Source organism: Gavia stellata, chromosome 3 (assembly GCF_030936135.1).
Source record: "Gavia stellata isolate bGavSte3 chromosome 3, bGavSte3.hap2, whole genome shotgun sequence".
NCBI classification, from domain to species: domain Eukaryota; kingdom Metazoa; phylum Chordata; class Aves; order Gaviiformes; family Gaviidae; genus Gavia; species Gavia stellata.
Genome location: NC_082596.1, coordinates 99012610 through 99134505, shown reverse-complemented (window position 1 = coordinate 99134505; position 121896 = coordinate 99012610). Strand labels below are relative to the sequence as shown.

The 121896-nt window shown below is 43.3% G+C and overlaps 2 protein-coding genes across 2 annotated transcripts; one reads left to right on the top strand and one right to left on the bottom strand.

Annotated features, from left to right (window-relative positions):
• Positions 1-8284: 8284 nt before the first annotated feature.
• SMIM13 (small integral membrane protein 13) lies at positions 8285-20496 on the top strand. The gene is made up of 2 exons (XM_059815284.1): positions 8285-8386; positions 16866-20496. Exons 1-2 carry the CDS (start codon positions 8311-8313, stop codon positions 17057-17059), a joined length of 270 nt encoding a protein of 89 aa, XP_059671267.1. The 5' UTR covers positions 8285-8310; the 3' UTR covers positions 17060-20496.
• Positions 20497-35586: 15090 nt separating this feature from the next.
• Positions 35587-74354, bottom strand: NEDD9 (neural precursor cell expressed, developmentally down-regulated 9). The gene is made up of 7 exons (XM_059836219.1): positions 74322-74354; positions 57130-57570; positions 40953-41054; positions 39666-39767; positions 37999-39222; positions 37580-37669; positions 35587-36189 (listed from the first exon to the last, which is right to left on the bottom strand). Exons 1-7 carry the CDS (start codon positions 74331-74333, stop codon positions 35680-35682), a joined length of 2481 nt encoding a protein of 826 aa, XP_059692202.1. The 5' UTR covers positions 74334-74354; the 3' UTR covers positions 35587-35679.
• Positions 74355-121896: the final 47542 nt, after the last annotated feature.

Sequence of the window (121896 nt, the reverse complement as noted above, 5' to 3'; positions counted from 1 at the left end):
GTCTGTTAGGGAGGAATTGATAACCAAGTGTTTATTCAGGTTGGCTAGGGAGCAGGCAGAAATCACACAGAGCGGGAGCTACCGGCCCCGTCACAACTCTGTCACTGATATAAACCAGAAAAAGGTCAGGGAAGAAGAGAGGCTTTGTGCTTGGGGGAACAAGCAGAAAATTTCATGCCTTCAAAACTGATTTTTGTTCTAAATGCTAACAAAGCCTAATATCTCCTATAAAACATTTATTTAAACTATCAAACCTTATTGAAATTGTCCTGCTTCTTTTCCCCTGTTTTTAATAAAGCAGTCTTTGGCATGGGAAATCAAAATAACCTTTCTTACAATATTAAAATTCTTCATTTTTACTTTACTTTCTAACTGAAAACTTGTCAAAAATGGCACGTTCGTACATGCACTCCCATTGCTGCCCTCTCAATTCCGGCTGTTCAGTTTTGTTGACCAAAGCTCAGAGAACAGTCTTTCCCCATTTCAGTAGCACAAGCAGTGGAAATAAGCTAAGGGGACCATGTGTGGTGCGGGACAGGTAACATCTTCACAAACGAAAGTGTACTTGATATATAGACAGGCTATATTTGTCCAAAATGTAATGCTGATGTTCTAAACCTCAAGACTTCCTTCCTGGTAGGCTCTTTGTCCAGGTACTATTTCACCCCTTGCTTTCTCTTGGACCTAGACGCAGAGATCCTCCAAGGGCTGTGAGAATGGCTATCTTCCCACAGCTGCCTGCCTGCCCAGAAATGATACTGCCAGAAGCTTCACGTGGAAGCATGTCCTCGTGTAACTTCTAGCCCACTTTTATAGATGCAGACTTGTTTGCTTGAGCTTCCAAATTCCGGTGTGTTAGTCCTCACTGAACTGCCGTAGTTCCTGAGGTTGACCTGCCAGCCTTTCCTCTAATTCATCTCTTTGATCAGTTATTCATTTAATTCTTTCTGTGTTAGACAGACCATCTTGACATACTGAAGAGAAATACTTTTTGATATCCATTCTGTCCCCAGAGAAGTTGTTCCCTAAGTAGAAAATTGTCCTCTTTGTCCAAGAGATTACTCTTTAGGTGCTGTAGAGCAAGGAGCAGTTTGGAAGCTGACTGACAGAGAAACATGGTAGTGACTCAGTGCATTGGAATGCTTCAGCCTCACAATTTTTATCCCAATTTCTTTTTAGTCCAAACAGGCTGAAGTTAGTGTGTCAAACCAAATCCAGGCCTAAGAACATGGTAATACAAAACATTTTATTTTTTTTATTCTTGCTTTTCTTTGTCTAAAACAGAAAGGAAACAAATGTTCAAGTTTGGTAAAGATGTAACACTTCTAATTTCTTGAGTTCCTTGTACCTGACACATCATATTAATACTAATTAATGTAGTTTCTTTCCATAGTAGCAATTTTATTTTTTATCAAAACAATAATGTTTCCAATGAAGTCACACATAGGAAGCAAATAGGATTCTGGTGGCATCTAAAAGAAGCTGTAATAGTATTACGGATATTTTTAACACCTATCTAATGACCTGAATTTGGAGATTTAAGGGCTGTGGCAGGATTTGGATTCATCTGTTTTGTATGGAGGGTGATGCCATGCATTTAGTTGGATGCCGGGCACTGAGCACAGCAGACCTCTGCCAGGCACGTTAGGTTTGAGTGGCTGTCGAACAGCATGTTGCGCTGAGAGGAAAGGCAGAAAAATAAGTCAACGTGTGGACAAATGGAATTGCTTAGTTCCAGCTGAAATTCCCTGGAAACAAAGAGAGTAAGTGGAGGCAATTAAAACAGGACTTCATTCTGGGGCAATGCTGTTACACAACTACTGCTGTTCACAGTGAAATACCACAGGGAGTTAGCTTGAGTCCTGCTGGTGTAGGGGTTGGTGGAGGTTGGACCTCATCACAAGCTACCTAACTTACAGAATCACAGGCTGGTTGAGGTTGGCAGGGACCTCTGGAGGTCATCTGGTCCAACCCACCTGCTCAAGCAGGGCCACCTAGAGCCGGCTGCCCAGGGCTGTGTCCAGTCAGGCTGTGAATATCTCTGCATTTTAGGAAAAGCACCTCTGAGTTGCAACGACTTTGGAGCTGCCAGGTCCCACTGGGTTTGCAGCTCAGGAGGAAACAGGGTGGACAAGGTACCACTGATCAGCCAACTATTGGCACCTCTCAGCTCCTGCTAAGTTTCAATCAGGAGGATAAAGTTTTAGTTTGAGAAAGAAAAGTGAAATCAGCCATGTTTCCCATTGACAATCACTGCTATTCATCATGATCTCCTTGGAATTTAAGTTCAGGACCTGCATTTTTCCCAAAATTGTCCTCTCAGTAGTATCTGTCCAACAGACTGGCAATGTCTCTTCCTTCCCTGAGCAATTAGCTCAGTTGAAAGAGGTTATCTTTCTTCTACTATCCCTTCTTTTTCTAATTTTATTGGCACAGGACAATGGTTATGTACCTAAAGATCTTGGTTCTGCTAGTGACGTCACGGGGAATTATGAAGTTAATGTGACAGAATTTTTGTTAACTCTCAGCGAGTGCTTAAGAACTGTCAGTAATAAAACTGCATTAATCAAATGTGAGTGATCGCGCTAAAGCAAAAAGATTTTGTCATTTGTCAAAAGATATTTGAAAGTTTGTCCTCTTGTTTTCCTCTGGTATGGTTAGTTCTTTCTATAATGTCATTTTTTCTATGCTTTTCGTTTTTAAAACTATAGCTGGTGTAATATGTCTGTACAGCTAAAGCTAAAACGTGTATGAAATTGCCAGCTGCGAGCACGTAAAATAAAAGCTAAGCCACAATAAACTTATGCTGGAGGAAGTACTGAGTTCAGCAATTGTGCAGCTTTGCAGTTTTTGTAATAAATATTATGTTTTAGCACCCTCTTTTGGAACAAAGTATTACTGCCGGTATTTATTCTTAAAGGATTTGCTAAAGCTGGAATGCAAGTGCAACATGTCCAGGAAAAGTCCTTGGCTGCAGTCACAGATACAGTGTAGTTGTGTAGCTTGGTATTTTCTAAATTGATACAAATAAATTTTCCTTATCCCTCCTATGCTTATCATCTTTATATAAATAGTCTGTATTGTCCACTTCAGTCAGCCAAGAACTGGGAAAAGATTGATGGCTCTGAACCAAAAACTGAAGCCGAGTTGTTGCAAAAGACCATAGTTAGATGTGCTGTTCCTCGTTGCCTGCACGTCTCCTGGGAGGAGCCTGGTGGCGTTAACTTGCTGTGAATTGTGGATGGACCTGAATGCTCTCTCTCATACCCGCTAATATTTAGCATTAGGGTGGCCTACGGAGGTCCCAGTCTGGGATCATGGTCTTGCTGTGTTGAGACCTATACCAAAGAGCTCACAGTGTGATGCATGACAACGCAGAGGGAAAGGGGTGGAAGGAAGCTGTTCCCTGTACTCCTGACCCAGGAAATAGAAATGCGTTAATGCCAAAAGAAGGGTAGCGAGGGGAAGGTCACCAAGTATATTCTGAATAGAAGAAAAGGCTACACTTTGCACCTTCCACATGAACTATTGCTACCTGGCTAGCTTCTGGGGTACAAATGATAGGCAGTCAAGCTCCTATACATTGTTTTGGCTCTGGTAGTTGGAATGGTTGCCAGTTAACTTCAAAGATAATGCATGTACCAAGAGAAGGATTAAAAAATTAGGACACCGTAGACCAAAAACTGCCTGGATTACTTTAACTTGCTCTTCTTGTGCGTATTCATTTTAATGAGCCTTATTTACAATGAGAGCCTTCAGCAAGACTTCTGCTTCATCAATGCACGGTGCGGGTGATAATAAACAAACAGGCAGCCATGAATGATGCAAGGGTCTGGAAAAGGAGAAAAGATAATCTTGTCAAAGTGGCTGAAATTACTTTTCAGGACTAGAATACACTGTTTATATAACATAATTTTCATGTGGTTATGGGGAGATAATTTAAATATTTTTTCTACAGCTAGTCAATGATTTTATTCTTCCTTCTGCTGTCTGCCTCAGGGTAACTGAATGTAGATTTGTCAAAGTGCTGAGCACTTACAGCTGCACCTGACATCAGCGAAAGCTGTGCTACAAATATATTAAATGCAAGAGAAACATGAGATTTTCCCCATATACCAGCTGAAAAGGAGGCCAAAAGGGGCACAGCCAAAAGCAGTTGAAACTTCTAATGTGTATTTCAGCCTCAGTCCTCTCCCTGGTGAATGAGGGATAATAACAACCCTCAGCTTGTCTTGCTACACAAACACAAATACTAGTTCACTGACTGCTGTGAAACAACTGGTTAGTCTAGATGCATTGGCTCTCGCACCCTGAAAACAAGGCTTGTGCCCTCAGCGTCTGCATCCCTCTTGTCACTAGTTTCTAGCTCTCCTATTCGCAGCATTGCATGGCCTTGCTGCTCTACGGAAGCGTGTCAAATGCTCCTGCCTCAAGCCGACCTGTGGTCTGGTGTACTGTTTGGCAGAGGCCCTCTCAATGCCTGCTCACCAGTCTTGTGCTGCAGTCCCCTTGTTGCTTGATGACCTGACCATCCTCCTTCCTCCCCCCCCAAAACACATCTCAATGCATACGTGGTCGTACACACTGAAAGAGATGATATGAGAAGTTTGATCAGTGTTGAGCATCATAGGAAAAAGTATTAAATGTAGAATATTGATAGTATGCAGTGAGCAAGTGTTGCAAGATAATGGATAAAAGACCATAATGACATAATCAGTGAGTTTTTCCATCGTCTTCAGGGAATGGATGAGCTATATTCAATTCTGTAACTCCATATTGCACATATACACATAAAGAACTGGGTAGAACAAGCTTAGCTTTGTATAAACAACCTTACTTCTGAACTTCAGTGCTTAGAAAACCTCAGCTGTCCAACACTAATCTTTTTTTCTTTTGTGATTTCAGGGGCTTTAGAAAAATAACAATACCCACATTGTAGCTCACTAATCCCAAATGCATCATCATTACTATTGGTACAGATTTCTGGCACATTAGCACATGAAATGATATCTAGTGGGATGGATGTGTATGTGTTCATATGATTTAATTTTGGTCTGAAGAAAAGTCTTAGATAAAATATACAGAATATTATGTTTGGGTTTTTTCATTCAGATGGAAATCTGTATATATGTTTCATTTGACACAATGTGTTTCAAGTGGCCCAAATAAAAGGCTTTATTTCACATATTAGGAAAATTAGGATAACAAAGATTGCATTCACCAAATGGTTGGAGGAGGAAGTGTTTCGCCTTTTATCTCATGGCTTGGTTAGAGTGTAACACCCACAGTTACCCCTTGCCTATGTTTGTGGGGTTTGAACTTCTACTTCCTATTTACGTGCTTCGGCCATTATGCTAGAAAGCCTTTTTTACTTGCTTGTTGTCTGTCCTGAGGACAATTTCAGTTCATCCATACTGGTCTTCAGCAGTCTCAGGCCACCAAGACCAGAGGGAGTCTGGAGCAAAGAAGACTTACCCTCAGTGGAGGAGGACCAGGTTAGGGAGCACTTAAACAAACTGGAAATATGTTAGGTCCATGGGGCCTGACAGGTTGCGTCCATGGATGCTGAGGGAGCTGGCTGATGTCTCTGCGAGACCACTTTCAATCATCTTTCAAACAGAGTGGTGACTGGGAGAGGTTCCTGAAGACTGGGTGAGACCAAGCATCACTCCTATCTTCAAGAAGGGCAAGAAGGGAGATCTGGAGAACTACAGGCCAGCGAGCCTCACCTCAGTCCCTGGAAAGGTCCACCTCAGTCTCTGGAAAGGTCATGGAGAAAATCCTCCTGGAAATCATCTCCAAACACATGAAGGTCAAGAAGGTGATTGTGAGTAATCTACATAGATTTATGAATGGGAAATCATGCCTAACTGACCTGATGATCTTCTATGATAAGGTGACTATCTCAGCGGATGTTCTAGAGAAAGGGACACTCAAATAAATAAAATTAAGGTTTTCCAAACTGAACATATGTTGATTAAAAGGCCCTCTACCTGTGCAGTGTAATATGAGAAATCTAACTGCTACCTGTTTTCATCTTTATTTCCTAGTATATTGCCTTGGATGGTATCATGTATATTTAATCATGTATATATGATCCATGTATATATATATACATGTGTATAAATATCCATGTATATCCATGATCTATATACATGGATCATACATATTTATCACTCCAAAATTACTTCATTCCAAGATAATTCTTTCTTCAGTTACAAATGATGGGTGGTTCTGTGATGCTTGGGGATGTGATGTGAATAAATCAACTACTATTAGTAAAACAGTTTGGAACCACAGGATGAAGTAGTTTAATAGCCCTAAAATGTGACACCTATTTTACAGGAAAGAGAAAGTGGTGGTCCCATACCCAGAGAACTCACTCTAACTGTAGGTGATAAGTAAAAAATCAGAGAAACAGTTCAGTGTAGCTAGGAGGGAGCCTAAATACTTTTCAAAAATTTAATATAGTAGTAACTGTTATGGGTTTGCTGTTTGTTTGCAATGCAGAAGAAACCTTGCTTAAGTATGTGTCACAACTGCTTAGGCTAGACTTACAGTGACATTTAAAGATCAGGAGACATATCAAATTACAAGTAATTGAGAAATAACAGAAAACACGTTTCAAGTTAAATGATACTTGCAGAAGACATGCTGAGTGGGTTAGGCAGAGTATTAAACAGGGCTGGGAACATTGGGAGAGAAGGATAGGGATGGAAAGAGAGAACTCTGGTTCGATTTGGTGAAGTGACAGCAAAATTTAAGGCTGTAAATGGGGGACTGCATGTGCAGGTAATTTTGGCTTACAGGTCTCTTGAAAGGAGGGGGCATGTGGCATGCTCACTGAGCAGTAAAAACAAGAATTTTAAAAATTTCCCCTTTTAAGTGAAGCTAAATAATCCGTAAAAGAAACACAAAGGAGAATTCTATTAGCTTTCTCTGACATCTCACTGCAATGGTGACATCTTCATGGGAAATTAGGCTTCTGTAGTAGTGGATTTAAACACACATTTTCAGTAATTTAAGAAACATTAACCAGCGTCTCCTGCACTACAAAGGAAAGTAATAACCTTATTCCAGTGCTAAAGGCAAAGTCCGTATCAGAATCAAGATCATCTCACACTTATCTCACGATTCCTGGAAGTCAGTATTTCCTCAGATTTCTCTTAAGAGGGAGAGACCAGCTTTGATGTATCACTACAATGTCAACAGAGAGCAAGAGCCAAGGTCATGTGGAATTTGAACCACACCGGGGTGGCACAGATGTAAAAACGCTGCCTTGGCTAAGGCCTGGTAGCCCTGCTGTCCCCTTATCGATCAAACAGGAGGAAGCAAGGGCAGCAGTGACAAAAAGGAAGTAGAGATCAGGTTGCCCCATCCTTACGACTGATGTAAATCACTGCACAGAAAGCAGTCTGTCCCACAGACTTTCTGTTCTGCTCAGGGCTTCAGCCACGGCCGCACCTGTATTTTACCGCACGGGCTGCTCCTCTCTTCTCCCCTCTGCCTCATGCTGCCGTTACAGGCCGCGGCCCTTGGCCGGGCACCCGCCCAGCCCGCCCAGCCTTCAACTCTGCCTTCAGCGCTGCCTGTCCCGCTGAGGGAGCGGCGTCACTGCGGAGGTCAGCCGTCCCCCGGGCGGCCGGGCCCGCTCCGCGGTAGCCGCAGCCGGCCTCCCCTCAGCCTGGCCCGGGACGGGGGCGGCACACACCCGCGCGAGGAACTACGGCCGCCGGGCGCCGTTCCGCGCAGCAAGGGGGGCGCCGCGGGGCACGCCGGGACTTGTTGTCCCCCTTGGGGGGGCGCCCCCCCAGCTCCGGCGGCAGGCGAACTACTGCTCCCAGCATGCACCGCGCGCCGCCGTGCGTCACCACGACGCGCTCGAAGGCCCGCCCCGTCTCCCTGCCGCCACTCTTCACGCCGGGTTGCGAGGAGACCGGGCCGGTGCCGCTGCTGGCTCAGCCCGGGTCCTCTCAGCTCCCCTCGCCATCCCGGCTGGGCCGCGGAGCTGCCCCCTCCCTTCCCCGGGGGTAGCGGGCAGCGATGCGAGGCGCGGCCTCCTCCCCGTAGCCGCCGGCGGGCCTTTGCCCTCACTTCAGCCCTGCGGCGCCTGAGGGGGCCCGCTGCGGGGTGACCCGGCGAGGGGCGGCCGGGCCCCGACCGCCCCTGGCGCCCTTCCCGCAGGGCTGAGCGGGCGCTGCCGGCCGCCGGTGGGGCTCGGCCCAGCCCGGCCGAGCGGCTGCCGCGACAGGGAGGCGTCTTCGAGGAAGGGCCCCCGCTGCCGCCGGCGGGAGGGGGGCGGCCGGCGCCATGTGGCAGAGCATCGGTCTGACCTTGCTGGTGATCGTGGCCACCTTGGCCTGCGTGCTGCTCTTCATGCTGTGCGGTGAGTCCCGCCCGCTCCCCTCGGTGGCGGGGACAAGGAGGTGCGGGAGGGTTGGCCTGGCTTCGGTGTGCAGTGCCCATGTCCACCACCCTCGCCACCCCACCCCCCCCACTTTCTCAATCTCTGGTGGTTCCTCTTTGCTCAGATTGACTGAAGGTAATGAAAGGGCACGACGCCCTGGGGTGTGGGGGAGCGTGTGTGCTTCACAGCGCCCCCTTCTCTTTTGTTTCCAAATAATTTTGAGCCTTGAAATGCTTCCAGAGTTTAATTCGGTGACTAATCTGAAGCTGACAGCCTTTTCAATGAACGGGCTACTGAGCAGTTACTCTGTGCAGCTTGTACACGGGTTTGTGAAATGCCAGTGAACAGAAGAATGTTATTTCTTATATTACACTCATATTCGTACTGGTACCCCTCAGCTTTTGACATCTGTTTGCTAGAATAGATTGTGAAAGAGGGTTTTTTTCTTATGTGGATCCAAGACTTGGATTTCTTTTAAATGCAAAGAGAAGGGTGGGAGGCACGACTTGCAGGTGTGTTGGAGTTCCTGGAAGGAATCAGCAGCGTATTGCATGTGGCTGATGTTATCGATATGGTGACCTTGGAATTCAAACAAAAAATGCCACCGCCAAACTCAAACTATGCCATAACCTGTGGTGAAAGGCTTGTGAGATAAAAAGCAAATGCCAGGTGGATTTAGAAGTGATTTTTGAAAACCGAGGGAGTAAAGTGAAGAGTCAGCTGACATTTAATACTTAAAAAAATTGTTAATTGTGGTCAAAACGGCAGACCATTGTGAAAAGATTTTGCAATATCAAGGGACTGGATAGTAAAATGGGAGGTGAAATCCAGTATTAACATGTATGGAGTAATGCACATAACAAGTGTGAAATATATGCATGCATAATTTATGTGGGGAAATATATTGGCTTCAGACTGAGCTGTTAGTCTCCCAAAGAAAGGATTAGCTGAAGTAATTGCAGGCATTTCTCAAAATGTCTGTTTATTCTTTGTAGCAAGCAAGTAGGCAAATCAAACATTAGAAGTTTTTAAAACAAAATAGAAAATGTCATTATGTTGCTACAGATATCTACCATGTGCCTGTGTCTCAAACAGTGTATTTTCTTATTAAAGTGTATTACCTTATTTTAAAAAAAAAAGTAAAAATCCTAGTTTATTTTTAAAAAGATAAGATGGTGAGAGCTATGTAATGATTTCTGCATGAAGAAATTCTAAATAGTTTAGATCTGTCTAGCCTGGAAAATAGATAACTGGAGGAAGGGTGATGGTTATAAAACTGAGTAGAATGAAAAAGGTGAACTGGGAATGGTTGTGAAATTTCATCATAACAGAGGATTTGGAGTACACAAAGTTAAACGATAAAGCGACAGGCTTAAACCAAAAAGTTTTCTTTTACACAGTGGGGAAATAAATTGCAAGCTCATTAACAAAGAATATTTTGGATGCTGAAACTTTTATCATTTAAAGTTCATGGAAGAAAAGTGAACATGTTTAAGCCATAGTACTAACACTCAGGTAAGGAAATGTCTGAAATACAGATAACTGGGACTGCAGGGGTATAGGAGGGTGCACCTTGTTTACTTTCCCTGGTCTTGTGTTCTTTTCCTCTGCATCCTGTACTGTCCATTGTTACAGACTAAATGGTGACTTAAGTGGATGTTTATTCTGAGTGGTTTTTTAATTCAAATCTTTATATGCTCATTAGGTGTTGTCTGGCTGCTTTTCATGTTTTAGAAAGTGAAACATGATACTCACTAGGGTTTTGCTGTTTTCAGAGCATGCATATGAGATCTTTAATTACTCTTTTGCTGAAAGATTAAAATGATTTTAGAACAGAATAGGCTATTTCAGTTGGAAGGGACCTGCAACAATCATCTAGTCCAACTGCCTGACTAGCTCAGGGCTGACCAAAAGTTAAAACGTATTGTTAAGGGCGTTGTCCAAATGCCTTTTAAACGCTGACAGGCTTGGGGCATCGACCGCCTCTCTAGGGAGCCTGTTCCAGGGTTTCACCACCCTCTCTGTGAAGAAATGCTTCCTAATGTCCAGTCTAAACCTCCCCTGGTGCAGCTTTGAACCGTTCCCACACGTTCTATCACTGGATCCCAGGGAGAAGAGCCCAGCACCTCCCTCCACACTTCCCCTCCTCAGGAAGCTCTAAAGAGCAGTGAGGTCGCCCCTCAGCCTCCTTCTCTCCAGGCTAAAGAAGCCCAGTGTCCTCAGCTGCTCCTTAGAGGACATTCGTTCCAGCCCTGTCATCAGCTTTGTTGCCCTCCTCTGGATGAATTCAAGGACCTTCACCTCCTTGTTAAATGGTGGGGCCCAGAACTGCGCACAGTACTCGAGGTGAGGCCACATCAACACTGAAGACAGCAGGATAATTCTGGTTTTGCAACATGCTGTTCAAAATCGGAAACCAGGATCATTTTCTCCAGGCCCTTCTGCTTTTGTCTGTGTGACAAATGGAAGTGAAACTCTAAGGGTCTGTTTAATTTTGCCTGCTAAGTAAAACATCTCTCCAGTGCTTTCGTGCTTATAAAGAGCAAAAGTAATTAATAAATTACTTTATTTTTAAGTGGTTTCTAAATTAAATATAAAAAAATTCATTTTAGCATTTTTCTAAAGTGAAAAGATGAAATTCAAAGCACAAACTATCAGAAGTTATTTGGACCCATTCTTCAGCCATGTGAAAAGCAAATGTTTATGCCTGAATTTGTTTATAAAAGTACTTCGAATAAATGACCTGATTTCTTTTTCTTTTAAACACTTCTGGATGCTTGCAACTGCTACTTCCATTGTTATTCTGAATTTGTTAGGAAGCACGGAAGGCTTGCAGCTAGCAATATCTCTATTTGTAAACTGATCACATCTGACACAGAAACCATTGAGGGACTGTAAACATAGCAATTTTTCAGTTACTGTTTTAAAAGTGGGGCTAAGGTAACTTGCGTCCGCTTTTTTATTCCCACCTTTTCTGATTTCCTTTCTCTGGTTTCTGCCTGGTAGTCTCATTGCTGCTTTTGTGTATTCCATGTTCCTCTGCAGATGGAAGGAATTCATGCATAGTCAAGGATATAGGATAAGATAAAATACCAGCCAAGGTGAACTCTTGTACTGCTTACCTCTGTTTATTTATTTTATTTTCCTAATGTAGTAATGCATGGAGCCATGTGAAATTGCAGAAGTGCCTTCAGTGGAACGGATGGAAGCGTTCATCTCATTTGGCAAGAGTGGCAAGTGAGGCTAATGAGATGTAGTTTAAGAGACATGACCTTAAACCAAAAGTCATTTAACTCAAATGCTGAAACAAGTGTGTGGTTTTCTTCACAAGTCTGAATTCAGCTGCAGATGAGAAAACATTTGAGCCCTAAATTCTGCCTGAATGACTCTTCTTTAATGCTCTGTTTAAACAGTTTTGTAACTATCTTAAATGAGTGACTCTTGTAAAATACTTTAAAAGATGAGGAAAGCCATGCTTGGTTAGACCAGCAATAAAGAGAAAAGACTCTTTAATTTGAAGTTGAGTTTTGAAACTGTTATAAATAGGAGATCGGAAGAGAGCGGGTTTCCTTGCGATCAAACAGCAAGCAGCATGTTGTAGAGCATTGCATTAAACAGGACCAGTTTTAAGGAGCTGTGCAGAACCAAGCACTGTGTCACCTGATGTCTTCTGTTATTCCAATATCAGAGTAGTGTATGCTTCCGTCAGTCTGACCTTCTCCATACCATACCGCCCTAGTGGATAGCTTTGCTATCTACATCTTAAAAATGGCACAGCATTGAAGTGACTTGTCCGTGGTCACAGAAGAAATCTGATGCAGAGCTCAGAGTAGAACCCTGTTCTGCCAAATCTCAGGTTAGCATGTAGAGCTGCGTGCTCCTTTTTTCAGTTATAGCTGCTTAAGATTTTCTGTGATGGACACTTCAGCATTTGAATACAGGCAACATTCACCATGGTGATACCCCAGTTCTATAAATTAGTCTTTGTGTGCAGGAATAGTAGCATCCTATTTTCAAATCACTAGGGACACAGTGGTAAAAAAAAAACCAACAAAAATAGTGTTGCAAGACTGCACAGAAAGTCCATAGTAGGGTCAGAAATAGAAGCCAGATCTTCAGACTCTGTCTTGCGCCGTTACCGCATCACCTTCCTTCCTTTCTTGGTTTCATTTGTTCTTCACATAAGAAAAATCAGGTTGCTTTACCCCAGCATTCCATATTAGCCCTGGGCTTTTTGTTTTACTTGCTCCTCCAGATTCAAATGGAAGAGGAAAACGTGTTCCAGTAAAGAAAACCCTCCGTTAGCTTTTGCGTACAAGCCAGTATAAGGTGAATGAAATACACAGACCTGAGACTTGTACCCCTCACCTTTTGAGGGGGAGTAATGTTGTAGTCATATCACTTTGTTTCTTTCCTCTTTACACAGAACTAAGAGATGGTGTGGAAGTAACAGAAAAGGTAGCTTTAATGAAGCATAGTCAAATCATAATATCTGTTTAACATCCTGATATTGCATAGATGTTACATATGTCTATGTATGAGTCAGAGAAAGAGGCTTTTACTCATGGTCCCATCTTCACAAACACTTCCATCATGATTTATAAGAGGTGTTGACATATGATGGCACAATGCCAAATGTGGCTTAAATGTCTTTGGATGGCAGCTGGCTGTGGCATTTTAAGTGAGACGGTGGCTCCCAGCTTTTAGTGAGTACTAAACTCTGCAAGGCTGGAAGCTGTTCTTCTGCCTAAATGCAAAATATACTGCCTGTCTGTGGTAGACAGGATTTCCTGACTCCCTCTGGATTCAGGTATTTGCTATGCCAAGAGCTGGAGCCCCCGCTTTGTGTTGCAATGATGTACTGTGGGATCTGGCTTACTTTGAGAGGCAACTTCTTTCACCAGTTAATGTAGAAATATTGTATGTTACAGTCTGCATGTCATCACTGCTTGTTTGCTGAAGGATGTATTGTGGGTACGCTGTTTGACTCCCACAGGTTCAATCAAGCTAAGGATGATTGGAAAATGGCTAAAGAAAATAAAGCAAGCACGGGAAGACTGATTCAAATCAAATATTTTGTGTGTGGTGAAGTTAAACCAGTAGGACCTCTTTGGAGAGCAGCTTACCTGAACAAAGTGGAAGCATTTGAGATGCAAACTAGTGGTGTCAGGTACCTGTCCAGGAAGAGCTCTACAGCAAAAGAGCTGCAAAGCTTGAACTGAGCTGCAGAAAGACAAGAATGCAGGGAAATGCCCATTTTCCATTTTTGTGTATTTTAAATCAGTTTACAGTTATTTTCTTTTAAAAAATACACTATTATGTCACTTACACTTCTTCAGTATGTCATGATGTTGGGTGTTTACCATTTTGCAATGTTCTTAAGAGGCTGAGAAGTTAATACGAAAATGCATTGTCTTCTGATTCTTAAGTAACTCAGTACTGTGAATCTGCCTCCAGACTTTGTGTGTGTGGTTTTGTTTAGTGGTGTATTTAGTTGATATTGTTGATGGAGAGAGTTTCTCTTACCCAGAATAACTTGTTCTTTAGTAGTCTGGTTATTTCCAAGGAAGTTCTTATTTAAGTGTTTAGTAACAATGAGACGACAGGGAGTCTCAGCTGAAGAGGCAATCTTAACTTGATTCAGACAAGTGTGTTTGTTTTGAGGATTTTTTTTTTTAACTTTCCATCCAAGTTGGCACTGTAACTAGAGCAAGTGAATGAAAGAAACCTTTCTACTTTGATTACCTTTATACCTAAATGTCTCTGGTACAGACTGGGAGATCTTGTCAGGTTTTGAAACTCCAGTTGCCAAGCCTGGTTACCCTCCCACAATAATCACTGGCTAAGCCTGTGGTAATTTTCTTTTCAATGCACTGCATTGTGGTTCTTTTCACCTGTCTATTACCATTGGTCTGGTTGTTTGTCAACTATAACCAGTCTTGTTGGCTGACTATTTACACTGTCTTGTTTGTCGTCTTGAGCTAGAGAGCTCTGAAGTCTGTTTATGGCATTCAGTACTTTGGATACTCAGACCATTGTGCTCTAACTCAAACCAAACATGGAAAAAAAATTAATGCTGCTTTTCTTAAGAGTGTCTGAGAGTGAACTGTGAATAGTATTTCTTCCTTCCCGCTGCCCCCCAAATAGTAATTCTGTGTGTTAAGCGGCCTTGCAGGAAGCATGCTTTATCTAGCCCAAGTTGAAGTACCTCCTTAATGGGGTATTTATTTATACCAAATATATTCAAGTCATGCTTCTGTAAAGTGCTGTAACTTCTTTGGGAAGGCACTGAATACTTTTGGCTTTCCCCTGTCCACCCACCCAGTAATGGGTCTGTTTCACAGGAATTCACTTTGCAGGTGTTTTAGGTAAGATAGGATTTTAAACAAACAAAAACACAACCAAACAATTTAGGCTGAGAGTTCTCCCCCCCCTCCCCCATATACTTAAGTGGATTTAGTAGAATGTACCATGCTTTTCATGCACTTCTAAGTTTAGTGTCCCAAATTTTGGCTCTGTCAGCAAATTGGGGAGTTGAAGACATTTTTAAATGGCTTGTAATATTTTGCTTGGGTCTCACTTTCTTGCGAGTTTCCTATATTCACTTGGAATATTTTATGCATTTTTTTCCCATGTGGACTAGATATGAGCATGGCTTTTGGAAATTTGATTGCTTTTAATGATGATTAGACCCATGAGAAGAATGGAGTGATTTATGGTCTTCAGAATGCACAAAGTATTGAAGCATTCCTCAATGGAAACCACTTTCAAAGAGTTGCTACTTTGATTTTTATGTCTACATCTGAAGGGAAAAAAGATGCCAAAAACCAAAAGGTTTTTTCTAGGTACAGGGGGATTTAAGGCATTTGTGGAACATCAGGTTCAATTTAATCACAAGTCATTTAAAGGTTTAGGTATAATGGAAAAAGGAAATACTTGGTGTAGGCTTTAGGAATTAATTTAGATCATAAAAGGTTGTCATATAAAAGCTTTCCTCCAACTCTCCTCAGCAGGAGAGAAGTTATGGAAATTAAAAGCTTGCAGGATGTGAAAAGTATTCCAGGAGGGAGGGGAAGAGTGGGATCTTGTTTCATCCTAAGCAATGGCCTGCTCGTATTGGCATACTGATTACAGAAGAGGAAGAATAATAGTGGTGCTGTGGTTACATGAGTGCCACTTGTTAGTGTTTCTTCACTGTCCCTAATATACCCCTGTTGTCCACACTGAGAATCTGTCTGTTTCTGTAGACAGATGTGTAATTGAGAGGATGGGTTTCCCTAGCTCTGTAAAGTAGGGCTCTTAATATTTGCTTAGGTCAGCGGTGTAGGCTTGAATAGCTAGCGAGACCTTCTGAGCAGAGAATGGGAGTATTAATTTATAGCTCTATGCAAGACAGATGGTTTCTGGTGTTGCAAATGATGTTTATATAGCATATGTTTTCAAATAGCTCTTTAAATTTTATGCTGCTTAACTGTGTATTTCACAGACAAGTTACTTTCCTATTTTATGGATGATGAAACTTGACTGCTTAGCTAGAGGGAAGGGGATATCACTAGCTCTCAGCTGGGTGAAACTCCAGGTTCTCTTGACCTAAATGCTTAGATAAGGGAGACCTTTTAAAGGGAAGATTCTGGGTTAGATTTAGATACATTTGTCTGCTTTTTTAAGTTCCTTGGCTACCTGTTACAGAAACACTTGAGGAGCTGGATCTTAAATATTTTTCAAGAGATATTCTAGAAATGTGACCATCTCAACTCTTGCATAGTTTTGGGACCCGGAGCATTTTACCAGTGGAACAGATTGCAAATTTAGCAGAGAATGTTAATTTTACTTTAATGGGATTTGGGCATGGTGATGGAACACCTTGCGTTTGGGGGATGTGGTCTGTCAGTGAACATAATAAGGAAGCTGTGCATTTCAGAATAGGATTCATCATAAAACATGGTATTAATTTCAAGATCTTCAGAAGTGTGCTTAATACAGATTATGTAATACAGCTTTTAAAATGTAATTTTCAGAATGATGTGTTTGCTGAGCAAGGGTAGAAACCCTAGTGCTACCTTTTTACAGTGCCTATGTAATGAATCCTGATTCCTTGTTTTAGGTATAGCCGCAGAAATTCTTTTTCTCCTGACGGTTAAGACCCTTATCTGTGCAATGGTGATCACCTCCCTGCTGTACTGTACTACCTGGCAGTACAGTTTGGAATGTGTAGGTCCTTGCATGGAGCTTAAATGTTTGCTTTCGGATGAGGACAAACTTTATCAAGCCAAATACGTATTTATAGGACTGTAGAAAGGAGTGGGTGCATTGCAAAGGGGTGTTGGGGTTGAGAGTTGGCCTTTAGAGGATGGGAGATGATCAAGTGTTTTCTCACTTTTCTGGTATACTTTGCCTGACAGCTGACTATCAATTTGTATGAAGTCACTAAGCAGTACCTTTTTTCTTTTTCCTGCAGGCTGGTATGTGGTCTGGCAATTGTTTTTGTCTAAATTCAAATTCCTGAGAGAATTGATAGGTGATACGGGGTCCCAACAGGGAGACAACGAGCCTTCAGAGACTGAAGCTGAACAGGAGACTCCACCGTCACCTCAGAGAGGTAGACAGAAATCTGCTCGACAGCGAAGGGCACCTACAGAAGACACAACTTAAAGTACTTCGTTGAACTTCTGACTAACTATAAATGGTTAAGCACCTCTGCACTGTGTTGTTCAGTGGTTTGATCTTACTGAAAAACTGACTTAAGAGGTAATATTAATACCTGTGGACCTTTATTTCTGAACTACCAATGTATACTACTTTGGTAGAGGTTCAGGGAGGGCTTCAGCAGCAAGTCATAGAATACTGGAAGAAAGGAGGGGTGGAGAGAAATCTCCCTCAGAAAAATGCTGACCTGCTGTAGCTCCTATCTCTGCACACAGATTAAAAACAGGTCCTGGACCATAGGCTTAGCCTTTGTATTAGTCTGAACTAGTAAACATTTCAGACTTGAAATGGTTTCTAAATTATTTTTTCTTTACAGCACTGTAACTACATATAGTGAAATTGAGTTTTATTTCCTTAGCTATATATGAATATATATTTTTTCTTCAACCTTGAGAATGCATGTGAACTTGAAAAACGGTTGAAAGAATATCCTGCTTTAGAAAGTATTCTAAAGTGAGATTTTAGTGATGCTCTTATATGTAGAAAGTATAAATGAAATATGAAAAACCGGTATTAGATGCATATGATTTGGAGGTTTTTATTATCTCCTTTAAAAAAAAAAGAATCGGGTGGTAAGACCTGTTTTCTTGGTTTTGATGTAAAAGGGTTACAGGTTAAACAGTCCTGCTAGGTTTCTGTATGTTTCTCCTGAACCTTTTACTCTTAAGTCCAACTTGTGTTGGAGAGGGGAAGGTGCCTAGGTTATGTACTCAATGTTTAGTATTCTGAAGTGTCATCCTTGGGTTTTGGATACTAAGCACTTCTCTAGTTCACTTTGTACCCCTTTACGTCAGGTATATGGTACCTGACATAACTTCTTTCCTGGAACCAGTTAAGGCATTCTGACCAATTTGGTAGACATCACTGTAACACTTTGATAGTGTTATAGAAATGAATTTGGTACCTCATGTTTGGTGGAGGACTTACTAATTTTTACTGGTAATAAGCAGTTGCTTCTGTTTTTTTGAGAATGAGTTATACAGCTATTTTGACATTGCACTTCAGAATGAAGAGCTCCACTTCTGTTTATCTAGCAACTTTGAAGACTGATGCATGAGATCTTTGGAAAGAGGAGGAACATGCGTGTACCACCTCTGATGTGTGTATGAGAGAACTACCAACAGGTCTTGTCAAGAGCAGCTTCAGTTTTCTCTCAAAGCTTGGATATGTGGTGGCATTTGGATCACTGTTCCCTGTATAAAAACTGTTAAACAGGACTACAAAATTGGTCTTTTACTTTCAGTTGTTAAGAAGTTTAAACTTATGCCTTCCAAACTTGTAGCTTCGTTCAATTATATGGCTAAAAGCAGCAACATTTAGCTTTTTCATCAAGCAGGCCTACATCTGGGAAAAGAGCACTCTTTTAGTGCCTTTGTTTTAATTTGTCATCTGTGAATACTGTTCAAAAGCTAATGAGGGCATTCACTTCATAAAATTATTTGGATGTTTCAGTATTAAAATATATAAGATCAGCCCTCACCTTCCTTTAGAGTCTAAAATTCTTTGTTCTGTTTACCAGCATGTATGTATAAGCATGCTTTGTATTACAGGGTTACATTTTCAAGCATGATTAGGCAGTGCTATGCACATATCCTTTAAACACATGTAGAAATATTGATAGTCTCCTTCCTCTAGCTTGTCTGCTGGCAAGGGAATGCCTGATGGTTTTTTTTTAATTAGTAAAATTCCCATTTACTCAAACCGAGCAAAAGCAATCAGATTCTATTCCCTGTTGCTTTCAGTTGTTTGCCTTGCACAACTTAATGTCACAACATTCTTGTCTGTATGTCTTTTCACATGATGAGGCTTTCAGTTTAGCAGTGCTTACCAAGTACTGGTACATTTTTCTTAAGAAATATCTTTAGCATCTTTGTCTTGAGCTTTGCTAATATAGGCTTACAAATATTTTTTTTGTACTGATGTAGGATATTGACACTCCACTGCACTTCACTTTTACCTAGACTTTAGTGCACAGAAGATGGCAAAAGGCTGATGCGCTTGTAGTATCCCTGGCTGAGATAAGTAACAGTTAACTCGATCTCTGCTTCTAGTAGCTGTGAAGAAATGTGAAGTACAGCAATATACATAGCTAGTCAGGGTGGCTCTAAAGGTACAGGAATCAAGACTCTGGAGCAAATTAATGAAGGAAAAAATACATGTGGGTTTGAATGGCGATACTGATCAAATACGCAATAAGATGGCTGTGGAACCTCTGGGTAGCTCATCTGCCAAACAATTTCTCTTCCCTTCCTTGCTGTATGTAGATGTACATTTCACTCCCCAAAGTTATTTTCAGTGTCTTTTTTTTTTAAACAGCTGATGCTATTTTTTGATGTTGCTGTGACATAGCTGCCAATAATGCTGTCTGCCTAGTGCATAGCTTTAATGATCTTATTAGTAGCAGGCCAAAGGTTTATATTATGTGGTTTGGAAGAATTTTGTAATGCTGGTGTCTTCTGTTAATGCATAATGTTTCCTGAAGGAGTCAGTAGTAAAATCTTTGTACAGGGTGCTTCATGCAAACCTGTAAAATCGAAGCTGTGTGTGTGAAAGCGTACTTGTGATAAGACCTGGGTTGTGATTGCTGGCAGTCCAATATACTCATGTCTCTGAATTTTTTTTACCAATGTACTTCTGAAATGTTACTGGTGGATAAGCACTTGACTTTGAATTGACCCATTCAAGTCTGAAACCTTATGAAGGCAACAGGTTACACAGTTGGTCTCATTTTGTTTAGTAGGATCTATTTTTAAAACTGTTTATTGCCTTATTGTTGCAGCCATTCTCTTGAATGTATTTTGGGTTCTTACTTTAAATATAGTCATATCACCTTTGTTGCAGGGGCTGTGTAACTTTGAATAAGCAGTAATTACCTGTGTTGTATGTGACAGTTAATTGAAAACAGTTACTGCAATGAAGGCTGGAAGAAACACAGTGTAGACCGGTGGAAAAAAAATACAAAAGCTATTGCTAAAATTCAAGGATTGTTAACAATTTTGTTTGTGCTGAACTTAATTCAGACCTGTTAGGGAGCCACTAAGGTTATTATCGTGGTGATTCAATGTTTGCCCATGAGGCTAATTCTATGCAGTTCACCCACTAAGCACTGCTGCTGTAGCTATTTGCAGTAAATGCCATATACTGTGCTGCAATTTGTGAGCAACTTGCTGCTTAATACCAGGTTTTACACTGAACTAGACCTGTGTATGTACTTCTGTTTTGTTTGGAAATGATCAGCATAAAGAATGTGTTCAACATGGTCATTTGCTTCTTCAGTGTTACAATACTGTACCTAAAGCTTCTGTGGTTGTCCGTTTTCATCATTAACTGTTATTTTAACTGACTGCACAGATGAAAAATAAAGTAACCAGACTTGATATGAATATTTGACCCGAGTGGTTTTCTGGCTTTTTTTGAATGGGATATTGCCTGTAGAAGAAGATTTCTTGTTTGAGTGTGCAACACTACAAAAGACTTGTCAAAAGTTACACTCTAGCTGGCATAATACTGGCAGATGACTTAATCTTACAGAACAGGTTAGTGTATATCTTGTAGAGCAGTAGTTTATTAAAGGTGGGTTTTCTGCCTTATCCTTGAAAGCTGTCATTTCATTTTAGCAAGTTAAAAAACCCCAAAACAAACACCCAAAAATCAAACCACCTCCTCCCTCCTTTGTTCTTTATGCTTGGAAGATTGGTTGTAGACTTCATAGTTTGTCTAAAAGTAAGTATGTTGGTAAAGTACAAAGTTGTTCTAGTTTGGAAATGAAGATGTACAGGAGAAGGAAATAAAAACGTGCTTCATCCCTGATTCCTTCTGTTAAGTAAAATGCCTAAACTGAATCCTGGGTTCTTTTATTGAAAAATGAGATTAAAAGAAATTTTGAAAAAAATCTCTTTAATATTAGAGAGAATGAACGGTTTTGCTATTTTCCTACTCTTCTCACATGTAAAGATGGGCTACTAATGGAGTACAGTGAAATGCCATGGCATTGTGCAACTTGAGCACTTGAGTCTTTTGACTTCAAAAAGTTGGAGTTGTATGTGGGGGGGGGCTGTTTGGGGGGTTAATTAATGTAAGTGAGAGTGATGGGTGATGTGCTACCTACTGGTGTCAGATGCTTGTAGAACATACGCTTGCTCTTCTGCTTTGGTACTGATCCCAAGGAAATGCTTCATGGTCTGTTCCAGTGGAATGAAGAAAGGTGCATAACTCTGCTGTACAAGCAGTTCCACCACAGGCTGTTCTGAGTGATAGTTCTCCTTCCCCACGGGCACTTGTGTGCTGTCCCTGGGGTTCTCCTGTGGCCTTGATCCTAGACACAATGAAAATACGCAATCTTTCTAAAACGGAAGCGGTGTCTCACCATATTGACATGAGGATTTTTTTACATGGGATTAGACTGGAAGTTGGCAGTGTGAATATGCTGGGGTTTATATTAAATGTTTAAGATGTGTGTATTAGCTGTAGTCTTCATGCACATCAGAGGCTCTTGTGTTTTGAGCATCTGTTATCCCTGTGGGCGTTAGTAATCAATAAAATGTTATCTCTGAAAGCTGGATAGAATGGAGGCATTTTCACACTGCTTTGTAGACTGCCTGTGAGCAGGGTTTGCATCTGGTCTAGGGCTTGTGTCAACACATAGTTAATGTTGGACTCGGCTTCAGGCAAAGGGAAGGGCGAGATGCACCCATGGGTGGACAGAGCAGCATCATGGAGCAAAGAGCAGAACTGACCAGTGCTAATAGCTGAGAGTTCTTGGGGTGTAGTCACCTTTGGAGGACGTACCACAGTGGAAATCTGGGGGAGAAGTCTCTTAAAGGCAGGAGACCTCTTTCATCAGTAGAACTCAAACCAAGACTAACATCCTGGTTTTTTTTACAAATGGGGACACTGAGATGAAATACATCTTGGACTTTATTTTCCTGCATTTCTGTTCACAGGGCTTTTCACCTTCCGCAACAGGAAATGTATAATACAAACGTTCCTTTATCTTCAGTAGCAAAGGGACCCTAATAGCTAGGGGAGGATGGGATGGGGCCATAACGTGCTCGCTTTGGGGTCATGGAAGTGTTGCACACGTACTGTTTGTGGTGTACCTCCCTCTCCTAGCATGCTTCGTGTGTACTGCCACAGGGACGCAGCCTGAGTGCTGGCGGTGTACTGAACTCAGAAGGGTGAGAAGATGTGCATCCTGCATCAGGAAGCTGTGGCCTGAGATGTACCAATTTGTGAATTCCTCGCGCCTCATTCTGTGCATGCTGTACAACTCACACAGCTGACTTCCGCCCCACCAAAACTTCCAGCCTTCTATGCAGATGACTGCAGAGTTCCCAAACGAGAAGATACGCATACCCTGTGTCCTCCTCAGAACCGCTGCAGCAGAGGATAGTTTGCTGTATGTCGTATCAATTTCCTCTCCTTTCTGCTAGAGCGTTGGAACATCTCGTGTGGGGAGTTGAAAGCCTTTTATCAGCAAATGCGCTTGTTCACAAATAACGCTAGCTCTCGCTTGAAGCAAGTTTCGCTGCTTCTGTGTGCTAGATTAAACCACTGCAGGTACATTACCACTCAATTTTGATTTCAGTCAGTCTTGAGCTTCCTAGCGCAGTGCCCTGCTCCTTCTTATTTAAGGACCTAATCAGGAGCCTTCTGTCTTTATGAGAACTTCTTGCTTATTTTGAGTTATTACAGTTCCTGTGTCTCGTCATCCCTTCAATGCCGGCTGATCAGCTGTTTGCCTTTTCTGTGTTTAAAAATGTCAGGCAACACCTTTGCCATAGCAGAACGTGTTGCAATACGTCTCTTATGCGCTAGTTGTTTCCAAAGCGAGTGCTTTCAGCTTTTAAGAATGTAAAGAGCTTTTACCCTCAAGTCCTGTAAGACCCTGCATTGAGGATGTTGTAGAAGAAACAGGAGATGCTGCCTGGGCATCTGAGCGGTTGTGGGACAGCTGAGCTTGGGTGTGCAGCATCGGTTGCACTCTCTAACGATGATAACCCCCCCCAAAGCCTCCTTGGTTTTGTGGCTGGACGGCCCTGCATCTGCTGCGACTTCTGATCCTGGCACAACTGGACCTTTGTCTCTCCAGGAACAGACCTGGTCTGATTGACTTCTGGTGCCAGTGGGGTGGGGGCACGTTTGCAAACAACTGGCATGGGTACTTCCATGTGGGAAAATGCTCACCCTTCCTCCAGACCGGAGGGGGCACACCAAGGCAGAATGCAGGGAGCTGGGAATTTCACTCTGTGGCTCTGATTTGCAGGTCTTCTACTGACCTTCCATGTTAGCCTCTATAATTTCCAAAATCACGAGGTTTGTTTAACAATTGCAAGGTTTAAGTCTTACCGAATGATGCTTATTGCAGCCTTAATTTTTACAGTTTCCAAAGGATTTGGATACTGAGGGCAGACTTGATTTTGCTTTTCTGATTTCCAGGATGTCCTCACATTTCTCCTGAATCCTGGAGTAACAGCATGGATAGAGGAAAGCGCTAATCCCTGGACTGGCTGCTTAAACAGGTGAATTGTTTGCAGTGCAGCTCTAGTCTGAAACCCCGGAGGATTTTAGTATCCAAGATGGGAAGAAAGAGAGCACTGGGCTTGGCTTTTCACCACTAGATGGCATGGACCTTCAAGCTTTGTGGGTAGAGGTCCACCTCACAGGAGAAACGTTGAGCATCCGTTGAGGCCAACGCTGTTGAGCACCTTTGCTGTTTGCTGTCGCTGCTTTTGGTAATTCTCTTGGGGTTTAGCATGGTTGGGAAGTACAAGGGCAGCTCCTTGCAGGGGCTGAGCCTGCTTCTTGTTTGGCTGTATGCTTCACACCAAAAAAGCTGTGGGACACGTGGAATCCCGTGTCTGGGGGGGCTTGCGCGTTGCTCTGCGGCACAGGAGGAACACTGGATTTTGCTTTGTAAAGGAAAGTGACCTCAAAAGTTATCTACCCCAAGAAGGGAGGTCTCAGAAATGCCGAGAGGGATCTGCTTTTCTTACCTCTCGCCGTGTTTAAGAAAAAACCCAAAAAACCAAAACACACCACAGCAGCATTTCTTCATGTCTCAGGGTTACAAACATACTGCAATGTTGTAAACAGCAGCTTCAAGAAGCGAGCTGGGTTTGTGGGGTTTTTTTTTTCCCCAGTCTAATCGCAAGGGCAAGCTGCCTGCCATCCAGATCTCTTACAAACCAATTCACAACTGCGCGTCCGCACCTTCTTCATGGTTTCGCTGCAGAGATGTGAGGTGAAATGCCAGCCCCACCAGAGCTGGTCTGAGTCAGGCTGGTTATCAAGCAGGTAAAACAAAGGCTCATGATCAGCTCACTTTAAAATCTTCTCCCCAAGTCCAATATTAATATTAGACCAATAGTAGTGTAATATTAATACTAAAAATATAATGTTACTAATCTAAGATTAATATTAGACTTGGGGACAGAGAGCCTGTGTCACATTTTCTTTGCAGTAAAGACAGAAATCCTTGAGAAAAGCAATGAGATAGAGATACAGTTGGAGCCTTGTTGAGTTATCCTGCTGATGAATCTCTGTATTCAGGCTAAGGGAGAAGGAGGGAGTGCTTTCTTGCACAAGGCTTTGGAGAAACCTGTTTTCCCTTTACTGAGACCCTCATTTTTTACCTAGGAGTACCAGCGAGTCCCCATTAGCAGATCTAACATACACTTAGAGAGCTGCTGGCCTTTTTTTTTTTTTAATTTTAATTCTTTTTTTCAGTCCATGTGGTTTGCCAGGAGAACAAGGCTTATCCCATCTGTGTGCCTGAAGAGTCCTTCGTCTGCTGTTTGGGTCTGGAGGGCTCCTGCTCTTGTGTTAATGACCCCTAGCACTCAAAACTGAGAGTAAACATGTTAGGATTATAAAGTGGGCTGTCTGTAATCCCCTGGCAGGGCTGGGGCTGACACTGGCTCTTACACTGCAGCTCTGCCTGGTGGCAGGCAGCTCCAGGAGTGCTGCGGGGGGCATGGGACCACCGCTGGAAAGGACTCGCTTGCCCATGCGCTGGACCACTGCAGCTGTGGCTGCCTGCCTGCCCTGCGAGGGCTTGGGCAGGAGAATGAAGCCTCAGCCCTACAGCCAGCAAGAGGAAGGGCTGAAGCTAGCCTCCAGCATGTGTGTTAAGTCCTAAACCAGGCAGGGCTTCTGTTTTTTTCTTGTCCAGATGCCACCGCGAGGTTGACTAGCCAGGATCCATCCATCACATCAGGGAATACAACAATCACACCGGTTTTTCTCCCCTCTCCAATACCCTTCCTCTCACTTTACCTTAGGTGAGATGTGCTTGTCATCAGCACTTTAACCACGACTGGAGGATGCTTCAAAAGTAATTATGAGAGAGAGTGGGCTGAGCCTGTCCTAGGGAAAGAAAGTGTGCTGAGAGGAGGGGAGTGTGGCGCTGGCGGGGTTCGGTGTGTACCTCCTGCTCTGGGAAGAGGACACACAGATTGAGGACACTCTTTCAAGGTGCAGGCATGTGACAGGAGCAGTGTTTTTTCTAGGAAAGCCAAGTACTTCAGTGGTAGCTGCAGCAACAGGTTTCTTGATATGTCCCAGATGGAGATAAGTGAATGCACTTCGTGCAGTAGGCAATGAGAGCCTGCAACCTGCTGCCCCAGGGTCCTGTTCGTGAACCTGCAGATACAGGCTAATGGGGACTTCCATGGGCAAATCCCGAGTTCATAGGATAATGAGACAGGGATGTATTTCCTAACATCCCTGGTCCAATGATTGCGAGCACTAGGGAGATTCAGGTTTGTGAGTTTAGCCTGAACATACCCATCTGCCCCTGTTAGAAACAGAATATGGGGCTATGAGCACCGTGGCCTGATCCAACAGTGCATTTCTTACCTTCTAAATCATTGGCAGGCTGATAGCTAGGGATGCTTGGAGAACAAAACCGATGGCATATTGCACACACACATCCCCCCAAATAAAAAAATCTCCAAAGTCCAGAATGGAAAAAAAAAAAACCCTTCATTTTACAAATAGCTGTCATGTTTACTGCTATGAATGACCAGCAAGGGACCGACATTCAGTGAAGCACATGGGACGAGATCACAGCCTTTCCTGCCCGCAGCCGGGGTGCTCTGCACACTGAGCGGGGCCAGCGGAGATCAGAGCTGGGCTCTGCTTTTGGGCTTTGTGCTGCAGTCAGCAGGCGTGAGACTGTCCCACCCTCCGTGTCGTTGTTTTCACCTGCGTAAGAAAGCTGTGAAAAGCTAATTCGTGTTCATACTCGTGCAAAAGGTAAGGTTTAGGAAACGTTTTTTATTAATTGGGATCCTCTACCTAAAGTGCAAGGGCTAGAGACAAATCAGGCCTGGAGGGCTCGCTGCTGTGTGCGTGGAATGAGCTTTAAAAATAGATGTATCTCAGCTGGTGATGGGGCCACAGCTGTGGCTTTTCTGTACATAAGGCTTGTGCCTTCACGTCTGTGGAAAAGCCATGTTGTTCGGCTGGGAGAGGGGAGCCTGCGGGTGTGCTCTCCTGGGTACCTGTCATGCAGTTTCCTGCTGGGAAGCCATGGATGCATTCAGGTACCAAACAGTGTTATTTTGCTTTTTCTCCTTGATTGTTTTTGTAAAAGATGGGAAACTCAGCAGTGTTCACAGGATACAGAGCTTTTATTCTCTGTTGCCTTGCCTGGAAACACAGGTTGGCATTTTCTGCTGAAGTTATTCCTTGTAAAGTGGGTTGGATGGGTTGCTCCAAAGATTGTGGTTTGCTGTGGAAGAGATGCCACAGGCTCCTGTGCTACTGCTGTATTATGGGACTCTGGCCAGAGGAAGTTACCTGTAGCAGAGACCCTCTGGTATGTAGCTGATGAGATGGAACGGCTCCATATGAAACATGTGAATCGTGGGATTTCCCCCTGTGGTAGCACAGCCTGAGGCGGATTCATCTGCTGGAAAACTAGTCAGCTGCAGGAGTCTGGGTTGCATGGTGCTGGTCTGGTACCCCGCGCTGGCCTCCTCCTTTTGTGTCCTCCAATAGTAGTATCGTTGGTTTGTGGTGCAGGAGCACTTTGTGAGTATCTTGACGCTTCTCTGTCTGGTTAACTGCCGAGGAGCACAGTGCCCAAAGACCCGGCTGTTTATTCCTGTGCTGCCAGCTGCCCCTGCGGTTCATTGCACAGGCAGCTCCTTGCTGATACAAGGCTTTGCTTGTGTCATAGATAAAGCATTGAGATCAAGGTCTCTGAGAGTTTGTTCCTAAATACTGTGAAGAGAAAACCAAAAATGTGCAAACGCTGTAGAAGTGAAAACTCATTCAGCTGGATATATGTACTTACTGTGTAAGGCACATGTTGTTTGCAGTTGTGTCATCCTTGTCCACATATGAGGGGAAAAAAAACAGACAAAAATGGGACAAAGCGTGTGTACTGGTAGGGGAGAAGCAGACGGAGTAAATGAAAAAGGCCTTTCACAAAATGTTTCTAACTAGTAAAAGAAAGTAAACTCGCTTTGTCAGAAAATCATTTTGAAACCCACACTTCAAAATTAAATGCTGTTCAATCGCATGAAGCTCCTTTAGCCTTCCTTGGCGATTCCGCCCTTCCTGTGCCAAAGGACATCCGCTCCAGATGTACAGCTACTTAGCTCCACATCTGGCACACGCTCTCCCTGGAAATGCATGTCCAAACCTGTGCATTACGCTTTTCCAGCAAAGCAGGGATGTATGCAGGATTGCTTATTGAAGGGGAGCTGAACATCACCTAAACAACCGTCTCTGTGACCCTATGAACATCTGCCTGATTTTCCTGTCCGGTCCCCTGTGTTTCTCTGCCCCCCCGTATGAGAGAAAGCAAAGTAGCGGAGGAGTGCCTGTAGGCTGGGAGCTCCTAAGCAAGCGCTCCGTAACTACCCGGACTCTGTGCCGCTACGAGCCCAGAGCTGGCAAGAAAACTGCTGGGAGAGTGGAGGCACAGAGGCGTGAGCTACCTGCGTGTCCGGCTTTTCCCCTATCTAGCACAGAGCACGTTTTTGTCGATGGGACTTCAGGGTCAGGTCTGATCCCAAAGCCTGGAGGCTGCCTGAATACAGGGGGAGGTGGCAGGACCGGAGGGATTCAGCTCGGATGTGGGTTGCGACGTTTGCAGGCTCAGGCTCCAGGTCTGCTCTGACTTGCTGAACCCTCGGGACCGACGCTTTGATGGTACGGATACCAGCGTTGGGCTTGATGGGCCAGGAGGGATCCACAAGTTTCTAAGGTGTTTTAGTGTTCAGTTTGTGACGTGAACCGTGTATGCAGCTGCACCGGGTTTCAGGAGGCAGATGGAGGGTCTGTGGGTAGGATTCATCATGCTCAAAGTTTTGGAGCCCGTGATTGTGGTCATTTGCAGCTACTTGTCTTAGTTGCCCTTAAAGACATAAGGAGACCTAATCATTGGAGCTTGGGGAGGGTTTATCTCATCCTAAAGTAGATTTAATCACATGGCTTGGTCTTTACTGAGCCTATTTCTCTCTATTCAGTTTAAGGGGGACCCACATGCAAATGTCTTCAGGTAGGCGAGATGAATTGCATCCAGGGTGTCTCACACTGGGAGCAGAGATGGGCTAATCCAAACTGGGGCACTTCTGAGCATCACCATCCCCACAGAGGAGAAAGGACGGAGCAAGAAAAAGGCTTTCTCATTTGTGTATCTCTGTGTATCTTCTTGGATGGAGCTGGAGGTTCTGTATGCTGTCGGTGTCTATGGGACATGTGGATTTCCACTTTAACTTCTCAGTGTGCAGAGGCAGCAGCTCCACCTGCTGCGGGATAGATACGGTGGATCCCACATCCACCTACTTCTGTGTGCGTACACAGGTGAATGAGGGGTCCTGTGCAGCGCAGCCATGCTCTAGGAACATCCTTTTGGTCATCACAGCAATTCCTATGGCAGGGATAGAGGTTGCCAGCGGGGCTGTGCTCATTCCTTAAGTAAATCTGCGAGTGGACAACTGAAAGCTGTGTCTTGAGCAGCGAGGCCTGAAAATAACTGCAGGTCAAGCACTGCAGAATGCACGTGCTCACTCTCATTTATCAAAAATTAATTTCTCTTTGAAATGCGGCATGAAGAAAAGCCAAATAAGTTAACTTCTCCCCTTCTGGAATGCAAGTTAATTACAGGTACCTGTTTCCAGCTCAAATCACCTCCTGAGATAAAAGGCTTTTGGGTGGGCTGCTCCTACCATCCTTCATAAAATCAAAGCACAAGGTGAAAAAACAGTAAAAATCCATTTTTCTTTTTCCTCTTCATGGTCACTCACCCTTGTGGCTTTTTCTCTTTGAGCTCAACTGGGAATAAAGGCAGACTTGAATCACTGCACAGGGAAATGCACTGGAGCCTTCTACCTGCCCAAAATGCTCTAGGATATACCTTGATTCCTTTCTGCAAGACAATCTAAAGCCAGAACAGGCTTTTTCTTCCCCTTGTCCTTCACTGTAACCTTCATTTAACCATGCTTAAGTCTGCCTGCATATAAATAGCAGATGCTTCTGGGACATTTTTACTGCACCTTCCTGGTTGGCAATGGTTTGGGTAGCTCTGGCTGCTGTGTTGAGCAAGACAAAGCTAGCGAAGTAGGAAGCTACGAAGGGCCTCTTGAATTTGGTTTCCTGCAGCTTTGCATCAAGGAAAGGGCTCTGATCATTTTTCCTGTAATTAAGGGAAATTACAGGGAAGAAGAAAAAAAATCCCCCTGACCTCAGGGGACAACCCACCCCACAGCAACAAGATTTTTACATCCCTCCCTTGGCTGACAGAAGCTGACGCCCCGTGGGCGCGAGCGTGCATGCAACCAGGGAATCATGATTTTTGTTTGTACTTAGGGTATGTGTAACCTTCTGGGAGGCTGCCGCGCGTGGAGGCGGCTGCTGCTTGTGCCACAAAGCTGAGGCAGGGTGTGGCAGATGAGATGAGCTTTATATACCTCCTGTAGACCCAATATGTTGTGCTCCTCCGTTCTGGTTTTGCTGTAGTCAGCCTGATGTATTGAGCTGCTGCTTGTACAGAAAAAGATGCTCTCTCTCGGTGTTCAGTAAAGAAAAACAAACCTCTGTCAGGGAGGCAATACGCGTGCTGAGTCCACTGCAGCAGTGCTCCTTGGGCACGGGTTTCCCAGGTGCTGGGCTTTGTCCTTGGCAGGGACTGGGAGGACTCGTGGAGATGGAGAGGTCAATGGCAACAAGGCAGACTCCTACAAGGAACATTGACTTGTTAGACTTGGCTTGTGGGGGTGCAGGGACAGAAGCTGAACCCAGAGAGGTGCAGAGAGAAGAAAGCAAACTGCAGGTCCATTCTGGGTTGAGCTTAGCCCAATGCTGTCTACCGAAAAGCCAGAATTGAAGCACAAACTCCTGTGAGGAGGTTACTATTGCAAATTAAGCCCCAGGAGAGGCGGGAAAGTCATGTTCCGCTCAGCGTTGTCTCTCCCTTGGAGCATTTCAGCTTCTCCAGCTCAGAAATCCACGGCAACTGCGAGCCAGGACCACATCGCTGTAGAGACATGGGCTTATCAGGAGGCACAAGGAGCTTTTGTCTCCCTGCTTCTTGCCACAGAGCTGCCAACTCCTGATCTTCTGCTGCCCTGCAAGGCTGAAGAGGAGGGCTCTGCCACAGCCAGCAGCGTGCGTGTCCAGCCATGCCCTCGCGTTTTGACCTGAAACTGCCCTTGTTGGCCCTTTGCTCTGGGAGGCCGTCCCTAAGTGGTCCTGGACCTGGAAAGTGGTGGGATGAAGAGCACGCTGCTCTGAACCCAGCAGCTCCCCAGAGGCACAAAGCAATGCCCTGGGAAAGGATCTGCTCCGACATTTGGCTGCTGACCAACGATTTCATGCCCTCTGTAACTCACCAGTACCAAAGACTAAATATTTGGTTTTTGAACGGAGAATGATGTATTCGTGTTTCCCAAGTGATTCCAATGGCCGGCAGCACGGCCGGCATGATCAGGCCTTGCTAATGTGAGCTGCGTTCAAAATTTAGCTCTAATTTAATCAAAGTAAAATTGCCTCTGGGTGGTTTGTTGGAGGGAAACTGGGGTGGTACAAGTTACTGAGAGTCTATGCTAGCCCCCACGCGAGCTCCCAGGAGGTTAAGCCTCCCGTCACCCCGGCTCCCCCTGAAGCCAGCAGGTTTATGCTAAGGCTGGATTAGATGTTCCTCCTGCTGCCGTTCACTTTATCCGGGTACTCTCAAGCCTGGATTCGACGTCCTCTTGGAGTCAGAAGAACTTCTGGGTGGACTTTGTAGCACTAGATATGACTATAGACTAGCTGTGATGCTGCAAAGCCACACAGCTATATCCAGGGCTCCTCAGACTGAGAAAGCTGCTGTCTTAGGTGGAATTTGTGTGCAAATAGCAGAAGGAAATTATTTAAGAAAACACCAAACCACATTATCTGGACAGTCCATCTCTGAGACAGAAAATCCTCTTCCGGCGGAAAAAGGGCTGACTTAAATTAAGAACGATATGTATATGATGCTTTTGAAACATGTTTTGGAATTGGGAGGAACTGTTGCCAGTCTCGGAGGACGACAGACCCCGTCTTTGCCCTGGAAACGTTCCGGTCTAAATGTGGACTAATGCCGTGAACATTGTGATAGGAGAAAAGGGCAAGAGTGGGTTAAGAATTCTTTGGAGTAAATCCTACAAGTTTCTAAAGCCTTTCAACTGAGAGTGAGCCATGTTAAGATGGAGTAGGCTGCCTGGAAGTGCGGTTCAACAGGGAAAAGCTGGATTCAGAGCAGAACAGCTACAGATGCTTGGCTCGTGGCAGAGGGAAGGTGTTACCAGCAATACTCTGAAGAGCGCTGGCAGTAGATGTGGGAGGGACATTTCTGAAACGTAGCCCAGATGTACACATTGGAGAGTGCCAGAAGCTCTAGGGTCTAGAAGTTACGGGGGACGTGAAGATGCTGGGTGTAATCTAGCCACAGGTGACGATGCTGAAACTTGGTTTCCTTCACCCGCGTTGCCTGTGCTAGAACGGCAGCCCGTGGCTTTGCCAAGGTTACAGCGGTGAGCGGCTTATGAAAACGCAGAAGCTGCGCAGCCCTGGCTTGCGAGAAAGGGTAGAGGTAGTGGCAGGGGGCTGTGCGCTACGGGGCACAATGAAATACGTCCTGCGGGCTCTACTGAAACATACATATAACTGTCTGACGGAACTGACAATTTCTGTAAAACCGGCCCGTTTCCAGGGTGGCTTTTGTCTCTCCTCTTTCTTTTTTTGTTGCTGGAAGAGAAAGGAAGCATTTTTCTGATTAATATGAATTAGTATTTACTTAGTGTCTGGAGTAAGGAGCCAAGTGTGTTCTGCGTTTACCACTAGTGTAAGGCAGATGACTTTGCCCCCCCTGCCCCGGGCATCAGACAGTCATTTCACACTGGCCATCAACTTCATTGCCAAACAGCAGCAGTTTGTTGGCATGTGGGTGGGGACACTGTGGCTCAGGGAGGAGAGCAAAGAGGCTCTGGTTTCTATTCTGAGCGGGTTTGGTTGTCCAGTCCCTCCCTCGTTGTTAGTTGAGCTTTTTAAATTCAGCAGAGGAACAAAATGGAGCGCTCTCGGGAAGCCACCCTGCATCACTGGCTGTCCCCTTGCGAGGACCCACCAAGCCAGACCAGGCGCTTTGCCCTCATTTGGCTTTCATTTGCACTTACGCTCTCTGGCAGGAACGTCTTCCGTTGGCAGCTGAGAACTGGCATAAGCACAGAGCCACTTCCAGGCTTTTTCCTCTCCTCCTGCACACCCAGGGGGTTTGACAGGAGGGATGGCAGTGCCGCAGCAACAGTGAAATGGGAAAGTAACTTTTGGGAAAGGCTTCGTGATCCTTAAAGCCATGCGGTTGTTTCAGATGGAACCCACGCCCACGTATTAGAAGAGGGGTGCTCTTACCGTCGGGCTGGGGGGGAAGGACGGCTACGCTGAGCAATGGTGGTCTTCCAGTTCCTGCATGGATCAAGGCTTCACTGGTAAATGCGGGAGGGGGGGAACAGGCCCAAATGGGTGGACAGTCACATCTGTGTCCTGCCACCCCACCTCATCGTCGGATGGTGTTGAGAGGAACTGCCCCGTTCACCCCAAGGACCGGTGCCTGTGCTATGATGAGGTGGTTTGGGATGCAGCTTGTGCAGCAGGAATAGACACCAGGAATGGGGCGGGAGCGTGGCCCCGTGCACAGGAGACCCTTTGGACTTGATGCCTTGTGTAGCTGAGTTGGATGAATGCTTCACCTGCTTCTTCTGGACAGGCAGAGAAACTGTCTGTCCCTTCCCCTGTACGCTCAAGTTCTCACTTCACACTATAAGCACTGATCAGTGAAAAGATGGAAAAGTGAACTCCCCATTTTAGAATGGCTTTGGTAGTATTAGCAAGCAGCAATATTTCCTTTTAAGATGCTTAGAGGACTCTGAAAACAAGAAAAAATAAGACCAAGTGTTGCCTTTTTTTATATAAAAAAAGCTAGTCATTTAATAATTTTAAAATGACTCTCTACAAGATAACAAACTGTAATACAGGCTTGCAGTAAAGGTTCTCCTTTTGAAAGCACAAACTATCAACGTAACCACTAAGCTTCAAAACACTTTTTCACTTTCTAAGAATATACAGTGAAAAAATGGACAAGGAAATCCAAAAGAATCCCAAACAACACTAGTACAAAACAGGTTCATGTGGATTGCTTTTTGGCAACTGGCTATGTGTTACAATTGGATAACCACCCTGTCCGGCTGTTATGCCTGAGCCGAGCCCTGGAGCTGATTCTGGGCCAGCTGAGGTTGTGCTGGCTCCCGCTGGCCTTCCCGGGAACGTTCCGCAGACTCTGGAAGCAACATTATGGTAGCTTCGCTCTGAGACAATACATTAAGGCTGCAAGATTGCATACACTGCTGAAATGGTTTTGTTATCTAAGACAACAAATCCCATTTCAATAAGGCACGTGTTTGGATACAAACTGGGAAAGCAAAAAGTGAGGCAGAAGCGCCTGTTTTCTGGGTGCTATTGATCTCACGAGTGTGCATTTACCAGTGATCCGCTCGCTGATGCAACCACTCAGAACACATCAATGTGGGACTACCTTGAATTATGCAAGGACAGTAGTGTTTCTGCTTTAAAAGCACCAGAATCGCTTGGAATTTACCTGAGCTATTGCCGAATTTGAAGTGTGGCTTCTAGCCTGAGGACCACAGGCAAGTGGCGTGCTGTGCCTCATTTTTAGAGGGTTCACAAAAGGCAATGAAGACAAGTAAGGTTAGACATGTTTTGGAACAGCCAGCATATGTGGAATTTCTAACGGAGTCTACCACTCTGCTAACAATTTTTAAGGGTCTAAATTGAAAATTACTGGGTGGGATTGTGTGTGCCTACTGAGGGGATGGCCCCATTAAAACGGGAGGTCACTTTTGGCAACAGTGTAGTGCGGAAGGACCAGCACATATGCAACAGAATTTGGAAAAAAGCCCAATAGTTGAATGGAATTCAGAATTGCGATAGATGCAATTAATTCCCAAGAGGATGTCCTAGAAAAATAAGTGCTATTTCTTCATTAAATTGTGTATATGCTATAGAGATGTTTAAATATCTGTTATTTCAAATTAAGCCATTTTCTTTCCATAAGAATGACAATTTGTATGTTAATCTCTGGAAGGGACTGGTATTTTGAGACATTGTTCATACGCAGCCTCAAAGATAAGCCCAGTGGATCCTGGGATGCTCTCAGGATAACTCTGAGTCCATGAACAATAAGGCTTTTGAGCCTGACTGTTAAATTTAATTGCCAGTGCAAAGTCATACAAGGTAAATGTATAGGAATTTACATTGCTGGGAATCCATCCATGTTTTGAAATCCCACGTTGCACAGTTATTGGAAAGAGCAAAATTTGAATGCCCCAAGATATTAAATATATATGATTCTGCCTTCCTCCTAAGAAGGTTCTGTTTCATATATGGCCTAAAAACGCCTTTCTCCCAAATGCTGTATGCCTTGCTTGATGTGTTGCTTGTTGCAGTTGTGCATATATGCTACTCGGAATGAGCGAATGCTGTACATAACAAAGTAACATCAAGAGGAGAGTTAAATTTCATGGAATTAACCTATAGAAAGTAATTTCTAAGGAGGGAATGGAGTTCTATGAGAACCATTACACTTGCTTCATGGATTGCTACAAGTAGGTTTCACAACCAAGTCCATGTGCCAAAATCAAGATGGAATGAAACAAGAAGAGTGCAGCGTCCAGTTAACAAATACACTGAGGAAACAGGCAATATATACAAAAGATACGCACTGCTTACCCGACGCATAATTTTTAAGGTGCTTAATTCATGTTTGAGGGAATGTAGCAACATATACATACATGCAGTGTATACATATCTAAACGTGTATTAGAAACATAACACAGAACCAGATATATTCCCAGATCCCTGATTTCATTAGATTCTCTAACGCGTACGAATGTATTTAAAATACTTCATAAAAAATATCTAAAAAAAATAAATGATAACATTTACATAAAAATAGCTCCAGTTTTTTTGCTTTTCTGTTTTGCTGCTCATGAATTGGATTCCGCTGGGTTTCATAAGGACGCCATTTGGACCAGCGAGAGTTTGAACAACTGTGCATGACGAGACAGCTCTGTTACTTGGTCCACCATCTTCTGTAGGGCTGCTGTGTTGGGGTAATGCAAGGCAGCCATCTTGGTAGCCAGAACAACGCTCTTCAGCAGTTCACACAACTGGTTGCTGGCATTCATCACTTTGTTGCGTACATCCTGAGTCGTCACTTGCCTTGTGAGCATGTCCCCAATGAACACAAGTTTGTGAGCACTCAAAATGACAAATTTGCTGTGAGCCACAAAGATTCGGGGGGGCTGAGAAGCGTTGACGCAGCTGAAAAAGGCATCGATGGCATTTAGGAGGCAGTTGAAGTGAGTCTCACATTGGTCAGAATAGAATAAAAGCAGCTGGCTGTCACGGGAGGTGGCGGTGCTGTTTGCAGTTTGGAGAGCTTGAGGTGGCTTCCATTTTGAGATGTCGTTCTCTACTGGCGTTGTGATCTCTTGCTCCAGACGTTGAAACTGATTAATCTGAAAGGCAAATAAAAAGGTTCTCTTCAAAGAATATTCTTGTAAGACGTTGTTACGTATTACAATTTCACCTTATGCCTCAGGACGCCCCTGGGTATCCTAGATGGGCCTTATGCTAAATGCAAACTAGCATATGTGTTTTTGAAGATCTTTTATTTTGGCGAGTGAGGGGTCATCAAGTGCTTTGGTTACCATAAATCCAAATACACAGAGTTCAGAAGAGAAAAACGTCTAAAATACTTTATTTGCATTTTAAGAAAAAAAAACCCAACCTCCTGAACTTACAGGCTGTTGCTCATTTGGAATATTCTGAAATCACAAGTGAGAGAGATGGATCCAAGTGGCAATGACTCCTACACAATCTTTAAAAAAGCTGCCATCTCTGTGGGATTTTGAGATGACAGACCTTTAACTCTCACCTCCACATTGCTTGCACAATTTTCTGCCATGCAATTTGGCAACAACATATTGAAGAGTTAATATGAGGGCAAAGTGACAGCCCTCAATCTTACGTGACCTGCTTTTTTAGCATTTAAAGTGATGTTAAGCACAGTATTTAAGTTAATGGTATTGATATTCACTGAAAAGATGTGTAGGTGGCATGTGTATTCAGTGTGGTCCAGTGATTAAGGCACTGGATTGCAAGTCAGGAAAGCCAAGTTCTCGAGCTGGCTTTGTGACTGATTCTCTGTGAGACACTGCAGAAGTTTTTTTCTCCTCTGTGGTAAACTTCTGGAGACAGAGACTGCTTTTCATTATACGTATGCACTGGGCCCATTGCAATGGTGCATTGTATTTAAAAAAAAAAAAAAGAAAATTAGTCTCTTAAATTGAGATGGTTGGAAATTGTTTTCCAGGGAAAGGCTTATTTCTGCCACAAGAGATGTCATTCCAAACACTGAGAGCTTGCGGCTGTGCTTCCACTCAGTTACTAAGTGGCAACGAGGATATGAACAGGGCAGAGATGCTGATCTTCAGAATAGCTACTCTGCAGTAAATACTTAAGCTGTATCTGGCATAAGCAATTGCTGACACAGATGAACGGGGCCAGGAAGGTGCTAAAATCTTGATGCTCACCATTTGCCATTTGGACCAGGACAGTGCTTTGTGTTGATAAATCCATTAATGGTGGAGCCTGACTGGCACAAATCCGACTTGGAAAGAAATTAACTTGGACCCACTGTTTAGCTAAGACCTAATACCTGCTGTCTTCACCATCTAGCACCTGGGACTTTCCAACTGCGTGTGCTGGCACTCATGCGCGCCTCACAGGCACGACGCTAGCAGTGGCACGCTGCTAAGGGAAGGGCCCCTCCTGCTTTATTTCACCAGTACTTATGTGTGAGGAACACTGCATTTCAATGTGATCGCTGCACCTGAGTGAACATACCTGATGGTGCTCTAGCTCCATTTTGCTCTGCTTGATGATATTTTCTTTTTCCAGCAGCTCCTTCTGTTGCCTTTCAAACTCTTCTTTCCCCTGTTTTGCATAATATAAGACAACACTGTGTTAAATCAAAACCACTCCTGAGCTAAGTGACAATATAACAGGCTTCTTTGTATTGGCTCTTTCACTGGTAGTGCACCACTAAGGGTATGGAGAAGAAAAGTGTGGCAGAGCAAAAGACTATTGCTATTATGTATGCAACAGTCCTATCTGAGAGCAAGTAAGCGCCCTGGTGAAATTACTTTTGAATGTGTATTAGTGTGACAATCTGATTGCTACCTTCCTGCAAACAGCTTTTGCAAACAGAAGCGTCAACAACTCCTACTTGGCCTTGTGCAGACAAAGGTGTTGGGTTTACCTACCTGCAGGTGAACATAATCGTAGTCATCCATCCAGCTCTTTTCCGAGCTCTCACTGGTGGTATTGTGAGGGTGCTGACCTTTACTCAGGAGTGGAGGAAGGGAACTGCAGTGGTTCTGTGCTTTTTCCCCATGATGCTGCATATGAGGATTGTCATATACATAGTCAGGAGTGTTCATGATATTCTCTGGTATGTTTTTGAAACGTGAGCTGCTCAATGCCTGTTTGAAGAGCACCTCTGCATTGACGCTGATGGTAGTGGTCAGTTGCTTGGCATCATCTGGGACTGTCCTTGCCACCATAATAAAACGATCCAGGTCATCACACTTGTTCTGCAGCCTGTTGACAGCTAGAACATTCAAAGACCAGTTGTAGCTGTTCAAGTCGTGACTCGTTTGGGTAAGGATCTGGTGAGAGTCCTCCAGCCTTTGCACCTCCCTCCTCATTTTGTTAACGAGGCTGAACTCGGATAGGCAGGAAGCATTGGCTGCTGATCCTTTCGCAAACTGGAGGTACTCCAACAGCGACTGCTCTACCTTATCCACAGCAGTGTGAATTTCATTGATGTGTTTCTCCATGTATCCATAAGACCGCCAGTCTGCTGTAATGAAGGCCATGAGGTTATTGACAGCTGTCTCCACCATCTGCTGGAAACGATAAAGCCTCTCTATAGCAGTGTCTGGATCAAGGATTAGTCTTTTGTCCTGTGCAGTTGACGTTGAGAAAGAAGAGTCTTTTGACGTTGTTGAAGATGTGGACATGTTACTCCTTGTGCTTCCTGTGCTGGAGAAAGACAACCTATTTATCCCATCAGTCACATCCTGTAAGCCTTTAGTGTCTTGGAGGACTGGTGGTGGCACATCATATACACCTTCTCTTCCTTCTGGGGTGAGACCTTCACTGAGTCCTGTCTGTTGTCCTGGGAATGCAATTCCCCTTGGGGTATCATAAACATCTTTTTGAGGTGCAATTTGCTGTCCAAGAAAATGGTTTTGATGGTTCATAGGGATGTCATAAACATTCTGTTTCTTTGGCACTCCATCCGGCAATACAAGGCTTTCAGGAGAAAATTTATTAAGTTCTTTCCCAGTTGCTTTGGTGATGGGAGGAGGAATATCATATACTCCTTCTGGTCTTACACTGTGGCCCACTGGAGATGAAAAATCCTGGAAATTTTCCCTCAGGCCTGTATCCTTTCGGCATGCAGGTGGAGGTGTAGCATAGACCTGAATCACAGAAAGCAAACCATGAAACCTTTGGCTAGAATAGCAAAGTATTTTACATCTTCCCTATGTCCTATAAAATGCTGGGATGGAAGATCTGCCATTTACTTTCACGGAGTCAGCTACTTATCCTGAATTTGACTGAGCATCAGTTTAAATATCTCACTTTTTAATGTCTTGATGCAAATTCTCATAAGCAGCAAAATCTAAAAAGGCAGCATGCTGCCACAAAGATAATGTAGGTCTAATTATCAATTCACACTCCGTAACATTAATAATTTTGATGCAGTGCTTCACTTTACCAGTTTTAACAATTTAAAAACCTAAAGAAATCTTTAAAGTACTGAATCTCATTTTCCTTCAGGATGATACATGAACTCTTGTTTAAACATGTCTTTGGTCAGACGTGAAAATACAGGATCTTGTGGAAACTGCGTAATACTTACCCCTTTGGCAGGTGGTATGTCATAGACTCCTAAAGCTTTTGCTTCTCCCACGGGAACTGGAACTGCAGGCCCCTTAACCGATGTGGGGGGAATGTCATATATCTAAAGAAAGAATAAATTGGTTACAGAAACAAGTCATCTCAGGAAAGCTCTGATCTCAGATGAGTTTTCTTGGTTTCCGTGTTTCCTCTCAAATAGCTTGAAGATGGTCAGAGCTTTTCAACTTTGTTTCATGTGGGAAAGCTGCTTGGATTTGCCTGGTATTTTGGACAGTTAGAAGAAAATGCACTTTGCTAGGTCCCCTCTGGGCAATTGTGTGGATGGCAGGCTGGAGAGATGAAGTCACGGCTGACTTCCATCCCGAGAGTTAATTCAAGGCCAGTCTACTACAGATACCTGTTGGGGTGAACAGGGCAGCTCTATATTCATGTGACCAGAACTGATCACACCCTTACTGATAGAGATTAGACGGATTGAGGAACAAACTTGTAGAAGTATACACTAAACTCTCTGAAACTAAGGCTGCCCCTCTCAGCATCGCCTGTCTGCTTTATTGGGTGCAGTGTGAGCTGTCTTATTAGCAGAAAGTATAGCTGTCAGATGTTTCAAGTGTCCCACTTGGTGGCATGTCCTAGATTACAGTGGGGTCTGCGTGTGGTCTAAGGCCACTTTCTGAATGTCTCGTAACCCAGACTTCCCAACAGCTCCAGCCATTTGGTGTCAGTCTGTGCTATGTACCATTGGGCTTCAGTGTTGTTCCCTAGAGGAGCTGCTCTGTCAAAGAGTCATAGAGAGATGCAGGGTTGTTGAGTTACAGGTCCTGCAAGCATACATTCTAGATGTCTGTGGTCTTGGGGTTTGAATGCCAAGGGTGTTCCCCAGAACAAAGATATATTTCAAGTTCAGTGACGTGGTGCAGTAGATATGTGGTGAAAACAATTCCCTTCATAGTAAGTGTTTATCTAGGCAATAATTTTGCCCTTACTGAGTGAATTACTGTCAACTATGCAACAACAAAGTAAGGGAAAAAAATTGTTCCCAGGTAGCAAGTTTATTCTGTTTAGATACACTCTTTGATCAAAACACAGACAACAAATGGGACTTTTGTGTTTGGTATGCTGCCAAATCTTAGTCAACATCAAATAACAAGTTTGAAATGCTTCTGCGCTCTGTGAATAAGCCACTGCATCTAATTAAAATGTATTTTCTCTCTGAAATGAACTTCTGGTAGAAATTCATCACCTTTTGTGCCCTGTCAGTGCTGTTGGCAGTTTTATTAGTACCTACCCCTTGGAGAGGGCGAACAGGGGGAATATCGTAGGCATCCTTCTGGTATTTGGAAGGGAATTCATAAACATAACCTTGTCCTGACCTGACTGGAGTTACTACCTGTGGGATAAAAGAAAAAGAGGAAACATAAGTCTTTGAGGATCTTGGCATGTTCCCTCTGTAACTGCACAGGGTATAAACAATCCAGTACGATTAACATTGACGCTTTACGTGGCAATGTTAGCAACACAAATCTACATATACTTCGGACAGTTGAACATTGCAAAATTCTTATTAGTAGCTACAAATGCACCACCTTTCCCTCCCAGACCAGTCCTGGCACAGCTGCTTCCTAGTGCTACGGTATCTTCTATTTGTCAAGCACAGATTCTCCAGCAGGTCTAAGAGAACTTGGTCCCTTTTTCCCCACTAACTGCCCACTAGCACAGACCACACGATGTGATGGTTACACCACCCACTCACTAAGACCAGAGCTATGTACATTCTGCTCCTTTCACTGAGGTGTTCAGTGGCCCCACTTACTGGCAGAGGCTTAAAATACTACATTGAGACTCTGTGAGTCTTCCCCCTTTGCTTGTGGAGGCATTTCCCACCTACTCCAGCAGCATGTCTTGTGTTACTGTGCTCCATAGCACGACATCCTGGATGACTGAGTGTAAGCTGTGGCTTTGGAAATTCTTTACATAGAAACGCTATGCTTAAACCTTCCAAAGCGGGACATTCAATTATGCTGTCTCCATTTGGTTTGTCTATATTAGTGGCTAAGAGATAGGAAATGTTAAGCCATTCTTGAAGTATATAATGCAAGAACAGCCTCTGAAAAAAAAAAAAGCTTAGAATTTATATTTTTTGACATTTTTCTAAACCATTAACTACCATAATGACTTCAAATAAAATTTGGTGAAAAATAAATGCCTTACGTCTTGGACAGCATCTTCATGGCAGAATTTCAGTATAGTGTGGTATAAAAGAAATGTTACCTAATCCTCAGAAAGAGCTGGGATTATAGTGGAAATGCTGACATCTTAACCTCTGCTGATGCTACTTAGCTCTTACAAAAAAAATATAAATACTGTAACCCAAAGGCATAAAATGACAAATTACATGTGCCCATACAAGATGTGGCTTTGTGCTCAGCTGGGAAGTATTCTACACCAGAGCTACCTAACTGTCTTTCCAAACATATGCAAGACGTACAACAGAGTTTCTGCCCAAATGCTCAGTAAAGATCCTGTAACAGTTTTTGCTGTGAGGGATCCTAGCATCCTGGCCAGATTTCACAGTGAGTTTTGCTTGACTGAGGTCTGCACGGAAAGCCCCTGATGCTAACCTGCCACCTCCTCTTTGCTATGTTAGCAACACAGGCTTTTCTTCTTTTTACTTGCTGCCCTGTACCACGAGACAGTCACTGGATTTTCCCCCTGAGGTGACTGCCATACCAGTTTACCGTACAGGTCTGATTCAATGTGAATATCCCAAGGCAGTGTGCCTGGTAGTGCCAGCTACTGCACTGACTGTGTGCGCCTTCGGTGAGGGAGGAACACCCACGCCTGGCAGGTGGGGGAAGACAGTGGTTTTTGCAGCTGCTTTTCCTTGAATTAGCACCAGAGGACAGGGAAGACAGGAACTGGAAGCGATATGGTCTCCAGAGCGCTGGGTCAGTTCGCTGCCCATGACAGAACTCCTGCTGAATTGGGTGTGGGGTTAATAGGGCTTACATATGTAAGAATTTTTTTAAAAAGAATCTAAAAATGTATTGAATCTATGACAGACCGTTTGTTCCTCTCCCACAGAGTCACCTACTGCATTGTAAAAGGTATCTACTGACAAAACTTGTAAGAAAGCTCTCTCTTAAGTTACCAGAAGTTCCCATAAGGGATCAGTCCAGACGTTATCCCTTCCAGGCCATTCTCATGTAATACTGGGATTATGTTGTTTGTCTGAGAAACTCCTAACTTGTATCAACGTCACTTCCTCATGCTTTTTCTGTCAGTGAGAGCTAGTGATAGGACTAGCATAGTTTGCTGTATATTTTTTGCATCCTTTTTTTTTTTTCAGTTGGGTGCTGCCAGTCAAATGCTTTCTACCCAAGTCAGGGACAGAAGGGTTTGGTTTTAAGCAATATTTATGCAGACGTTCCTTTCAGGGGCTCCAAAATCACCACCATGGCGTTGCTTCAATAATGAGTCACTGGGTGTTTAAAAATGATCCTCTGGGAGAACCGACAATGCACAGTAAAAACAAAGGGCTGTTTCCTGGGTAGCCCATCTCCACGAATGCTTTTGCTACTGTGAAGACTGTGGTATTAGGCTGCTTGCTAATATGCCGGGAAACTGCTTGACCATCCCAGAGGAAAAAAACAACCAAGCAGACTGTTCATGGCAGGCAACCAGAGGCCCCACACCAGCCCTGGAAGCGGGGAGGACTGGTGCATTGCTGCAGTTCGGCTCTGCTTTACCTGCTGATTGTAAGGTAAAGCCTCCCAAGGCTGGGAGTCAGGCTGTGTTTAGAGAAGCGCCTTTACACAGGCTCAGCAATAACTCTCCTACCCATCTCATGCCTAAAGTCACTCAGGATACATTGACACCAGTGCTCTCTCCTTGCTCAGAGAATGAATTTCCATGAACAAACTCAAAGAAAAGTCACAGGCCTCTAATATAAAAAAGAGAGCTGATCCGAGCAGCCCAGGTAATAAGGCACGCACAAGTAAGACCATTTGGTCTTGTTGTTACAGGTAAACATGATATTTTGCTTTTGAAAAATAGAAGCCCCAGTAGCAAAGCAGATGACAACCTTACACCATGGAGCCTGGAACATAATGTGGAAGAGAAGCTGCACTCGTGCCTAGTATTTACAGAGACATCCCCCCTCACTCTGCATACAGGAGTATCATGCAGCTGTGGTTATTCTTGTAGGTCATCCTTAGACACCGTTCCCATATTTCAGAAAAGGCTGACATACCAGATGCTCTATGAAAGGCTTACGCTACTACAAGGCTGCTGTTTTTATTTACTGTGCTGTGATAGAATCCTCAATAACTACACTAAAGCTAGACTGGCCAGATGAAGGAAGCCAGTTACTCTCGGCAGTGCAGGACTTTTTTTACCATGTATTTTGACACTTTTATACTTTCCCAGACTTGACTAACCTCGACGTAGTGGTCAAGCAGGGTGACTCCTTTACTTGGGTGAAACAAACGCCTGCTCTGGATGCTTATGGCTGTTGTCAAAGGAAGTGAGAGGTTAAAACACCAAGTGCCTGATCCTGGGTATTCCTGAGTACAGCCTGCCTACACAGGTGACTGTGGACAGAAGACCTGATCTATCTGCAGGGCTGTGCTTAGCAGTGCGCTCTACTTAAGGTGGCATTTATTTTCCAAATAAAAATGCATCAGAGGCTTTTATGCCTGCTCCTTCTTAGGCTTCTGACATAGCTATATAAAAGACAGAAAATACATGACTGTAAGAAACCCAGCAACACCCAGCAACAACCAAGGTTTGTTGATAACGTGAAAGACAACTTTTTTCTCCTGGTGACTCAGGTATATTTTCCTGTGTGGAGGATTGTTATCCAGTAACAACATGTTCTGAGCGATTTCATCATAAAATCCTCCACAAATGCTGATCTGGTCTGTACTGAGTACAAGAACGTTTCCTGTTGTACCTCCTCTCCTCTTCCCTTCCAACACTTTTCATTACGTTAAACGTCCCTCTGGACTGCTTGTTCCTATTCAATTCAGGACAGAAGCTGCTCATCACCAAAACATATCTTGAGTGAACGTTTTGTAACAGTAATTAAAAGAATACCCATGCTACCTGATGAAGTGAAAATGTGGAGCATTTGTTCCGACCTTCATGTCCCCAGAACACTAGCACCTCACACAGGAAGGCAGGACATGGGGTCACACTGCTGCTTCTGTATGGGGAAGAGGGAGGTAGCTCGGTAGGTGAAGTACGAAAGCTACCAAACCCAATATTCTTAGAACTTTTGATTTCAGGTATTCACCCGTAAGTGTATTTAATGAACTTGCTGCTTCTCAATGAGATGCTCAGCCTTTTGAATGCATTGTTGAACCCTTTTTTTTATGGTTTTGACTATCTGATGGCAGTTTAGTCTTGAAGATGGACTTCAGAAGGAGGGGGTGGCTGCAAAAGAAAAGTTCCCCTTCTCCCACTTCTGGAACAGGGATAGTAGCCCTCTCTGGTACTTAGGAATTTATTTCCTAACAAATGTCACTGAACTTCAGACCTCATGAGGATTCTTTTTCCTTTTACTTCTTCTCTTTTAAGAATGCCTGCGGTCATCTGAGTTTAAATAATCCTGCATTTCAAACCAGCAATTTTCTTTGTTTACGCGTTAAAGGAAACAGATGGTGTTCCCACAAACTATCTAGCCCAACATTCTCAAAACATCATTAACCACTTAATCCATGCAGAGCAACTAACGGGGACCAGGTTTGGCTCTGGTGAAATATGTAATAAGCCTACTTCAAACTTTCAGTACTGTAAAACAAAGACAATTGAGCAGAAAGTTTGTTCTGTTCTTGCTGAAGACCATGCTCTTCCAAAAGCAATTACTTGGGTCTTTTTCATGCCAATGGCATGTTCCTAAACAAGAAAAAGAGCTGAATGTGCATGTACTTTGCAAAATACCCAATCCTGTGGTTCATTAAATCCCTCTTCCTTAAATATAAGGGAAAAAAACCCATTCTATTTCTTCTAGGATTAAAATGGATGTTAGGCTGCAATGGAGAACATTCCTAACTAAGGCAGCAAGAAGACAGTTCTCGTGCTTACAGCAGATGCACAACACTGTAGTTTACATTGTTTAATGAGGACAAAGGGTGAATAAACCTACTGAAGCGAACAAAATTACTCTGGATTTATAGCAGTACTGTGAAGGGCAGAACTTGGCCTGTTCCCATGAAGAGCAATGCCTGATACACAGAATGATGGGAAACAAGCCTCGCCGAGTTTTACAGGTGAGAGAACTGAAGAGAGGTACGTTGCACCTCCGCAACACCTTGCCCCACCCAAACCACAGGCAGACAGGGGAGCTGAAAAGGGCAGTTTGCTATTTCCCAGTATGGCCTCTTAACCCCAAGAACCTACTGATGCCTGCTGACTGCTTTTAAAATAGATCAGTGCTTTTCAGAGGTAGAAAAGAGGAGGCATGTGAGGTAAATTTTAGATATTTATTTTAAATCTGGAGGAAGAATTGCATTAAAATATACTTCCTCCCATGATGCTCTCCTCTTCACCTCAAGGTAACTCTCAGCAGTTGATGAGCTACTGCCATCAACTGCTGCTGATCTCAGCTGTCAGTCCTATATCTATTAAAATCAGCTGTAGCTTACCTGGGGAAGAGTCCTGCCCTGGAGAAGGCTATGTGGTGCTGCATAAAAGGGAGCTGTTATAAAGCTTGGACATGGGAAAAATGAATCAAAATGTAAGTAAAGGAAAAAAGAGTATGTTTGTTTTCTGTTGTAAAGTATTTCTGTAAATTTAATAGAAAACTCTAGTTGTTGAAATTCTATTCTTAAATCTCTTAGGTGGATATGTACCAGCTACCTAGGCTCTCTTAGGCTTGTAAGGAGAGTGAAATAGCCGAAGAGAATGTGGGGAAATCGTAGGAGAGAGAGAGAAAATGAGGGGGAAAAACCTAATCCCTATTCTCTTGTACTCCTAGTCCTTTGGAAGGCAGTAGTCAGAGCCATTGAACGATGCTGGATCAGGCAGTGAGCCACCTCTTGGTCCTTCTTTCTGTTTTGCTGCACGTACTTAGGAAGCTAGGTGTGCCTCCTTAAATGTTTTTTCTTAGGAAAGGTTCTGTGGCTAAGTTGAACTGCAGGAAGGTTGTGTTAAAGAAAAGAGTCTCTAAGGTAATCTGGGTATTTGAAAAACCTGGCTAGCTGGCTAAAACTCTGTCCTTTTTACAGAAAGCACATAGTGTTTCCTCTCCTGTATTTTGCAAGCTGCATCAAGGTTTCCACTGACTGATAATTAATTTCCTGACAGTAATACCTGTTGTATCACTCATTATTGTCTGCTGTGTAAAAAAAAAAAAAAAAAAAAAAAAAAAACACCAACAACCCACCAACCAAAAAAAAACCACCCAAAAAACAACCCTTCATAAAAGTTTTTATGAAGCAGTAGCCTCGACTTACTTATTTGCTATATATGATAATGTACAATGTGTTTCCCAGCTGTCAGTGAGTGAAGGTTGGGGTTTCATTCTCATATGTGCTAAGGATACTTGCTCTTAAAAATGTTTGGTTTTGTAAGTTGCTATAGGTCTTAGGATTATCAAATCATAACACTTTATTTTAACTGAAATAATGTATGAACATCAGGCCACTGTAAAATACTCTAGTTAAAGTATTTTCTGCTAAGACTGAACTGCTAGAGAGCTTTTGAGCAAGGCTCACAGGCTAAAAGAGAGGGGTGGAAGCCTCTAGAGGTTATTTCTTCTAATGCAGCAGGCTTGTAGCTGCAGCTGTAAGTTGTTTCTAGTGAATCACAGAATCACAGAATCAGTACGGTTGGAAAAGACCTGTAAGATCATCGAGTCCAACCTGGGGGCGGGGGGGGGGGGGGGGGGGGGGGAGAAAAAAAAAAAAAAAAAAAAAAAAAACCACAACACACAACATCAAAAAACCCACAAAAAAAAAAAAAAAAAAAAAAAACCCACAACACAACCACAAAACCCACGCCACACAACAACAATAACAAGCCACAACCCACCCAACACCACACAGCACCATGTCCATCAAGCTACATCCCACAATGCCACATCCACACGCTCCTTGAATACCTCCAGGGAGGGTGACTCTACCACCTCCCTGGGCAGCCTATTCCAGTGTTTCACCACTCTCTCAGTGAAGAACTTTTTCCTAATGTCTAGCCTGAACCTCCCCTGTCGCAACTTGAGGCCATTTCCTCTAGTCCTGTCACTATTCACTTGGGAGAAGAGACCAACACCCACCTCTCTGCAACCCCCTTTCAGGTAGTTGTAGAGAGCGATGAGGTCTCCCCTCAGCCTCCTCTTCTCCAGGCTAAACAACCCCAGCTCGCTCAGCCGCTCCTCATAAGACTTGTGTTCCAGACCCCTCACCAGCTTCGTCGCCCTTCTCTGGACACGCTCCAGCACCTCAATGTCCTTCTTGTAGTGAGGGGCCCAATGAGCTATGAGCCCAAGAGTTTCGGCAAGGCAAGAGGAAATCAACAGAAATGACTGTATTTTCTTTCCTGGGCTGAGTGAGTTATCAACTGTATTGTGTGGTGGAAAGAAACATGGCATCACCACACATAGTGACACTGCTACTTGTCTTTGGGTGTTCCCCAGAGAATTTTCTGAGAAGTAAGGTTCAAGATGTGTGAAGATAAGGATATGTGACAAATACCACCCTGATACAGAACTGTTATAGTTCTTGATGTTGTTTCCATCTTCAAAATACCTGCTTATTTTCTCTTATGCTTTATGTCCATTTGCTGTCCAAGACCTGTACCTGTGAAGATCTGCTTTTTTGCTGTAAGTGTATGGGCTCTCAGGGCTAAAGCATGTTCAGACGTCACTGATTCATGGTATGTTAAATTAACTTTGCAGGCTGAGGGATTTAAATAGATACTTTTAAATGTGGCTATGAAGTGACTCATCAGTAGATGCCCAGTGTTAAAAAATGCTCCCATGGTATTGTAATGCAAGTAACAACAAGTAATGAAAATGGGTGTTACACTTTTCTCCTTTTGAGGTCGTATTATTTCAACCAGATTTATGAAAGTTTTGGATTGTGAGTCTTGAAGATGTAGAGCAGAAGTTGTGAAACCGATTTAAAATAAAAAATGTGAAATCACGAGCTGGCCTTGATTCAAGCCCTCAGCTGCTGGTGACGGGTATAGCCAAGTGCTTTGCAACTAGCCTAATCCTGACTTTTCAACTTCTGGTGTGACCCTTTCCACTAACCAGCACACAAAAGCAGGTTCATTACACTGTTTCTCAGTGTTGTATTTTTCTTAAACCTAAAGTGCAGGTTTATTGTCTTTCTGAATGACTTTTTTTTTAAAAAAAAATCTGTGGAGTTACATAAATGACCTAAGCTCCAATTAGCATGAAATGACAGGGCTGTATTAAGTGTAGTGGAATGGTGCTGACTTGCATCAGCTGTAGCTGATGCTGAAATTTTGCTTGCTGCTGGTGTTCATGATCACAACTAAATGCAGATACAAAGGTCTATCTCTCTACAGACCTTACTGATCGAGCAGTACAAGGCACAAAAAAGCTCAACAGTTTTGTCACTGACAAAATTTTACTGCTTTTTTCTTTTAATGATGCTTTTGTGACCTGATCCTGCTTTTCCTCACATCAACTCTAGGGCTTTCTGCCAGTTGTGGTACGAGCAACATTTCTGCTTGCTTCAGTGGAACAGGCTTGGTGCTGTCTGGCCTTGAATTGTAAGGCTGATGGGGAAGGGGTATTTCGTAGCTGCTGGTGGAGTCATTCTTGCTTGTGATTAAAGAGAGTCAAACCAACACTTCTCATGTTTTGACAGGAAGAGAACAAGAGAGATGAACAAAACATACCTGTTATTATTAAATTATCATTTTTTTTAAGAGACGTGTGAAAGAGGATACTTGTCCAATACTCTTGCTAGGAGTTTTACCAGTGCCATCCCCGTGACAATTACTCATTTTTAGACAGACAGTGACATCACCATTTCTGCATGTGTTGGCCAACAGGGCTGATGAGCTGACATGTTACAGTACTGGTGATAGAACAGGCATGCACTCTGAAATAAATGTGGATGCATCTTACAGAGAAACAAAATCCCCAAATTATTGTGTGATAAGTTCTTCCAGTGGAGAAATATGTTTATCTGATAAAGCATTCTCTGGAAACCTGTGATTTAAATTTGAGCTGGAGTTTTGATTAATGAGAAGTGTGTGGCAAAACTCAGCACCTCAGCGTTTTGGTATCTTGCCCATGATAAAGACTTAAAGCAGCATCTTGCTTTGGCCATCCCAGGCTGTCTAGTTTTCCTATTTTAAAAAGGTTGTCACATAAAGAACCATTTGGCAAACATGCACTTGTTTTCTATGCTGGTAATACTATGACTGTCTTTTCTCAAAGACAGAAGCCTAAATTTAGGGCAGGTTTGGAGGAGGAGAGGAAAGAAAGAAAGAAAGAAAAAAGGATGAGAAGATGAGGTGCTGGGACAGGTAGGGCAGAGAGCAGTCTTAGTGTTGTGAATGACATGAAACCCTAAAGACTCAGAAACAATAAACCAGTGTGGTTCAGTCCAAACAACTCGTTTTAATTCTTTGGAGGAGCTTCATCTTATTTCTGTTATTTCTTCCCTCCTATATTGAATTTCTAGAGGGAAAGTTGGAGGGGGATAAACAATTCCCAAATGAAACCTTTTTTAAGTAGGGTATTTCTATGACTTCTTGTTTCTCTTCAAATATTTTCTTTCTCCCTTTAAGACATTTCTCAGAACAGATCCTTCACTGTCACCAGTTTCCATTTTGGTAAATTGGCATTTCCCAGTGGGCAAAAAAATGGTTGAGATGAATCATTGCCAAAGAGTTTCAGTTCTGTAAGAGTGCTCTTGGAGGTACACTTGGGCAGAAACAGTGGAAGTGTCCCTAAATCATTTAGGTCTGGAACTATGTTTCTGTGAGAGAAGCAGGCAAAGAAAACCTTCTATCAGAAAGAAGTTCAATTTAATTTGATTTGTAGAGGTTCTTTGGCTCACAAGCTATATTCTGGCTCCATCTCTGTACGGGTTTCTCAAGGCAGCTGTATAGACAAGTGGTTCTATTAACCTGGTGTTTAGATTAGCATAGCTTGCTTTGGCAAGTTTATGGAAGGTATAGACGCCTTTGACATAGATACAAATGCTATCCTTAATTGTATGTTGCATCTATATAATAATTATGCACAGTCCTGACTGAGGTCTGGTATATAAAAGTTGTGATGATAAGACCCAATGGGAATATGTTAGTGTCTTTTCGGGATTAAGGATGGACTCTGTTATGGAAGGTTTCTGTCTCCTAAGAGCTTAACTACACTAACTTCACTTTGATTCCATTCTAAAGATCTGTTTTGGGAGAAAGCTTAATTTAGACTTTTTTTTAAAAAAAAAGACGCAATGTTACCACTGCTATTTAAAAAAGAAAAATGGAAATGTTTCACGCCAGACATGTGGAATGATGATATTCTAATGCCGATTAGACTTCCTCCAAAACAAAACATCTACAAAAATCATCGAATGCCTCCAAAGCATTTAGATTTCAATAGAACTGTTTTCTGACCGTCAGCAACCCATCTTCACCTATCCACTTCCTATCTCCAGAAATCACACTTCCTCCCTATGATGAGATTCACTTTTTGAATAATCAGTTTTCCGCTAATGTTTTTGTAAATGCTCCGCTGCTGTGCTTGGGGTTTTTCCCCCTGTAAGTACAGGGAAATTTAGATTACCCAAAGAGTGGTTGGTTAGTGTGTTTTCAGATGTAACCAAAGTCCAGTTAGGTTTCCAACCACCAAGAAAGAGCCCAGAAGCTTGCATTTTTCTTTCTATTATTTTTTTTTTTTTTTTTTAGCTAAGGTTTGATCCTGCACTTGTGCCTGTGCGGGTGGATTTGTGTCTCTGGGGACCTCAGTTGTTGGATGAGATTGCAGAACTGGCTTTTTTTTCTGATACTACAGGGAAAAAATGCATGCCTCTGGTCTACAAATAGAACTGATTAAAAAGAGCCCTGTGCTTTGGGAGAAACAGGGAGTAATGTTGAGCTCATATGTTTGCTCAGCCTAATAAAATGCAGTCTTTTCCTTAAAATACTTCTCTACAAATCACATCAGTGACTAACGACTGCTTACTCTGACTTGTGGATGATAGTTTCTTCACTCAGTGGTTTTCATGGAGACCACTGAGGATAGATTAACTGCACAGGCTTTTTATTGATAAAATGGCTTTTCTCCTATTAATGTCACATGGAAAGTTACAAGTGAAACTCCCGAGTCTAAGGAAAAGGCTGTGTGCTGTTTTTACCACTGAGTTTGCATTTAATTTGAGATAATTCCATCCTTTAAAGCGCACTTTGTGAAACAGAGCACCGAGTGTTGAGGTATGTGTTACCATTCCTGCTGCACTCGGCAAATTTGCTCTGTGTTCAGCACTTTTAACACAAGCAGTATTTTGTTACGAGGGCTACAAATCCCCAAAGTAAATTTGTAATGTGAAAGCAAAAGAAAAGAGGGGACTGTAAGATGACTGTTTGGGCCATTTAAGTAAACCATATCACAGCAAGCTGTGGTATTTCAGACTTGAGGGTAAATGGGGACATTATTCTACCTTGGAATGTAAATACACTTTGCCAACAAACTACAAAATGCTAGATATGCTCATTTTCTTTTTGATGACAAAATATATCTGCCACACAACTCTTTACTATGCTTAATGGATGTCTCTTCTTCATAAATGTGAAAATAGGCAAGAAAAAAGATAATAATATAAAGGTGGGCTTATTTCTGGAACAGAAGTTATATGCAGCCATTTGTTTCCTCCCAGCTAAGACAGTACTTGTTTAATTGGAAGGAAAAACGTCATAACATGGCTAACTGGCTGCTGCTACTGAAGTCTGTGCCAGAACTGTCAGGGTGGTGCTGCTTGTGGGGTGGTGTTTCCACTTTCTCATGGATTCAACCAACATGACTCTAACATAAATAAAGACCAGGGAACAAGGTCCATCCCCTTAGCTATGGTTTACCCAAACCTCCTGCTGAAGGCAGTGAACTCTTGAAAAAGGTGGAGATTGCAGGATGGTGAGGTGTGAAGCCCTTGATCTGCCAAGGGCATGTTTATACTTTGAAATAGGCCAGGGATGTTTGCGTGTAAGTTCCTTCCCTATTCTAAAAGGTGGATCAATCTAAGTGCTTCCTGAACGGCAAAGTTCTAGTTCAAACAGACCAACAAACAAAGAAGCTGATGTGTTCCAAGCTAGCATTAATGTCTATTTGCCTGAGTTGGTCCATGCCTTGTGGGAGCTGTAGTTCAGGGCTGGTAACCCTTGCAGTGCAGCCTCTTCCCATGTCAAACAGCTGTGGTGCATCAGCCTCATATTCTGTTTTGTGCTGATTTCACTTGATCAAAAGTTCTCCTGAAAGCTACTGGTTCCTACAGAAAGCTTTCAGAATTTGTCAAAACCGTTTTCCAACAAGGAAATGTTTGCCTTAAATTTTTTGGCCAATGTTATTTTCAGGCTGGCAGGGACAGCACAACAGATCAGTTAGGGGAAACACTGAACCAGAAAAAGTGTTTAAATTATGGTGGTGGCTTCTCTTATACAGAGCTTTCCCTAGTTTAAAGCTCATGTGTGAACTAATGATTAATCACAGATGCAAAAAAGACTTCGTGCTTTGACAGCACCTTTCCTAAAGGATGTTCTCAAAGCAGTCTGTACAGAATTAGTTCCCTCATAATTTCCCCACATACTTTGCAGATGATGTTGCTGAGGTGCAAAAACACCACTCAAGACTGTGCAGAAGTCTGTGGCAAGGATAAAATCCAGGTTTCCTGAATGTCAGATTTGTCTGAAGGTTCCTTCTCTTTGCTGGCTGCAGCAAAAGAGAGTAAGTTTGAAGTCAAAGTGCAGAAAGAAGGAATAAATTCCAAGATACAGCTTTTGTATCTTCATGCTCCTCAGACACTCTTCACACTTAAGGGTGTAACCGTTTTGTGACTGAACTTACAGCACAGCTATAAAAGCTTGGGGCTAACCAAGGCTAATTTTAAACCACCCTTCATTATCTCTGTCATTTGTAGGGCAAGTTTTAGAAGGTGGTATTTTTATTTGATAGAAGGAGCTGATACAGCTCTGTTGTCAACAACTAGCTTGGCCAGAAACAATTCATCATTATAATTACCTGCCTCAGGACTCCTTTTTGACTTGCTTTGCCTTTCTGGCTAACGAGATGCGTTACCTCAGCACAGCTTTATAACAGGCCTGCTGTTGATTTACTGTTGCTTGAGGCTAGACAATTCCTGCCTGACAGCAGTTCCTAAGCTTTGCCTGTAAAACTTGTATGGCAGCCAAACCACACATTTGCACAAGGAAAACAGGCAAACATGCACAGAAATGGATAGGATAAAACTGCTGCTGGTCCTGCTTAGAATGGTGCCTAGAGGACACGGTCTTCTCTAGCTACTGCTATGGGGAGGGAGAAGGCTTTACATATAGGACAACCTCATATCAAAACCCTTCAATGTCCTTAAAACTGCCAAAATGCACAGCTTGCTAACCAGCTGTTTTTGCTGATGGAAGAAGGCAGAGCGGCTCACTGAAGCCATTGGGGCAGGTGTCACAAGTCTGGGAAAAGAGATTCATCATTCTGGAAGTCAATGCAAAGATTCCCAAAATCAAATCTTCAAGATTTGCAGCTTTCCTTAATACTAAGGATTTGTTCTACTGATGCCTGGAGGAGGAGGATTTGGAGGACAGACTGTTTTCTTAGACAAAGGAGACGAGTACGAAAGTGCTTCCCCTTAATTAGGCTTTTCTTTCACAAAGGCATTAGCAGATAGCTGCAGCTGTAGCAGTAAAAAGCAGTTTTGCAAGGTTAGGATGATAAAGAATGGAGTAAGTTTTACCTCCGACTCCTCCCTTACTAATAATCCTACAGTTGTCTCGACTACCATGGTTTCAATCCCAATGGGCTCTTTTTAGTGTAGAACTGAGCAATTCCAAGGGACGAGAGACATGTCTGCCTCTGATTAAAGCAGGACCCTGCCATGAGGTTTGCCATCTAGCAAGCCTGCCACTAATAAACAGTGAATACTGCAACTTGGGGCTTTTGGACTAAATAGATTTAAAGTCAGAATAAAAGCGATCCTATCCTAAGTAACAAGAATTGGCTAGTGCTAAGCAGGTTGATAGCTACTTTGCCGAGGGTAAAATGCTTTATAAATGTGCATGTTTAGTTTATTCTACGGCTGGCAGTGTAGCCATTTGTTTTTATGCAGCATAGCTGACCTTTCATAGGTTGCAAGGAATTAAATGAAACAAGTTATAGGTCAGCCAAATAGATAGTCTTAATTTTCTAAAGAAGGTGACTTGAATTCAAAAAACACATATTCAAAACTTGCTGAAAAATTTCTAGGCAGAAACTTGGAGAAAACAGGTGCTTTAGTACCTCTGATTTTTGCATCTCAACAAGAAGCTTGCACTTAAATTAAAACAGATTTCAGTTTCTCAGTGTATCTAGGGTTTTAACCCAGTCCCTGTAGCAACCAGGTTTATGCAGAATGTCCTATTAGTTTCAGTGGAGCTGGAGAGGGTGGGAGGAGGGAGAAGAGACTTTGCGTGTAGTTGGAGAATTTTTTCCTTTCAGGCTTACACTGTGCAGAGTACACACACTTGCATTATGCTAAGTAAACTATGCTAATGGTCATTTAGGCAGGTCAGGTCCTAAAATTAAAGTATATAGCACTTATTCCAAGCTAGTATCTTGGGCTACCCAACAGACTTCAGTGCAGCTCCTGTGGCCTGAGCCGGCTAGTTGAGGCATCTCTGAACAGCACTGTAATGTTTCATGCAGACATACACTAAAACGCGATCTCTTCCGTGCTCTCCCATCAATAGGCTGTTTACCAGGTGTTCACTAACTACCTTGGACGGTATCTAAATGCTACTGCGGATACATAAACTGTACTGCTCCTGAAAAAGATTTCACTATATCTAGTCTATAGAAAAAGAAAGAAAGAAAAGATGTAAGATTTCCCAAGAAAACCCACATAATTGCTTCAACAAAGATCCTATCTCTACCTGTGCAGTAAGTGCAATTTTCTCATTTTATCTTCCTGCATGCCCTACAAAGCTTAATTGTAGAAAAACTGAGCAAACCAACCTCTTTATAACTTGACTTGGAATGATTTCACAGGTCTTTTTTTCTTGCTCAGAAGGAAAAAAATCCATTTATTCTTACCAAGGAAAGCAAAATTATAACAAGGAAATAAAAGCGTTAGAAGATGTCTTCCAAAGGCCTGATATGAAAAAGGCTGAGCTGGGGGTGAGGCGGGGGAAAAACCTGAAACAGACTGTCTTGCCAACCTAAATTAGGAGATGAAAGTTTAAACCAGCCAGAAACTTCCCGACAGAGACATCATCTGCTCACGTAACTTGGATATAAATACTATGCTTTAAGCTCTAAAGGTAAGGAGGATGCTAATAGCTGGAGCTGTTGAGCTGGGAATGGAGGGACTGTAGGAACTTGTTTTGACTTAGCAATAAGGGGTCTGGAAGTCTAGTAGAATCTCCTTCCTCCCTCAGGTACCTTCCTTAACCCTTTTCAGCCACCAAGACACTGTGTGTCACCAGGGTACATGGCAGGTACCCTGTGAAGGTAAAATGAGGGAGGGAGTGACAGGAGATGGGGAGAGCCTGAGAGGGACAGCAGGAATAAGGGGGGACCCACATAACACAACGCCTCTCACTGAAGCCTTGGGAGCTCTCAGCTGCTGCAGTAATGGCTGCATCATGGAGCTGTTGAAGCTCCCACTTTCAATCACAAAATTTATCTGTAGATAAACATCAAGTGCACCCTTATAAGCTTTAGGTTCGGTATTAACACATCCCTCATCATCATCCTCTTGCTCCCTCACTCTTCCAAGCATGGCCCTTGTCTCATCAATCATTGCTTTCCTCTTTGTAGTTTAGACCCACTGGGACTACTCCAGCAAGGCAATACATCATTTTTAATTACTTGGGCAGATGATGTAACTGTTCATTAATTTGTGGGAGAGTTAATCTTACTGCAGCAGCTCTCTTTTAAGCATGTAATGCAAGAATGCCATAGACCAGATGTGCCTCAGCCTCCCTGGGGAGCCTGTGAAGACACAAGATCACATACTTCCCCTCACCTTTAGCAGCTGCGGTAGCACAGCTCCAAAATGCTCTACTGTGTATCTCAGTTGCGAATTAAGCAAGCTGTTAAGAACTGTGCCTTTCTTTTCCACCCATAGCAGTAAAGTTACTGCTATAACTTTATATAGTTTATGTATATATTTATCCTTCCTATATCTTAAGTCCACAGGCTATCACTAGACATTAAATACTTCACTGGTGGTCAGCACAAGTGGCCTACTTTGGAGCTATGACATGAAAGAAAATGCACACACCTTGTTAGTCAGAGCTGGACCGTCAACGCATCTCTGCGTGGAGGGTGGCACCTGGTAAATATCTTGTCCCACTAGGCCGTGACCAGTGGGTATTTGGTAAATTCCCTGATTCAGATGGGAAGGTGGCACCTGGTAGACAGGGTCCCGTGCTGAGGCATGTGAGCTTGGCACTTGGTAGATCTTTTGCTGGTTGAAGGATTGATGCATCAATCCTGAATTGGAGATATCTTGGCCAGAAGGACTGTCCTGTACCACTGGACCTATCAGGAGTTTCACACGGTTGCCTGGAACGATGCCTTGCCGGCCATGTAAGGAGCAAAGCCACCATCCTTCAAGACCTTCAGTGTTCTGTTCTATCACTGTCAAAATGTCGCCTTTGCGGAAGGCCAACTCTTCTGCGCATTCGGGAACATTATCATACAGGGCTCTTGCCATAAGATTCTGTGGAGAAAGAAGGGCAAGAAAAGCAAATGAACAAACAAGCTAGAATTTTTCTAACACTTCAAGCACATTCTAGGTGGAGAGAAGTAAGAACTGAATTTGAGAGAGAAGTGTGCAGGAGATCAAAATAACATGGAAAATAATGCAGCACAGGTTTCCTCTGTCCCAGGTTGGAGAAATGAGAGGCTTATGTATTAGCAACACTGCCAGTGAGAACTTTTCCAGTAATGCTGGGGTCAGATATAAGCTCTTTCTATGGTCTACTCACCTGAACAGACAGGAAGTCAGGGGAGCTCTGCTCTTGGCATTAAGATGCTCTTCCTGTGCATGGGGGCTTGTACCTTCATCTCTTGACATTGATTTCCCTATAAACGTGCTCTGTGTACTGCTACAGCTAGCTAGCTGATATTTAAAATAAAACTTGAACGGGACATAATCCAGAGCAGTTGTTTCCAAATATTTTTACATTTGCAGGGTCCCAAAAGACCTTCCACCAGAGGTGCACATTCCATTAGTGTAAGGATAGCAGGCTGGCTTTTCAAGGAGCCTGCAGGTGGCAACTAAGAAGTCAGGGATGTGTAGACCACCTGGTGAGGAAAAAATGGCCTAAAATACAAATTGACAAAATGTCACAGTTCTTGAACTATGATGCTAATGTTGGTATGTAGTTCTGTGCCTTCTCATTCTTTCTGTAAAATTCCTTGGTGGCACAGTGCAGCATAGCACTAGTTTAATAGGTAAAAAGCTTCCTCCCCCCACTGCCTCAAAATCACCACTACCAACAAAAAAAAAAACAACCTCAAAGGACAAGGTTTGTCAGAGTCACGCTCTCTGTAGAAAGACTTACTGAAAAAATAATGTGCTGTGACCCCAGCTGGAGTCATGCCTTTGCCATGGGGAAAGCTGTACCAATCTATCTGTCCTTATGTCAAAGAGCATAAGAATTTAGGTACCAAACATTACCTTAGAGTGCGTCTATGTGTAACTTGGGAGGAGTCTAAGGGCAGCCAAGCAGTGTCTTTGACCTGTGTCATATTTATATGCATTTTGCTTGATCATGTCAAATGGAGCAGTAACATTAATACGGGGAACTTCACATAGGTCTACTCCCAGGCACTTGCCTAGTGCTTCAAGCAGGCTTTGTGACTTGCCCTGACTTCTGTTTTGTTGTGGCTATGCTACCAGCAGTACCTCTGCTAAGAAGTTTTAAGCCAACTCTGAGTCAGTGTAAGATTGTGGTCTGTGAGGTACGGATGTGTTACCAGTAAGTGCCATCTCCTCTCAGGGAATGAACCAGCTCCCTTCCCTCTTTCTTTGCAGGCCTGTATGGCACATCCAGTTCTGAATAATCGGCCAAGCTTAGGTATTCAATGGAAAGTAGGCAGGCTGTCTGTACTGACATTCTTGGACCCCTCACAAAGGCTGTGAACGTTTAATTTCTTGGCTCTGGTGATAATTTCCAAATGCATTGGCAACAACTGCTCCATGCCTGCCTGCTTTCTGGTGAAGGCAGTCAGCAGAGATGATTATAAACTAATTGTAAGCACTTGAAAAAATATAGGGAGCCCTGGATCTGGAGCATTCTAGCTGAAGTATCTGGGTGCAGTACACAAATTGAAGTGGTGCTAATCCACTGTAAGAGAGGATATGCAGCTGCTGTCTTGAAGATTTATCTTCCCTCTGTTAAAGGCATAGTGTCAAGTACAGTCTAGTGTTTTTAGCTGTCATATTTACCCTCTTTCCTGGACATACCAAAACTTTCTATTATCCCCCACTTGTTATATCTTTCCCCATGACACACACTGATGTTTTCCCATCATCTCTGTGCTTCATCAAGACAGCAGACTTCCATTTGACCTTGCTCAGCTCAACTTTTCTTAAGTGTAGTACATGGCCCAGAGGTTGTATAAAGTACTGACTGGTGGATGGAGAAAGGGTAAGCTCAGATGTCACATAAAAGGCAGATGAATATGCTTTTCCCAAGATGTATAGTGTTGGAATGGGGTGCATGAGATCAGTTTTCTCTTCCCTGAATGGGGGATCAGCTTTCAAATGTATGAGAAGCACTGGCTTTGCCTTTCATCAGCATCATTAGTGAGGTCAGTATAAATTAAGCTTTGGCTTGGAAAAGCAGGACTGCCATTTTGAACTCCCATGTAAACAGCAGCATGGGGTCCCAGCATTCTCTCTGATGTACATCTACTCAGCTCATCAGTCAGCAACACTAAGAAATGCTTCTGGAGATAAAGCAGGGAGCAATTTTGTCTATACCTTGGCAGAACTGTAAAACCATTCTATAGCATGGTCAAAGCCAGTGGTGTCTTCCTGAACACTACATGCTCTTGCTGTGTTGACCTGGCTGCTCAGCTGAGTCCAAGGAGCTTAGAAAAAAAAAAGCTCCTGCCTAGTCTGTGAATATTCAAGTTAATCTCTTATCTTTCTACATTACTTCCTAGTGTGTCTTTCACAGGAGAAGTCTACTAATGTGACTAGCTCAGCCTGTGCAACTATTTAAAGGAGGCTTTCACAGAGGATATTGTTTAAAGAAGGAGGAAGATTGCAAGGGGGGCACAAAACAAGCAGGCTAAATCAATGATACATGCTTATTCTTCCATGCTTTGGTGATTAATGTTATTTGAAAAGCCTGATTAGCTTCTACAGCAAAGCAATTCTCAGAACAAAGCAGGAGTGGTGGTAGAATTAGAGCAGATAAAAGTTCCCATGTGAATTTTTTTCCAGTTGCTCATTATCTCTGTCCCAGTGACCTTCTCGCCACCTGGCCTGCAGCATGTTAATACTTTCTGGATGTGCTTCAAGAACTTCTTTGCTGCAAACAGCTTCAGATTCTCGTTGTCAGTGTTAACTCAGGCACAAGTATGTGAATTATACTAATTAGTTGCCACTTGTTTCACACCAATTTCCCCAAGGCCTTTTAAATAGCCCAGAGCCATGCCACCAGCATCAGTCACTGATGGAGCAGTGAAGCAGGCAAAAATATTCCTCCAAATAAGCACTGGGACCAGAAAGACTAAGCCTGTTGCTTGTTGCCAGCAACAGAGGCACTGTTCCTGCTAAGCAAACCTTCCGTGTTTTGAGCATTTCCCTGACTTCATTCCTCCTTCATAGGATTTCTTAATATGAGCTTCAGGAACAGTGTCACAGTTTGCTTTCATTAGTCAGCAGAGTCAGTCTTGAGGAAAAAATGAACTTGTCACCACAGATGGTCATCAGGAAAGCTTTTGATCATCACAGAGGAACCTTTAACGTGCTGTGGTGATCAAAATGGTAGTCTCTACTTTTCCACACACAGAAAGAAGTCCTGGTCAAAGATACCCCTCAAGATTTGTGGACTTTATCTGGATTGATTGGACAAATTTGAGTAACTTTTGGATACTGTGGGCATTGTAGCTCACATCTTGCAACAATCCCTCTCATTGGTCTTATCAGCTGGGGAGGGTTAGCTGGAATTAATTGGACTTGCTCTTGGAGGCATGGATCTGTCACTCATCTGCCTGCAAAATAGGCACCAAATAAGAACTAACATCTGATAATGAGAAGGCAAAGGCACAGCAGTGACCTTTTTGTATTACTAAGTGCCAAAAAACCCTTGTTCATTTCCTAAACAAATTGGCAATAGAGAAAGGGCTGGTGAGAAACTTGTCTTGGAGCTTGTTTTGGCAACTGGCAAATTGCACAGAAGTCCCTTTATATTTCTAATACAAAGAGGGGAAAAAAAGGAGGGCAACAGATTCAGACCTACAAATTCAAGTTCTGTAATGGCAGGGGAGAAATGATCTGATCCTAGACAGGGAAAACATTTTGGTTTGCCATAGAAATCAGCTGTGCTTCATAAAATGACCATACTGGCAACTACCACCTTCTTTTAATAAGATTTAGGATGGAAGTCTCTGTTGCTCTCATTTGGTCCAGTTAAATTAACTACATGATAGGTGCAGTGGTGCTTTCCTCAAAATTTGAAAGTACTGGTGGTCTATGTACAGCTCCATTTTCCTGAGCCTGCTATGTTACAGCAGCCATGTTTCAGTTAATGAGTGCTTCTCTACAACTAATGGTTGACTGTTAAGATTCAGTTCAGCTTTTGTATCCTCAAGTCTTGCTAGCAATACTGGGATGTTTGAAAGTCGAAGCCAGGGTCAGGGCCCCACTGTGTTAACACTCCATACAGGCAAAATAAAAAAAAAAAACCACCCCAAACCATTTGTTCTCAAGCAGCTTAAATTCCTCTTAACCTTGGACTCTTGAGTGCAGCAGAAAGCATCTTCTGTAAAATCACTGAAAAAAGGAAGTTTTTCAGTCTTCTGTTAAATAAAGTGCTATCCCAGTCATCAGCAGGTCAAAGTGAAAGGGAGCCTGACCCTAATGACTGCTACCTGGGGATTTTAGCTGGAACGTGCTGCAGGAAAAGGCTCAGCAGACTTTGTTGATGCCTTGTGACAGAAACTCTGTCTAAAAGAACTAAAACTGAAATGGATACTCCCTAGATTAAATGCAGATTACAGTGCCTCTGGTCCCAACTTTCTACAATGTTTGAGACAAAAGCACAGCTTTCAAGCTCTCTCTAGGTAAAGTAAACCTGGGATTTGAAACTTCTATCTGAATCTTCCTTTAATGCCAGTTGTATGTCCATTAGATAAACCCTGGATAGGTGCAATTCATATTCTCTGCACACCTTAGATTTTTCTCTTTTGCATTCAGGATGCGTGTCCTAGTAAAACCTGACTGAGAGCAAAAGATGCTGCCCTGAAAGCTGTCAGCCGTTCTACTTGCAGAACCTGAAGAAAAAAAATAAGACTCTGTAAACTATTTTTCCTCTCAGATGCTGAAGGGATTACAGGCCAGATTCAGATTCATAAAAGAGGTCTATTACAGAACAGTCAAAGGTGTCTCATCTCTCCTTAACTGACTGCAACTGATAGTTAACATGCCTGCAGCTGAATAAAGATGCATGAAAATACTTTGGAAAAACATAATTTGTTTTGGTTGGCCTGATAGAATTCTGTAATTTGTGACTTGGGAGGATGAAAAGGCTGTTTGATGAGGCTGAGTGGCAGAAGAGGTAAGAATTAGAGAGTCGTGGAAACATCTACTCTTTCTGTTAGAGTGAACACATCCAGTGACGTGGGTAACAAGAGCGTGTGAGATGCCCACAGCCATGGAAGCAAACACAGGAATAATAAATGACATGCTATGAGATTAAATACAATGGACTCTTTAAGGGCTGAGTGTCGCGGTGCCAAGCTCCTAGTGCAGGGCTGCTGACTCAACTCCTCAGCCAGCTCTGCAATGAATGAACACTCGAGGAAAATGTTCAACCAACCGTAAGCTCGAAGAATTTCAGTCGCTTCCCTCAGAGGTGCAATATGAGGATGTTCTAGAGCACACAGGCTTGTGGATACTGATCCCTCCTCTGTGCTTGGCTGGTGGGGTGTGTTCTTTCATTCTGATTTGTCTTACTTTTAAATATTGCTTCCTATGTGTGGAGTTTATGTGAAAATAGAACCAGGGAAATCACCTCTGCCCTTAAACTGAAAAAGGGTGTGACCCCTTTTTTTCTATTATTGGACAACTGTGTCTTAAAATGCAAAACGGCTTCTCTTCTATGTTTAGCTAGCTTAGGAGAAGGAAGGAAGAGAGGAACAAAGGAAGGAAAGGTGGGGGGAGACAACCCAAAGGAGTGTCTATGCAAACAAGTAGCTTTACTTTAGTTGGATTTCTTTTAATTGTATATTGCATAATATTTTTAATAGCAATTCCACTCTCTCCTTTTGGTTTTCATTACCTCTTGTTTCTACTTTAGGTTTCTTTAAAATGAATCAATACCATTCCAAAGTAGGCTTAAGCATTTACATACCCTTGTGGTTGTAATAGGCCTAACTGTAACGATTTGCCTATGGTACTGAAGAATGGATCTGAAAATCCAGTAAAGAGTTGAGTTTTCTTTTGAGAGAAAGAGTTTGACTACAAGCAGTACTGGTAGAAGAGAGGAAAATACGTGCTCTGTTGTGCTTTCTGACAGAAGGGCTTCAGTGCAAGAGTCATTTGACAGTTTCACTTTGGTGCTTTTTAGCTCCCATCTCCTTTTCTGTTTCTCACTGTCCCTGCCCCTGAAATAAAGAATTGATTGTGCTGTGTTTGCAAGGAAAGAAACTATTGAGGCACAGCAGGTAACAGGTCTATCTATAATAAGCAATTTTTTGTGAAGGCTACTTAATACAAGTTGACAGAGGTCTCTGAATGAGCCATTCAGCCTTGAAAAATGTCTGTTGCTTGTCTCCTCAAACCTGGAAAAAGGCAGTGTGAACAGCAAAGGCACTATCTAGTACACACAAAGCTGCACTGGTATGTTCTTAGACATATCCCCGTGGGCACTGACATGGGGAATGGACTGCGAAATGGCACCTTGCTGCTTGGCTGTAAGAGCCCCCTTATGTGTGCAGACCTGTAACAGCTAATCGCCAGCAACTAGCTGTGTGCAGGTACTTACTTTTTATCTTAAGTCAATAGCTACATAGAGGAGGCAGGAAGTGCTACCACAACATGCATGAAAGAGCTTGCTGCACTACCAGGGAGGGTGTTGCAGTTACCACAACTTCAGCAAGAGGACTCTGAAAGGCCCTTAGCATCTAGTTCAGGCTATGGGTCTGCCTGCTGGCTCTGGGAACTGAGAGCTTCCTTGGCTCACAGCTAATGACAAAAGAGGGAGCCTGGTTGCAAATGCTCAGCATAGTAATGTTTCAGTTGACTCTTACAGGCAAAGCCCACAATTCCACTTTTTAGGGACTCTCTTGCTTTCTTCCACCAAAAAACAAGTTTTGTTTTAGTGCAGACACTTTTCTGGTCAAGTTTTGCTAGCCCAAATAATTACAAGTCCTGCTGGATGTTAATTAAGGCAGTTTTCCACACACAGATTTGGAAGGCTGATTCTACAGCTAATGAGAGAGTGAGCTATGAGGTTAATAGCCTGAGCAGAGCTGTAAGGAGGACATACCTTCATCCACCCTAAGTATCCTTGCAGTCTCGTCCCATGCATATCTGGAACAGAGGCTGTCAGTCATGCTAAAGTACGCCAAGTTGCCTAGAGGTTGTGATGTAGAAAACCTTGGGTCTGCCGGGGAGAACGGCAAGTGTCTCATTTCGGTGTTCCACTGAGCTGTCCCAGCCCCTCTGTCTGGCCTGAGAGGCCTGAATTTCAGCATTTGTTCTGGGTGGGTTGTTTTGGGGTTTTTTTGGGTTTGGTTTTTTTTGTAGCATGACCAGTTACACAGAAAGTTAAGGATGAAAAATGGGAATGTCCCCTCCTTACAGGATCACACTTGGATAAGCCAAAATAGGCATTATGGCTGTCATGTTCTGCATATATTCACTGTCAGTTTTTGCAGGCACAATACTCTACCCAGCAGGGATGACAGGCAGGCAGCAAGCAGACCAAGTAGGGCCCAGGCACTTCACACACTTGCTCAAGATGCTGATGTGGTCCATCAGTTCACCCAGGACTGGGTTTCAAATGTAATGTGAACACGCGAGAGACTGCAGGCTCTCTGGTCTGAGAACATTTTTTTGTTTCAGCATAGCTGTTCCATTTTAAGCAAATAGGAAATATCTGTGTATCCTTTTTTTTTTTTGTAGGTAGTTGGCAAAGTACTTTGCAAAACTGAGGCACAGTGGTGAACCTGCAACTTGGGAAGGAATCCAAAAGCAGGAATTAGGAGGGTAGAAAAGGTGGGGGGGAGAAGTATAAAAGGAAAAATGCAAAAATGAAGGTTAGAGCAAGAGATCCTAACTGAAGCTTTGGCCTATGTGAATAAAATACTTCATTGTTCCGCACTGAGTGCACCAGCTTATTGCTGTGCCCGATATTTCAAACTGGACAAGTGAGTTGAAAAGAAAGTTTTCTAGTTCTATATCTATTAAAAGCAATAAAATGGTAACTCTACATTGGCTAGAAGGACAATAAGCCAGGCTTTGTTTGTTTGTTTGGATGATATTCTTTGGTCTCTTGATTGAGTTTTGGCTTGGCTGGATTTATTTTATTTTAGTTAGAGGGGATGTGAGGTGTGAGGGTGCTGCTCTGCTTTCCTGGGCATTACAAAGGTAGTCATAAAATATGATTTGAGGTCAGATGTTAAATAAGTAGTTGATTTACCCCTTCTGTTTCTGATGCAGTGAAGGGTGGATGTATTGTGTCACAAACACCATTTGAATTGCACAAAACCTCTGAGGCACTCAGCGAGCACTAGGGGAGTTTAACAAAAGTGGCAACTCCCTTTTACTACATAGCAACCTTCTGTTTGGAGTCTGTGCAGTGAGACGTAACAGGTCATAGCCATGCTAAAAAAGGGCATATCTGAGGTAATACTCTTTTGCTTAGCCCTGGGAATACCCCTGAGGTTAATGCACGTTGCTCCTGTGTTGTCAGACCACCCACCCTGTTCTGGAGCGATCATAGAAGGCAGATACTGTTAGTGACAGTAACATTTACAGTGAAGCAGAGCAGGGATCCACTGATGACATATCCTGATCTTATTCCCCTGCCCTTTGAGTTTCTGGGGTATTACAGGAGTACTGAAATACCATTTTCTTTGCTCTTTCTGGGAATGCAAACCACATCCCCTGACTTACCTTCAAGACCTATTAATATTTTGGGAAATTCCACCACACCTAACTCACAAAGTTTTTTGTATGTTTTACCCTCGTAACTAGTTTCCTTTCCCCCCCCACCCAAGGAAGGGTGTGATCTAGTTCCATGACTTTAAAAGGCCTTTTCAAATCAGTCTGAGGGCTGTGTGCCTTCTGTGACATCAACAGGGGGGGAAAAAAAAAAGGAAAAAATAAAGCATGCAAACAATAGCCTTAGAGTAAATATGATCTCACTGTGATTAAGCCACAGTACATCAAAATCAAAAAGCAGATGGAAAACCTAACCTCTTTCCCTCAGGCAAGCAATTAAAAACTTAATGAAAGAAGATCGGATGTTGAATGCTTAAGAATTGAAGGAGCAGAGCAGAAAGGAAAAAAAGATGGAAAGAAAGAATCCCGAAACGTGTGTTTTGAGTTCTCAGTTTTCCATTTTCTGGCATTTGCGAGCAGTCTTCTCCCAGACAAAGTTTCCTTAAAAAAACCCCTCCTCCTCCCAAATTTAACCCTTCTCTGTGCACTCCGGTGAAAAAAAATCACAACTCAATTGTCAAGAAACCATAGCTGTGTAGAAATAGGACCTCAATATTGTCACCAACTTATTCCTGTCTGATGTCTTCAGCTTTGGAAAGTATGAATTTTTTTTTTTTTAACCTAGAAATTAGCTGAGCTGGGACATGCTATTCTTCCCCCAAGTTCCCCCCGCCCCCCCCCGCCCCCATCACTTCAGTGTGACCAGGGATACTACACAGCAGCCACAACTTGGGATGCCCTGAGAGTCCAGCTTACTGAAGAAAAACAAGCTTGGGAACTCATGTTTCCAGGCTCCTGCCAGCCCTCAGCAGGCTGGTGGGGGGACAGGCTGCAAGCTGCCTGTGAAGCAGACACTTCCAGGGGAGCAGGGCCTGACTGGCAGATGAGACTTGCCAGGTTTGATCAGGGTCTTCTCCATACCCCAGGGCAGTGGCCAAAAGTCAACAAGCCTCCCAGAACAGCTTGATTTTGGCAAGCTGATGCTTTTCTAGGGAAGCATACCCCTGGAGAAGGGAGAGGGAGAGTGTGTGGGTGCGTTTTAACCAGTTATAGTTACTATGCTTAGTCTCGGATTGAAGTATAACTTTAACTGTATTCTTGATCGCGTGAGAGATTGGTTTGTGCCATTTCTGGGCTGCAAACAAGATAAGCAGTACAAGCAGGGAGAGAGGAAAAAAAGATAGATATCTGCTTGTAAACTAGACCCTTCTGTAACAGTAAAAATTGGTTTATTACCCTAGGCATTTTAACTGGATGTAAAGTCCATAGGACAAGGGTATTCATGACCCTACCTACTGCAAGCTGTATGTTAAACAGAATGCACACTTCCAGTTGTTTTGTACTCTTAACCCTTTGCATCAAAAAATTCCTTTGAAAGGGAATCACTGAATTTTCATGGTCTGTATTTTCCTCTCCCTGCCCTCCACTAAGCAGAACATTAACTGGAGGAATTGAGACTTACTCCCTAGGATCCTTCAGCATTTTCTAAAATTTGTTGTCACCAAATGATTCACAGTATTGCTCCTGCTAAAAATGTCAACCTTGCTGTGAATGAGGCCTGCCTAAGAAAGGGCTTCTGATGTGCTGACTGCATTCCTGTAGAGTAAATCCATTCTTATTACTCTTCCTTTTCCGGGCAGGCTAATCCACTCTGACTGTGAATGAAGTGTTTTTAAAACAAACACAAAAATAGAAAGACGAGAATGGGCCTCATCCCTATAGAGAAAAATAGACACAATTTTTGTAATGCTATGAACTTCTGTTTCTAGGACTGCAAACTATAGCTTTAGCAGTCCTACTTCTTGTCGAACACAAGCTACATCCAAATCTACTGTGGAAAAATGACCTCCTCAAAATTAGAGACAGTTTCCACTACTGTAATGTCTAGACCAAAAGGCAAAAGAGAAAGGTCTGCCAAGAGCAGCCTGTGATGGACAGGTGGCAATATTCAAGGGCTGTACTCTTAGCTGCTATAAAGTGACCGAGCTTCACTGAGTTGTAGTGAAGAGAAGTTCCAAGAGTTGCAGCCATTTACAGGCAGCAAGGAGTACCTCTAATTGCAGCTTTACTCAGCGGTAGCCTGACTTAACAAATATTGCTGAATACATGCCATAAATATTCTTTTGTAGTACAGTCCCAGAGGACTGTCTGATCAGTCCTACTGAAGACCTAGCATAAAGCATCTTTCAGCAGTCAGAGTACTGTTGTAACAGGTCAATGTCCATTGCTTTCATGGACGCTCACTGAGCATGTATTACATAAAGAAGCATCTTGAAAAGTGACTTGCACATTTATGATTCCAAACATCACTAAATGTGGACTTCAGTTTCTCAAGAAGTTCAGCTACTTGTGTCCATCAAGTGCAAATAGGAACAGTAGAAAATACGGGTTCTCCACCATTGCTGCAGCTAAGGCAGGCACCCGTGCATGCTCCTAAGTGCTTATGTTGCTTTAAAAATTAAATTGAACTCTAGATCTTAGAGACAGGTGGTTTCCTAACTGCTGTTGGTATGAATGGGATTTAAGTACTTAAGTGTCTGCAATAAGCTAGTCTAAAGAAAATAATCAAAAGTACCTTTACCTAGGCCCCTAAGTGACCTGAGCCCATCTATTGTACGCAATTCATTCCCATGGCCCTAACATCCTTGATAACAGCAATATGACAAGGAGCCCTATGCTCCAGTCATGTTTGTCTACTCTTTGTATGCACAGACGCACGAGGCTGTTTGCTATTTCCAGATACTGAGGGGATGTCCTCTTCTCCTGCACTTCTGTGCAAGAGCAGGACCTCATGCTTGGCTGAGGACTACCATGACCGCAAGCTCTTTGTGAGAAGACACGCAGGTTTCTTGTCTCCTACCATTTCTAAAGTTGGGCAAAGTAGCCAGATGGTACACCCATTCCAGTAGTGGTGCATGGAGGTGTGTGCGACTCAGGACAATTGCCTCATTTGAATTTTTACTCAGGTTTACTAGACACACCTGGCCTTGCTGCAATGACTCTGGTATTTGTAATGGAGCACAGGCAGTTCAGGAATATAAACTTCTCCTGAGCCACCACACGTAGGAGTTCAATGTTCAGTGATAAGATATCAGTGCAAGTACAATCTTTTGTAACCCTGCTTGTTGCTGTGCTTGATCATAAGATTCCAAAGGTGAGTTTGTACGTGGTCTTATAAATTGTGGTCCAACACTTAACAAGTTCACAATAATACTTCGTGAGAATTCTCCAAAGGTTTGACTTTATTCTGCAAAATGGTGGTTATCAGCTTAGAAGGGTGCAGAACTCTCCTGAAATGCACTTTTAATTTTTCCTTTGCAGAAGATGTTTCCATGAAGTCTTACTATTAGGCAGTTCTCGTACTCTCTGATCTGGCAAGACCCCTCTGATCGGGTCTTTTGATAGTATGGCAGTGTTTGGAATGACTAATGTTGGGTCAAGGTACCTCAAGACAAACTAATAGTTTAATGTGAGTGCAACCTCTAGCAGGATCTTAAAAGCACAAGCAAAACCCCCAGATTAGTATCCAATGCCTCTTGTACTATCTAGGGCCAAACTGAATTGGAACTATCAAAAATATAAGGAAGACTGTTCATGTGGCAGTTCTGCTTCCCCACCATATACTAGAACTTCTGGACAGAGACAGATTAGACTACCCAGTTTCTTGATGAAATAGACTTACAGCTACATTAGTCATGAGCAGCTGTTAGCATAAAACCACAAATTTTAGAAATTATGAAAAAAAACCCTGCATGCTGTTAGCTGTAACGCTTTGTGATAGCTGCTCTTCTTCCTTTGAAACAAGTTCTGTAACATGCCTAAGCCTCAGCACCTCCATCTGTAAAACAGAATTAATAGCACCTTGATATCTTACCAAGTCTTTGGTAGGGCAAACAAATTATATCATGGGAGTTTCTCAAATACCCTGAGCTATTGAGGTAGTTACCTCTATTAAGTATACAAATACATACTTGACCCAAAATTGGAGGCTTGTAAGCAGTACATTAGTCTATGGGGGGGATGGGATGGGGGACACAGAGCGGCCACAGTGGGGAAGAGCGAGAATCTGAAAATGACAGTGGCCCTCCAAGTTTTGGGAAGGAGCCAGTCCTACTGCTACATCTCACTAGTGCTGCTGCTGATTTAGTCCTGACCCTGCTAGACTTCTGCCACCTCCCTCCATACATCCACAGAGGAGAGAAAAATCATGAAACTTCCATTGCAAATTCACGACGGTAACAGAGACAGCAAAAACCTGGACAGTTTTTCCCTTTGTTGGTTTGTTCCTCTAGTATTGCCTTTTACAAGGTTTTACAGTTCCTATTTATTTCTAAGTTTGATTGTCACCCTGTGATTGCTGAGATACCAAAAAAAAAAAAGAGGAAAACAAAGAGGAGTGTGAGGAATAAACAAAACAGAGAGGATTTGGTTAGTAAAATACAGGCAGTTCTTTTCCCTTGACATGGCCCGACACTTAGTCTTTCATTGCCAGGGTTACAAGCAGCTTTTCACAAGCATTTCTAGTTGGGAATATAGTATTTCTTCCTAGTGACACTATTTTGTTTGTCTTGGCATGCAAGCATTGTAATCAAGTCTATATATTACAGGACTGTGCCTCAGCACAAATGGCAGGCATTTCAAACCCTATTTACTTAGGTTTCTTCCTTGCCCAACAAATTGTCTAAAAATAGATAATCAAGACCTCATACTCTACGTCTACGTTGTCATTCCTTTTGGCTTAAATGAGGTAAGGAATGTAGTTTTCTCTTCCTCTCCCCTTTCACTAACTGTTTGGATCTTTTAGTAAACAGATAAGTCCCCCTTTCTCCTTCCCCCTCTTTTTTGTCTTGCTTGTGAACAGCCAACAAGCCACAAAAGCCTTGTTATGATAATGCCTTCTCCCTTTTGCTTCTGTCACACTTCTATTGCCTGAGATAAGGGCAGTGGAGTTGCTGGCCAGATATATCCGCTCCCATCCACGTTCTTCTCTGATCATGGTAACCCACTGCTATTTCTGTTCCTACATTGTACATTTTAGCTGTAACTTTCATCCTTGGAATTACAGTCTGGGTTTGGTTTCAGAAGGGGTTGATCCTACCTTCTGGATTACAGAATACTGGAAAGGCATCCTGTGAGGACTTGATGGGATGCAGTTTTGTGGTACACAGAGATTTAGCACAAAAGGACCCTATTGTCATCCCATGAAGAACTGGGGTATTGCCATAATACAACTGCACCCAACAGGAATTAGTTTCTGAAAGTAGCTTTTGGACAAGCAGGACTAAGAAATGCTCACAGCCAACACAGAAGTATTTGTTATGCTTAACATTTCCTATGGCTCAGTTAGAGTAACTTTTGTGTTCTCCAATATTTAATTAGTACATGAAGGGTAGAACAGGACCTAACTTGGGGTCAAATTTGTCTTTGCTTTGAACAGTCACATCTTCACTGAATTGCACACAGTGCGCAAAAGACAGAAGCATAAAGACATATATAAGGTAAAATTCTGAACTTGCTGAAATCCACAGGGGTTTTCCCCACTGGCTTTCAGAGGACTCAGACTTGTATATTATGTTGGAAGAATATTTAAAGAGTGAGATGGACAATAAAAGAAACTTAGGTGAAAGAAGAGAGGTAACAAGTTTTCAAAACCTTCACAAGCAAAAAAAGGGCAGACTGAGTAGCAGAAAGGATTTCTAGACCAGCAATGACCTTGGGTTTAGTCACACTGAAAGTGAAGCCAGGAATGATGGAGAGATGTACTCAGGGTCTCACACATGAGTCAGTTCCTCTTCTGTCCAACTATTTATACTCTAATTAAACTATAATAAGGATCTCAATCACTTCATTAAATGAGGCCTTATATTATGGACTATCACAATAAAAGTAAAGAATGGCAGGCCCCAATATAACACCAGGAGCAGTTAAATAGACCCAACTCTGCACCTGGAAGCTAAGCCACCTCTGAATGTCCCCAGGCAGGCCATAAGCATGCTCTGTTCCTTATTTTTTGTAAATGATAAAAACTACAGGACTTTTGTTTTCCTATAGAAAAATGAAAGAAAATACAAAAAAGAAAATAACAGAGACTGAACGAGCAGGTATTTTCTTTGTATGTTACTGCAGGGATAAGAAAAACATCTAAGGATGTTTGTCCTAGTTAAACAGTGTAAGTAACTACTTCACATTTCCCAGGGAAAGTAAACACCCTAGTCTGACAAGATGCTTTTTGAGGCTAAAAGCCTCAGTGATTTTTTTTTTAATGACTTGTTCTTTCTTTGTCTAGCTTTCTCTGTCTAGAATTACGTAATCACAAACCCAAACCAAAATGCTCATTCCAACCAGACAGGGCAAAGGAAACATTGGAGAGCAGGGAAGCTCTCCCCCTTTTGAGCCACCTTATCGGTCCCTATTCCTGCAGTGCCACCAGGCTACATAGGAAGCATGATCTCCTTGCAGCAGAGGAAGGATAGATGGTGACATGAGAAGTCAGGAAGCTGTGTAACTATGCAGGACCATTATTTTGCCACTGGGATACAAGTGTCACTTAGCCATGGGCAGTTGGAAAGCAGTTCATGAGCTCTGGACTAACAGTGTCACTGTTCTTCTACCCCCAAGTGCCCCCAAGTTTTGTGGTGAGAGTCACAGCTTTTCTAAGCAGGTATAAAGTCTACCTGAACTGATTTGAGAGGGAGTAGAAAAGGACAGGAGATTAATTTGATCTCAGACTTCAAATCACTCAGTTGTTTGAGATTAGAATTAAAGAAAAAAAAGCCATCAGATCCAGATCAAAATTTTCAGTCACGGAGTATCTTTGTCTATCTATATCTTATACAATTTCTTTTTCCTGGTTAACCACCATGAGACGGAGAAACTGGCAGCAGCTTTGAAAACTTAACCAAACTTTGGGAAAGTTCAGAGTTAGCAGAGATCCTAAAAGCTTGGGCTGAGCTCAGGGATATATGGAAAAGCATGAGAATCTGTGTACATTTACCTAGGTATCACTTGTACTATTGTTCTGCCCACATTTAAGCCTTATACAATGTTATAGCATCAGGGCTCTTTTACACTACGCTGCCTACATTCAGTAAGAAGATGGGACTTCACTTCCAAAGCAAGTCAGTCTCTAAGTCAGTATATAACGTGTGACAATTGGAAATCACCTTTTTATTGATGCTGAAGTTATTTTTGGCAGAGGAAGGAAAGTTTTTCCTTCCCTCCCCCCTTTTTTTCCAATCACACAAGATTACGGTATGTCTGTACAGTAATCTAATGCCCTGTGGGCAATTCAGTACCTCGCCCAGACGTTTTTAAGTAGAGTAATATTAGGATGAAAGCCTCCACATTCATGCCTTCTGAAAAAAACTTCTGGTAAAAGGTTAAGCTAAACCCACTTATTTTATTTAACAGGGAAAAGGGGATAGGCTACCCCTTTTTTTTAAATATACGGTTGTATTTTATTTTATTTTTTCCCTTGCTTCTGACCCATGAAACACACCGCCCTGAAAAACTGCGCTGTGACAACGAGACGTTCGCAAAGGGCTGGAAAACGCGTGCGTTACACCTCGGGGAGAAGCAGCGATACCTGTCCCGAACCGCTGCTGGGCATCACGTACAAACCCGCCTTTCCCGAGCCACCGGGCCCGCACCGCTAGCCAGCGCCGGCGTAAGCGGGAGAGCCGCCGGGCAGCCGCGGGGTGGGGGGGAAGCCCCTTCTACCCCCACGGCGAGCACCCCGGCTTGCTCCCCTTCGCTGCCTCCTCGCTTCCCCCGGCACCTCCCCTGGGGGCTCTGTGCCTCGGCGCCGGAGCAGGTGAGGGGAAGCTCGGCCGCCCCCACTCTGGGCCAACGGCTGTACCCGCTCGCCCCGGGGGGTGCTGAGGGGAGTCGCGAGCCGGCCGCCGCCTGCCTCCTGTCAGGGCTGCGGCCCCGCGGCCAGGGCCGCCCGGGAAGCCCCCGACAAGCCCGTCAGACTTTAACCGCCCGCCCCGGCCCCGGCCCCGGCCCCGGCCCCGGCCCCGGCCCCAGCCCCAGCCCCAGGACGGCGCCCGCCGCCGGCTCACCTTGTACTTCATGGCTGCGGAGCGCTGAGGGGGCCGGAGCAGCTACACCACCTCCCGCCGCATCGCCGCCGCCTGTCCGCTCGCCGCCGCCTGCCCGCGCCCCGCCGCCAGGCTACCCCGCTCATTTGCATAGTGCCCCCCCATTGGCCACGCTCGGGGACAAGGTGGACCCTCCCCGGCCCCGCCCCCTGCCTCGCCCGCCCCTTGTCCTCGCTGGCGCCGCGCGTGGGGGCCGTTAGCGCGGCGGCGCTGAGGGGAGCGGGTGAGGGCTCTCGGGGCCGGTTGCCCCCCGCCTTTCGCCAGGCGGGACAGCGAGCCCCCCACACGGCGGGGGCGGGCAGCCCTGCTTCCTGTGACCCAGCGGCTCCGCCCGTGCCGTTTCAAAGCCGCTCACCTCGAGTTCTCCGCATGAAACGGACACTTAGAACAAAAGGCCTTCTGTCTGCCGCTCCCGCCCCGGCTGCTGCCTCCTGTGCTGGGGGAGTTCTGGGCCTGTCAAGGTTCAAAGCGCCCAGGCTATCAGTAAAGGCAGCCCTGGGAAGAGCGGCTCTGCAGTGACAAGTGGTGAGGCACCGAAAACAAGCCCCAAAGCCTGGCCTGCTCTGGGGCCTGCAGGGCTGAGCTTGCCCCGCCAGCCGGACTGCGCAGAGGGCCCTGCGTGCTGCTGAAGCCCTCCCGTCCACCCCTTCCCTAGTCCCCTTGTGCAGCTTTTGGAGCGGTTGAACGCTTTATGCTACTCCGTTCCATCTTTCTGATCGATTTTTGTTCTCGCTTGTTCCCAGAAGATGGTCTTCTAGCGACTCTCTCTCGAATCAAAACGCCAAGTGTTCACTGCGCCTGCGAAAGCCTGCTGTTTAAACACTGTTTAGATACCAGAGGCTAAGATGGTTTTAATGCGATGGTTTTAGCAATGTCCATCAGAAAGAGTGACCGTGGCGAATATGGATGATTTGGAAGAGAGTAATAATTAACTCTGGTATCTTGGGGGCAGGAAAGAGCAGGGAAAATAAATGTGCGGTGATCCTCCGTGCATTTTAAGTCAGACCCCTTAATCAGGCGTGTTTAATATGGTGGACATAATAGGAATCTTTGTGTATGGCACATACTCCAGCTTGTTTAGATGAACAGGAAATAAATTCTCTCCTTTTTGCCCGAGCTGGATCTTACCCAATGTTTCTAGGTCACAGATGGACTCAAGACTATTTCTACTGCCTTAAGGAAAAACAGCAAAGAATAAGCTTGTACTACTAGGTTACAAACACGACTTCATTCTATGGTACAGTGATATCCTTATATTCTCATGTCACTAATCCTCTAGAGAGGAATCCTATTGCTAAAATGGCTTCATGGCTTCTAAAGAATGTCATACTTTTATCAGCAATCTTCTCCGTTCTCTCATTCCAGCATAAAATACGTGGTTGTACTATACAAATTTACTAAATGAATGCAAAAATATTTTTTTGCTATACCGTCTTCTTGACTGTACATGCCCTAACAGTTCATCGGTATGAGTCCCTGTCAGTATGAAAGATGTCTCGGCTATCAGTGAGAAAAGTGAGATTCTGCTTTCTGCAGTGCCACTGTGACTGGGCTCCCTATGCAGTGCTATAGCTTCACTGGCTATAACCCCTCGTAGGGGGTTTTCCCTGGGTATTTCTTTCCGTTTTTGCTGTTGGTTCTTCTGATTTTCCAAGAAGATACTTGAAATCGATAATATTTTATATGCGTTGAGTTTGGGGCGGTGTTGTTTTAAGTGTAGCATCAAAATAAATTTGGGTAGTTTCAAGAGAATAAAGCTTATTTTTGTGCTGTGTCCTTAGACACTTTATTTAATAAAAGAATTCTTCCAGTGATTATGCATAACCAGTTTACTATTAGGAGAGTGCAAATCTCTTTGGAGTGTTTCTTAACTGTAGAGTTTGACCTTTGATTTTCTTTTTGCCTGCTTTTGCCCTTCATACTCCAAGGATAAATATTTCTCCTGGGAGGAGAAAGTTTCTCCTAAGTACAGAGGATGTAATGGCTAAGGTGTTAGCATGGTATTGGGCTAGCATCCAAATCCCATTCCCTGAATAAGCTCTGTATAATCTCTTTATGTGGCACCATTGTCATGAAGATAAATGCATTAAAGATTGTAAAACCACATTAATAAGAACTGGATAAGTATCAGAGACAAAAATGAGAGAAGTAGAATCATATTTCTGACTTCACCTACATTTAAATGCAGAGGGCATCTGGTTTCCAGTCATCCCACCAATAGTGATACTTTTTGCGTAATGGGTGTTTTTCCTTTTTCAGAATGCTTTACAATCACATTATGAAACCTAAGCACATTTGAGAAGCTGTGCCTTCTGCTTTTGTTTTAGCTTGCATTGCTTTTAATGTATGTAAAACGTCCCTGACTGATCTTAATATGAAGTAACAGATGTGTTAATGTAAAATTCTGGTTGGGTTTTCCCTTGTATATATTATTTTGCCCTTATCGCTCTCCATAACTCATATTAAAAACTTTTAATTAGATGCTACTGGAATGACACTTTGGGCACAATAACACAAAGTCTATTGGTGTTGGTAGCTATACTTTACACTTCTGAAGAAGCAGATACAAGAATTAGTATTTTACAGGGAGAAAAAGAGATTGCCATCACACACCACCTCCTCAGTGAAGTCCTACTGCTCATTTTATTCATGCATCCTCACCCCCCCTCTGTCACCTAGTCTGTTTACCATCTTAGGTTTTCTTTGCACTTTGAGGGGGTTTTTAATTTCCCCAGGGGTGAAACACTCCCACTTAGTGCAACACTTCCAGCAGAGCTAGCAGCGTGCCGGAGCTCCCCAATCTATCACGAATATCAGGAATTAGATATACCTCGAAAGAGAGATTTGTAAATATGATCCTCTAACCTTGATGCATTACTATAAGAAGTCAGGATTTTGGCAAGCACACATTTGTGGGTAGTGCAAGCACTTTACTTTTCTTGATGAACTTGTCGACTGCTGTGCCCTTACTATGTGTATTGTATTTCAGGCGTAGTCTAGGGAAGTTTTGAGTTGGTTGCCTTGGATAATCAGCTCCATTATACAATGGAACATGCTGATGAGGAAGCCAAGACCTGGTGTTACTGATGTCTGTGTTGTAGAGGCAACTTGAGCTATATTGCCAGGATTTATAACTACAGGGTCCTATTGAAGTTCTCAGGAGGGTAATTCATGTAATGTGTCTTTTTGCTTCACGGCACAGCAATGGCTTGATTCACTGCCTCATGTTTTATGCTGCTGCAATTCTAGTGGAGTAGCAAATGGGTTCTGTGACTTCGTCTTGTGCCTGCATCAATGGCTTTTGTTTGTTTCTCTTGCCGAGGGCAATTAATATTATTCTCTGCTCATTTGGGCAACCTACTGCTTGTCTCCTACTCTCATAACCCATCCTGGTGAGCTTATCGCTTTCTTTATTTCTCACCGTGCCACTGGTCTGTGTCTTCCTGGTGCCCTCCTGATTGCCAGTTGGGGTTCTGGGGTATCTGGGGGACGGCAGCAGGTTAAATGGCGGGGCAGCCAAAGGGACTGCTTGTCAGCCAGGCTCTGTGGCTTACCCTCCACAACCCTCAGCACACAATGTGAAATGGAGCTGTCAGCCAGGCTCGGAAGGGAATACGTGTTGGAGCCAATCAGCCAGCTATCACCCTGTGACAATTGATACGAGAAGAACACGAGACAGATATCCAGCCTTGAAAGGTTACTCAAACAAAAATCCCTTGTTCCTGTTTCCCCGTGACACAACCCGAGAAAAGAGAGACACAGCAGAGTGTCTCCCTCACGGTTGAGAGGGTCTTTTCAGAAGTGATCTGTGAGCTCTGTGTTTGGGAAACACTGAGCTACCTTTTTTTTTTCCCCCTGCACAAAGCCCTAACTATCCTTTGGATAATGTTGTGCAGCATCTGCATCACTTCTTGCTGTGATACTTGGCCAGGGGATTGGGATTATAATTTAGTTATAGTGCCACTGCACTTGATGAGCAAAGGAGCCGTGGTAATTAGCCTTGGTCCTGCCGCCTCTATAACGCTACACAGACTGGGTCAGCGGGTATGCAGTGGATGGAATTTCTTCAGTATAGAATGGTTTTATGCACACTCAGAGTAGTGGAATTTGCTTGCTTGGACAAATCTGTTAAAAAAGATGAAACACTGCTGTTTCCTGAAAAGAACGTTGACAAAAATTCACCAGTGACGTGGGCAGGCTCCTGTGTCTGTCTGCACAGAACGGCCCCCTTTCCCACCTCACTAGGAGATAATGAGAAAAAGATTTCATTCTCACCCAAAGAAAGGAATATTTTGCATTTCAGCAAACCAAAACAAAGTCTGCTCTGTTTTTCTTTGACCAGTGATGGAAATATTTTCAAGCAAGTGGTCTATTCCATTTAACAGTAACAGAAGTCTGTCCTGGCAGACAGACGGGTAGGTAGCTATCGCTGTAGTGGTCAGGTTTAAATGCAAGGGTCAAATTGTGAGAATAAAAATTGTTAATAGAAGTATCTTTTTAAATTTGACTCTCCTTTGCTATTCTACCTAAGATGCCTTTTTACCACAGAGTTAATTCACTTGCTTTGCTCTAGAATTCTGCATTTCCTTTAATACACACGAACTAATCTTACAGGCATCCCACTTTCTTTCATGATAAAGCACAAAAGCTGTTCACATTCTTAGGAAGGGCATTTTATGCAGTGTTTCTTCAGGAATCGCTCATTTAACTTTGTAAGTCAACCATCAAGGCCCTGTTTAGTGACCCTCCTTCAGATAAAGGGAATAAATGCAGCTCCCTCTGTCCTCCCTGTTTTGCTTCAAATGCCAGTCAGAAAGAAACATACTGGTGTCCTCCCACCCAAAAGGTTTTGTAAGTGAATCCAGCCTTTGTTAGCTTAAGAAATCATGGAAGGCAGTTGGAGTTCAGATATTCTGGCTCTGGCTATCACTAAGCCACCGGTCTGACACAGTGAATAAAAGCTGAAAAGTCTGTTCAGTTTTTTAAAAAAAAAGCGTTGGGGGGAGGAAAATAAATACCACTACAATTTTCACTTATTATGAGAAGCAGGTGGTCACCTTCTCAGGTGAAAATGAACATGAGAAAGGGAAACAGTGGAATCACTATTAAAACAGCATGAGGGACCCATCTCACCCTGGAAAAAGGAAAGGAGAGAATGTAAAATCAAAATGAAGTAAATTTCTCTCTGGTCCAACGCTGAGTACTAACTGCAGATGAGGATGGAAAAGAATAGCTTTTCCAGGTCTGTGCAGCACAGCAGCTCCCCAGCTACCCGGCTGGTGTAGAGCACGTGGGTCAGGGGGATTTCATGTTTCCAGCAGCATTGCAAGGAATTTGTGGAAGATGGCAGCAATTGTAGCTGAGTTGCCACGCGCACTTTGTAAAGCCGATGCAAGCAAGAGCTCTGTGAACCTTGAAACGTGCACCGGTGCAGGTAACATCGGTGCGTTGGGTAGGAGAGATGGCAGAAGCTGGTGGCCTCAAGATGGGTGCAGGGCTGTGGCAGACTGGGTCCCCAGTACTTGCCTGCCCACGAACCGGTGGTGTTGGGAGGGCAAGAAGAATGTAAGGTATGCGAGGAAGACTGGAGAGGGAAAAGAATGTCAGGATGGAGCACGCGCTGGCCTATTCCTTCCAGAGATACTGTCAAAGGCTTATTCATTTCCCAAACAAATAAACCAGTCTAACAGTCGTGCTTGCAGAATACACTCCTTTATTTTCCCCTCTGGCACTGAATATTTTTAATACACGGGTTAAAAAATACAGGCTTGCTTCCAGATGTGTGGCGTGCATGCCGTTCAATGTACTGATGCCAAAAGAGGGTTTTTTTGTTTTTCTTAAGAAAAGCTCAGAAACTGCACAACTATAGAGATTGCAAAAGGCTTCTGTTCTCTCTGGTTCACAACTGTGCAGATGAAATACGATAAATGTAATACAGGGAGGTTGCTCAAGAGGAAATGTACGTTTAGACATCACAGCTCGTTTAAGATGAAAGGAATCCAGAATTGGAACCGGAATTGCCTCAGATGAGAAACTTAGGCACAAAGCTTAGGCATGTTAAGCTTTTCATGGAGTCATAAGAATTCGTAGTGCTGACGTCCAAAAGCTCAGATCTTTACCTGAACTTTCTACTTGAACTTTCCCCAGTTTGGGTGAAACTCTGGAGCTGAGATTTTATCCACGTGGATCATGTTACATTATTCCACCAGGTATTACAATTGTTAAAATACGAGTGAATTGAGTAAGGTTTTCTTTTCTTTTTGTTTTTGGGTTGGGTTGTGGGTTTTTTTTTTTGGTGGCGGCCAACCTGCCCACCACAGCACTATGATCCCTCTTTGGAAACACCCTAGGCTCTTTTGAATACATGTGTCCGGCATACTAGGCTTGTGGGAATGAAGTCCTGACTCAAACAGCACATAACCCACTCAGCAAAGGAGCTCCTTCATGAAAGCAGGAGTGTGAGCGTGGACAATTAAGTAGGAAACAGTGGTCTGGAGTAAAAAAGTTCACTTTCCTGTGGCATCCTGTTTGATGTCTAGAAAGATAAGGTTTTGTAGACTAGCATTGGTAAGTTTTTTCTCAGCAGGTGGGATCTGTCTTGCCTCCATACGGGCACACACAGAGTAATATGCAGCAATTCCCATCCCCAGAAGCTTTATCTTGAGTGCGGTAGCGCACGGCTCTGCTCTGTCCAGTCTCTGGTGCCCTGCTGCTGCCTATTCTGCCTGCCTGCCTCTCCTTCCCCTCCTCCTGCCTTCCCAGTCCTGCAGCCGACAGGGTGGAGAGCCTCACTTCCAAACACACATGCCAGCACTTTCCTCTGAATCTGTGTGAAAGGAGGTTGTGCAGAAACATGAAGCTACAAAATGGCATATAAAGAGAGGCGTGCGTTGAAGTCCTTGCACATCTATCAGATAGATTTAAAATACTGCATCAAAATCCTCAAAATCCCATGAATCCTCTCTGCAGAGCATTTCTGCATCTTAGCCCCATCTCAGGGAGCCAGGACCAAAGAAACCTTTGTGTAAATACTCTCCCCTTCCCCCTGATTTGCAAAATGCACACTACTTGAACTTGGCAAAAACTCAAAACTGACCCTAAATTACAATCTCTCCTGACTGTAAATTTTCCGTCAGTTTTACACATCATCCAAGGAATCGTCCTGTGACTGGACTAGCCAACTGTCTCCATTTTGCTTGCAAAGCCTGTTATTTTTGTTCCCCCTGGTTTTAGGAACATTTTGTTGCGTATCTCCCACCCTTCTTTTAGCAAAGGTAATCTGCTGTTGTTATATTTTATATCCCCATGTTTTCCCTCTCCCCATCTCTCACCAGCAACTCTTCCATAACACAAAAGCATTTCTTCCTGGTAGGGCCAGCAGCTCGGTTGTTGTCCGCTAGCCAGCAACCAGTTCTTTCCAGTGGGAGAAGGGGAAGCTAAAATGAAAATTCAATAAAATGTAAATTAGGGATTTAAAAAAAAATTCAATCCAAAGGGGAAACTCCTGTTTTGTCTTTACCACCAAGCTTCCCATGAAGTCTCAGCCTGGAGGTGTTTTGAAGCTTGAGGAATTTCAGGGAAATTTCCTTCTTTTGGAGGTGTTTGGAGGGAGGATGTATGATAGGAGAGCGATCGTCTTTTCTCTCCTTCACCTCAACCAGATCTGTGGAGGTCAGTTGATATCCATAACAACAGAGAATGGAACGTGAAATGTCTCACACTGTCTCACTTATTTTTCTCATCTTTGGGTGTTGGTGTTGAAGCTCTCATCTCATACTCAGTGTAAATTTGCTTCTCCACAAAACTGCCAAAAATGGTTATCTTTGCTGCCATCTAAATCTGTTTATGGTCTACTCTCCCAAAATCATTCTTTAAAGGAAAATGACTGATTTCCAAAGCCCTCCTACTATTCTGTTATTTTTAACAAGCAATTCAGTCCAATGTCATTTAAAGAAAAGATCATTGCATTACTGCGTGTTGCAGGACTCTCAGGAAACAATACTAGAAGAGAAGGAACGTGGGAACTCTGTTCCCTCTCTTTTCCATTGCTATCGTTTGCGAACTCTGAATGCTTCCAGCAACGGGGTAGCCAAAGACGGGGTGAAAAGGACAGAGCACGTTCCCATTGGCAAAGCTTCCCTTGACTTCAGTGGGACCAGGATTTGGCCCACGCTGCGTAGCATCCCGAGCCTTGGCTTTTACTTAATTGGCTCTTTGTAGTAGACTGTCTCTGCTGAGGGAGGCGGTGCTGCAGATAACTCGGCTCTCACGAGTATTCACCACAGTTATTCTTCTGCTTGCTTCAGGCTGAATACTTACACTTGCACAGCTGATAGAAGCACCAGTCTTGGGATCACATGAAAGGAAGGCTGCACACAAGTTTGCTGGTCTCTCCTTCAACACCTACATTCTCTTTTCTGTCTGCCCTTTCCCTCACATCCCAGTTGACTCATGATGTTTGCTGCTGAAGTCTGATGAGGGCTTGAGTCATAAGGGTTGACACAAGGATTTGACTTCTCACCTCCTCAAGAGTTCAGCCCTGTCTGGGAGCTGTAAAGGTCTGTCTCCACGTATGCTCATGGCTTTTGAGGAGGGGCTTAGCTCATTCATTGTGCCATAAAGTCCTGAAGAATGTATGTCTGAAAGCCATTGCTAAAAATCCTGGGGAGCGTCAGGGTACTGGAGAGGCTCTCCTTTAAAGTTTTGAGATAGAGTGTGTTGGCTCTGCCTCTCTAGACAATAAGTAGGCACTGTGAGACAGTAAGTGCCACAGGGAGCCCAGCTGCCATGGGACAGGTCCACAGTAGCTATTGCAGAAGTCGTTGTTCCAATGCAAGATCATGGTATGGATGAGTGTTTGCGCAAAAAAGAAGACCACAAAGGCTGTACGTATGCAATCTCCTCTCCCCAGAACATAAGCAGTGGTCCGACATGACTGTCTGGTGGTGTAAATACTGGCTCGGAAACATGAAAGTCAAAGAAGCGCTGGGGAAGCAGGTTTTGGGTATATATGTGTAGGTAGGATCAAAAGGTTTGGACTAAGGCTGGTGGAATAGACTCCTTTGGTCTTACAATTTCATTTTCCTCATTTCTCAGAGATGGGTGTTCTGGTGCAGAGATCAAAAATGCCTAAGAAATGCAAGGTCCCAGATGCTGACTCCTGACCTAAGCACAGGGGTGAAAGAAAAGTCTGTCGGACCAAGTTGCATTTGTAGGAGCTGTAATCACTGTGGGGAGGAATAGAGGGAGACATGTCTTTGAATTTGTGGGAAAAGGGAAAGAGGGCAAGAAAAGGAAGATGGATAGAGAAATAGACTATTATTAATCAAAATAATGAGAGAGAAATAGTCAGGGGCATTAGGGATACAAAGTGCCCCACACCTTATGTGGATCAGTACAGATTATAGCCTTTTCTGTCTTTTGAGAAATCTGTTCCCCTCCCTACATTGATATTTAAAACATTCTGCACTTGATAAATAACAAAAAATATGGTTCTTAAAGACTGAACCACATTCTGGTAGCAGCCAAGATAACTTTATGAAGACCAACAAAATTGTGTTAAATTAAAAAATATATATATCACGCTAGAAAGTTATGTAAGATTCTATTTTAAAATCATCTGGTCCTAATTTACTAAATTTACTGCCTCAGAGCTAATGCCAAACTGCTACATTTGATTTATAGAAATACTTTAGCACATTTTTCCATCAGGCTATTGTAGAGTATATTTACTGCCTTTTTATTATTGTTAAAAATGCAGACTTTTTTAAAGGAAAGGAACATTTTTGAAGAGCTTATTGATAGTTTCTCACAGGATGCCAGGAGACATGCAGATAGTAAACAATGCTGTGTGCTTAGGAACATTCCACTCGATTTTCAACTCCTTCACCAACTTTTTTTTGTCTTTGTAATTGAACAAAATGATCCATCTGGTAAATGGATGTTTGAAAATGTCCAGTTTGTGCCAAACCACTTTTCTTAAGCACAGACTACGTTTTTTTCAGGCAAATATTTAAACAGCAGCCGTACTGTGATGTATTGCTAACCATTAAAAAAACACACACAAAACCCAGACAGCGGGCAGGGGGGAGTCGGGGTGGAAGAAAGCTTAACAAATATTCCACTAAAAATATATCTAAAAATACCATGCTAAACAACCCTCCTTCTTCACCTTTCTCTCCCTGACAGGGGTTTCCAAATGGGAAGTAACTGCTAGGGAGTAGAACCTATGCCCTGTGTTCAGCAGAGTTGATTGAACACGTGCTTAACTTTATGCACGTGCTCAAGTCCTTCCTTATTCATTTGTATGTGTGTGCTTCACTGAACTGGGTCCTTGATGAGTCTTTGTCTGCTTGTGCAACAAAATTGTGTTCCAGAAGAGTTACGTTTTTCAAGATTTTGAGAAGTCATCGTAGCTTTTTTTCTCCTGCATCCATCTCCCATTGAACTTATCCACAAAGTTTGAACCATATGCAATGAGTTCTCAAATTTATGGATATCGGGTGGAGCTGTGGTTCAGGCCTTTCCCTAATTTTTATTCATCTCTGTATACCGATCTTCTGAACCCAGAAGTGCCAAAATACCACAAGCAGAGGGAATTTTGCTGGTATTTCCAGCTTGAGCAGAAGTAGGTGGTATAGACGCCCCCTCTTCTTCTGTGATAAACTCAGACTAATTCACATCTAATCTAGAAGTCATACCAATATCTCTTCTCCAGAAGTCCCCATGCAGTTACCCCAAAGTGGTATTGCCTGCTTTCATTTTGATACCTCTCTTTCCTCGTCCGTCTCTACAACTGCTCTCTGTTGAGTCTTAGATTCAAGTTCAGTCTCCTGAAGTCACATAACCAACTAACCAACTTCAGGGACTTTAACTTCAGCCCTGTTTTGACTCCATAAACTCCCTCCCATTTTAAAGCCCAAATCTCTGAGTAATTTTGAAGCTCAAGGGATTGATATTTTTTCCCTTGATGCAGCAAGACATCAGACTCTTAATGCCAGCTTCAAAAAAAGCATCAATGCTTTGAAAGTGTCTGGTCTCAACAGCAGTACTTCCAGATGAGATGGGTTTGCACAGCTGAGGAGGCTGTTACTTCAGTCAAAGAATGAGGGGGTGTAATCCCAATCCTAGCAAAGCTGACTCAAATGTGGCTGTGGCTCCATGGTATTATCTTAGTCTCAAGATAGAGAAGACTTAGTCAGCTATCCCAGCCTTACAGTGCCAAGGCAAAACTGATGTCTGTTTTGTATCCATGAATGCCCTGCCTCTGTGTCTGCATGTAACATCCCAAGATTTTAGGGCATTTCAGTTTTGTGAAACAGGTTACTCGGCTGTTGTGGTTTTTGTAGTTGTTGGTATGGTTGTTGGAGAAGGACTGTCAGAAAAGCGGAACTGTGTGTGTTGCCCAAAATGAAAGGCTCCTGTCTGAGAAAATTTCCCTCCTCTCATCAAGTACAAATCCACCGAATCTTCCGTGATATAGATGCATGAGAGCCACTCATGAAGAAATGGACCGACATGAAAGGGAAGGAGGGTAAAAAGGTTGCAGCTGGGAAAAGAAATTATTCAGCAGTAGTTTTTGTGGGCTGGCATTTGTGTTTGCAGGTCAAAGTCAGCGTAAAGTTGTAAATGTTCTTCTGTGTTCTGCTCTGGAAAGGAGATAACGGTGCAAGACAAGCAAAGCTCTAAAGTCTAAATTTAATTTGACACACCATGAAAATGAGACAATTGCGTGCTAGCTGGTTGAGGTCCAGAGATGTCACCTCCCATTACTATCATTTGTTGAGTGGTTGCCAACATTTGTCCATTTTCACAGCCCCGTCAATGCTATAGAAGAATATTTCTGGGACTCCTCAGCAGTCTGAGGAAGAGTGGAGCTTTGTTTTTCTGGAGCTAATCCCCTTAAACCACTTCCTCTTCCCATTGGAGTGAGGTTTTCTTAAAGCCTTTTTGTGGTTTTTGTTTTGTTTTAATGACCAGTGCTCTTGGGGCTGTTTCCAGGTCTGCCTGAAAGGTCAGGTCTGCTTTTCTCTTTGCTTGCCATTCATATGGTGAGTAGCAAGTGCTCCTCCTGCCCCCTTCCCTCAGGCTTTGAGGCGGCTCTGTTTCTGACCTCAGTTCTGTTCTTTGAGGTTGACAGTGGTTATTTCATTATTTTAATCTTTGGAAAAATAAGAGGCTCCCTTAAAAACTTGTAGATTTATATCCCTTATTGCTATTTTTCACTACTTCACCCAAATACCTGGGTAAATAAAACATCCGTCTTTATCTTTCAGCCTTTTCTTTGCACAGTAATACAATGAAAGACATCTGATGCAGGAAGGAATTTTTCCACCTGCACCTCTGGACAGCTTTCAGCTCTGCTTTAATGTTTGTCTTGTTTTCTCTTGCAGGGTTTGCTCTGCATTTCAGAAAACAAAACCAAACACACATGTGACATGTTTATATAGTCATGGTTCTAGACTTTGGATGTATTGTATGTAATCAGGTGTTCCCAGATAATCTAAACTGTATTAGGCATGCCATTTTTATAGATATATATGATATAATCACTTAATTAAACTATCCATACATGCTAAAGACTGCATCTGTCTTTGATTCATGTGAGATCTTGGTGGTGTTGAGAATCCACAAGCCATACTGAAGCTACTCAGTTTTATGAGTGATTACTGCTTTTTGGGACCAGTCCAGCTGATAAAGCTTATGTTGAAGTAGGTGACAGTTGCATTTGTATGTATAGGGTAATAATTCTGACTTACTGCATATAGATGAAGATGAATTCTAAATGCTCACCATGAATGATGTAGTTAGGTACAGAAAAATCTGTTTGCGTGTAAGAAGACTTAACTTAAAAATGAGTCCAGCTTTCAAAGCAGCAACTACCTCTTCTCTAATCAAGGACCTGTCTTTTTATAACAGTATTAAGTTCCAAAGTTCAGAGCCAGGTAGCTAATAGGAGCCAGATGAATTTTGCTTCCTTCTCTCTCCATTACTTATTTACAAACAATTTGTGCTATTTCTCAGGTTGGCTGATTTCTTTTCAAAATAATTTGGGGCTTTTTTGCTCATATCATGGCTCTATTTCGTTAGAAAAATCGTCTTTTGAATTTATTTTCCTGCTATTCGTGACTCTATGATCCATTCCCCTTCAAGGTTTCAAAAATGAATTGATTGCAGAGAGTGCCACTTTTGGACCAGATGAGGTTAGAAAGTGAGTGCTGAGATGCTAATATGAACCCATCTCTGGATCACAACCACAACTGACATGAGAAAAGGAGTATTGGAGAAGAAGTTGGTTCATTTAGCTGTGTTCTTTAGCAGAGGAAAATAAGGGAAGGATTACATACATTGTAGTCTGTCAATGGTTTATTGACCACACTGTGGTTGAATTTTGGTTAAACGAACATCTTCCAGTGTTTAAATATATATAGACCTAGAACTATATATGGCAGAGATGCAATACACCTATTTGATCATGTAGTCCCTTGCATTTAAGAAAATTTACTGCATCCTCTGATACAGATTTTTCCCTGGTGTGTGGTAGGTCAGCAGTCTCTGAACTGCTGGCTGTTCTTTGAGATAGAGTAGTAGTATCATCAGTATTTTGCAGGAGGCAAAACTGAGGCACTTGGTGATTTGCTCGTGATCACACAAGACGAGCAAAATAGCTGAGGTACAGGCAGCTGTGAGCTGAATGGCAGGGAGAATTGGCTACTCAGCTGTGACAACATTGCTTAATAGGGGAGCACAGACATTGCTCGACGGGGCTGCTGTATCTTCACTGAATCTCCCCCATTATATCCTTGGCTGTGTTGTAGTGCTACAAATAGCACCTAGCTGGATTTCCCTTGCTTTCAGGCCTGTGTCATCCTTCTCCTCAAAAATCAAAGTGCTTTGGAGGTTTGGTTCACTTAGGCATGTGAATGTTTGAGGGCTAGACTTTCAAAAGCAAATGTGGGTCCACCAGGGATGGGACTGGGTTGCCTGAGCATGGGGTCTATGGACAGGTCTATCTTAGGGTATCCCAGCTGACATATAGCTGCAACTCCAGGAAGGCAATGGTATCCAATAGGTCCTATTGCATTATACCCACCCTTACATGGATGGTTGAGAGTTGGGTGCCTGAACCTTTTGAATCCAACCCCTGAACATTTGTTGGGATAGTGGCCAAGATATCTGAACGTCAGCAAAGCTGGGCTGCAGTTTGAGACCTGCATCTCTCCTGTCCACAAATGCACTTCTTCTGGCAGAAACCAGACATGCAGAAGAGAAAACACATAAAATAATAATCATCACATCTTCAAACTATGTTTGAGCTGTTTCCAGGTCAAATTTTGGTCCAGGAATTCTGGGAGCAGAAGAGATTTGGTAGTCAGAGTAATAGTAGTAGAAAAATCCGAGCCAGTTTCCAGTCCCTAAGGTTCAGCCAAGTGAAAATTCATCCATTGTGAAATCGTCACAGCCTGCTTGCTTAGGCAGCCATGACCTCTGCCACTTTTATCCTGTAAATACAAAGTGGCCTCTTCCCTGGTCCAGCAAGGAACAGAAAATAATTCATTGCAGTCAAGCATCTCAGTGCTTAAAGCAGCCAGTAAGTTTTTCCCAGGACTTCTGAAAAGCCTGTTCGTTTGATGGAATGCACACAGGAGGCAAAGATACGGTAGAGGGAAACTTCTCTTTTCAGTTGTTTTCTGTTGCTACTAATTTGTCCTGTACTTAAAAACAAAAGACCCCTAAATCCATTACTGATTCAGTAACCTCTGCATCAATGTCCTACTCTGCACCAGCAGTCTAACTACCTTGTTAGCTGCAGCTACAAAATGTGTCTTTCTGTTTTTTTAGAGTAAAATCACACCTCACACTGGGAGTTTCTAGGTCATATGCTCACATTCAGAAAGGATGTGGTTTTCCTGTTCTGTAGGCTGCAACACAGAGCTGCACCAAAATGGACTCTGAGCAAGCTTGCTGTGTAGTGTTAGCTGTGACAAATGCTTCGCCATTATTCTTCACAAAAGGGTGAAACCCACTGTTTTAGTCTTCTGAACTGCAGCTAGCTCACTAGGAAGGCTAGACTCAGATTTAACTTGCATGCTGGACACAGTAAGACAATAGGACAATAACTAGAAAGACAGAGGGAGAAATGGAGACATGCAACACAATGATTCTTGCCCAAGTGCTTAGTAAAACTAGCCCTTACTTACTCTTTGCTTCGGCTTCTGCTCATATTGAAGGTGCCACCACAATAAATCTTGACTCTTTCATCCTCCATGGCAGGTACCTAACTAGACTTTGCATCCTGGCTTGACTCCATACCCACAAAGCTGCACTATACAAAGAATCTTTATATGCCACCTTTTTGCTTGCCAAACATCTGCTAAGTCCTTGTCAGTGCTTAGGGTCTAGTCTGAGCTCTCTGCAGGAGCAAGTTTCTGCAACCAATTCTCATTCAGTTACAAGAGACTTAGCAGGCTTCCCAGGAGCATGGAAGAACATGGTGGGGACATCTGCTCCTTAAACCAAATGATGGGGAAAAGCAGATGCAGTGGTTCCTCTGAAGCTTGTTCCAAAAGGACTACACATTTCTAGGAGCACAGGGCTCGCTGGGCAGGGACTAGCTTTACTCAAGAAGCTTTATTCATTCGCTGAACCCAATCCTGCTAAATGTTGTAACACAGAAAAGAAGATTATCTTTCCTTTTTGTCAGCAGGCAGTCATGGTTCATCATCAGTGCATTTGTGTCTTCAGGGAGGGATACACTGTCCTTTGCTGGGAGCCCAGCAGTCTGTGGGTCTTTATGCATGAAGACCAAAGGTTCTCTGTCCTCCTTCCTGATAGATTTCTCTAATAAATTGAGAACAAAAAGGGCTTACCACATTAATGACATTCCTCCACTCATTGGCAAGCAGTGGACACTTCTTGCGCTAGGTGCTGAGGATAGCCCTGGTGTGACTAGGAGATGTGCACAGCTGTGCAATTAAAACATCCACCCACATCCTGGGAGCATTCGCCGTACTCGCTGCTGTTGGCCAGAGGGTCAATGCCTGCTAATGCTCCTTGGTAAATATGCAGCTGCACCACATTTGGCAGAATGGGAACTACTGGACATGCACAGCACAGAGTTCTTTACTGCTAGCACTGAAATTATGTCTCCATCTTTCTTCTCCTTTAGAGAACAAAAAAAATTAGCTTTATAATTTAATATCCCTCAAAATCATGTTTTAAACTGCTACCACAAAGAAGTTTTAAGGAAATATTTGGCCAACACTTAGTAACTGATCTTTAAGGACAAGCTCTTGAAATTATTGTGTAATTCCTGGTCTCCAACCTCATAATGAAAAAAGTGACCCTTCCCTAAAACCACCACCTAGCTACAAATCATTATTTCATTTCAAGGAAAAGATGATATTAAAATAACTAGACTAATTATATGCATTACATTTTAATAATCTTCCAGACCATCACATTTATGCTGAAGTGGTTTCTCTTTTTCTCAAAAGAAAATGTTTAGAGCATAATCATCATACATAGGTTGGGTTCTTTTTCCCATAAATCTGGTTTGAGTGTGAAACATGGGCTTCACAATGATTTGCTTTTGGTCTTGATTTCATCTGGGTTTTTAATGGCATGCACAACTATGTCAAAATGGCTTCTGACCTAAATAGCTCATCGTTGTCCTGGTAGGGCTGGAAACCATATGCAATGACTTAAGAGACAGTAATTGCTGGTGGATCTCAGGTATCTTCTCACCCTTCTAACAGAAGATAACATTTTACATAGGGAAGATGTTACTGCAAAATTTCAGCCCATACTGAAAAAAATAAAGTTGACAGACATGGTAGTGTGGGGACTACAAAAGCAAAGGGCTAGCTCAGGGCATGCTTGCACTAACCCAGAGGAACTAGATACGTTCTCCAGCTCTTTTTTTATTCAAACATAGCCTCAGGTCTGCTGAACTGTTCATAATATTCAACAACGGAAAGTTTCTAAAATCTTGCATTGGTTGAATTTTCACAGTGCGTCTTCCAAAACTACCCATGGCAGTATGCAATATTTATATCTAACCTGATATTTACAGCCCCATTCTGCAACTGTGAAGCTTCTTCCTGGAACACTGAATGAGCTTCAAGGGGGCTTCTGCTCATGGATGGATCTTGTGGCTAATGTGCCAGGCCCCTGGTTTAACAGTGAGGCAGTTTGATGTGCTAGCATGCAAGTGTCTCTTTTCTCTCTAACACAATTCTCTAAGTTCAAAGAATACCCAACACAGATGAAAATGTCCCTGACCTTTCCACCAAGCCAGCAGTGTTGTTCCATTTTTGCACTCTAGTAAGCGGCTCTAACAGTTTGAAGCCCACCTGATTCTACATACATTTAGCAATGTTTTGTTCTGCTAATAGTGTAATTTATTTCATGTGGTACAAAGGCTGCTGGGGAATTGGATGCTCTTCTCCTTGAATGGCATTCTCGGGATCTGTTCCCAGGTCATTCTTGCCTCTGAATATTTTCTGAACGCTTAAATTTTGAACTGTTCCTACCAGTCTGGCATGTAAATATCTAAGTGGTGATGCACACAGCAGCTCTTATAGAAGTCTTACATAGGCCAGGTTATTAAAACCCTCTCTAGGGGGTATTCTACTTTATTTGTGAAGCATTGTAACTGATTTCAATGATGCTGCTCATCAACTGAGGTGTTTTCAGTCAGAATAACGAAATACTGGATTCTGTACCTTCTAAATAGGATTCCTGCTTTCAGTAATCTAGTTTCTAATTGATAATGAATATTAAAATGTCTGCATGGGCAAATCCTATCCACATGTAAAGATATTAATTTTACAGTTTAGCCTGTTTACTACTAATATGGTGAAACATCTCCCTGCTTTTTAAATACAGTAAATGTACCTTAACACAGTCAGTAAGTACTGACTGCATGCTTCATTCAAAGCACTGGTATTTCCTTTCTTTACTCATGCTGGGTAATAATCATTCATCTTAAATTGTCTATCTTTTTTTGTAAGTCCAACTGAGAAGTAAATGTTCTGGTTGAGAAAGAGTAACCAAGTCTGACTCAAGCACCTGTGTTGATTAATATGGTATGTAATTTTGCAGCAAGCACCTCAAAGAAAAAGGATGTGAAATCAATTTGATGCGTTTATTTCCTATTTTATGCCATATTACGTTGATTATTGAAAGGTTGAGTTGGAGATTCCAACTTAAAAGGTATCCTCCTGAGTAATGGCTAAAAATTCTTGGGTTTTTTTTCAACAATAACTCCTAAAACTTGATTTATCTGAAATATAAATTAAGCCCTACTTGCTTGTCAAGTGCAGACTGAAGGGTGAGTGTAAAAATTTGAGGCTTGTCCTTTGGCTTAGTGCATATCATCCTAGTTCCGCTGATTTGAATAAATCGACACACATCTTCAGTAACCAAGGATCTGGCCTTTAGCAATGACTGTGTGAAATGGCCTCTACTTTCAAAGCACCCATGACTGCCTGTTCTGTTCATTTGAACTGCATGAGGGTCCAGTGTCTTTCTACTAGATTGCAATAGATACCAGACCTCTAGTGCACCCTGCTTCCCACCTGTCAATTGCCTTCACTTAGAGATTCAGGCAAAAAACTTCTCTTTCTTTTTCCTTTTAATCCCATTTAGATTTTTGGCTTCTGCAGTTGTTGCTAGTCCTCTGCAAAAGGACAAAAATCAGATGGAGTTTACACAGCTGTTTCTGGTCAGAAGCTGTCTCTAGTCCTTGATGGGATGGGCTTCTTGGGTGGCTACTGAGAAGGTTGTTCCCCTTGCCCCCTTTCTGAAAGTTGCATCTATGAATCTTTCCATCATTCTAGTTCAGCATTTAAAAAGCAGTAAACGGATGTGGACAAATTTAACCTGATCCCCTTCTGGGTGATAGAACAAAGGAAGATCTGGAAATTTCCAGATGGTCGCGATTTTCCCTTGGTAGGTTTTCTTTAAAGCTGAGGATTTGTTTGCTGAAAGTCATTGTTCCCTATCTTCTCAAGCTTCTTCAAAAAGTGTTTTAGAAATGTAATTCACCTAGCAAAAAAATGAGTATTAAGGAATTTGGGAATTTCCCCCTGCCTCTGCAGGTGTTTTTAGAATAGCAAGCCTTCGTTTCTTCTGGAATATGAACCACTCGTATCCAACTAGTACACAGTTTTGGGAATATATCTATATTGTGTTGTTCCTCTATGGAGATTTATAAATGGCTGCTACTTTAGGACACAAAACTGTTTAACCTTGTTTATCTTAAGATATTTTTCTATGAGCTAAATTAACCTTACAGAAATTATCTATTTCCTATTTCATTATCAAAGGAAGCCTTTAAGTTAAGACAATGGGGAAAAATACTTCTTCTTTTCCTTCCGCTCCATGCTATATCTATGAATATTGTATTTCCTACTAATGTTGTCCCCTTATATTGAAAATGCAGGCAGATAGGATGGGAAATAGCATTCACATAGCTCCTTATGACAGCCTAGCTAGTGACTGCAGTGTATCAGATTTTTGGTATATGAAATCAAATGAGCGTAGTATCCTGAGGATAGTGACACAATGGGAAATAAGTTCTGTGTATTCAAAATGATCTGTATACTGCAGATAACAATACTGAAGCAGATTGAAAAAAGCCCATGTTTTTCTACATGAAATTGTTTAAGTTTTGCTGGCAGAGAATTTAAAACAAAGCCAGATGACCTTTATTTCAATGTAATTATTTAGTTTCTGGGAAGAGAAACAACATGCTTGTATTTTGGGGTATTTCTACCTGATTTCTCTCATTTTTCTCTCATGCATAAAAGGAGGGTGAAACTGTGGGATTTCTAAGTCTGAGGAAGTACCCCATTTCCAGTTGTGAAAAGAGTATAGATGTGTGACTGTTTTATTCCCTTTTCTTTCCAAGCTTTTTAAAATATTTTCCTGCATTTTTAAATGAGAAAGAATAAAACCTCTATAATATCTGGGTGTATTCCTTTTTTATTTTTTTTTTTTAAATGTTCTACACCCTTTCAGAAATGTAAGCTCTTGATCTACTTCTCTCTCTTCCAGGGAGCACTTGGACAGCTAGCACCACTGATTCCTCTAGACCAATCTTTTTATGAGTGTCCATCACTGTAAACACCATCCACTAGAAGACTAAAACTTCATGGTTTTTAGTCATCATGGCTTTGGTTCCACATGAAGCAGTTTATTAATTCACATTTGCAAAACAAGGTTAAGGTTGTGTCCCACTACCTAGCAAAACAGTTCTTGCTCTCTCGGATAGCGCCATAAAGGACCTTTGCCTGTTGTGAATAAGACCTCATCTGAAATCCAGAAACCCTGCAAATGCTTCTAGCTACCTCCTGGTAGCATTTGCAGGACACCATAATATCTGGAACTCATCCACAGAAATGCAATAAAATATTTTTAAATACATACGAATCTTCAAATCTTTGGAAATCTGAGCAGCTTGCTTTGAGAATGCCTATAAACTAAATATCTTGCAGACCTGCAAACCACATCTGTTGCCAAAGTTTAATCCTAAATACTAAAAATGCAGAAAGAAGCTGGCTCATAAAGTGTGCCAGGGTGCTCCTATGTGCAGATGCATCATCTCCTTTTGCAAAGTCCCCGACAAATCCCCAACGTTTTCAATATGCAAAATCAACTTGCAGCTGCGTTAGCTGCTACAGAGGGGATTTCTGCATTGCAAAGAGAGAGTTTTCTTGGTGGTATTGCTTTATGTACATCAAGGACTTCACAGGCAATTTGGAATTTTATCTCACTGGGCTAGACTGTGGATGAGCTACCAGCCTTGGCTCTCTGGAAGTCGAGAGTCATGAGTTCCTTAAGTTCAGATAAATGGTCATCCACGCACGTGGTGGAGTTTTCCAAGAAATACATACATGCACACGCACAAAGTGTTATCCCTTAAGCTTTCATTTCCTTAGGAAACCAGGCAAACACACACAAACCCACCACCCCCAGGTGCACACACATACAGATAGACATTTTGTAGATCCATTTAAGAATCAGTTTGACAAGTCTACCAGACTGTACTGGTCCCTAAAGTGCTATTTTGTCCTGTTGCACATTTACATACGCTGCACGGCTAGCAGACTTTCGGAACTAAACGCAAGGGAATATGTGTGGTTGCTATAATGCTTTCAACATACGTGTTACTGCAAATCTCTACTTCTCTACATGTTAACTGGACTTGTGGGTTTGGTAGCACTTTTGCATAACTTCTGTTCATGCAGCTGAAAATCTCTCCTCTTCCTGAATGATCGAGTTCTGACCATTAAAATCAGAACCCAACAAAAAAGGTCAGCATTTAACAATCATCCATTATAAAAAATGTCCACATGTTTTTTCCTGTTCCCTAGATGTTGTTTACTGTCCCTAGATAACTAGGATGGATTTTTAGGTACTTTTTGGCTAACAGTTAACATATGTTCATCATATAGTTTGTATCTGTATTCAAGTGTATTGTATTTGTAATCTGTGTTCTGTATTTGAATCTCAGCTTGATTGCTTTTATGGGATTTCTTCTGTGTAAGGAAGTAAGGGTCAGACTTTTCCATGGGTTTCTCAAGAATAAGCTCGTTCTTCTGTTGCTGCTAGTGTACATGGCTATTTATACTGCGCTGAGGTAGGACTGAGTTAGACTGTTTGGCTTACATTTCGTTCCTTTGGTCCTTCCAGCAAGTGAGATGTGCGAGTCATCAGCTATTCAGTAGGATAACATTGTGAAATCATATATTTTTTTTACCAGCCAGCAGATAAAATGACAGCTGTCCCTGTGCTCTGGAATGTTATTGTGGTGGCCTCTTTTACAAGTTTTGTCAGCTTAAGTAAAACAAATGCCCTACTCATTTGCCTTAGGTTACAAAAGAACAACTAGGCATTTACTGTTGTTATAGGGAACCATAATTATTATCAATTACTAAGTGTGCAAACATATTTTGTATACTCAATGGATTTAGACCTATTTTCATTCCAGTCTAATTAGAAAGCTACATGGTAATCTCCAGCCTCAGGCTTTTTCTACCCGTCTTGAGTGACAGCTTAACTTATCCCTTCAAAATAAACAGAGCTGCCACATCCACAGCAAAGCTCCAAAAGGAGACCCCATACACAGTGACACAGCATTAAGAGATGACCTTTTTTTTAGCATTTCCCTTTTATTTTGCTTTGCAAAATTGTCTGCTAACTACTAGCTTCAATTTAACTTTGAAATTCAATTTCAGTATTTCCAGACCAAGTTAATATTTTCTTCCCTACGTGGTGGGAAAGGAAGAAAACAAATTTGAAGCAAAGATTAGTTAGTTGTCTATAAGACAAAAAAGATAAAATCAGGGAGTATAAAGCACTGAAGCAGGTATCTAAATGAGGTTATGGGCTCTCCTTTCTCATATGCTTTCCAGAGCGTGTTAGATAAACATGGGTTGGGGTTAGCCTAGGGATATCAGACCCTGCCTCTGGGCAAAAAAATAGTATTAGATGATCTCACGAGGTATCTTTCAGCCCTAGTTTTCTAAGATTAGATTCAAATTAGGCAGGAGGCTGAGCTGTGTGAGTCACTGAACTTAATCCACTGCTGCTAGAAATCAGGGCGCCTGCTGTGCACCCTGAAAGGTAAGAGCAGACCCTCTGTTTGAGAACTGCCACTGTAGGAGGGGGTAGACATGGAGGTGAGAGGATGCTGGCAGTACATCCCCAGGATGGAGGCTGTGAGCGACGCCAATCACAGTGGCCTCTGAGACTGGCAAGGTATTAGAGAAAGAGTTCAAAGGGAGTTTGCCTGCTCTTCGGGCAAAGAACTGGCTGAAAGAAGATGAAGAACTGGCTGAAGGAAGAGGGTTCCTAAGGTTTGGATCTCTGACTCCCTGCTGAGACTTGGTGGGCATCTCTGATGTAATTGAATGTTTGCTGGAAGGCAGCTTGATGCCCAGCTTCCACATCCCAGGTGAGCGTCCAGCTTGCTGGGTCACCAATCTACCCTCTCACTTTCTGCACTGCGTTATCTCTGTCCCAGTTTAGGTGTGGGAGCAGAGTGAAATAAGTCCATCTAGTGAGAGAATGGGAGGACCACTCCAGGACAACATGTAACCTAGTGGCTAAGGTGGCTTTCGAGGCATTTGGGAAACCAGCATCAAGTGCCTGCTTCATATCAGGTGAAGAAACGTCTGAGCTCTCGCTTCTGGTATCTCAGAAATAAGCTTTAGCCAATGGTCCTCTTGATAAGAGAGAGGCATAGTCCTTGTGGTCTCTTCTTGGGCGTGGGTTTTGGGTGGTTGTCACGAGCAAGCCTGCTGTAGGACCAGTATTTAACATGCATTAGGCACAAAGCAGTTTGGAGCTGAATGAAAGAAAATGGGGTTTCATGTCTCCAGGCTGAGGTCTGGGTTCTCAGGGTGCAAACCACAGGCTTTGTGCAGACCATGGCAATTAGGTACCTAAACCACCCCCACAAGTCTCATCCCATCAAACTGTGGTGTTTAACTCTTTATGTTTGTTGATGTTTATATTGTTTATAGTTACATTTTAGAGGGAAATGCAAACAAAGCTCCTTACCAAAAGAAAATATCTCATGGCACAACCAACATTTCTGTCAGGAAGAAGAAGGGGCCCCCTGTGATAGAGGATGGGTCACACCACCTGATGTGCAGCCAGGAGGTGTTTGATACCACAGCAATGATGCTTCCATGAGAATTTGGGTAGTTTAGAACAGAAGTTTCAAGCTTCAGCAAAGGGCAGGTGAGCGTATATATCCTCATGTTCACCGCCGTGTGCGTGACAGCACATGTATTTCAGTCAGAGGATGGATATGCTTTTTGATCATGGGAGAAGCCAGAACTGCTTGTGTCCATTTACAAGGTTAGGTAGCCTGACTCTGGCAAACAATTGGACTCTGTCTCTCTGTATCGTGTTAATATTTCTACTCTGGGATATACCATGGCTTTAGGACCTCAGGAAGAGCTGTTTGTGCAAATTACCGAGCAAATCAATGGTATGTGCATTCCAAGGACTCATAACTCAGGCAGAAAGAAAAAAAAATCATCAGATTGCTCAAAGGAACTTGTTTAGGGTGGCAGTTTCCTTGCCATATTTCAGTGCTCCGTCTCCAGCTATTCAGGCTGTCTAAAATAAATCACTGTCTTTTTTTCTTCTTTTTTTCCTGAACAATGGGGGAAGTGTGATCAATTTGTTTGTGCTAACTCTTTTTTATTTTAATTCTCCTTTCCCATAAAACCAAACAAAACCTGTAATTGTTTCTGTTGACAACTCTACCCTAAGACCTAAACATGGAAAAACTTTCAATGGGCTTAAAGTAGTATTTTAACCAGGAGAAGTCAAAATAGCTTAGCTGTTTTACCCACCACTGGAATGTAACGCAAGCTATGTACACAAACCAGGCCTCACATATTAAAAAACATCAATAAGAAGTAAGATCCATTCCCTCCTTTGGAAGCTAAGGATTTCATCCCACGTTGGAAGGATGCTGAGTCCAGACTCCTGTTAGGTGGCCTCATCCCAGACAGTGGTGAGTTCATATAAAATCACAACCAGTTGTGGGGTTTTTTTTTGCCAAAGCTGAATATATTTCCCTTTGAAGTTGGTGAGGAGCATGTTTTATTACGCATGGTGTTAACACCAGTTCAAAATTTTAACTCCTTTTTCATATTAAAATAAGAAATCGTGTCCATGAGAGGTTGAGACCGGCTTTTTAACTACAAGCTGCAACTCTTTTTTTTCTCAAATGAAATAAAGGCATGCTTGGGAGCCGGAGACCAAAAGGATGTTTCTAAGCTAAAAGGCAGGCAGAATAAGCTTGGCTTGTCACCAAGTTGCACTGAATTTGACAAATGAAATTTCATTAGAAGTGCAGGGGCGGTTGTGAAACTGCCAGTAAATAACTGTCTCCCCAGAGTCTCACACTTTTTCCAGAGTCTATTTTCTCTTTGGACTCCATTCTGCCAGGGACAATATTTTAAAAGCAAAAACCAGAGCTAAACGTCAGAGTTAGAAGTTAGTAGATAATAAAGGTCAAATGTATTTTTTCCAGGAGCTACTGGAATTTATGCCATTATTTTATCTTTTCTTCCTCCCTTGTGCTTTCTCTCACAGTTGTTACCGCTAATGGGTCCAAGCCAAGGCCATGAATCTAGACAAACTTGGGGATGGTTCCAGAGCTAAATTGGGTAGCTGACCTTTTTCTCTCCAATGACCTGAAGCAAAACCCAAGCCCCATCCCCACAACCCTGTGCTCTGAAATGCTTGGAGCTGTTTCAGACCTGGATCTGAACTTCATGGCTGATAACCCTCTCTAGTCATCATCCTTCAGTAATTCAAAGTATAAATTAAATGCACATCATCATTCATCCCACCAAACCACATCTGTGCGTGAAGCTACTTTTGCTCTCTCAGGGCATTACAAACCCATGAAGTATCTCTCCTGGCTGTTACTGAGCAAAGAAAAAGGGTTCTTTGTCTTGTTTCTTGCTGCTTCTGTAAGGAAGGTTTTCTGCTCTTTCTGGCTCAGGGATGTAAGACACTTCCATTTCCAAACTCTATCATGACATTTTGTGTTTTCTGTAAGAATTAGCTGTTGAATTTACTCATCTGTACCACCCCTTGCTGCTCCTCAGCTGGAATGTGGGCTCGGGTGGCCCTGACAATGCAACTTCTTTTGCTTTGAAGCCAAGGTGGGAGGTCCAGTGATGGTCCGAAGTGTGGGAACGCAGCTTTCCTGCGCAGACGCTGTCACTTGTGATTGACCGAGACTGGCTCGAGGCAGCACCCAAGCTCCCCCCTCAGTGACACAGTCTGAATATCTTCTTATAAATGGCACTCTGAAGGACACCTACTTCTGAAAACACGTATATCTGCATCTGTCTCTCTTTGTTATTAGATGCAATTTTGATCACGCGTAGAGATGTTTTGTAAGTGAACTCTTTCCTTCCCTGCATGCAAGGAAAGAGCTAGCTTTTCTTGGTAGCAGGTAAAACCAGGCATATGAAATGCCTGCTTCTGAAGTGCACAGCAGTGTCTCCAGATGGACGAGAGGTAGAAAAGGAGGTGCCCTCAGACTCATTCTCTAGTTTTCTTTTTAAAAACTTGAGACCACGTGCTTTGGGCAAAATTCATACCTGCTGCCATCAGAAGGGCAGAGCTGGGATTTCGGCCCCCTCATTTGGTTGATAATTTGCTGGGAAATGAGTCCTGCATACTACATGCTTCAACTGATAAAGTCAGCAGGACTACCCTCATCAGGCCATGTTCCACCCATCACTGATGTGAATGGAAGTCATTACACCAATAGTTTATGGGAAGGGGCTTTAGGTTATAGGGAGAATACAACTCTGGTCTTTGCTGCTCCAGGTTTCCTAAAGCCATAAATGCTTGCAGAACTAATACGAAGAGCATATTTCCAGTGTAGATGAAGTGGGAGGACTCAATTTCTTGATACAACTTCTGTTTTCTGGACCCTTAATTAGAACTTTCAAAAATCACTCATAACCCAGATGTCTTGCCACTGCTCTTAGTAGAAGGTAATCCTAGATGACCTTCCACAAATCCCTTTTAATTAGCCTCTTTCCCAGAGTGTGCCATGCCAGCAGACGATTAATACGGTAATCTTACTGTATTTGCAGCTGATTCTTTATTCTTTCTCTACAGATGGAATTTTATTTGGAGGCCCCGTGAAGTTTTAGGTCACGATCATCTACTGTGAAATCTATTCTCACCCTTAGGGAGTCTAGTCACATTTTGGGGAGGGCGGAAGGGGGATGATCTAAAATAAAATCTCGCAGATGATACGGCACAAAACACTGCACACAATTGCACACAACAACATACACAACGCTGCCAGCAGTCCTGCTGCTTCAGAACAAAAACTGTCTCTCATGAAATCTGAATTTACAAGTTGATTGTAATGCTATTGAACAAGCTAACAAATGCCGTACTATTGTGCAAGCTCACACAGGAGGCAGTGCTAACACATTCATTAATAGTACCAAATTGTGTCGATTGTGACATCAGATATACTTTTTAGTCTTGAGAAATAAGAATTTATTTATGCTGCTTATTATTGAGAAAGAATACAAAATGGTTCACATGAGAAAAAGTTCCCGTTATGGCACTTGGTATTCACCATTGTACTGGATAGAAAATAGCCATGTGAAAGAAAAATCTGGGGGATTTAGTTGGGCTAACTAGATTTGCTGGAAAACATGTCCTGCATATCACCTGCTGCAAATTTGATCTGAATTTGGGTCATCAATGAGATGTTAGACTGAAATGTAACGTATCATTAGGGAGGGTCAGCAGAACATTGAGCTTTGTATTTAAAATATTACAATCTATGTCAGGCATTAACTACATCAGCTGCTATATATGGCACTGTGGAAAGCATTTTGCAGCTGGACTCAGTAATTGTCTGAAAACATTTTCCCTGAAACTTTCTGTTTGAGGAAAAAAGGCAAAGAAATAGGTAAGTGTACTTTTGCCATCTCCGGGCTTTATGAAGGTATGACTTCGTGGATGGTCATGGGGGGTGAGAATCACAGAATCACTAAGGTTGGAAAAGACCTGTAAGATCATCAAGTCCAACCATCAACCAACACCACCATGCCCACTAAACCATGTCCCGCAGTGCCACGTCTACACGTTTTTGAACACCTCCAGGGATGGTGACTCCACCACTTCCCTGGGCAGCTTATTCCAGTGTCTCACCACTCTCTCAGTGAAGAAATTTTTCCTAGCAAAGTTTAGGGTAGCAACTGGTCATGTGGACCATGGGGAGTCTGGAAGGAGGATCTATCAATCTGTTTCAGCTGAGTTTATCTGTCCCAGTGGTAATCGGGGTACCAGCAGGTATTTGATGGCTTTATGGTAGGCGTGGGTTAGAAGCCACTGGAAGGGCTATAAATTTTCAGATTTGAGGCATGAATTGACCTGTAACTGATGGAGGTTAAGGGAGAAGCTTCTCCTTTGGGGAAACTGCTAGGTTATTTGTGTCTTAGCAAGGCAGCTGGTTTTACATCAAAACCAGCACATGGGTTAGAAGGACAGTTAGTTGTATCAAAATACAGTGGTTCCTGTGTACTCCAGCTGTCAGGCTGGGTAGGGAAGCTCTGTCATATGGTGAAGGCGCACTGTAAAAGAGATCTGCCAGTAATTTCTTACAGTAGCTGCATATATACAGTATAGGTAAATGCTGGGAATCAGGTCCTACAAGACATTAGCAGTCCTGTCATTTACTAAAGTCCTTGTACATGAAGAGTACACCAAACCTTGCAGAATGGCAACCTGGGGCACCTGTCATTTGAGGAGCAAAGGGGAAAACCAGAAAACCAGGAGATCTGATGGCAAAGAAATGGGAGAGACTGTCAGCAGTGGTATTTTATACTGTTTCCCACTACATTCTGGGAGCCAGTAAAGATTTCTGAAGATACTTGCTTGATAAAACACCCACTGCTTGTTTTAATTAGCTTGGTCTCATTTTTAATAGGCACCAGCTGAAAATTTTGAGTGGGATCTTGCATGCATTTCGGTATTAATGCAGAAAGATGGGCCTGACAGAGTTCAAACTTGCATCCCGGTTATTGCAGGTGTAGTTCCATGGGTCTGGTCTTGTGCAGTGTTGGGGGAGTGGCATGATCCAGCTGAATTAAACTTTGTGGGTCGGGGCTAGCTTTTGCATTTCACTTGAAAAACTTAAAACATATGAAGGGCATTTAGGTTCCTTTTCGCTCATCTCTGCTCCAGGCTGCTGAAGTCTTCTGCTGAAAGCAAGAAATGACTGCCTGTGGTGGACAGCTTTTCTATTAAGAGATAGTTAAAGCATGTCAGCAATCTTTGGCTGATAGCAGACAAACTGAACTCCTCTCATGTTCCCTCACACAAAGCCTTTAAGTCTTGCTGACATGCCTGGAATTGAAAAAGCCAACGATGAGCTGTAATAGTAGCTTGTAAACACAGGGCGTGGCCACACCTTTCAGTGTCTACAGCCTAAGGGAGCAGATCTGCCAACCTATGTCTGCCCTTAAATGCCAGGAAACAAATCATTGGTAATAAAACACAATGGCTGTTCTCCATCTGTAATCAATTTCTGTTTAACTAATGCTGTTAAGTAGAAAATAGCCACAGGCATCTCTTATTAGGTCCTTGAATAAACAATGGCTGTAGCTCAAATGTTTTATTAACAGGGAGGGGAGCAGCCAGCAGTTCCTTTTCCAGGTGTCAGTAGCTGCTGCTAGGGTTTGCATAGCTGTGGGCAGGCGGGAATGGTCCACGTTACTGCCGTCATCCTCTGCTTGTGTGATGAAGGGAAGCGTGCCTCTGTTTGCTGCACAGCCTGGACGGGTATGGTGTGTTCATAATAGCAAGCAAGATCTGTAACCCAGTGAGAAAAGTAAGTCTTTCTGCTAGTTGCAAATAGCTTTGGGGCCAACCATCAAAAAAGTCAACTAGGGGCAGGGAGAGAATTTCTGGGTGTCTGGAGGAAAATGATGGAGCTGGGGCTGCTTCTAAGCTCTTAAGTAGAGAGCCTGGGACAAGCCACCTTACGTGTTTCCTATCTCCCCTTGAGCAGGCTTGGGGTGCAACTGCTGATGGCATTGCAGTCCCCTTGAGCAGGCCAGCTGCATATAGTCAAGATGTTTTTTCAGGCTCAATAGGCAAGAGGGGTTCAAGATGTACTGTTGGAATTGGGGTCCAGTGCAAAAGTTGTCAAAAGCTGAAGGTGATGATGTGACTTTGATTTGACTGACCAAAAGCCATACACAGATAACACATCTCAACTTTTCTAGGCTTAAGGTTATTCACTCTTTAAGTTAGTTTTTTTGTGGAATCTATAAATTACAAAACCCAGCTCTTGTAAAGTGGAAATTCTGTGCTATGTATGCACACAGGGCTTGGCTGTTCTCTTACAAAAAAATGCCATGCCATGCCAAACAAATAATCATAAGCATAAGGAAATGTCATGAATGAGAGAAGGGAGAAAAAGAATAAAATTAAATAAGGCTCCTTAAAAATATTCTGGGAAATGAGCAGACATTATGAGCAAGTAAAGACATTCTCGTTTGTAGGCAGACTGGTGAATCTATGTTCTTCAATGGCATTCTAATGCTGCTGATAAGAAATGCATGTATTCATGTGACTTAAGTAGTTGCTAGATCCTCTTGCTTTAGGATTAAAGCAAATAAAGCTTTAAGGTATTTTCAGAGAGCCCCTTCACTTCTACCCTGCTCTTTGTTAGCTTGAAAGAAACAAACCAGAAGGATTCCTAGAGGAAAATATTTATGTTCATTTGGGGCAACCCAAAGCCTTTCATTTGTTTTTGTTTTGAAAGGCAAACGTTTGCCCTGAGTTTGAGCGGAGCCCGCAGGTGCTGTGGCTGGTCCCGGTAACCTGCGCGGGCGGCTGGCAGGGCGGCGTGCCTCGCCGCGCTGAGCTTCGGTCTTTGCTGGGCGTGTTACGGGCCTTGTGAAAATCTGAGTATTTCTGGTTTGGGTTAGGTTAGAGAAACTGTGAAAGGAAGGGGTTTGGTTTTGTTCTGGTTTTCCCTTCGTGCTATTCAGCGCCAATGGCTTCAGCCAGATCAAAACTGAGAAAAGCAAAAGGGATTTCTCCCTGACTTCCCCCCAGTGTCTGACTGCTTCTGGCCCTGAAAAAGTTGGTTCTGAGCATTAAATGTTAGCACTGATCTATTCCAGCCCTTTTGTATGTATCTGTATTTAGTTTGCTTAGTTAGGAACTTAGTTTAGTTCCTTTTCCAACAGAACAGTAATGGTGATCATGCAATAGGGGTTTATGTAAAATGGCTATCCAAAAATGCTATATATTGCTACAAAGAGTGTTTACTTTGGCTGCTTCTTACATGAATCCTAGTGATCCACATACACACTGTGGTAACCCTACACAACAGTGAAACAGAATGACTAGAGGCTGTCTTTAAGTGGGCAAGGTAGTATTAAACACTTATACAAGGAGTCAGGAAAGCTGGAACAGCCCAGTCCTTAAATAGCTGGTTACTCAGCAGCTGAGGAATGTGGATTCTGGGTCCCTAGGCTCTCCCTTCCCCAGTCATCCTTGTAACTCAGTGATACCTTCTCTATTTGGTCAAGGGTGCATTAATACATAGTCCAAACTTCAGCTAAATGTCTCCTTCAGCTCTATTTCTGATTCTCGTTACTCTCCAGTAAGCTAGAGCTTGAGATGTGCCTCACTTACACTTTGTCAGACTTGGAAAAGAGAGAGGACTAAGTTGGCGTTAAACTTGTACCTGGCTGCAGTGTAGGAGTTACTGGGTTGGATGCAGGTGTAAAACAGAGCAGGCTTAGGCTTTTTTCCAGACTTTGTTTTGCCTGCCAGCATTTCCTGAGGACTACTCTATCCCGTGAGGGTTGTTACAGGATGGACTTCCCGCTTACGAGTTGTCCCCAAGGCCTTACTCCTGCAAACACAGGAGCTGCTCCCAAGGCCAGGTTTCCTTGAAGGATTCCTTTAGATAAACTGTGGCCAATGTGTGTTGACGAACTACTTGCACAGCAGATGGGAAACGAATGGAAAGCATACAAAACCCTCTATCCACATTACAAGTTTGTCTATTTTCTGCCTCCACTTCTAATCCAGTCTGAAGCTTGTCTCTTTCGTTGGAAAAAAAAATATCCAAGTGCTTGGTATTTTTCTTCGAGATCCATTATGAGGTACTCTGTTTTTCTTGCTGCTTCATTGGACACTAAATGCAAATTTTGCCATGGTGATTTTTAATGACCTAAAGCTCTGTATACAACATTTCTGTAATTGGGTATATTTCAAGCAGTTGCTACTTCAGGCCTTCATCTCCCTGTATTTCAGTGGAGAGGAAAATAAACAGTCAATGTCAACTGGAGGTGGAGGTTATAGATGGAAAACTATGGCTCCATGAATGAAAGTATTATTCACGGAGTGACATGTAATCCCCAAGTCCAGGTTGGGAGAACTGCTGCTCAGCTGAGGCCACTTTTAAAACCTATAAGGCAACTTGCTTTCCTTGTAAACTAAGGAATCAGGTATAAATACATTTTACTGCACTTTAAAGTACAAAACAAAACAGATGGTTGAAAGGTACTGTGCTCTCTTGTCAGCTCTCACCCTCTTTACGTGGACTTCTTCCAGCCCTCCCAGTCTTTGTGCGTTTTAATACAGTTATTAATCTCAGTTTCCCTCCACCCTTGGCAAGGGGCCTTTCCCCTTGCCAGTCTTTGGTCAAGCAATACTGCTGAAGCCTGATTCAGAACCTGCTGATGATGCCAAACCTGTGATTAGCTATTGTTTAGAAACCCTAATAATTAGGTAGGGTGTACACGTTCAGCTGGAAGCCAGTGATCTTGTGCAGGAGGTCAGGGGATGGGGACGGTTTTCTGGACAAGTGTCACAGTGCAGTTCAGTTTACTGTAGTGCAAAGCATCAGGGGATGTGCACTGAAAACCCCCAACGACACATTGGGATGAGGACATCCTCAGGAAGGGCATGTTGTGATGCAGCTGCCTGCACAAACCTGGTGGGTTGGCTTCGTTGCCTGAACTGCAGAAGCAGATAAAACACTGAGGGCTGAGTTAAAAAACAAAAAAACCCCCAAACTTTCTCTAAACAAAAAATGATTGAATGCTGGGATTCTTGGAAAATCTGGGAGCTGGCAGGGTGCTGTAGAAACCAGCACGTATTCTGAGTCTTGTGCTCCAGAAAATGTATCGTGAGCTGGCAGCGCTGAACAGTGGAAGGCTTATAAGGATAAAATATTAATGCTGTGTGCTTCAAGGTGCTGCATGTCAAGAGGAAGGTACTTGATTCAAGTATAACTTGCTTGGGGGCCATCTGAGCATGCAGACTTGTTTCAGCTTGTGACTAACTGCTGTGTCTTGTTTCTGCCATCTGCCTCCAAATGAGCAGCTAAGAGGACAATTTAGTTTAGTTGTGCACATAATCACGGAATGATAGGGGTTGGAAGGACCTCTGGAGATCATCTAGTCCAACTCCCTCCCCAGAGCAGGTTCACCTAGAGCAGATTGCACAGGAATGCATCCAGGTGAGTTTTGAGTATCTCCAGAGAAGGAGACTCCACAAAACAGCTCCCCTGAATTCAGACATGGGCATGGCTTTGCCAAATGGGTTGGGTTGTGCACAGAGGGCAAGATGTTGCCCTTGCCCCATTACCATGCAAGCACTAAGATGTGTGGGCAGAGCTTAGTTGGCTGTTGTTTGGGAGGCGCTAGTGTTAGGTACAAATTATATTTCTCAGGGCAGGAAGGCTGAAATTTATCCTGCCTAGCTGAGATGCTGAGAGCTAGGTAGCTCCAGGGCTTATTCAGTCTAACACCAGTTTCTATTGACTGTGGAGAGAACAATCTAGTTGTCTGTCTTAGGTGAGGTGGACGCTAATGCCCCAGATCCTTGGGTGCAGGGATGGCTGGAGAAATAAAACACTGTGGCGCTAGCAAGATAGTCAAGGACCAACGCTTCTTTCTGTAAATCCCGGATGTGGAGTTGGGGGATATAGTGGGTGGGGATGCCTGCATGGGTAGACACTGAGACAAATGTGATCGCCCCCTTTCAATTGACTAATTGAGGATGGAGTGATCCTGTTCCTCTCTTTGGTGGGCTATGAGACGTGTACTTCACCTCTGCTGGGCAGCGCTACAAGGCAGAGACTTCCCTTCTCTCTTCTAGCTGGGCACTTTGGCCCAAGTGCAGGGCGGTGGTTTTGGTCAGTTCCTGAGAATAATAAAAAAACTATATCTGAATCCTGCTGTCTCTTCCCAGGCACGCTACGGATGCAAGCAAGCCTAGGTTTCTTATTTGACCTCATTTTATACTTTTCTAAGAGAGAAACGAGGAGGGTCTGCAACTGAGAGTCCTGGCTGGAAGATAGTAAAGTCTGCCACAAGCATCTATCTACCTGCCTTAGTAACAGGAGAGAAGGAAAGTTTCTGCTCAGTGGAAGAAAGCAAGCAAGCGCAGCTAAAACCTTGCTAAATGTAGGGAGTCACTTGCTACCTTTCAGCTCCTGCTTACTCCCTGTGATTTGGCAACGCTCCATTCTGCCTGCACAATTTCTTCAGTGTGACTGGGCTTTGCAAAAACCTCCGTAATCCAACACAGAAAGGTTTTATGCAACTGCATCCAACACAGTCCTATTTCACTTGATTTAAACGAGAAAGTTAAATCTCAGTCTAGACGGAGTGCTCTCTAGCTCCTGCTAATCTTGCACCCGGCGAGATGTATCATCTATGAGTATGTTTCTCATTTTCCAGATGAGCCCAGGGGATCTGCACCCCCCTCCATAAAATTCCTGTCTGTGCTAAATTGCCTTTTAGTCCTGATTTATACCTCAATAAAACACATCATGAGAAGAAGAAAATGTTTAATTGTATAACTGACATGACTTATGCAGGGCACATTTTTGGTCCTTATTTATGCACTCATCTTCTTTAAAACGGGTATGAAGACCTATGACTTTCACTTACAGTGGGGACAGTAAAAGGTGAGGAAAATAAATGTGGTGAAGGACAAGGAGTAAACCCTAAACTAGTATGGCTTCTGGAAAAGGACCGCTGTTAAAAGAATCACTGAAAAATATGAAGAGATGCAGGTTGGATTTGGGATCTTAAGGGGTTTCAAGAAAAACTTTGAGATTCCTCCTGTCCTCTATCAGACCAAGCCAGAAAATAACCTTACGTTGGGGCTGTTTGATGCTGAAAATTGGAAAAACTTTCTTTTCTCAAAGCAGTTAACAAGTGAAGAAATCTTCATATATGTTGCTTATGAAATCATTGATTCTGAGTTCTTGTTTGATTTCTTTCACCTAAACCCTTTTCAAAATTGCGCTGTGCTTTTCTTTTAAAATAGTTTTCTCAAGGGTGAATAGGGTGCTAGAGAACAAGAGGCAGGTACGCAACCCTGTGTTGAGGTTTCTGCTGCAACGTTTCCACTGGCAACCTTGTTCTACTGATGACAGGCGCCCTGGCAGCACCTTAAACAAGTGTTCAAGTGGCACATGCAAGATAAGAAGACTCCAGGATAATTAGAAATGGGTTCATTACCGGGAGGCCGGCATGATTTACTTAATTACATCATAAATGTGCTTCCTTATCTTTTCTATCACCTGTGTAAGGATGTAGTTTCCAAGACTGTTCTTTGGGGGTGAAAGCTAAGGAGCAAAGTTAAGCTTTTTGTGCAGCTCCAATTTGGTCTCATTACTGTTAAAAAGTTTATTATGGCACAGAGTTAGGGTTGACATATGCTTTGTTCTGCATGACGTGACTTTTGCCTCAAGGGCCATCTAAACTTAAAACGCTGGAGAGTAAGTGTGTGGTAATGCATGGACATGCCTATATATTTGCCTATTAGGCTGATAGAAGAAATACTTCATAAATATGTAGGTCAGTAGCATTCTTATCTCCTTGTCTTTTACTGTCTTGGCCCTGAGCCTACTTGCCTTACCTGTGGTGTTGTCCTCTGCATGGGAACTCGGCTGCTATGGTGCTGTGGACCAGCAAACGGGGAGTGTGAAGTTGGGAACTCGTGAAGGTTTCAGAGCCGTGGGGTACAAGATCTCCTAAAATGTCTTAGACGGTCCATAGGAGATGCTGAATTCTTCCTGTTGACATCTAGAAATCTCCCTTAAATATGAAAAGTGATCAGCACAATCTTGAAAAGTTCTCCTCTAACGGAGAGATGGATGAAGATGCTCATGTCTTCATACTTAGATGCTGTACCCCAATGGGCTGCACCAGTCCCCTGAGACTTTGTTTACTAGAGACAAGCCTCCCCCTTCTTTACCGGAGAAAATCCTCCTGGCGATATGTTCAGTAAAGATACACTTACTACCAAGACTTGCAGTGTTATCCCTACCCAGGAACCCAGCTCTTGCTGGCTTTGGCACTAAGACTGGTTGCGACCAAGCCTAACAAGGAGCGCTCTGCCTGACCTCTGAACAACGTGGGTGTTCAGTCAGCCTCTGAGAAAGAGTATTTTCTTGCTGAACTGAAAAGAAAGGCAGTTACGCTTCTATTAAAACAGCTTTTGACTTTGTAGAAAGTGAAACTTACCATTATTCAGTGTTTCTGGCTTCCACCTACAGTATGTTAATCGAAGGAACACAGGAGCTTTGTGCATAGGCGATGGTTATCTCCATAGGAAATCCAGCATTGTGGTTACACCGGCTGGTTTTTTGCCTTTCCCAACTGTAGGACTTCTTTTCACTTGCAGGATTTCCTTGTTCCAAATATTTCTTCATAGACCCAAGTGCTTTTTTTTTCTCCTCTGAAAGAAAAGGTCAATAAAACAGAAATGTACAAAGGAGGAAAATGTCTTTCCATTTAGTTACCGTCCTGCCAATTCAAACAGTTCTGCGCGGGGTTTCCCTGCACGCCTCTCGTGATGAAGCACAGACTGACCTCAGGGAAAAATTCTGATTCTCTCTAAAATACGATTAAATAACTTTGCCACTGTCAGCGATACGTGTTTTTAATCAGCAGCGTGACCTTTTTTATATCCCTGTTAAGGGCTAAGGAATTTTGGCAGGTATCATAAACTGATGCATGCTGCATGGCCTTACTTTACTGCTCCCAATGCATCTATCAGGAAGGCTGATATCCAGAACTGTTCAATAGCTCTGGAATGCTTATTCCAGCAGTTCCTTCATCTGCAGATCTGCAGCCTAATATTGCAGCTTTGTGCTGGAGAACCAAAAGGTCAAACAAACCTCATCTGGGGTAAAATCAGCTACTTTGTGGGCTTCCCTGAACAAGCTTTGAGAGAAATGCAGCCGGTAAACCAAAGCACAACCAGTCCACAACTGTGGATTGAAAATATAATATTTTGTGAGTTTGAATAGCTTAGCATTTTTTAAAATATTTTCGTTGCTCTTCATATTGGGACAGTGCCTAGAGCCAGACCACCATATGGATTATGCAAACATAAAACAAAGGGTTGCTCTCTATACTGGAGATCATTAATCTAGCTTTAAAATGACCAGTCGTGCTTTCAGAGGTCATTTGGGTTTGTTTTTTAAACCTGCTTGTTGTCTTGAGTAACCCAAACATAACATAGCTGAGGCCCTGCCCTTATTCTGATAAGGGACACAAAACCTGCTATCGTGAATGGAATTTGCCTCCTGAGCGTTCAGGTATATATAGGTGACTGTCCACTGATAACCAGTTCCTCTGTGTGAATTTTCTGAGACACTTCATGCTTCAAAGAAAGACCTGAACTTCATGGGGGGGGAAAAAACCCCAACCAAACAAAAAAAAACCCAACCCAAAAAACCCCGTGGGAGTTGTCAGGAAATGGCTGAGCAAGCTTGTGAGAAAATAGTGAGTTAAAGGAATATGCGAAGAGTTTATGCCACGCGTGGAGGGTGTGAAGTTTTAGATGGGCTCAGTGTACAGCTGCAGTAAGCCGTAACGTAATCCTTCTAGCATGCGACGCGCAGGATGAGCTAGAGGTTGAGTAGAGTTACTTGGCTTTGGGATCTTTTCCGTTTGCCAGGAGAGTCAATCTGAAGGAAACCTTGGAAATGGAGCACACTTACTTTTTTTGAAGAGCTCAGTAACTTTCACTATTTGTACTTCCAAATCCAGAAAAGTGGTTTTCACAAATGACTCTGTTTCTCTTGACTTGTCAGGGGGGTCTCTGAGGTATGACAGTGGCTCCTGAACTTCAGAATGCTTTCACTGTCCTCCTGGTAGCATGTGGAGAGCCCAGGAAGCATGACTTCCCTGCTGCCCCCAGATTCTTCTAGACAACATTAATGCCTTGTCCAAACATTACGGAGGACACAACTGCACAAAACGAGGAAGAAATGACTGCTGCCTTAAAATATGCTCATATCATGGCACTAACACCTGCCCCCGCTCCCAACCAAAATAGATTTATAGCAAAGGCACTGGGTGAGCTCTAGGGTCCTTCAGCTGACGGCGAGACTGCTGGTAAAGGTTGCATAGCAGTCTCCGTTCTCTGCTCCCAACAAATGAGGAAAACATGTCCTGGCAAGGACTTCTCCTGTCTGTCTGGGTCTTAAGCACAGAAGCAGCACTTCCCAGGGAAGAAAAAGAAATTATATTTTCGTGTGCGAATAGCAGCCAGCAGCTGGTTGTGTTTTTTGTTGTTTATTCCCCCTGCCCCCCGACTTCTAAAATGTGTTCCACTTGTTGAACCCAGTTTCTCACCCCTCATGCAACCCGGGTTTAAAGAACAGGATCAGAAACTTCCCCATGTGTCAAATACAGCAAGTGTCCTGAGGGATGGAGGGGCCGGAGGCGACTTGTTGCACCAAGCCCATTGTATTAACTCAGGATGCATCCAGAGCTGTGATCAAACATTGGGCCAAAGTGGCCACCTGAGAGACAACTTCAGGGGGACGATTCATGAAAGCAGTATGTGCTGCCTCACTGCAGGACTGCCGGTGTTGGCTTTACTTAGTTCATCTCTCTGGACTCTTTTAGCAATTGCCTTTGCTCTCCTCTTCCTCCTCTCCAGCTCCTGCGGTGTGAGCCATGCACCGCTTGTCATCCCTCCTCTCAAACTGGAGGGCAGGAACGTTATTTCCTTCTCTGTCTTCCCACCACGACAACTTTTCTTCTGCAAGGTACAGCTTTGAGGAAGGACAGTATGTGCCTTTCTTGTCTCCCATCAGGGGAGTGACAGGGTCAAACAGCTCATGTGGGATTTCTGGTTCCTGCTGAACGTGCATCTCCCCTGTGACCTGGGAGATGTGCTGACGCCGCTGGGGTTTGTTGAGGTGTGGGGAATCTTACAGGCATAGCTGTGGGGTGCAGTTATGCCACTGCAGTAATGCCAGTGTCAATTCCTTTGCTGGTGGATCAAGAGTTCAGGCTGTTCGAGCTATTTCTGAAGCGGTAACTCTCGAGTGCGGCAGGACAGGCAAGGTGTTTGATCCAAGCGATGCTCCCGCTTTCCTGAGATGCATTACTGACTGGGTGGTGGTGCTCAGCTCAGGAAGGACCATATAGCTGGCGGGAGTCGCTAACTGAGAGGTCCATACAACGGAGTAAAGCAGGATGGCCTTTTGCTGAGGGCATCAAGTAAGAGTCTGAAGTCTGTTGGCATGTTATTTCATCTGTTGGTATGGGGTTTTTCCACTGCCCAAGAGTGAGGCATGAAACCTGCCTATGAAGTGCCTACAGCATTCATCCCTTTTTCTTACTTAAGAGAATCTTGAAGGGAGTTGCGTTTCTTGCTTTCATGTTAGGGAGCAGTAACCTCATGCTAAATTCCATCAACCAAAGGCTGCAAGATACTTGAGCTTTCAGCCAGCACTTGACTTCATAGCTTAGGCAACCAAATAGCGCTCCAGAAGTAAAACAGGGATTCTCAAACGAGTGCTTTGGGATTATTACCCTTACATTTCAATTAATATGTTCATTCCTTTAGTGCAGTCTGAGGCATACAGAAAACATTTGTTTTGCTAAATGGTACCAAGAGCAAAATTACCCTTCTATGATCCATGTGGTTTACCAGAGTAAATCATAGTACTAAAAAATGATGGAAAGACAGATCCAATTAAAATCCTTTTGAAAATAAAAACACTAAAGAAATCCTTGTCAGCTGTGTTTAAGGAAGAAAGGCAAACATAAAATTTTAAGCCCCCCTTCTCTAAAGAAGGATGACATTGTACTGAAGGGCTAACTACTGCTCTATATACTGCATGATTTTACTTTGTACCCTTTCATAGCACCGAGGAAAGAAAATAAGGTACAACCCACATGCCTTCCAGATCTGCCATAAGGCATTTTTCCCCCTCTTGCTCCAAAATGAACAAATGCTCTGTGCCTTTGCTTCACAAACAGATTATTTATTGCTTGATGCTGAATTCCCCTTTTATTTGCTATATTATTTTCACCAGTGTATTTCTAAAGTTGCTCTTTCAGGTATCTGCTCTTCTAGCACTCAGAATTGCCTCTCTGTGCTGCATGAAGTGCTACAGGAAGTTATTAATTTCTAATGAGGAGAACAGCCTGAGGGACAGGCTACACAGGCAGTCCTTGTGACCTAAGCAGGTAACAGCGAGAGCGCGAGCACTGGTGCGAGGACCTAAAGTGACTTGTACGAGGTCTGGGCAGAAGATAGCTGGTGGCATTAGGAACAGAGTCCGTGTTTTCCGCATCACAAGAGGGTCTCACCTTTGACAACTCTGGATGGCAGGATTTTCAGGACCCCAAAAACAGTCACTGTTGCAGCTGGAAATAACCATCTAACCTGCTCTGCTCACGGGGGGACTGGTCGGGAGAGTTCTGGCCAGATGCAGAAGTGGAGAGGAAAGCATTGGTAGGTAGGGGTGAGGAGAGCTGGGAGAAGTTGGCAAAAAGCAGGGATAGATGGCCGAGGCATAAACCTTGATTAATGGGTGTTTGGTTTTGCTGTTCAGAAAGCGTGTGGGAGCAGAGAGATTGCAAAGGTGCTTCCAAATTAAGCTTGCAGGAATGTGCCCGAATTCCCCGGGGCAGCCATAGCGTAACCTGCAGTGAGAGTCACCTGGTGCTTCTCGCTTGGAAGATCCTGCTTGAAGGTGTTCACACATCTGCCAGACTTTGGCCAGGTGGGTTGATGGTTTTGGGGTGAAACCACAGGCACAGCTCCTGTAACTGGCCCCGGTTCCTGAACCGAGAGCCACTCCTGCCCTGGCTGTGTGGAATGGGCCTCACCTGATGGCTGCTGCTCAACTGCAACTTTAACCGCCATGCTTAAACCATAAATACCTCTCCATCTATTAAGCAAGCTGGAGGGTAAATTGTTGAAGAGCATTACCCCAGAGGTCATTCTCCTTCAGGGCTTGAAGCAGAGGTCTGGGTTGCATTTCCTTTCTCTGCAATAGGCTGCAAACCTGCTGGAAGATGTCTGTCTCACCTCCTTCTGGGAGGAGCACTGTAAAGGGAATAATGACAGGTTGTTGCACTAGGCATAGTAGAGAGGTGTAAATGTTGCTCACAAACCCCTATTTCACAAGTGAAAGTCTGTTCTTCTGGTGTTTCTTGTAAAATATTAGGAAATTGATGCTAGAAGCATCCTATTAACGTTGTTTGATCGATGTTTTTTGATGATACTAATGGTACTTTTAAAAATGAATCAATGCGAAAGTCAAGGTCATCTGTATGATCTTTACTTGAGGTTAAGTTGCTGATGTTACAAAACTCTTCTCCTTATCACTCAGTGTAGTCACTCTCTTTCTGTTTCCTTTTCATGCTGCGTGGCCCCAGGCGTTACCTGGTATATACTGTATGTCCTCCTCAGCCCTGAACTGCATAGTTATTTTTATGTTCGGCTGTCAGGTAGTGCTGCTGTTGTAGATGTCCCCACAGTCTTTATCTGCCTAGTGATGAAAGGTGATATTCTGGAGGGAGCAGAGAAGCACAGAAAGTTAATTCAGCATCATCCAGGGCAGGATGTGCTGCAGCTGCCATCAGGCATCTCATCTGAGCTGCTTCTCAATGGATGGGGAAAGACATTTCTGAAATGTTTTTTCAGCTGAAGTCTACTTCTTTCATAATTATTTGGGGGGGGGGGAGGGAAATACGCAATCCAAAACATTGCTTTTCATTTCCATTTAAAACATGCTTTTTATATTACACTTTAGATACCTGTGTTCTTAAACAGTTTTGTTTTGGAAAATAGTAAACCCAAATGTTTGAATTTCTGATAATACTTGCTGACAACTATTTTCTGACTTTGACCCAACTTTGTTCACGGGTTCACTTGACTGAAAACTAGATTTGTTTTCAGGTCAAAATGAACTGTGAAATAGAGAGGAAAAAATCCCAAACCTTTCTTACTTGTACATAACATTTTTCTTACACTACTTGATTAATTTAAGTATAGCTCTCTGCTTTTGGTTGCTGTTGTCCATGCTTACCATTCCAGCAAAGCAGACCAAAAATGTTTCAGTGTAATTAATTGGAAGTAGATGAATATGAAGTGTCTATTTTCAGAGCCTGGGGTTAAACAAGGTAATGGGCATTCTGTAGGAACTGCGCAACTGTTATGGATGCAATGTGAGCCTATGGAAACTTTTTTTGTACAAGACACCATGATTTTTCTTTCAACAAACTGCTCACTACTTCAGCAGCACGTTATGACTTTACGACAAATAAAGCAGGGGCCTTCTAGACAGGATATTTGTTAGGGCAAAGCCCCTGACTAACACTTAAAGTATTGGCAATGAACGAGGCAGGGGATTTATGGAAAAATAATATGTGATAAAATGCATATGGGTGAAGACTAAAGCTAAGAAATTCAGGTATAAAGGCTATTTGCACAGCCTTGATTCAGAGTACTTGACTTTGTAGCTATAGTATCTTTTAATCTGTAATAATTTTTTATGCTAGGAGTGCTGGACTGAGATGTGGCAGGGAAGTTTGATGTGCGTGTGTGCACATATATATACATATAGCATATATCTATCTCATATATATATATGTGTATTTAAAACATATATATTGGTCTATGCTCGGTTGTTCCTCCAGCCTACATTCTGTCTGCATGGAGAGAATTGAGGGAGAGGGGACCTGGACCCTTCTCAGCCTTCCTCCGTGGTACGAGCGAGCAGGCTGATGCAGAGCCCTGCAGTACCCGCTGCGTGTGGCACGTGTGGCGGCAGATGAGCTGCTTGGGTTGATAGGACTCCCCTTGCAGTGGAGCTTCACTTACTCAGACAAGGGAGAAGGGCAGTTTTTGTGTCTCCTGTGTTATTTAGCATCATTAATTCACAAAAAAAATCCCAACAGCAGGCAGCACATACACTGTGGGTGCAAGGCACTCCTTTCTGGTGACTTTGCACCAGGGTGGTAACTGCCTTACCTGAGGTGAGCAAGAGGAAGGAAGTGAAACCAAAGATGAATTTTTCTAGCCTTTCACTCCTGGAAGGGGGTGAAATTTGTTTGTGTTTCCATGTCAGATGAGCATGGACATTGCAGCCTCGCTCTGCGTGCCATGTGGCACAGCAAATGCTGCCAACGCTCTGTAAACAGTATGCTCTGTAGCTGCCAGGTTGAGCTCCGTCAGCTCCCTGAGCAAAGCGTGCTGGGCTTGTTGTTAAGTACTGCTAGTTCAGTGCTCAGAAAAAACAAGCTGGGCTAAGTCCTGGGAGCGTTTGGCAGCTTTTTTCCCCTTCTGTCGCAGAGCAGTAGGGAAATGTCGGGCAATTCAGCATGGGCAGCTACAACAGATGGGTGCAAGCTCTGACATACACTTCTGTACTTTGCAGTTTTGTGAACTTTCAGGTACAAGCTGTTGCTTTGGGCGTCTCTCAACATATTTGCAAATAGGGAATAATGTTGAAGAGATTGAGAGGGATCAAATATGGCACCAGTAAGTGCTCAGTGTGCACCGGGCCGTGCTGCTTTCTCTGTTCAGGCACATCACGCTTTGGGAGGTACAACCTGGTAGTGGAAAAGCTGGAGGTGTGCCTCGTTGCTAGGGTTCAAACCTGTACCCTTGCTGAATGAGTCTAGGGAAGATTATTACACCTATACATGTACTTGCTCCTGGGCAAATCTACGGACTTGCGTTATCCCATCTGCGGTGCTCTAAGCATGATATTTGCCACCCACCGAGTCTTTAACTGTGCATGGGGGTAGGAGGAGGTAAGTCATACAGAACAGGAGGTAATAAAGAGCCTAATGAACAGCAGGCAAAGCAGACATGAGTTAATGTAAAAGCAGAGTAAGTAGCATTGTTAAAGGAAAATAAAGCTTTGGCTGTCCTGTTGGAAGTGCATGTATCAGCAGGAGTCCCCGTGTTCTAATTTAAGTGAAGAATTAGTCACAGGCGGCAGAGCAGAGCCTCGGGGAGGTGAAACAATGCCTGTAGCTGCCTCCGAGAGCCCTGCTCTTCCCAGGAGCATGCCAGGAGCCCCGCTGGTGTCTGCCAGTGGGCAGACAGGCATCAGCCTGTATCCTTCTGCAGTCTCTTGCTCACAAGCCCAAATTATCAGGGACCCATTTGGTCCCAGGCAGTAAATGAGCAATAAAGGTTGACGTGGCAGCGGAGAGGAGCTGCGGGCACTTGGGTTCTGCCTGGGCAGCTGTTAGCAGGATGGCGTTCCACCCTGTGCAAGCCCACGCGTTTGTAAGGGGGATGGGAACGCTCTGACTGGCACCCGTGGCATACGGGCAGTACGCTTGAGGAAGTCATCGTCGCAAACTGCCGATGCCTGTGTGAACATAACCCACAACTGCAGCTGTGATCTTCTGCCTGACCCTACGCTAGCGCACGCTTGCTCTACGCTATGCCAAAGGCAGGAGAGAAGGTTACAGGTAGGTAGCTCTGTTTGGCTTCAAAGCTGATGCTAGAAGTGACTTTTCCCACCCACCCCCCTCCTGCAGTTAACCATTATGAACACGCCATTCTGAGTTAAGGCAAGACAAACATTAAACACTTAAATTTACCCTGCCCAGCATTTGAGGCATGGCTTGCAATTCCTCTCAAGTCTAGTTGCACCAGCAGCTGCTGACGTTGCCAGCCGTGCTGGTGTGCCCAGCGCCTCTGCCAGAAGCTGCTGCCACCGCGGCAGAGACGACAAGAGAAGCAGTACGCTCCCCTCTCCCCAGGGCAGTTCGCAGCCTCACACGCTAGCGCCAGCTGAGGTCAATGCCAGTGTAAGGAGGGATGCTGGGCTCCGATGTGTGCAGCTGAGAGCCATGCTTCAAATATTTCTGTTGTAGCAGTAGTAACTGAAGCTTACCCAGCCCCTGGCAAGTCAGGAAGAAGCTTTCAGTCCATAGGGATTGCAAGTTGCTTCTGACCTTGCCTGGTTTACCTCACCAGTTTTATATGATGGGAGGTCAAATAATTGCTATGCAGACCTCTTTTACACAGCTCTGAGGCACCCACTTCGTCATCCCTGCTCAGAAGTCATGTGTTAGGAGATATCACTTAGATTCAGCACCTCATCCTGCCTTAAAAGCTTTATGCTCTTAAACTCCCGTGGACCTCCTGGTCCATTTACTTCCCATATTATGACTTAACCTCTTCCCAGTTCCTGTTTTTATTTGTCTTCTCCCACTTTCTTGGGATTTCTTGGCTGCCTAAGTCCATACTCTAAACAAACCATGTAAGAAAAATGGGCAAAACCAGAGCAGAGCATCCAGGTTTAAAATTTATCATGTGCTTTGGATGGGTAATTACCAATTGCATTGCTTCAAGAACTATTTTTACAATCGCCATTGAAAGCTCATTGCAACTCGTATTCCTTTTTCAGCAATGGTGCATCAGCTCATTGAATTAGTAGTTGTAAATGTCACTTGGACTTGATGGGAGGAGGATGAACGATCTAATTAAAAAGTTTGGTTGTAAGATGCTGGGGTGAGCAGTGGTCCAGTCTAATATGAACTTTCTAGGGGAAAGAGCATGAAATTAGAACTATAAAGAAGTGTAGAAGCTGCCATAGTTGGCAGGATAATGACTAATCTCATCACTTGGCTAATTGACAGGTTTTAAATTTGGTGCCTACATTCCCTCCGCCACATGAGGTGAACTGGGAACCTCAGCATAGCTCTCCTGGTTTTGTGCTGTGTCAGTGATGACTTGCCCGTGACTCTGGCCTGAGTGCTAGGGCACTGGTGGATCAAGAGCCTAGACTTGCAAACAGTTAATAGTGAAGAGCTGAAAGCAGACCGATGAGTACTCCCTCCTCCTTTTCCTGCAAGACTTTACAACTAGGTGATTTAAGTATGTTCACAAGAGTTGAGGCATGGGTGATCATGTGAGACAGAGGAACAGAATTAAACATTGGTTTCCTTGCATCACAGCTGAGCTGTAGGGTATGAGGAGAACCACAGCCTCCTCCAGTTTTGTTTTATGCAAACCTGTGAGTAATAGCTCTAGTTCTCTACTAAACTGGGCCCCTTGGACAAAGTAGGCAAATGAAGTCTTAGTCTGTGGATCCCCTCTAAATCTGAACTTGAGCAAGCCAGCTGGTTGTTCAGCTGTAACTTTGCTAGCCAAGATGTTTGCCATCTCTGCTTTGCACAAAAAAATACCTGCCATAGTGACAGGATATGTTATACAGGGTGGGCGAAGGGCCTGGCCAGCGAAGTCTATCTTCTAAACACCGTGTGTTACAGTGGAGTAGCTGCCATTGACTGAATGTTCCTATACCTGCAGGCTGGCAGAAATATTCTGGTTCCCTCAGCTGCTATGAATGATTTTCCATATGAGGTTGAGACTTGTTGGACTATCTAAAGAACTGTAACATTAGTGGAAGGGACTTGCATCCAAGGTGACAGTAGTTTGTTAGTGACATGTCTCATGAGTTGAACTAAATCATGGTTTGAGCTGTCAGGATGGTAATTAAAGACAAAAGGAATAGTTTGGATTCTCATGTGCTAAAAAAAATAAATCCCAAGCATACTTTTTTATTGAAACCAAATGTGTTTATGAAAGGCGGGAGTTACCTAAGAAAGATACGTATTTAGATGTGCATAGTTGTCAGTTGTCAACTACTCATTTGAAGCCCTATAAATAGTACCTCATCCATTTTTGTGTTATGAGATGTGCATATGATAGCTGGGGGTTATCTTGGGTATGCTTTCCTCTCAGTGCTAATCCAGTTCTGCTTCAGGAATATCAGTTCATTCCCTTTCATGCTTATTTTCCCCTGGCTTACTTGCAGCACTATCAAATAATCAGAATTTGAAAATCTGCCAAAGGGTAATTGTTTTCAGCATTGGGATAAATATGAAAACACCACTTGTGACATTTTAAGCCATTCATTTTTGGTTTGTGTTTTTGTTTGTGTGGGTTTTTTCTTTCCCCAATCACAGCGAGTTACATCCCTAGATAAACATCTCACTAGCATACCAGTTAGACCGTCATCCAAGCCCAAATGTATATGTTGGGTTTGCTAACAGAAAGAAGGGCATACCACTTGGCAGCAAACACTTCTCAAAGTTCAGCAAGCCTCTGACATAAATTTTTATATATATAAGGCAGAGGGGTTTTTTCCAAAGTTCTGGAAAATATTTTCCTTAAGCTCCAACAATAATGAAAAACACTTGTTTGTAGCAATGTCTGCGCTGTTGCATTCAAGGCTCGCCTGGAATGCGCTGGCTCGGGGGTCAGATGAGCTCACAGCAAAGATGGGGAAGGGAGCACAAGGTGGCTGTAAGGAAATGCAGTGTGTTAGCTGGCTGAGCAGCCCGGGCAAATAACCTTGGTACTCGCAGTTTTCTCACCTACGAAAGCAACTCTCGAGACTTTCACGCTCCAGCAGCTCGGCTGCAGAGTGTACCACCTCTAGGAGATGGTATGAGGAACTAACGCCCAACCTTGACTTGGGCTTGCTCCAGGGGAATTCAGCTCATGAGAGCCCCGGCCACGGCACAGCATGGGGCTGGGGCTGCTCTCACCCGCAGCGGTGCAAATCTGGAATCACTCGGAGAGTGCAATAATCAGAACGGAGTATTTCCCTTGCCAGGTCGATAAGCCTGCTTCACGTTTGTGTTGGTGCATGGCAGAAAGCGGTCTAAAGGGCTCA

Bases quoted from the DNA above. Each gene is read 5' to 3' on its own strand.
- SMIM13 (XM_059815284.1), top strand. From the start codon at position 8,311: ATGTGGCAGAGCATCGGTCTGACCTTGCTGGTGATCGTGGCCACCTTG. The intron at 8,387-16,865 runs GTGAGTCCCGCC...TTTTTCCTGCAG, and splicing joins GCTGCTCTTCATGCTGTGCG to GCTGGTATGTGGTCTGGCAA.
- NEDD9 (XM_059836219.1), bottom strand. The intron at 39,768-40,952 runs GTAGGTACTAAT...TTCTTTCTTTAG, and splicing joins CTGTTCGCCCTCTCCAAGGG to ATATATGACATTCCCCCCAC. The intron at 39,223-39,665 runs GTAAGTATTACG...TCTGTGATTCAG, and splicing joins ACATACCACCTGCCAAAGGG to GTCTATGCTACACCTCCACC.